Raw genomic sequence first — 121896 nt, 5'->3', positions numbered from 1 at the left:
TATGGAAATGAGTTTTATAAAACATTTAAAGAAATACTGTCCCCTCTTCTATTACAAGCATATGACTGTATGTTAAAAACAAAGGCACTTGCACCATCATGGCGAGATGCTATTATAGTAGTTATACATAAAGAGGGTAAAAACCCCTCTGAATGTGGTGCTTACAGACCCGTTTCCCTCCTTAATGGAGATCTGCATCTGTTTACAACCATTCTGCCATGTAGGTTAAATAAATATATCTCAGAAGTAATACATCCGGACCAAACCGGAATTATTCCCGGGCGCTACTCAGGGAACAATGTGAGTAGATTGTTGAATGTCATGTCCTGTGCAGCCTCTCAGACTTCTGAAGCCATGGTCTTATCTTTGGATGCTGAAAAAGCATTTGACCGAGTGTCATGGAAATACTTGTTTCAAACTTTGCTACGATTTGAATTTGGTAAAGAGTTTATCACATGGATCCGCATCCTCTATTCGGAACCTAGGTCGGCCGTTAGGGTAAATGGACATCTATCAGAGTCTTTCAGTCTTGGAAGAGGTACACACCAAGGCTGCCCTTTGTCGCCAGCGCTTTTTGCCCTTTGTATTGAGTCATTCGCCCAACTGATTAGAGACAATGGAAATATATCAGGAGTAAAGGGAGGAGAGGAAGAGCACAAGATCTCACTGTACACAGATGATGTACTTTTGTACTTGTCAAATTTGTCATGTTCTATACCGGCTTTGATGGATACTGTTAAACTATTCAGATACTGTACTACTCAGGCTATAAGATCAATGTTAACAAAACAGAGAAAATGGATATCAATAGACTTATTCCATATCAATATAAGGACAAAAGCGACTTTCATTGGCCAGCTAAGGGTATTAAATACCTTGGCATTGTGATAACACAGACACAGGAGAAGTTATATAATGCAAATTATGATAAAATAATAAATAAAATCAAACAGGACCTAGCCCGATGGTCATCACTCCCTCTGTCCCTGTTGGGTCGAATAGAATCCATCCGTATGAATGTTCTCACAAGACTGTTGTACCCATTTCAGATGCTACCTATCCTTGTACCAAAGTCAATTTTTTACATGCTCGATCGGTTGATATCCTGATTTAAATGGCAAGGTAGGAGGCCCAGAGTACGACTTAAAACTCTGCAACTTCCTAGATCTGAAGGTGGGCTTGCTCTACCATGCCTAAAATTATATTTTTGGGCTGCACCGCCTTCCCACCCTGAGCCGCCGGATGGTGGACCAGAATCTCCTCGAAGCCGTCCGGAAGTCATTCTCCATGGCCTCGCCAAACTCCTCCCATACCTGAGTTTTTCCCTCAACGACCGTCGAAGCCGTGTTCCGCTTCACCCGCCGGTACCACCAGAGGCCAAAAAGGCCCAATAGGACTCCTTCTTGAGCTTGACAGCATCTCTAGTGTCCAGATTAATGTTAGATTACTGGTAAAGCAATGTAAATAAGGTGATAAGAGGAGCATATATAAAAAGTGAAAGTGGAAGTATTCACAATGATGACCTGTCAAAAACATGTGTTCTCCATCAGCTGACTGGAATGAGGTTCTCAATACAGATCATACCAAATAAAATTAACAGAATGAGTGATGATGAGAACAGGACATTTCAAGAAATGCAATCATTTATTAATTGACATTTTTGCTTGCATAATTGTTGGTAATTGTTTAGTAGGTTATTGTTCTTGTCTAGCTATCAGCAATACCAAAAAAGTCTCTGTCAGTGTGGTGTAATGGTTAACAAGCTGGACATGATTGCTAGTTCTGTCCTGCAATAGGTCTCTGCTATTCAATCCTTCAGTGAGGCTTTTAAGCCCAGTTGGTTCAGTAAATATCCAGCTGTATAAGAAGTTTGTAGAAATGTAAACTGTGCAAGGTGCTCTGGGTAAATGTCTGCTAAATGTCAGATGTCTCATATAATGACAGCTATAATGTCATTAAAATTCATAGCTTTTTTCCAAAAAACTGAAACTCTTCTTATGTCATTACATTTGACATCATTTGTGTCTTTCAGGAAAACAGGTAGCACTTGAAGAAGCACATTAAGCTACTGAGGAATTCATTAAAAATGGGGAACGCGCCATCAGAAAGTAACATGGGCAGGTGCCTGAGATGCTGTAAGTGTAATAAAGTCCTGCCTCCATGCAAATCCTTCTCAGATATGTACCAATGTACTATTCATGGGCGGCATGTATATGTCTTCAATGGAGGAGAATACTACAGACCAGTTGGCCACAATGATGCATATGAGTGTAACCAATGCTTTAATAAGTAAATTCAAGATTAAGAAAAAATGAGAGAAGAGGAGAGAAAGAGAGAGGAGGAGAGGAGAAGAGAAGAGGAAAGAAAGAGAGAGGAGGAGAGGAGAAGAGAAGAGGAACCTTTTTTTTTTTTTTTTTACTTTTCACCCGCCTTTATTAAGCCAGTCGACAACAGAAAGAAACCCTACTGCAAATTCAATCTGCAAGATGGGTCATTATTACAAGACTAGAGAAAAGGAAACAAGCAAACAAGTAACCAGAAAAACAAAAAGAAACAACAAAGAAAAAAAAACCGAACAAAAAAAACATCCAATAAAAAAAAACAAGAAACAAAACAAAAAAGGGAAAAGAAAACAATACAATGGGCACAAGAAACCAAATGGTTAGCCAAGGAAACAATCGGCATCCTCAGGACAACATTAAAACTTCAAGATTAACTGCCCCTCATGGGTCAAGTCACACGGAACCCCACCATAGCCCCATACCTCAGAAAAAGTCACGAGATTGTGAGTCACCTCGAAAAAAGCATGGTCAGTTTTAATGCGGGCTGCCACCAAGCCCTTCATCAGGAGGGTAGGATTCATCGATCCTGCCCCCTTCATTCTGTTTCTCCGGGTCAGCCAGATACTCATCTTTTCCTGACCCAGCACAAAGTATAGCAGACACGCCTTAGCCTTCTGGGTGCTACAGTATTTCGGTCCATAAACAAGAAGCTGATCAGAAAAAACCTCCCCAAAACTGACACACCACTCCTCCAGGACCTCAAACAATTCATGAAGCTGATTGCACAGACATGGAAGCCCTTCAGGAGATCCTGGCAGTCTTTGCTGTACACCTATGCAATGCTGAAGGGGAGTGGTGGCCCAGGGCCACTCAGATGATAAGCTGGTGCCTCTTGGCCTTGTCTGACACTGGAAAGCTCCTGGAGATGGGAACTGGAGAAGGGAAGTCTTGTGTCATAGCAATGTTTGCAGTGCTGCGTGCACTTAGGGGTGAAAAAGTAGATGTGGTGTCCAGCTCTTCTGTGTTACGTCAAAGAGATGCAAAAGAATGGACCAACTTCTACTCCTACTTTGGCATCACAGCTGACACAAACACAAATAAAAGTGAAGATGAAGATAGAAAAGAATGCTACCAGAAGGACGTGGTCTATGGAACAATTGAAACCTTCGCTGCAGATCACCTTCGTCAGATATTTGAGATGAAGGATGTGAGGCCGAATCGCAGCTATCAGTGCATCATAATCGATGAAGTGGACTTACTGCTGCTGGATCAGGGAGTGCAGCTGACCTACCTGTCCAGCCCCATGGTCTCCATGCAGCACCTCAACAGTATTCTGGCCATGATCTGGGGCCATGTCAGCCAGTATGGCTTCCTGTCATCAGGACACCACACTTTCATACAGGGTCCCCCTGCTTCATTCTTCAAAGCCATATTTGACTCAATTAACACAGAAGGCACCGAAATTAACAACCCCATGGATATTCTATATATTGCTGAAGAATCAGAGATTGTGCCAAAGGGATTTACAGAGGATATCCTCAAAAGTGAAAAAGATGAACTTCTCAGCAAACTGAAAACTGTGAATCAGGATGCAGTGGTAACATTTTTCCAAAAACTTGAGCACTATGTCCCCTTTGATTTTACTGTGTACACTTCAGATGACAATGGATTGCTCTGTCTTAGAAAGTCCAGCACATACAACAACCAGGATGTTCCAAACCTAACATTTCTCGTTTTGGAGGATGGCTTGTGTTGTTCACTCTATGATTCTGAAGAAACTATAATCAAACCCATTGCAGAAATGACCTTGGAGAAGATTCAGTACACCCCATGTACAAACAATAAAGACAAAATCAGCATCCCTGGATTCTTGAGAAATATGATAGAGAAGAAAGTATCAGTGTGGGTTCAGAATGCCTTTATAGCAAAGAGACTGAGGCAAGGACGAGAATATGTTGTAGAAAACGACAATGTCTGTCCAGTGGATTTCAGATCCACCGGTATTGTAGAACTGAATAAGAAATGGGGAGATGGTCTACAGCAGTTTGTTGAAATTAAACACCAAATCAAACTCAGCACAATTTCAACAGTGACCAAGTACATTTCTAACATTTCCTTTTTTGAAAAATACGATGGGAAAATATATGGAATGACAGGGACACTCGGGAGTGAAACAGACATGCTGTTTTTACAGGACCTATATCCAAATCTCTCAGCCTGCAAAATGCCGACTTACAACCGGAAGAAATTATTTGAGTGGAAAGGTACTATGAAGACTTCAGCTGAAGAGTGGAAATCTGAAATAAAACATGAGGTCATGGCTCAGATTTCCCCAAATTCATACAGAGGTAGAAGAGAAGCCTTGGTGATCTGTGAAACTATCAACAGAGCCAAAGAGATCTATGAAGAGCTGAAGAGCATCATCCCAGGTGAAATCATTCTCTGACTAAGGTTGTCATCCTAACACCGGACAGCCATGACAAGCTTATCAAGATGCAGGAGCTGAACCCAAGTACTAATCCCGCCAGTCAAACTGTGACACTGATCTATAGACCAAAGAGTGCTCAATTTCCAGATGGTCATTATGATGTGCGCATCAATAACAAGACAGTGAGTGTAACCAGCGAGGGCAAGAGCTGCCTGTTTCACGTTTTAGCGAGAGGCATGAAACCAGAGGCCAGTGATAAAGAGATCGCTTTGGACGCGACCCGCCTCCGATTAACGGAGGCCAACACTCTCCTGAGACACCCGGACCAATGGGAGCCTTTCATCAAGCGCAAAGAGTGGACAGAAGCAATCAGAGGAGGGGATTGGTACATGGCAGAGGGAGCTGCACCAAAAAGAAAACTGAAAGAAGTAATGCTCGAGAATGAGGTTGGAAAAATAGTATTATACAAGGATTGGAAAAAATATGCAATTCAAAATCCAGGTATTGGACAATACATCAATGCAGATCACCAACCACCAGTGAGTAGTATTTTGAAAGCTAGAAACTTGAACCAGAATAGCAAATTAGCTGAAGCCATGCTTGGAGTGGCAACAGCCTCATCTCCGCTAAATACCCATCTGATTCCTGATGTGAAAAAATATCATGGCCTTCAACTTCCGGTTGTTTGTGTGCCACGAGAAATACATCGCGAGTTTCCCAGTACAAAGTCAAAATACTTTAGGACGGAGTTAGCTGCTGCCATAAGCAATGATAATGTTGTGGACACCTTCAAACTGACCATCCTTGGTGGGATGGTCCGATCCGATTTAAATAGTGCTAAGAACTTCAACAACTTCTAAAACTGCCCAGAAATTAAAACCATTTATGAAAACAAGTTTAAGGATCAATCTCAACAGTTGCTGCAGACATGGCACAACCAACTTCAAGGCAGGGGTGTCATGACAAATGCAGATTTCAACACCCTTAGTGCATGGATCAACAACGAGGGCTACAAAAATCAAAACGATCCACACAGGAGCAAAGTCTCCAGTCTCCTATAATGCAAAGGTAACATGGCATTTAATGTAAAACAGCAATGTTTATAATGTTGAAAATAGTTAATAAAGTGGTGAGTGGTAAATGAAGTAAAGCAAGGGCTCCAAACTTTTTCAGCTCAAGAAATTTGAGAGGGAATTGGATGTTGAAAGATGCAATTTGCCTACAAAATGACAACATAGCTTGTGTTCTCTATTCTGAGATCATGCTGAGCCTTTTGGCTGCTTCTGTATATTTTTTTCTGGCACACAAGTCTGTGATGTCAAACTTGAATCAATACATCTACAGCAGGGCTGTTCAAATTACGTTCCTCATGGGCCAAATACTGTTGATTTTCCAGACCTCCTTTACCTGTGAGCCAGGTGTGAAACTTCTGTGGCCAATCAGAATCAGTGATCATTAAATCAATTACCTGAGAGAACTGGAAACAAGGCCTGGGTTTGGAATCAAGGGCCAGTTTTGAAGAGCCCCACTCTATAACTTTCCTTGCCAGGCAGGAGAGCGCCACCTACTGGAGAATACTCAAATCACACATTTTTTTATCTTGAATACCTGCTTCATATATAAAGTGAGCCATATAACTGGCTATATAAACTTGCCTTACTACTGCTACTGCATGGATTGCTGAGTGTGTGCTGCGATATGCGCACTGCCGTGCACGGACAGTGTACACCGTGGACAGACGCTGACCACAAGGGGTCTGCCTCATCTTGTATTTTGTGTGAATTGGGAAACAGAAAATCCATTCTTTTCTTCTTATTATTGTGAAAGGATTTCTGAGGGAAATAGGTGTGGGGTAGCCTGGGTGGGGGATTCACTTGTGTTTTAGGCCTTCGGCAAGAAGATCAGTGTCTGAATATACTGTCCTTGTGCTGTGCTTAAGCTGCGGGTTCAGAGGGAGTTTGCCTGCTACCTTGCCAGGAGAGAGAAGCCTCCTCAGCAGTCTTGCCAGATGAGAAGAAAACATCTGCCCTGGGCAAGCTGAGCTGCAGGAAGAACTAGAGAAAGTGCTTAATAAGCCTATAGGCTGTTTAAATGCATATATATTAGCTGATTGCTTTTCATTTAAGGAAATTATGATTCTGGAATATGATTGTAATGAGTGTGTTTAAGGCTGATTGTATTAATTATGTGTTAATGATTCATGAGTCAGTAATGTTCAGTCTTAGTGTCCTAAGCGACTGAGGAGACTATAGGAGTCCCAAGGATGGCATGCTAAGCAGGTGGGGTGGTGCAGGATCTCAAGGCGTCGAGATGACTGGAGCCGTAAAACGTGGTGTGCAAAGTGAAGGATGCAGGACATGAGCAGATCACCCAAGGTCCTCCCATGAGATGAAGACCTGACCAAACCCACCAACAGAATTGAAGGTGATGTCCCTAGGCATATAGATTTATGGTATATAACCCATCCATTTTCTTTGTTTGGGGGTTCACTTTTTGGAACGGGAATACTCTGATGCTGCGAGCTTTAAGTATATTCTGCAAATAAAAGAAATCTTAACTTCTGAGAGAAATGTCACATGTTTTTTTGTCTTTCAAATTGTGTTCAGAAAGGGAGAACGAAGTGGAGGATTTGTCATTCTTCCACATTATCAATGTAAATGAATCCACAGCCAAATATAGGAGCTTGTTAAAACTCTGATGTGAGAGTTTGCTGGGGCACAGCAGATCAGAATCAGCTTTATAGTCATTCAAATCACTTGACAAGATAAGCATGAAACACAGTTTCTCAGGTCTCGCTGTGCGCAGCGTGGCTTCTAAACAATAAATAGATAAAATAATAATAAAATACTAGAATAAGATATCTATACTAGGTCTAAAGAATAAACTAAGATAAAACCTCCGAAATAAAAACTAATGCACAATATTGCACAATTGTATGGCAGAAGAGCAGCGACTTAAAGTGATCAGTGCAAGTTGCAAAAATAACAGCAGCAAACAAACATCAGCAGCAACATTTCACTGTGACATGTTGCAGCATCAAGGAATGTTATTACAGTGCAAAATGTTCAGTATTTGGGTGGTGGAGCAGTTTAACAGTCTGACTGAGGTTGGATAGAAGCTGTTTTTCAGTCTGGATGTTTTTTGCTCGGATGCAGCGCAGCCTCCTTCCCGGCGGCAGGGGGGTGAACAGGTCATGTGCAGGGTGGGTTCATGGGGTCATGAAGGATGCAGGTGGCTTTTCCCCTGCATCTAGTGGTGTATACATCCCCGATGGGTGGGAAGCTGCACCTGATGGTCCTCTGGGCAGATTTTACCACCCTCTGTAATGCCTCCTTTTCTGCCACAGCTGCCCTACCACACAGTTAGGCAGGAGGTCAGGACACTCTCCAGATTTTGTTTAAATCATATGTTACTCCTGTGCTGAGGCCACCCCAATTCAGTTACGTCTAATGACACCATATTTATTGTCACTTTAGCTAACTGCTTTAACGAAGTAAAGACCTGGATGACACTCAGAAAACTGAGGTTCTGTTGTTTAGAGGCAAGTCCACAGACAGTAATGCTATAATCTCCAATCTCCACTCCTAAGGGCTGAACTTCCTCAGCAGGTCAGCTTGTAACCTAGCTGTCATCTTAGATGAGCCTCTCATTCAAACCGCATGTAGATGCAGTATACAGGGTTCTTGCAGGTTTCAGTAAGTTAAATTTAAGACCTTTTTAAGACATTTTAAGACCATTATGAGTAAAATTTAAGACTAACACGATGCATTACTAGAAACATTCGAATGATACCAGAAATTCTCATATTTTATGTCACTCATATCCTTAGCCCAACATCCACATATCATATGTGTTTACAAAGTGCGTTTTAATAAGTTCACATGTGTTTAAAGCATGTGGGAGTGGTATTTAAAGGCTTAAACTATTAAAAAGTTTATGTATATGGTCTTTCTATATCGCGGATTTTCACCTATGCTGATGGGTCTAGAACATAACTTCCGCGATAGGCAGGGGATCTAGACCAGGGGTTCCCAAACTTTTCAGCTCACGACCCCCAAAATAACCGTGCCAGTGACTCGTGACCCCCACTATCCTCGGAAGTAATATATACAAATGTTGCGCGCAACGGTGCACATGCGCCAATAGGCCTATCCAAACATGAGCATGACAACACAAAAGAACACAATGGTCTAACAACCATATATTTTTTTAATAGTAATTTACTCATTTGTTTAATTTCAACAAAAATAATATCCTAAGCATAAAGCGATGAAAATTACCTATACGTTACGTGCACATGTCGGAATGTTTAACATGGTGCTGTAAATTCTGCTGCAACTAACGCTATTGACGTGTCGTTAATCTGTCGTAATCACCTCAGGGGTCGCGATCAAACGGAAAGAAATTTGAAAGGCTGATAGCTTTTTAATTTCCATGTTTTTTTTTTTTTTAAATGTAACTATTATAGTATTAACTACTAGTTTTTATGTTTTGTTAGTTATGGATAAAATGTTAATATAAAATGTTAAAATGTTGATAAAATATTATTTCTAATAGTTTTAAAAAAATTATTTGATTTCTTGGAAATCATCTCGTGACCCCCTCCCCCCTCCCCCCTCAATGTCTCGCGACCCCTACTTTGGGAACCATTGATCTAGACCAAGCAGCAGATCGGGTGAACGAGGGTTTATTAGAAGGGAGACAAAACAGGAACATTGAAGAAGCGCAAGACGGACGTCAGTGGCCGGACTGGGGAAAACATACCTAACGCAGACCTAGACTAATGAAAACAACTAGAAACAGCTGATAAACACGGCGATTCCACACGGGGTTAACGAGGGGGCGTGACACACGGGAGGAGCGGACGAGCGGGGCAGGACATACTGCACTTTTATTCAAATAAGTTTTTTTTCATCTCTATTTTGCTTTTTTTTGTCTTGGTTTAACTTTTTAAAATCTTGTTTTTATAAAGCACATTATGTATGATAATAAAAACTTGCCTTACCATAAGAAGACCGAGAAATGTTCTCCTCAAGACCACACGAACAACTAAAAACTATATGCTGGAAACTAAGACATTCACGAGGTAACTCCATGAAAAGCTCTGTAAAAGTAGAAATTTGTTTATTTTATGATAAGATAACGTGAGCCAACTGGCTAGTAGTTGCCTTTTAACTGAAAAAAATCACTCCAGTCATCAGAGGAAAAAGTTACTAACGCACTACATCAAAACATTTAAATTGCAATAATGTATGGCATGAAATAAACTTGTAAATATATCATTCAGTAATACAGATAGTAAAACAACATACCGTCCACATTGGCCTCAAGAACTAAGTTAGCGCTTGATTCCCCTGCACTTCCTGTTGTGGCTGAAAGTGCACGTTCTGCAGCCAGACCCTTCTCAAACTGTTGTTTGTTTGCCTAGCTGCTGTGATCACGCAATGGGATTTGTAGTTTTATTACCACGCAGACACCGGTGCAGACCAGAAAACACAACCAACGGATTAGTTTTACAGCGTTTTACTATTTTATTTTCTGCGGACAACGCTTTTTGGGAATGAACTACGGAAGAGGATTAGGGCCATCATGAAAACATTTGAATTCTGACTTTAATGTCAGAATTCTGACTTTAATCTCAGAATTCTGAGTTTAGAAAAAAAGTCAGAATTCTGAGAAAAAAGTCAGAATTCAAATAATATTTTCATGGTGGCCCTAATCCTCTTCCGTAGTGCGATAGATTGGGGACTGCTGTAAATTGGGCTTCCAGTCCAGAATGGCTAGCGACACATGCACGCGCCCATGTTGACTATGCATGAACAGGATCCCGATCGAATGAACGGATCTGGGAAGGGTGTACAGATCAGGCAGTGACAGCGTGGATGAATCTCAATACCAAGAACGCAAAGACCGTAGTTGTGGTCTTGGCAAGACCGGTCGTGCGAACTTGCCTTCCAAGAACGATCTGCAATATCACGAGAACAGAAAAAGCACCAACTGTGGACTGAGACAGATGTGTGCTTGTGTCCTTGCTGTACCACTATGCTGTATGCCCAGCTGATTACCCCAGCCATAATTTTATTGTAATATTTAATAAATGACACATAATCGAAACATCCAGTCTAAATGACTAAATATTCCTAGGTATGATTACTTGTCCTTTTTCCACAAATACAGTTTACACTTAAAATATCCGTATTTTATTTCATCTCCGTACAAACGCTATACGCGAGTGTTAACCATTCCAGTTCAGCAATCTCACGAGCCCAAAAGGTGAGTCAGCAGGAAAATACTCTGACAGAAATGACTGAAACGTATTCCGCTTAAGGTAACTCCGATTAACTTCGCGCCTAATTCCTCCGCCATCGCAAAAGCATGCAATGAATCATGGGATTGTTCTTATTTGGCAAGGATGCACCTGATGAATCTTTGATATTTGGGGCAGAGAAAGACTAACATTCGGGATTTTTACTATCCTCTGGCGATCTTAGTATTGGGGACTGGTCTTCTGTAATGGAAGATGGCGTAATCGGGTACACGAGAACGCAAGTACAGTCAAGTACACATATTGAGATTCAGCCCGGGTCTCAATGCTTCCAAAGTTCTCTGCAGTTATGAGAAAATCCAAAACAAATGCAAAGAGAATCACGACTTGATTCTGACCTCTGCTGGCCTAGAACTGGTATGACAAGTCCATTCTGTAGAGAAAAAAACATTTGAAGTACATACATTTTCTCATGTTCCTTAGGCATATTTTTTCTCCAAATAAAATACATTCCATTGTATTCAAAAGAAAACATAATAATCACAAAACATATGCAATATGTAAAACCACAAATGTGACACTGTTGTGGACATCACACATACATCACTGTACATAAATGGAGACCAGATGGAGTGAGTCCTCGATTTCAAATTCCTGGGAGTGTATATTTCTGATGACCTCACATGGACAACCAACACTACCTCACTGATTAAGAAGGCACAGCAACGGCTGTACATCCTGAGATCACTCAGGAAGGTCAGTGTGAACAGGCAGCTACTGGTGAACTTTTATGGCAGCACCATCAAAAGCATCATCATGCTCCACATCCCTGTGTGGTTTACCAGTTGCTCTGCTGCTGACAAGAAGTCAGTCCCTACCTGGACAGCATCTACCACACCTGTTCCCTTCGCAGAGCAACCAGCATTGTGAGAGACCACACACAGCCCTATAACCATCTCTTCACCCCCTTACCATCAGCCACATGATACAGAACCATCCAGGCCTGTATCTCAAGAATGAGGAACAAACAGTTCCTACCCAAGTGCTGTTGCTCTGCTGAACCAGCAATAATCAATTCTGCTTCCAGTACTGCCCATATAATAATACCATGTCCTTTCATGCCACGGTCTTGATGTCATGTCCTCTTATCTGTTGTTACTGCTAACTTATTGCACTATTACCTCATGGTCATGCCTCTTTGCACTTTATTCCTCATCCAGTGTTTTTATCCTACTAAATTCCTCAGTGCATTTCTTTGTACATACCCATAATTTCATTTATTTCTTTTTTCCCTATCATTCCAGATTTTGTTGTATACCCTATACAGTACAATGACAAAGTTTCCTTATCTTATCTTTTATTATGGCAGTTATGAGGTGGTTTCTAAAGCACACATTAAGACTAGTCTGAGACTAACCACTCTCTTAAAGGGATAGTCTGCTGAAAAATTAGGGTTACCATACGTCCAGGTTTCCCCGGATACGTCCTCTTTTTGGGCCCCTGTTCAGGCATCTGGGTGGATTTTCATAAATCGGTGGTTTGTCCGGATTTAGTGCTGCAATCCATTTGACTCAATGTTGCAATTTACAGTGCAGTACCAAATGAAGAAAAAGGGATCAATTTTCAATATACAGCTGCCACTCATTATCGTCGCACAGTGTTTGCAAGGCTTGTGCACACGTCTACTTTAAAAATTAAATGATATGCACATCTGTACGTGTCATGTTGCTCATGAGTGATGTCAACTTCTGGAAACAATTGGCACTTTGACACTTTATTTTTGTTTTTTTATTAATAGTGAATTGCGTCGTTTGCTTGAAGCTTAACAAACTGTAGCTTAGCATTTTACAACATCTGTTGAAAAAGACTTATATACACGTATATTGTGTCAATTGTGTGTGGATCGTAAAACGAGAGTTAACTGTAAGGTTACCATATGTCCAGGCTTCCCCGGATGCAAATTTTTGTTTTACAGGGTGGTTAGGGAAAGCTCATTAATATTCATGAGAGATGCACTACCTGATTGGTTAGTGATCATGAAAACTCATTACCATTCTGATCACTGTATGCATCCTCTTCATCTTTTTCACCAAATATGGTAACCCTATGAAAAAAGAAATCTGAAATCAGCTTGTACATGGGTTTATGTGATTGTTTCATACTGTGTCATACAAGACCTGGGTCCATGACTAGAATGAACTAAACTCAGTAATCAAATTACCATTGAAATTCTACTTTAATTAACATAATGCAGCATTGCTTAGCAATAACTGAAACTTATACCTTGTTTCCACCAACATTAGTTCCCTGCATTTCCACTGCAAAAACTTGGCCCTGAGTCAGAAAAACGTCTCTAGCATGGCACCACAGAAAAGCTGGTCTCAGAATTTGGAACCATACTGTCAGTGAAAGTGGGGTGAGCTACTGTGTACATAACCCAAAAATTAAATCCATAATCACTATAGTTTGTCTAATATTGCCAGTGTTGGCAGTGAAACATCTTGCCAGTTTATCAAAGGAATAATACTTGCATTGTGTTTTTTATTCTGTGGAAAACAAAAAATCAATTTGCTGGCCAGTTTTAATAATAAATTTTGAACATTTAAAAAAAAAAAAAAAAAAAAACATTGTGGCGCTCAGGTGGCAAAGAGCTGGCAGGTGAGCTACTGTGTACTGTGTACATAACCCAAAAATTAAATCCATAATCACTATAGTTTGTCTAATATTGCCAGTGTTGGCAGTGAAACATCTTGCCAGTTTATCAAAGGAATAATACTTGCATTGTGTTTTTTATTCTGTGGAAAACAAAAAATCAATTTGCTGGCCAGTTTTAATAATAAATTTTGAACATTTAAAAAAAAAAAAAAAAAAAAACATTGTGGCGCTCAGGTGGCAAAGAGCTCATGAGCCAGACAGCAAAGTTAAATTTTTAGCAGACTCTTAATGTGCAATCATTAAAAGGATAGTGATAAAACAGAGAACGAGAATAAACTCACTCACACAGATAGGGGAACCTTTAAGTATACAAAAGCGGATACGGGCAATAGAGACAGAGCGCAATGAGTCAAACTTAAAATACGAAACAGATCAAAATAAATAAAAAAAACAGAAAACATATGAACCTTTAATTTACTCTGACTTCTGCCTAGGTAACGTTTCCATTCTGTTCTTTTATGAAACTGGAAGAAAACGTGGCAGGTTCTCAAAAGGCACCAGAACCGGCTCTGTGTTGGTGGAAACGAGGTATGAAAGTACTTTCCAGCCTAATCCAGGTAGGCACACAACTCATATAGTATGTAGTTGATTCCCTTATAATTTTTTTTTAAGTCCAGAGCTGCTGTTCTCCCTGTTGATTCTATGTCAGGGTTCAATGAAGGACTAATTGAAAACTGCACTCAAAATCCTGTGGGAGATAGACAAGCATATTGTCCCATAGAGCACCCTTATCAGTTTACTGCTAAGGATTTATGTATAGGGTTATGATAACAACCAACGTAGCCCCAGCTAACACAAAAAGAGTCCCCAGGACATCCTCCGAATGTGCGCTTGAATGTCCCCTAGACATTTTTTTGGAGTCCTTCAAAGGTCATTAGGACGTTCTCACTGGATGAAATATTCGGATGCGAGTATGATAGATCAAAAATTTTCACACCGAACAAGATGTGAAATTTTTGCAACTGATTGAGAAAAGTGCCTGTACCAAATGAAATTGTCAAACAAGCTACGAGCACTGTAAGTAGTGATGAGTTTTTCATGTTTATCTTGAGCAAACAAGTGAAAAGAAAAAGGCAAATATATTGGATACATCCAATTCTAAAAACGTTTTTGTTTAATCTGTTTATTATTCTATCATGGGTGGGCATGGTGCAGGTGAAAAGAAGGTGACGATCCATGGTGTAGCTCCAAGACAAGAGGGTTTTATCACACATACTGGGGAAAACCACAAAAATAAAGGGACCATGAGGGATGAAAACAAATGGGAAACAATAAAGACTAAACTTAAGACCAGGAAGTAACCACAGCAAAGGAACTAAGAAAACACTGGCAACAGGCTAGAAAATAAGCAAAGTAACAGCAAGCAGTGACATATGCAGTGACAGACTCAAGAACAGAACAGGGCAGGCACTTAAATACACACAGACAATTGAGCTAATGAGGGGGCATGTGTGGAACATGACCAAAACAACCAATCAACAGAGGCACTGCGACAAGCAATAGGTGGAGAAACTTACAATAAATGCCCACAGAACTAAGGAACTTTAACAAATATCCAAACAAGGAAACATTAACCACACAGCACTAGAAACCAGGGAACATAACTGGGCTGACTACACTATGAAAGACAAAGAAATAACATATACAAGCGAAACCAAAATCAAACAGGACACAGGCAGGGCAAAGCAGAACAGGGAAGCAAAGATAACTGATAACAAACCCTAGGTAACACAGAAAACCAATAAACAAAATAGGTAAGAGTGGCTATGAGTCAGAGGTGGGGGGGAGCAGGATGACCAGAGGTGCCTGCTGGCCAAACGGGGAAGAGACACAAAGGCCAGGGTCAGTCAGCACCGACCGTGACACAATGGAGACCATAACAGCGGGTGAGAGGGATCAATTAATTTGGCCGTTATTAGCATAGCTACGAAAATTAATCTTACTGAATTTAATGATTTATCTTAATTGGAGCATATAAAAGTTGAACAATAAAGGCCCTTAGATCAACCCCAGGGGGACACCACAAGTCAGGAATGTTGCTGTTGAGATACAGTTTCCAATTGCAATAAATTACACTTTTCCACTGCACCAAGTACCATACTATTGGTACAGTACTGTTGGTACTTTTCCTTTTCCATTGACTTCCAGTTGAATACTAGTACCAAAAGTGCCAAACCAGCTGGAGCACTTCTTTGGTATTATTAATTGTGATCTTTTTGGAAGAACAAATACAAAAAAGATCAGAAGAAATATATAAAAAGTATTTTGTTTAATATACAAAGACAGCATGCATATAGCGTATATAACACTGGTATACAGTGATTTTCGTGCCAACGATGTCTGAACGGTTTTATATTAAGTTTATGGTGCTGATTAAGAATATGACTTCGGTTTTGCCAGATTGGCTCTAGTTTCTGAGATATTTAATAGTTTATTAATTGATTAATGCAACACGTTTGAAAAACATTCAGAATTGGAAGAATATTTTTATTTTAGTTACAACAAGTAAATAAACAGTCTAATATCATACAATTTTTTTTTAAATATCTAACAGTGACAGGAAAAAGTTATGTATGATTTGATTAAATAATACAATATTAATTAGTTATTAATTGTTATTAATGTCAATGCTTAAAAAAAAAAAGTACTGTGGCTGGTTGAAAAAGACGACTAATGTCTACGAAGCGACCACTGATGCGACCTTTGTAAAAAAGTCATCAAACTGGCAACAATGGGCTCTAAAGCCATCGACTGACATATCAGGGGAGAGAAGCACAAGTGTTTTGTCGACAGTCAGACAACAACTGTCCCCATTCAGTTGTTTGCCAGTCCTGCAAGTACAACCTCTACAGATTGGCCTACACCTGCTTTGGCAGTGTCTCCGGATCCCACGACAAGCAACGTCATCAGTGCATTCTCCTTAACCGACACACTGAAAACAGAAGTGTTATGGGCTTTGCAAACGGTTAGCCGACATCACTCCTATACGTCCAATGATGACATTCACACTGTGGTGAGCAATTTGCTGGGACACAGTTAGTAATTGTAGGAAGTTGTGGCCTACATACCCTTCACAACTCATTCAAGACTGGTTGTGAAGTGTGGATGGTGGAGAAAGTGCTCAAAGCACTACATTTTCTTTTCCACGCTGCACCAGCCAGAAGAGAGGACTTCACAGCTGCAACATCATCCTCAAGATTCCCTCTACCTTTCTGTGGCCATCGGTGGCTCGAAAATTTGCCAGCTGTCGAACGGACATTGGAAGTCTGGCCTTCTATTGTGAAGTATGTGGACTTGGTGAAGTCAAAATAGGTGAAAAAGCCAGGGGCATCTTATTTTGACTGCATTTGTGAAGCCCGAATGGATCCCCTTCTTCTGGCCAAACTACATTTTTTCATGGCCGTATCACGAGCATTTCAACAATTTCTGGCTAAATACCAGACAGGAAGGACCTTTGGAAGGACTTGGCAGATTTAATCTGATTAAATATTCACCACCACAGTAACAACAGCAATAAATGAACATGCAAACATGCACATTGATTCATTTTATTTTCAGACACTCCTATAATGCTTCATTATTCGTTTCATTACTGTTAAAGAGTCAAAAGACAGTGCAAAAGCTATTGCATTTGTTATCACACACAAGTCGCATTGGGGAATGCATTATTTTCATGGATGTCCATTATCTCAAAAACTAAAACCTATTCAGCAAAAGTAATGTGATTTGTGATTTGAAAATAATTCAAAGTGATACTCTGTAAGGTAAACTTTCTTTAGTAAGCAGAAAAAACAAATAGTGTCCCCGTACCAAAGTGGTGATACATTGAACAAAGGAAAACAGAAGTTTATACACTTTGCTCCAGGTTACCAAAAAGCATACAGATTATTGGTTATTTCTTCAAAAAGCACATCACCTATGAAAACGCACATCAGTTATAACCTCGCCTCACGATTACGTGGCCCCCTTCAATGTACGTTCTTACCACAGTACATTTTGCACTGCCTGACCTTTCATTTCCCTACTCACAGTTAGTCAGGAGACCAGCCCTTTATTCAATTTTAGAAACCCCACAATTTAATATTGCTTCTTCATTGTCATCTCAAGCATATATGTCGCCTTATGCACACAAAATCTTCTGCATTAGCACAGCTTATCATATTGCAACTTAAGTCTGTCTTTGCAGCATTCTCAAACTCAACCTAAACCCATTAGATTATTTATTCAAGGCAAAACTGCAAGTTCCTCCTTCCACCAGACTTTCCCTATTCTTCAGCTTCTTGCTCTCTTCATGACCTTGCTATTTCAGCATGTTTTTTCAATGAGCTCTTTGGAAGCATGTACACAACCCCTAACAACACAAAAACAAACTAAAGCCTAAAACATGACAATAATCCCACTAAGCACCTTTTCTCAGTCCCATAACAATTTTCCTCCCACAATGGGCACATCTTAGGCACCATATGGTCAAGCTAACCCCACAACAGCTCAATAGGGTAATGGTCACTTGATTATAGATGGAGTACCAGCTGACTGTTTCTTCCCTAAACAGTTCTTGTATAGTTTGGAACTGTGCTCTGGCTCATTGTACTGCTGTAGGGGAAACACTTTGTGTTGTTGGTGGTTATTTCAGCTATAAGTCACTGCATTTTATTGACATTCCATGGTGTGAAGGTCTCCTCCAGCACCTTTTCATTTGGTCTATGCCTCAGAAATGTTTCTCTTTATGATGTGAACCTCAAACTTACATTTATCTGTCCATAACGCTTTTCTCCAATCTTTCCCGAGACTCTTCAGATCGGACTTTACCACCACAGCATACACACGCACATAAACGGACAGCACCCACTTTACTTTGGTGGCCTGGATTAATCCAATGTCCTCCTCTGAAAGTACCTGTATGAATTTCGCTGCATGTGCAACTTTCACTTCTGATCTCCGCTGATATCAGATACAGTCAGTCTGTTTCACTTTGCTTGCTCTCCGGTCTAGCAGCAGTGTCTCTCCAGCAAGGCAGGTAGGCTGCTTTTACACTCTTAAATCATCTCTACAAAGCATCTCTTCTTTACAAATATAGCTCTACTTAATGCCAGATCTTTAGCTAACAAATTGATCTTAGTTAATGACATTATAATATCCTATAAAGTAGATTTTTCTTTCTTACTGAGACATGGTGAGTAGATGGCAGTGGTGCTATTGCTTAAGGAATCAGCACAAGTAGACTTCAGTGTTATGGATGCATTCTGACCTGATAAGGAAGGAGGGTGAGAAGCTGCTTTATTTAAAATGCACACCAGTGCGAATAGATCACTCTTGGAGATGGAATTCAAATATTGAAGGGTAACCATTTTCAAACCTCCAAGAGTTTGCTGAACTATTGTTCATTATCATAACCAAGTATTGTTCATCCTTGGTTATCATAACCAAGGATTTTAACATCTACATAGATGACAACATGGACATTAAAGAACTTTTGGCACTACTTGACTCTTTTGGGTTCTCTCAGTACGTGAAGGAGCACACTCAAGGCCATACTTTGTGTCTAATTAGTTCTAAAGCTCGCTCTTGACATTTCCTGTTTTGTGTATTTTTTGACTTCTTAAAAACTCCAGATGCTCAAACAAGTTCTGTTTTTGTTAAGAAAAGGTACATAAATGATGATACTAGTACTCAGCTTAAGGATGCCATAGCTAAGTCACCAACCATGAACGCAGAGACAGTTGCTGTACAATGTAAACCCAAATTAGTTAAGTGTACTAATTTTTTTTAGAACACTGATTACCTCAAGATAATTAAGTCATTGATGCAAACATATTAATTGGTTAACACTGGATGCCTCTGTGTTAAACAACTGCAGACCTGTCTCAAATTGTCTGTTTATGGCTAAGATTGTTGAGAAATTTGTTTTCAATGAACTCAGCAATGAACTCAAGTGGTCATTTTGATTAACTTGATAAATAGACATGTATGCTCCCTTTATGGCGCCATAACATGCATCAGGCATTTTATTACAGCGTGTTGGACAGGTGACTTATTGAGAAAAGCCAGGCAAAGGTTTCTTGAGATTACAATATCTGAAGTCTCTTAATATAATATTTGAGGAAACTCGCTTTGGGAAGTAAAATGACCTTAATGTCAGTGTCAGGAAGGCACAATCTCTCATGCACAGTAACATTACAATGCTATCTGCAGTTAATATACAAACAGACCCCACCTTCCAGTGATTTCTCAATCGCCTCCCTGTCCCGATCCAGCAGGAAAGAAGTCATAAAGCTGCTGATAGCCAAAGTCGACTCCATATCCGGATAAATGAGCCAAGTTTCTGTGAACGCCATAAGATTCCTATTATCATGGGAATAATTGATATTAGCTTGTGACATGTCAGACTTGACTGACATTTCATCCACTCCCTTCGAACTCATTGCCTTAGTTCTTTGGAATCACAGCAGAAAGTCTCATTGATTCGTCAACACCTCTTGCCTGCTTCTTCCACATAAACAACTTCTATGGCTGTCAGTGTTTTGCGGGTGTCCAACCTCACTTAAATTGTAAGATGTAACACCATAACCAAAACTTCTGGCCCAAAGTCTAAATTGGCTTTCGTGCCATGCCACTCAAGAATGAATGCACTACTGTTAAACACATTTATGTTTATGGATGTTTATTGTGCTGACTTATCCAGCACACTGACACAGGACTCACACGTATGTACTGCATTAATGCTTGATGGAGAGCATGTCTGGTGTGATCTTCATGGTGACAACAACCAATCACATTGCTTCTTGCTCAGGACATGATGTGATTGACTAGTGCTTGCACTGGGACATTTGCATAGTCTAATTTTTTTTAGCTAGGACTTGGAAGGTTGAACTTCTCTCAACTTTCTGTCGCAGGCAACACAAGCAAAGCAAAACAACGGGCCTACAATTCAGTTTGGCAAAGCATGACATCACCCCATTCAAAGTGAAAGAAAAGCATCTCCGTTGTCACCTCCAGTGCGTGCATGTGAGTCCTGCCTGATTGTCTCATCTGATGATTGATATTAACCTGAAAATGCACATCCCCTTATCAGCCAACCCCTAACCTTCTTTCGCTAACCCCATCTCCATTTATCCTGACTAGAGAATCTTCTTTCTTCCTAAATTAAATTTCCTACATGGAACCAATATAGTTGTCCTTCTTTTGAACATTTTCAGACAAATTACTCTTAATGTGCTCAAACTATGGTATTATATATCATCTCTTTAACTTTCTTTATTCATGCTCAATATTTTTTGTGTTTTTGTGTTGGTCTTGTTTACTGCAGCAGCAAAATAGCTAGACCCTTAATGTAATGTAAAGCAACATGTTTTGTAAGAAATCTCAACATTCATACCAGTGGCAAAACAAAGCAGTCCTGTTCTCAATTTTGATTTTACAAAGCTGCTTGGACAAAATAAAATAGACCACATGACATAACAAAATGTGCCCATAGCCACACATAGTGATTTAAATGTGGTCTATGGCATGTAGGAATTATTAGCTCAGGTAAATTTTAATATCTCCACCAATATGTTTTGAAATGAATAAAATTTTAATTAATTATTTAATGCTGATTATTAACCAATTGTTATGCAGAATGGTCGGCTCCTCCAAACTCAATTGAGGTATCCCCGTAAGTCTGTTAATGCGAGACTTAAATTGGATTCAGTAATTACCAGTATCGCTTATTAACCCGGGTTAGAAGGCTCGTCCAGCGAGCTGCCTCACCAGGTAATGTACACGATCGGTAGCTAAGCTCCCCTCACGGCCGATGAGAGAGAGTCTCGCGCTATTTCAGGCGAGTTTGAGGTTTCAGCGCGTGTAGCTAGATCGCAGGGACTATTGTGAGTGTAACCGGTCTCGTTTGGGTCTCTGTTTATGGCCTGATCGTGCCAAGCGTGTCCTCTTTAAGATCCTCTTTCTGCGTTGTGTACTTTTTTTCTTGTGGTGTGTGGGTGCGGGAAAGAGTGAGTCGACACCGCGTGGCCTTTGCTGGACTCGGGATCCGACGTCCTTTTATTGTGGTAACGAGCAGGAAGAACCCACACCAATCAGCCCCAACACGCGGCAGCTCGCCCACTGCTCATGTGTGCCGCGACATGAAAAGAAAAATACATCAAAATCAGGGTAATATATATTAAGAATGATATGTATTAATTATTATATAGCAGGTATTTATATAATAATAAAATTATTTTCCTATAAATTGGGTTAATGAGAGCCAAGTTACCTCTTCCCCGAAGAGACAAAGGAAAAAGAGGAAGAGGAAACGCGTCATGCCCCTTTTATACCCGTGAGCAGGGGCGTTGCTAGAGATTTTGGGCCCCATGAAAGCTTATCATATTAGGCCCCCCAGTCCAAACCAATCCAGTTATTTTCCTAATTTTTTAGGGCCCCTGTCACTCAGGGGCCCTTGGAATCGTCCTAGCATTCCTCCCCCTTACGGCGCCCCTGCCCGTGAGAGGCGTCATGAAGCAAGGCCTTCTGGGAATTCGTATTCACTCTCCTACTCATAACTACCAGGATTTTAATAAGTATAAAATTTTTTGAGTAATTATAGATATCAAAACAACTTTGTTACATTAGCACTCAATGAACGGAGGCTGAAGTCATGTAACAAACATGCATTTATTCCTGCATATATAATATTTATGCATATATAACACTACAACTAACATAAGACAGACATTACACTTAACACAAACAAGCACGAAATAACAGAATAGAAACAAACAATGTAATTATGGAAATGCAATGACCGGATTTAAATGAGTAACCTTAAAAAGGGAAATACTGTTCTGCAAAGCAAGCCCAGTTTGTGGAAACAGGACCCTAAAGTCATATAGCAGGTTAACAGAACAGCTTACATTAGATTGTTAGAATGAAAGGAAGTTGGTTTACTTGGTTGCAGAGTGGGGGGGGGGGGTCTTGGCAGTTGGTTGCAGAGGCTGATGAGCTGACGGGATGATGGCACTCAGGAAGGCGCGGTGTTTGGAGCAGTGGAGTGGAGCCCCTTGGATTCTCTCTCCTTGTGAAGCTTTGTCTTGGTTGCAGTTCTCTTTCCAGCTGGGCCTTCACTGGAGGGCTTCTTGTGAGGTTCTCTGCCTCTCTTCGGGCTGATGTTTTTCTGCTGCTCCCCCCTGGCTTTGTTCTGAGGTTCCAGGTTTTATAGTCTAAAGTTCATGAATAGGGATGACCAGGAATTCGACTCCTGGACCTATGGCTGACCATCCATTTGGTGGGTTTTCGGAGGGGGTCTGTGGCAATCCTTTTGGGATTTATGACCAGACTGATTCCCCTTTACTGATGATTTTCATTAAGCTGGTGTAACTTTTGATACATACACTTTTATGGTAACAACTGACCAGATTTGGAATCAGTAGTGATTTTCCATTAGTTTGATACCAAACATGCCATACCAGCCTAGCGGTTCACACCTCATACCATCTGTATTAATTAATTAACAATTGCTTATATTATGTATGTTACTGACACACATCAGTATACAGTAGGGCTGTGCAAAAAAAGATACATCAACATATCCCGATATTTCCTTTCATGATATACTATATCAATCGATATTTCCGGGAGTATCATGCAAAATACAACCAGACATTTTGGGAACACCCTGGAGCCACGCTATATGATCCCAACGCGAAAACATTACAGAGGTAGCTGTGCCCAGGGTGTACGTGTCATGATTGCGGGCGGCTCGGGCACGGGAGCGAGGCATCAGGCACAAAAAGGGGCGGACGACCCACTGGCGGCTCCGAGAATTAAAAAATACGGGGTTTATTAAACAAAACAGAAAACAGTACAAACAAAACAAAACCAAAAAGACAACAAGGGGTCAAAAACTAAAAAGGGATTAAGTAACAAAAACCGGATACACATCTAACATCAACTATGAAACACAATCATCAACAACAACAACAACAACAACAACAACAACAACAACAACAACAACAACAACAACAACAACAACAACAACAACAACACACACACAATGAACCACTGGGGAACTGAACAGAAGTAGGAACTAAAATACTAAAGGGGTAACGAGACTAACACAGGACAGGTGAGGCTAATTAACAAAGACCAGGGAAACAGGGCACAGGTGAAACTAATAACTCAAAAGGAACTAAACAGGGAAACTAAGAACTAACCAAGGAATCAGAAACTAACACTGGGGAATTACAGAAAAGGTAAAGACACAAGCAGGGGCACAAGGAACAAAACCAAATACAACGTCACCAGATACAGGAACTAGAAAAACTCAAATGAAACACTAGGGAGCAAAATACAAAGACAGAGGAGGTGGGACTCGAACACAGGACAGAAGGGTACATACAACTGGATGCTCAACACATTGAGCCATATGACCAAACACATAACAGGGAAGAACAAAGACTAACACAAAGAACGGGATGACCAGCGACACCTGCTGGCCAAACGGGGAAGGGACACAGACGGACCACAACACGGGCTGACCCTGACAGTACGAGGAGGTAACGCAAGTTGTAAAAAAATGTCTTCTTTCTGCAGCACGAGTGGCACTTACGTGCGATTGCTAGACTTCGCGAGCCACTGAATCTTACGTTACGATCACCTCTCACCACATTAATGAGGATTGGCAACTGATTTCCCATGTTTTGTTGAAAGGGGGACCTTTTCACTGCTGCACCGCTAAAAATGTACAGCGAAAGATCAGAAATGCCAGCTATAGCTGACACTGGAATTGTCAAAAAAAAATGATTCTCAGATACTAATCGATATTAAAAATAAGTATCTGATTAGATATTCATTTTCACCATTATCGATACCAACAGTGCAGTTTTCGGCTCATTCACCACACTTCACACAGCACCATACAGGCGCGAGTGCACGCACACACGCACACACTCGCGCAGCCCCTCCCCGCCTCTTAATAGCCACTGAACGCACTCGCGCTGGTTAACATACACATACCGAGTTGGCCGATCATGGCATATTCTGCAGTTTAAGGCACTTTGCAAGCTGCTTTATTTAAAAGAAAAAGTGCGGTTTGGAATTATTTTGCAGAGGAGCATGGAAAGGCTAAGGATGTCAATAAGCCTCTAAGCAAACAGTGCTACAGAGATGTGGCGACGAAGTCAAGTAGCACGTTGAACCTGGCGAAGCATCCTAAAGACCGACATCCAGGTCTTTATAAGAAATTTCGCGAGGTCGTGTTCCAGCAACACTGAACTATTAAACACTTATCAAAAATGTTAACTTGGCCGCCGCACACCTTAACATTAGCCATTTATCTATAAGCAGTTAGCCAACAAACACGTTAGCCGGATGTTATCATTAAGGTAGCGGATAGGCGCAATGGCTAATAAAGTAATATGGTTAATGTGGGAACAATGCAAAAACGTATAACAAAAATGTGTCCTGTAAAATCTTGTAAAATGATGATGATGATGATGATGATGATGATGAAAACCCTTTATTGATGTTGCAATACACTATGTCACTAGTCACAAGTACCAGCGAAAAACTGGCCATCAACTCGACCATACACATACAAACATCACATTATAGGGGGTAGACAGGTCAGGAAGACAGGGGATATACTGTAGGAAGAACAGAGAAAGCAGAATTACATGAGGAGAGAGGAGGAGAATTAAAAAACAGCCCCCAGACTGTACTCCAGTAGGGAGAACAATGTAGGAACAGAAAAAACACCTCAGCAACATAAGCACATAGTCACTACACCTTACAACATAAAAAGTCGTGACTTGCAACAGGGGAGGGGAATGAGGAGGTGGAGGTAGTCCAGCATAGACAAACAGCCATCCGGTCCTGCAGCGAAGTCCAGCGCCGGTCACAGACCCGCCTGTTCACGCTGGGGGTATGAAGCGGCGAAGGCGTGGGATGGGGGGAGGGTGCGGTGAGTGCATATCTGTACGTATGTATATGTGTGTGTGTATCCAGGTGTCCTTGGGATTGGGGGAGAGGAATGCAAGAGAGTCTCACTGCCTTGTTCTTCCGGGGGAGTTGTTAATTCAGCAGCGGCCTTGGCCAAGGCCAGTGCTGATTAGGGGGGAGCCAAAAGCAGACAGAATAGGTTTGTTCGGGTTTTCGGGCAAGAAGCTGTAATTTCGCAGCTCCTCTAATGTCCACGCTGGTCTCCGCCATCCAAAATCCTTTGCAGAGCCGTGAGCTTCTCCGTGATGTTATCAAATCTGCGGTCAATAGTCACAGTGATGTTATCCAATTTGCAATCTATTGTCACAGTCTGAGTGCCAACAGCTCTGCCAATCCCGGACAGCCTAGTGGGGCTTTGAGCGGCTGTCACCGTTTTCTTCAATCTTCGATAAACCAGGGCAATGCCTAATCCAATCAGCATCAGACCTGTAATCATGGTTCCGAATAGGTAGATATCTTCCATGTCCTCCACGGAAAGAGCTGCCAGACACACGACCCTCCACTTCTCCCATCCGTCCATCCTGTAGCCAGCTGCGTACGTTCCTGCAGGACAGTCAGGTTCCCCCGAACCTGGGCTTCTCGTCGAGAAGATGGTGTCAATTGCGTTGAGAGACCAGTTGATCAAATCCATGATTTTTCTTAGTTTCCACTAGTTCAGTGTCATAAAATGCAAAGACAATAAAGTTAAAGTTCAATTGAGTTATGTTGTTTTGGCTGAATTATTTATGTAATGTGATTCATTAAGACCACCCAGATCATACACAGCAACTTGCATTTCAGCTCTATTTTTACATTTTCAGTGAACTGTAGATTATTGCAATATATCGCAATATGTATAGCATCACAATATATCGTGATTTAATCGTATCGTGAGCCATGTATTGTGATATGTATCGTATCGTGAGGTCCTTGCCAATACCCACCCCTAGTATACAGTATAGGTGTTTTGGGTTGCACCTCAACAGATGTTACACTTTGGGTAGATTGTACAGACATTACATGACATATTCACATTCAAACAGCACATCTTATCCTTATATAGGCTTGGTCGTTAGTTTGTGGTAATACCAATTTAAGTTGCACATCTGGGAACAACATATTTTGGTTGGTGTGGCTTATCCCAATTGAACTTCTCCAGAATGGATAATGTACACCTTAATTCAGTTCTTTTAATATAGCATGGTAGAACACAAAGAGCTTGCTAACAGGCCACAAAGATCAGATAAGGGCCACCGAGGAATGTGGAAGAAAAGGGGGAGGGGGGGGGGGTTTGTTAAACAAAGAAAGAAGAATCTCTGAAAGTTAGGGCACACTAAGATACCTGGTTAGACTATTCAATTTTCAAGATTTTTCTGGTATAACCATGAGAACATATATGCAGTGGTAGCTATACCTATTTATTTATTCAAATTTATATAAGTGTTCAAGTGTAAAGGGGTAAAATAGGTGATACTCTGTGAACATGGTTATAAGGGTGGCACACAAAACACTGAGATTGTCTAAGGACACATACAAACATAACCTATCTGTATATTAAGACTAGTAGTCATGAATAAATCAATATACAGGGTATACAAAAGCCAAACTTAAATGAAGCTTTCTTTAGGGTGTTGGTCTGTTGGGTGAATGATATGTAAGGCAGAGTGTATGTGGAGGGGGTTGTGTGCCAAGTCGAGGGACCCCTGTCCTTGAGGTCCACTCTGCTGTCTGTAGGTCCCTAAATCTTTGGGCAATAAAAGTTGGAGTGCTGGCCTCCCTTGTTATCTGTGTGTGTGTGTGTGTGTATGTTTAAGTGTGTTTGTGTGTGTGGGGTCATTAACCCCCCTTTGGTGCCTAGGCCAATGTGTACCTCTCGTACCAGGCTAGGCCTTGTCTCAGGCCACCTGGAATTTAAGCTCTGTGATATGTGCATGTGTGATCCTACAGGCATTCATTTAAGAAGCTGGTCATGATTGCTAGATCAGTCCTGAGATATGTCTCTGCTATTCAATCCTTCAGTGAGTCTTTTAAGCCCAGTTGGTTCAGTAAATATCCAGCTGTATAAATGTGTGAAGGAAGTTTGTAGAAATGTAAACTGTGCAAGGTGCTCTGGGTAAATGTCTGCTAAATGTCAGATGTTTCATATAATGACAGCTATAATGTCATTAAAATTCATAGCTTTTATCCAAAAAACTGAAACTCTTCTTATAAGTCATTACATCATTTGTATCTTTCATCTTTCAGGAAAACAGGCTGCACTTGAAGGAGCACATTAAGCTACTAAGGAATTCATTAAAAATGGGGAACGCGCCATCAGAAAGTAACATGGGCAACCGGCTGAGATGCTGTAAGTGTAATAATGTCCTGCCTCCATGCAAATCCTTCTCAGATTTCTACCAAAGTACTATTCATGGGCGGCATGTACATGTCTTCAATGGAGGAGAATACTACAGACCAGTTGGCTACAATAATTTATATGAGTGTAAACGATGCTTTTATAAGCAAATCGAAGATCAAGAAAAAATGAAAGAGGAGGAGAGGAGGAGAGAAGAGGAGAGAAAGAGAGAGGAGGAGAGGAGAAGAGAAGAGGAAAGAAAGAGAGAGGAGGAGAGGAGAAGAGAGAAGAGGAAAGAAAGAGAGAGGAGGAGAGGAGAAGAGAAGAGGAGCAAAAGATGAAAGAAGAACAGCAAAGGGCAAAAAAGGCTGAAGAGAATAAGAGACGAGAAGAGCTGAATCAAAGGCTTGAAGAATCACACCAGCAAGCTCAAGAACAGTATGAAAAACAAATGAGCAGCAACATTTCAAAAGAACAGAAGTCCAAGCTAGATGTTCTAATAAGCCATCTGGATGAGTTTGAGGCAAATTATGAATCATGCAGGGACAGCAACGACCTTCTAGTAAGCATTTCATCAAAATGCAGCATCCCACTTCCAAACCTCCAGCTCACTAAGCTGACTGCTGATCAGCTGGGGAACATACTGTCAGCCCTGGACAAACTGCTGTTTTATGAATGGATCAATGCTCCTCCATCCCATAGCACTCTGCAGCACGCTCAAGTGCTCCTCACGGAAATGTGTGCCCTGACTCTGGAGATATTTGATGGACTTTCCCTGCAAAACATCTCCAATCAGATGCAGTCCCTGGTGGAGATCATCAGCCAATCAGCATGCAATACTTCTGAGAGTCTCCTGCTGACTCAAGCCCTATACCTGAACCTGATGCACTTCTTCACTGACCATGGCAGCTGTGATACTGATGCAGCTCTCATAGCCAAACGATGGGCTGAGGAGGACCTTTCCACTGAAAATTTCTTTCTTACAGAATTCCTCGGCACCCTCACGTCATCACTACAGAATGTGGTTGGAAGAGCCTCCGTGTTTATTTTAAAGATGGAAATCCAGTGCTTGAAGCTTCTCCTATTCAGACTCACACATCTAAATGGTAAGAAAAGCCACTCAGAATCCACTGAAATGCTCCTCAGACTTGTACAAACGGACCAATGGACCCCAGCAGAGGCTGTGACTCTGCTCAAAGCTCTGTCTCAGAAATATGCAGAGGACACTGCAATAACTGAAGTGCTCATGTTGGTGCAGGTGTATGACATATCATCAGAGTGGAGGGATGACTCTGGATACTCTTTAATCCAGACTCTGAACTTCGTTGGCCCTGAGAGATTCCAACTGTATTTCCAAAAGACTCTCAGAAAGCAAGATGAGAGCAGTCTAGAGTCAGCTTTACCAGAATTAAAAATGTCCAGTAATTTAGATGATTCTGTAATTGATATGATAAAAAACATTATCAGTGGTGTCCTACAATATTCTGAAAATCCCCCAAAAGATGAACCATTTGTGAAAGATTCCTTTAAATGTGCAAACCTGAGTGGCGATAACATCCAGAGCTTTCTGTCTCAGCTCTGCAAAGCAGTTTTTGACACAAAAGGCAGGTGGCCCACAGTGCAGCAGATGCTCAGGTGGTGTGTGTTGGTGCTGACTGAGAAGAGCAGAACACCAGAATGGGTTGGTGTGGAAGAGGACCCCTGCATTACAGCCATGTTTGCAGCCACACAAGTCTGCATGGGAAACAAGCTGGACATTGTGCTAAGCTCTGAAGTTCATGCACAGGAGCAAACCAAGGAGTGGTCTGACTTCTACAAGCACCTTGGAATTTCTCATGACACAAACAAAAAGAAAATGGATGCATCACAGTGGGATGTCTATGAAGCAGACATTGTGTACGGTACCATGGATGACTTTGTCTCTGATTACTTTCAGTATGGTGTAGAGGTGATGGTAACTGGGAAGCCTCATCGTAGCCGAGGATTTATCATTGAAGATAGATGTCTTTCTGCTTCCCATAATATGGAACTTTCAAAGCTCAAGGAAAATGATGCCCTGGTGTTTGCTGTTGAGACCCTGCAAAGCCTCATGGGTCAGTTTCACAGTGAGGATATGGAACTGAGACACAGTTTTATTAAGGCTCTTTTTCAGATGCTTCACAAGAGTTTAAATCACACAGAAGCCGACAATAAAATCATAACCATCTCACAAAAACTTACAGGAAAAGACTTGCCTTCTAACGAGGCCTACGTGCTGACCATTCTTGAGGATCTTCTTAAAGTGTTTACTGGAGAAACAGAAAGTAAGAAAAACACAGCATTGCAGGTAGGCAAATTGTGTTTGGAGAGTTTATTTGCCTGTGCAGAGCAAATCCAAGCCTCAAATGAACAAACCAAAGAACTCTTCCAGATGGTGTCAAATCTTGTAGCACAACAATTTTGGTCACCAGTACAAGCCTTAAGCCTTCTTGAAGCATTAACTGACCACTATCACGATGAAGATTGTAATTCTATCATGAAGATTTTACATCTGATGGAAACATATCAGGTGTCTTCTGAGTGGACAGATATGAAGAACCAGTCTCTCCTTACGCTTTTGAACTCATCTGAAATTGAGAATCTGATCCAGCATTTAGAAAAGAGCTTCAGAGATGAAAAAGAGAAAAGCCTTGACTGTCTTTTTGATGAAGTACGGCAAATAAAAAACATTGATGAACAAACACTGGAGAAATCATACTCTATAGTAAAGACTGTTAAAAACCTGATTGAATCTGGTGAGATTGAAAACCACAAAGATGTGCAGAAAGCCCGGAGTCTGAGTCATAGCACAGACACGGAAGCCCTTCAGGAGATCCTGGCAGTCTTATGCAATGCTGTACACCTATGCAATGCTGAAGGGAAGTGGTGGCCCAGGGCCACTCAAATGATAAGCTGGTGCCTCTTGGCCTTGTCTGACACTGGAAAGCTCCTGGAGATGGGAACTGGAGAAGGGAAGTCTTGTGTCATAGCAATGTTTGCAGTGCTGCGTGCACTTAGGGGTGAAAAAGTAGATGTGGTGTCCAGCTCTTCTGTGTTATGTGAAAGAGATGCAAAAGAATGGACCAACTTCTACTCATACTTTGGCATCACAGCTGACACAAACACAAATAAAACCAAAGATAAAGATAGAAAAATATGCTACCAGAAGGACGTGATCTATGGAACAATTGAAACCTTCGCTGCAGATCACCTTCGTCAGATATTTGAGATGAAGGATGTCAGGCTGGATCGCAGCTATCAGTGCATCATAATCGATGAAGTGGACTCACTGCTCCTGGATCAGGGAGTGCAGCTGACCTACCTGTCCAGCCCCATGGTCTCCATGCAGCACCTCAACAGTATTCTGGCCATGATCTGGGGCCATGTCAGCCAGTATGGTTTCCTGTCAACAGGACACCACACTTTCATACAGGGTCCCCCTGCTTCATTCTTCAAAGCCATATTTGACTCAATTGACACAGAAGGAACTGAAATTAATGACCCCTTGGATATTTTACATATTGCTGAAGAATCAGAGATTGTTCCAAAAGGAGTTGCAGAGGATATCCTCAAAAGTGAAAAAGACGACCTTCTCAGGAAACTGAAAACTCTAAGTCAGGATGCAGTGGTAGAATTTTTCCAAAAACTTGAGCACTATGTCCCCTATGATTTTACTGTGTACACTTTAGATGACAATGGATTGCTCTGTCTTAGAAAGTCCAGCATGTACAACAACCAGGATGTTCCAAACCTAACATTTCTTGTTTTGGAGGATGGCTTGTGTTGTTCACTCTATGATTCTGAAGAAACTGTAATCAAACCCATTGCAGAAATGATCTTGGAGAAGATTCAATACATTCCAGGTACAACTGATAAAGACAAAATCAACATCCCTGGATTCTTGAGAAATCTGATAGAGAAGAAAGTATCAGTGTGGGTTCAGAATGCCTTTATAGCAAAGAGACTGAGGCAAGGACGAGAATATGTTGTAGAAAACGACAGTGTCTGTCCAGTGGATTTCAGATCTACCGGTATTATAGAACTGAATAAGAAATGGGGAGATGGTCTACAGCAGTTTGTTGAAATTAAACACCAAATCAAACTCAGCACGATTTCAACAGTGACAAATTACATTTCTAACATTTCCTTTTTTGAACAATACGATGGGAAAATATATGGAACGACAGGGACACTCGGGAGTGAAACAGACATGCTGTTTTTACAGAACCTCTATCCAAATCTCGCAGCCTGCAAAATGCCGACTTACAACCGGAAGAAACTATTTGAGGTCAAAGGTACTATGAAGACTTCAGCTGAAGAGTGGAAATCTGAAATAAAACATGAGGTCATGGCTCAGATTTCCCCAAATTCATACAGAGGTGGAAGAGCAGCCTTGGTGATCTGTGAAACTATCAACAGAGCCAAAGAGATCTATGAAGAGCTGAAGAGCATCATCCCAGGTGAAATCATTCTCTACTGCCGCAGTGACAAAGACAGCTTGAGCAAAATTGACAAGGAACTGGAACCAGGTGATGTCATTGTTGCCACAAACCTCGCTGGACGTGGCACAGACATAAAAGTCTCCAAACAGGTGAACCATAGTGGTGGATTATTTGTGATCCTCTCCTTCCTTTCTGAGAACACAAGAGTGGAACTCCAGGCATTTGGCCGAACTGCACGCAAAGGTAAACCTGGATCTGCTCAGGTAATCATGACCAGTGATCATCTGCAGGAGTCCTTCAGGAGAGTATCTTCTCTGGAGGAGGCAAAGAAGACAAGGGACAGACTTGCAGCAGAAAAGGTAAAGGTCATGATGAATGATGTCGTGGAGATGAAACTGCGGGAGGACCTGTTTTCAGAATACTGCAAGACCCTTCAGGATATTCACAAGAACACAGATCCAGATGAAAGAAAAGCTATTGTCGCTATCATGAATGAGTTCTGGGGGATTTGGTTACAAACCAAATCAGAAGAAATTGACCAGCTGAAAAGGACTGAATTGGAAAACAGCCTGAAGGATGATTTGTCTGAGGCGAAAAGTCAGTCTCAAAGTCAGACTTCACCGTGTTCTAGCATTTACCACTACATCAAGTTTGGGAATATCGCACTGGATAAAAAACAATGGGATATCAGCACCAAGCTATTTGAAAAAGCTATGGACCAAGATGAATGTTGGGCAGCCATAGCTTTTTACAGTCATGCATATTGCACTATAAATCAGCAGAAGGGAGATTATCTCACTATGGCCAGAGATGATCTCATGAAAGCACAGAAGTCTCTGAAGTACCTTGGTTTGGAATGTATGGTCTGCCTGCAGTTTATAAAAATGTCCTCTGCTGCTGCCTCAGTCAAGAATAACTCATCCAGCCTTGAAAAACAGTTAACAACTAAGTGCAGCATGTTTGGTTCTTTTGACAAAAACATTAGTGAGGCTATCAAAAAGCTGGAGGAGATAAAAGAAAGAGGAAGGGAAGCCAAAGCCAATAAAGCACCCATGTTCTCCCTGGTCCCGAGTGCTGATGAAGATCTCCAAGTGGAGGCCGATAATCTGTACAGTCAAGGTCTGGAATATGTCTTTTCTGTGGAAGAAGAACCTCGTTTTCCATGGGAGGCTTTCCTGGTGTTCTGTCTTGGAGTTCTGCAGATTATTGGAGGGGCACTGCTCACTGCATTTACATTTGGAACATTAGCTCAAGTCGGCATGGGGTTGATCACCGAAGGAATATCAGACTGCATCTATGGCATCGAGTCCATGGTGACAGGAGAATTCAGTTGGAAATCATGGGCTATAGAAAAAGCCATTTCTATTGGTGTATCACTCATTGGGTTTGGAGTTGGAAAGCTGATTGCAAAGGGCTTCAAAGCTTCTAAACTGTTGATTAATAGATTTGGCAAAGAACTGAAGTCGATGCCAAAGTTTCTCTCCAGACAGGCTAAAGATGGCCTTAGTGTTGTTGCAAAGACAAATATGAAGAATGCAATGATGCACACTGCAAAAAGAATGGTGGAAGAAATTGCTACCTATGGACTTGGGCAGGCAGAAGAGGCATTACTTAAAAAAATACTAGATGCCATTAAAAATGAGGTGAAAAAAGGAATTGCTGATAGTGTGAAATCCAACATGGAAAAAGAGCCCTTGTCTGCATTGGTAGACTCTATTATACTCTCACACCTTGACGGTAAAGAACAATTTTCTGATCTTCTGCAAGACAAGAATAGAAAGAGCAAACTTCTGAACATCTTCAGAGAGTTAAGCAAAACTGCATTACAGCCATTCTATGCAGACCTCAGCTGGCAGAATAAGCTAAACTCATCCATCTCCACAGTGATTGGCAGAGCTAAATCAGAGGCCAAAGGCAAAACACGTGGAATTCTGACAGCCATCCAAGCCATCCACATGGGGACACTGGCAGCAGATGCCATCAGTACAGTGGTCAAACTCTCAAAAAAGTTTCTCTCAAACTTTCAGGAAGAGCTGAACAAATTTAAAGACAAAAAAGGTTCCTCAGAGAAAGTGGAGCAAAATGAACTGTCTGCTTCAAAAACTGAAATGCTGAAAGAATTCAAACAGGATTTAGGCGACACCATCAGTGATTTGTTAGCCGATGCTTTGGTAGAAGTTTTCCACCAGAAGTTCTCCAGTCACCTTGTTTCTCTTGTGCAAGGCCAAGCAAATGACATCATTGACCATTATGTAAGAACAGGCTTAAAGAGTGATAGAACAGAGGAAAAACTCAGAGCTGGACAAAACAACAGATACATTGCATATATGCCAGGAGACCCGAATTCGAAACACAAGCTTGCAGGAGAGTCAGGTAAATGCTCACAGTCACATGCTGAAAACATCAGGAACCCCACAACGGCAGGTACGCTTCTCGACATCAGAGTCCTGTCTGAAACCACCGGCACTAAGGTTGTCATCCTAACACCGGACAGCCATGGCAAGCTTACCAAAATGCAGGAGCTGAACCCAAGTACTAAACCTGCCACTCAAACTGTGACACTGATCTATAGACCAAAGAGTGCTCAATTTCCAGATGGTCATTATGATGTGCGCATCAATAACCAGACAGTGAGTGTCACCAGCGAGGGCAAGAGCTGCCTGTTTCACGCATTAGCAAGAGGCATGAAACCAGAGGCCAGTGATAAAGAGATCGCTTTGGACGCGACCCGCCTCCGATTAACGGAGGCCAACACTCTCCTGAGACACCCGGTCCAATGGGAGCCTTTCATCAAGCGCAAAGAGTGGACAGAAGCAATCAGAGGAGGGGATTGGTACATGGCAGAGGGAGCTGCACCAAAAAGAAAACTGAAAGAAGTAATGCTCGAGAATGAGGTTGGAAAAATAGTATTATACAAGGATTGGAAAAAATATGCAATTCAAAATCCAGGTATTGGACAATACATCAATGCAGATCACCAACCACCAGTGAGTAGTATTTTGAAAGCTAGAAACTTGAACCAGAATAGCAAATTAGCTGAAGCCATGCTTGGAGTGGCAACAGCCTCATCTCCGCTAAATACCCGTCTGATTCCTGATGTGAAAAAATATCATGGCCTTCAACTTCCGGTTGTTTGTGTGCCACGAGAAATACATCGTGAGTTTCCCAGTACAAAGTCAAAATACTTTAGGACGGAGTTAGCTGCTGCCATAAGCAATGATAATGTTGTGGACACCTTCAAACTGACCATCCTTGGTGGGATGGTCCGATCCGATTTAAATAGTGCTAAGAACTTCAACAACTTCCAAAACTGCCCAGAAATTAAAACCATTTATGAAAACAAGTTTAAGGATCAATCTCAACAGTTGCTGCAGACATGGCACAACCAACTTCAAGGCAGGGGTGTCATGACAAATGCAGATTTCAACACCCTTAGTGCATGGATCAACAACGAGGGCTACAAAAATCAAAACGATCCACACAGGAGCAAAGTCTCCAGTCTCCTATAATGCAAAGGTAACATGGCATTTAATGTAAAACAGCAGTGTTTATAATTTTGAAAATAGTTAATAAAGTGGTGAGTGGTAAATGAAGTAAAGCAAGGGCTCCAAACTTTTTCAGCTCAAGAAATTTGAGAGGGAATTGGATGTTGAAAGATGCAATTTGCCTACAAAATGACAACATAGCTTGTGTTCTCTATTCTGAGATCATGCTGAGCCTTTTGGCTACTTCAGTATATTTTTTTCTGCCACACAAGTCTGTGATGTCAAACTTGAATCAATACATCTACAGCAGGGCCGTTCAAATCATGTTCCTCATGGGCCAAATACTGCTAATTTTCCAGACCTCCTTTACCTGTGAGCCAGGTGTGAAACCTCTGTGCCCAATCAGAATCAGTGATCATTAAATCAATTACCTGAGAGAACTGGAAACATCTTGTATTTTGTGTGAATTGGGAAACAGAAAATCCATTCTTTTCTTCTTATTATTGTGAAAGGATTTCTGAGGAAAATAGGTGTGGGGTAGCCTGGGTGGGGGATTCACTTGTGTTTTAGGCCTTCGGCAAGAAGATCAATGTCTGAATATACTATCCTTGTGCTATGCTTAAGCTGCGGGTTCAGGGGGAGTTTGCCGGCTACCTTGCCAGGATAGAGAAGCCTCCTCAGCAGTCTTGCCAGATGAGAAGAAAACATCTGCCCTGGGCAAGCTGAGCTGCAGGAAGAACTAGAGAAAGTGCTTAATAAGCCTATAGGCTGTTTAAATGCATATATATTAGCTGATTGCTTTTCATTTAAGGAAATTATGATTCTGGAATATGATTGTAATAAGTGTGTTTAAGGCTGATTGTATTAATTATGTGTTAATGATTCATGAGTCAGTAATGTTCAGTCTTAGTGTCCTAAGCGACTGAGGAGACTATAGGAGTCCCAAGGATGGCATGCTAAGCAGGTGGGGTGGTGCAGGATCTCAAGGCGTCGAGATGACTGGAGCCGTAAAACGTGTTGTGCAAAGTAAAGGATGCAAGACATGAGATCACGAAGGCACCATGAGATGAAGACGTGAACAAACCCACCAATAGAATGGAATGGGATGTCCCTAGACCTATAGATTTAAGGTATATAAGTTCCAATTTCAAGTTCCACTGACTTTGTCCAGGGGTTCACTTTTGGGGTGGGGATTCTCTGCAAATGAAAGAAATCTTATCTTCTGAGAGAAGTGTCAGGAATTTTCTTTGTCTGTCAAATTGTGTTCAGGAAGGGAAAATGAAATGGAGGATTTCTCATTCTTCCACATTATCGATGTAAATGAATCCACAGCCAAATAAAGGAGCTTGTTAAAATTTGAATGTGTGAGTTTGCTGGGGTAGAGCAGATCAATACTGGGGCATGTGTCCCAGTAAAAGGGGTCTAGCGACGCCCAACTAAGGTTATTATAGTTTTGCCTTTTCAAAAAAAAAAAAAAAATCATATTTGTATTCAGTCTGAATTTCTGTTTAGTTTTATTTAGTGTCACCAATGGTTTAATAAGCATTTAATCATTTTCATTTTTATTTAATGGACTAATTTTCATTTTATTTTATTCAGTTTCCATTCCAGTAATTTTATTTTCGGACAAAATTTGTTATGGATAATAGCAGCATGAAAAATATGCTGAAATTGCAGCATGAAAAAGAATCTATCATTGAAAATACAGTGGGGGGATAAATGTAACTGAATGAAGATAAAAGCCATTTAAACTGGGGTACCTTAAATCCAACAAGTTGTCCAGCTAAGCTTTTTGAAACGGCCACAGGACTAATTGAACTGGAATGCGGTTAACTTGGGTGTGACATCATTACCAGCCCCAACTTCCGACCTCTGAGGTAAATGGGGCACATCCAAAACCCTTATTTGCATCATCATCCCTTGTTACCTTTCCTTTGCCCTGGAAGTTTTTTCTACCAGATTATCTGGGGAAGAAAAAAAAAAACTTTCAGTTAACTCCTCATTCAGTTATTCCAGATGCCCAAGGTCTGTCCCAATACCTCAGGGAATGAGTCATTGATGGCAAATTTTCACTCAGATCCCCCCATCACCGGAAACATGTGGAAGTCTAGTCTCTTTGCGGAAGGGAAACTCTCCTTTGGTGACACCCACGCATGATGAATGCATGTGTCAGATGAATTTTGTATTGGTGTTTATGCTCATTAATAGTTTATTTAGATGTTCTATTTACAGCAAGAAAAAGGGAAATGCTGCAAACAACCAGGGAAAGAAAAATGGGAAACTGAACCACATTAAACACTTTTGTTTTGTGGGGACGAGGGTATCAAAGCTTCTGCTTCAGTGATGACTTCATAGATACAGGTGGAGTGTGGTAAGTCAATGAGGATGTACGTGCGTCCCAATTAATACCAAGACCATGACTTTTCTACAAAATATATACTGGGTAGGAATTCATCTTTAACTGGATGTATAAAAAAAAAATTCAAGGGAGGCTGAGACAGAAAATAGGGTGGCTGAACCCCCCTTAAATAGTCTCTAAATAGGCTGCTATAAATTAATCAGTATGGTTTAGACAACATTGGAAATCCAGTGGAAAATGTATCTTACATCTGCAGCAGAAATGGAGTTTGACGTAAACGATACAAACCACTTCTCTTTCCTGTGCACAGGTAGGTCTGCCTTTTACTCACATCAATGTGCTACTGACGAGAGAAGGTGCATGTTATTTTGAGGTTATAAAATAATAACTCATTGCTTTTGACAACAAATTACAGTTAAGTCTTCAATGCAAAAATTACTAGCAAAGTTATATATGCTGTGATAAATAAGCAGGTTTTTTTGCTGGCTGCATGACAGATTGCAATTTTATTATCCACCCATGCATCCATTTTCCATAGCTTGCCTTTCCCAGGAGTTACATGCACAAGGCAGGGAACAACCCAGGACGGGGCACCCACCCACCGCAGGGGGCACACACCCACCGCAGGGGGCACACACCATTCTCACACACAGTCACAGTAACAGATCGTTTGGTATCTCCAATTCACAGCGTTGTTTTTAGATTGTGGGGGGAAAATAGGAGAACCCTGAGGAAACCCCACAACGAAATGAGGAGAACGTGCAAACTGCACGCATAGGCCTAGAGCCGGGTTTTTTTTTAAGGTTATTATTATTATTATTATTATTATTATTATTACTAGTGTTGTTGTTTTTGTTGTTGTTCATAGGACAAGCCTATATGGAAAATAAATGGATGGATGTTTCATTATTCAGTAGAAAAAGGTTGCCATTCAGTCTGACACGTCATTATTATGCCGTACTTCAGCGCCACTATGTGGTAAAATCCAGAAACTACACTGCTAAAGGAGCTGCTAAAAGAGCTCGCATCATGCGGACATGCTGAAGGACCGTACATGTCCACTCCCGCATGTAAACTCACTTTATACAAGCAGGTAATTTCTCATGTGCTTCTGGTAATATATATTTTTAAAATGTCTTTTTGAATATATTGTTCTCATTTTTCCATTGAATAATTAGCCCTTTAAAATGATAGAGTGTAATAAAGCAAAATACAGCATTAACAATAGGTGTTATTTTTATTCGTTCTGAGAATCGCTCTGGTCATCACAGATAAATTATCTATTTCTTGTGACTCACTCACTGAACTACTTCCAAGCAAGTTTCGCTCAACCGCGAATGCACCTTCGAAACGATCAATGTCATATTATACATTTAATCCACAAAAAAACAAACTGCACGCAAAGTATATAAATATACTTAATATTGAATGATAAACTGGTGAAACGTACGGGGCAGCTTATTTCCAGGTAGTGCGCGTCTGTCATGAGGTTTGACAGCGAAATGTCCCAATTGCATTTTTGGATTTAATTTAAGAAACCCAATCGCCACACTGGGAGGGCGCTTTACTGTACCGTGTAGCCATTTGGCTAGTTGTAGTAGTAGGTTGTGGGACCTACAAATGTCATTGTGCATGTATGCATGCATGCATATTTTTCGGCGTATTGCATTGGTGAGGATATTGTTCTTTAATGCAGTCAGCCGCCTCGTTGACGTTCTAATACCGACTACATTGTGCTGAGGTCGGGGAGGCGTTTCAGGTTCGCTAAGTGAACCCTGAGCTCAGTCGCCCGCGATGGAAGGAGGATCGTCCCAGGAAGGCGACCTGCTCACGGTGAAACACGAGGTCACGCACGGTGAGTTTCGCATACTGGGGGCTCCGCCAAGGACGCGGAGCCGGGCTTCTCCGAAACGTGAGCCTCCCGCCTTGAATGCCAGCCGAAGTCCGTGCGCGTCGCCGCTCCAGTTCCGCTCTCCCACTTCACCGCACCCCGCCTCCGGAGAGTTACGAAGCCGATTTGCGGCTGCGGTTCTCGGTTCGCCGATCTATCTGCAGCCGGGCCAGTTTTAAGAGGAATGGCTGCTATATCGGACGGTGCATTACAGCGATGCATCAGATGGTGCATGCACGGCGGCTGCAGGAGCGCAGGGAAGCCGATGGAAAACCGTGAGGCCTAAGCGACAGCCTTTGCCTGCGTGCTGGAGCTGGCTAGCTGCAGTGGGCTAGATCCGAGCAGGCAGATCGGAACCGATGGGCGCGCAGAGCATTATGCGCCCGGCCGCTGGTGCGCGGCTTTCGCGTCCCGGGTTAAAAAGCCCCGGCGGTGACACACGCGGTGTTCAGGGTGACAAACACTGTCCTGGTCACATTAGCTGGAGAACCATCCGTAGCACGATGGACCCGCTCAGATTCTTGTATTGGGTATAAATCGATCACCTTACCACATGTTTATTTGTTTATGCAAACTAATTGATTTTTTTTTATTGACAGTGTTATATGATAATACAGTTTTATATGTCATTTTTGTCAATTAATACTGTTCTGACAGTACCTTTTTCTGGATTTAGGTTTCCCTTTTCATTTTCGTATCAATAACATTTTGGACAAAATTCTCCAAGACAGAGGGTATGAAGAACAAGCCCAGTTAGACAGAGTGGTTGAGTCCCTTAGTGCAACAGATAGACACTTTGTTTTGTCTGTTGTTGGCTGAATCACTGCTTGGTATTTGATTATTAAAGTCAGGTGGTGAGGTTTCTCATCGTTTCATATTGTACTGGAAACCATTTGATAAAGTTGAGTCTGGGTTAAAGATACTGTGTGAGTAAACCCCCAATGGATCCCTTTTACACCAGCTGAAGTCAGGAGACTGTAACACACTGGCGGGGTTTCATGTACACATACAGCAGGGATGTGGTGTAGCTGTGTGTGCTTGGCTCTCCTCTGGATAGCCAGGCTGTAATTGTGGATGGGCTGTGCGGAGTTCAGGAGGCCGGTTATATTTGGTTCAGAGCTGTCTTAGGAGAGACACTTTGGATCTCCAGCTTGTAGCTACTGTAATCTGTCAGCATTTCGGCAAGGAGCAGAGTGAGCTTTTGCCTGTTGCAGTTACACCGTGTGTGTGTGTGTGTGTGTATGTGTGTTTTACAGGACATACCTTTTATATCCACTCACATCCATAACTTTTATATCCGCAATTTCTTGAGCAAAATATTCTTTGTTTTTTTAAATCAGCTTTCATTAATGTATTATCCTATCTAGAATAGTTATCTTTGTCTACCTTGAGATGAACTGTGGAGTGGGAGGTAAGACAAACATTACAGGAATCCTGTTGTGTAACAGGAGCGTGTGGCTCCCATGGGGAGACATCTCCCAAGATAAGATGCCTGCCAGGCCCAGCCAGGCTGTGCGGAGCTCATGTTGTTCTCTGGGAATGTCTGTGGTGCCAAATGGATTCACTCCCCCACGTGTTTTTAAAGAGAAATAATTCCGTATAAATGGAAAACCTGGAATGTGAAAAAATGTGATTGTTTTTTTAATGAGGATCCGTAAATTACTTTGCTTGTTGTTTTGTTCTGCCATGTTTTCTGGCAAACAGGCAGGGATCAAACTCAAGAGTGCCAGTCTGGATATGCCTAAGGTGTAACTGCCCATGCCCAGAGAACTGGGCAAACTGGTTAGGCCGTGACACAACAGTTCACCCGTGGCGACGTAAGACAGCATCTTGGGCACGGATAAGCGAGTCGTGAACTCACGTGCCCGCGGAGAGCCGCTTGCCTCTGGATGTTTTGTTGTCGCCTTATGAGCGAGTTGTTTGAGAAGCCGTGTCATAATTTAATGGCTTCTATTTTCTCTGCTGCATTTGGCTCCTGTAAAGGAAATGGTTTGGTCTGATGCCAGCATCGTGTGGGCTTTGGAGATGGGGGGGGTGGTGGAGCTCTGTGGGGTCATCCAGGGCCCCGTAAGGTACACAGCGGTATCTGCACCTGAGTAGGACAAAGGACAGTAAACTTATTGTACATCAGAGTACACAACACAAGTGAGTCCATGGTGGCCGACTGTGTGCTCAAGACTCAAAGGTGTAATTTAATCAAACAAGTTTATTTTTTTCCTTTTCTTAAACTTTACTGGCCTGTCATGTATCTAGATTCAGGCTATGCTCGATTCTAAACTTTTTAAACTTAGTGTTCATTTTAACATCTTGAGTATAATAGTGATACAGAGGTACCTTGGAACATGAACTTAATTCATTCCAGAAGGCTGGTTGACTTGCAATTTGGTCTAAGGCAAATTTCCGCTAAGAAATAATGTAAATTAATTTAATCCATTCCAGACCCCCAAATGATTGCCTATTTAAACTTATCTATCTACCTGACTAATGATAAAAAGCATTAACAATCAATATAAAACCAATACACACATTAAGAAGCACACATACAAAAGCAGTAAACATGAAATAAGCAACAATTGCATACTCGAGTGAGAGCAGACACACGTGCACCACCTTCAAGTCTCGCTATAATCTCCTTCTTAAATTCTACAGTTACTCTCACCACTTTCCTCTTTGGTTTGCTGTTATTACTGCTCACTTTCTTAAGGGCCATGATTACTGTACTGTACTGTATTGTAGATAAAGCACAAAAAAATTCACACTGAACACAGGAACACTGCTTTCGCATGTCGAACTCAGTTGAGAGGTACCATGAGACTGAGAGTGATAGACATCAGCATCCCAATAGGTTCGTCTGTTTGTTCCACCCAATCAGAGACGCATCTGGATCCGTAAAAGTTTTAGCAGGTCTGTTTTGTTTTGTCGCGTTCTGAGTTTTCGGTCGAGTTGCTGCTAAATTTTTCTCGACCAAACCATTTGAGGTCCGAACTGGTAGAGTTGAACGTACTTCGACCCATACAATTTTTAGCAGGAATGGTTGAGTTCCAGGATTTCAGTCGAGGTACAAGTATTCAACAGACCCGTTCAACGACCAAGTTGGTCAAGTTAAGAGGCATCTTGCTCTTCAGGAGACACATACTCTCCCCTTCATAAGTGTCTAAGCTTGGGGGTCAGAGTGTAGGGTCGGCCGGTATGCAGCGTCCATGGTCCCAGTAACCTTCCCACCATGGGCACAGAGTCCTAACCCACAATGCTTGCACTTACATTAAGACTAGAACCTGATCAGTGATTATCTGAGGAACAGATCCTGATTATTGACTAGAACCTGACCATCGACTCTCTGAGGATTAGAACCTGATCGCGTTGGTTGCCAGTGCCGCAGAAGAGCCACAGAAAAATAGTCTCTCTGTTTCTAATGCACCCTCAATACAGCAAATGAAAAATGTAGTTATTGTACTGAAATAGATGAAGTAGTGAGAATGACATTTCTAAGCATTTCTCCTTTTCCACTACGCTCGCTTGTTTAAATAGCTCCATGCAGAACATAAGGAATGCTGATCTTTTTCTAGCAGGCCGTTCGCATGATTCCTGCAAAGCTGTTACGGCCCACTGTGTGAAGAGCGAGTGTTAATGTCGACGTGTCTGTGTTTATGTTAATGTCGGCATCGCACACTGTCTGTTCCATCTGACAACAGTACCAGTGATCAGTTTGTGCGCTGCTCACTGAACACCGCTGCTCGGTCGCATTGACGTTTCACAGGGTCTGCTCTACCGGGTGATCATCCAGTCTAAAGTGTGCTTGACTCTTAGGTTTGTGGGAACTCTTCACATGGCTTGTACACTTGAAGAAATCATCTGCTGTTCCACTGCAGGTGCATTAATCAGGCATTGAATTCATCTATACACTCTATCGTCGGGCATGTGATGCGGTGAGACACGAACCCAGGTGCTACCGGCGTCACAAATATCACGGTGGCTTCCTTCGCTGGTGTTTGGGGACTCACCTGAATGACAGGTGCATTGTAACAGGCAGGGCAGGAATGCAGTGCTTATCGCCTACGTGTGTCTTCTGTCTGCTACCTGATGGCTGAGCCTATTCTGCGTGAAGCCAGCTGACTTCTGTCTTATTAATCTGCCCTTCAGATCAGGCTAAAACCTCTCGGTATGAAGTCAAGATTGTGTGACTAGTTCAAAACGGGGGAGGGTAACAGATCACCGGCTGAGGGAGCGGTTCTGTCGCTGACGTCTGGTGGAGTACAACTCGAGAGGCGTCACACTCTATTATCACTTTGTGTCTCCCCCCCAGCAAATCTGACGGGCCACGTAGAGAGGGTTGGCATTAAGAACTTCGAGCTGCTAAAGGTGCTTGGAACTGGAGGTCAGTAGGCCATGCTCTGAGACTCATACTCCATGACATTAAAATAATTTTGTTGTCTCGATTCTCACGTTAGTGTTTCGCATTTTCACTGCTGCCCCGCCCCGGACCCCTATCCGCCCTCCGCCAGCCTATGGCAAGGTGTTCCTGGTGCGTAAAGTGAGCGGCCATGACGCAGGGAAGCTGTACGCCATGAAGGTGCTGAAGAAGGCCACCATCGTGCAGAAGGCCAAGACGGCAGAACACACGCGCACCGAGCGCCACGTCCTCGAGCACATCCGCCAGTCGCCCTTCCTCGTCACGCTGCACTACGCCTTCCAGACCGACACGCAGCTGCACCTCATCCTCGGTCTGTCCGCCTTGCACCATCTGTTTTTTTTTTTGTTTTTTTTTAAATAATTTCTGTTTTTTGCCAGACATTTCATCCAAATTTGTGTGACTCACAGTTTGATGTTACTCCATAATAAGTGGATTACTACGCCCCCCCCATAGCCTGTCTGGTTGTTTGACCTCCTCCTCTGGCCCTTACCTTGATGTTTTCACTCCCTCCACCCCTTTATTTGAAAGCGGCCTGTGATTCGATGCCTCAAACCACCGAGCGCTGCCATTGGCTGAAGGGTCCGTTACGTGATGTGTCCCGCCTTCCTGCTGATGCCAGCTTGCCATTGCAGATTACGTCAACGGTGGCGAGCTCTTCACACACCTGGTGCAGAGGGTGCGATTCAAGGAGAAGGAGGTTGTTGTGTATAGCGGGGAGATCGTCCTGGCTCTAGAACACCTGCATAAGGTCAGATTCCCATCCTCAACCAGTTTAGTCCTGAGTGTTAGGTCTGGTTTCTCTAAACCTCTTCTGAAAGAATGGAAGGAAACCAAAAAAGAAATCAATGAGTAATAATAAAAGCCATTCTTTCCTTCAAAAGCCAGTCTTGCAACATAGTACTGCAGTAATCTGCAGTTCAGCGCCACTGAGATGTTACTGATATTTCTGTTGTTGAAGTTCATTGCATTTTTGTTTGACTGATGAGCGATTAAATGCGCGCTGAATGGCGAGAAGTTGCTGAAAGAACAAACGAACAAGCAAACAAGCAAAAATAGGAAATCAAAGCTCTGAAACTTACAGTTGCTCTCTTCTGGTGTAGCTGGGTATCGTTTACCGGGACCTGAAGCTGGAGAACATCCTGATGGACTCCAATGGGCACATTGTTCTCACAGACTTCGGGCTCAGCAAGGAGTTCGATGAGGTACGTCAAGAGGTGAAGGAACATGCAGAACCTCCAGCTCTGTGGAAGCACTCTGCTACCCACCAGTAACGCACACAAAACCAGTGTGGTTTTAGGTGCCTCTGTTGTGCAGATTCCCCAAGGAACTCAACCCAGTCAGTATGGAGATGAATCTTCTGTGTTCTGAATTAGCCATGTGATGGTCTATAGTTAAGTGGCGATTATACCACCACATGAGCACAAATACATTTCTATGGTCATCTGTTATTAAGCTTATGTAAGTGGTCCCCCCACCCTACCCCATTTTGATGGAGCCGGTTTTCCTGTTTACGTTCACAGGGTGAGAGGGCATATTCCGTCTGTGGCACCATCGAGTACATGGCCCCAGAGATTGTGGCGGGGGGGGCCGGCGGCCATGATAAGGTAGGCTCAGAACTGACTCCTCCCTCCCTACACGCCGGCCTAACTCCGCACACGCCCCAGCCGGTGACCTCCCCACCAGCTGCACATGGCATGGTGATGGTGATGGTGCAGGCGGGCACTAAGCCGCAGATGGATAGAGCGGTGGGCGTATGTCGGTGTAAGATTCCTGTGTGGGATGTCCACTGTGGTGCCGGCGCCAGGCGGTGGATTGGTGGAGTCTGGGGGTGCTGATGTACGAGCTGCTGACTGGCGGATCGCCCTTCACGGTGGACGGTGACGCCAACTCCCACGCTGCCATCTCCAAGTAAGTGAGGCCGTGCGAGGGGCCGCCCAGGCCAGAGAGCCTTCTCCCTGGGTAATGTTCGCTCCCCCTCTCCTCCCGCAGGAGGATACTGAAAACTGAGCCTCCTTTCCCCAAGGACATAGGGCCCTTGGCTAGAGACATCATCCAGCGCCTCCTCGCTAAGGACCCAAAGAAGAGGCTGGGCTCTGGGCCCTCGGGGGCTGAGGACGTGAAGAAGCACGGCTTCTATCAGGTCGGCTTGCGAGCGCGAAGCAGCGCCACCTGCTTGCCGGTTTTTAAACGTTTGGATTATGTGAGGTTTTCATTTGTCTCCGTCTTGGTGTGCTCTGCCCCCCTCTCTGCCTTTCCTGCTTCCAGAAGATAAACTGGGAGGACTTGGCAGCCAAGAACGTTCCGGCACCTTTCAAGCCGGTGATCCGGGACGAGCTGGATGTCAGTAACTTTGCGGAGGAGTTCACCGAAATGGACCCCACCTATTCCCCTGCGGCCCCTCCCCAGAACTGCGACCGCATCTTTAAGGCACGTGCTGAGTATACCAGTCAGTTAACCGGGCTGATCTTTACCAGTAACGGTGACCTGAATACCTACATGAATACCTGCATGTTAAAAACAACAACTACAAAACTGTTAATAACATTTATAAATTGATTGTGCTTTTAGAAGGGGGTGGTAGGGCAGCGTACACCCCCCAGGGCTGTAGGTTCGAATCCCCGCCTCCGCTTTCATTCTCTCCATGCCGAATGGTTTTCACTGGATCCTCAGGTTTCTCCCGCAGTCCAAAGTCATGCCGTTTGGCAATCAGCCAGCTCGCCTTGCCGCGTCTGTGCCACATCTCCGCCACATCTCCAACGGTGCACGAGAACATGGGTTCCTATAACAACGGGGATCAAAAACATAACCCTACAGTTGGGTCAGGCCAGTAACTCCAGTACTGGGTCAGGACCTAACAGGCTCAACCCAGTTTTTGGGTGGAGGAAAAATGTTTAAAATTCAGAGAGTGTCTCTGTCCTGTGAGGGAACGGCATCCCATCCAGGGTCTGCCCCTGCCCTGTGCCAGGTACTTCCTAGGATGGGCTCCAAGTGCCCGTATGACCTTCACCTGCATAGATGTTTAGTAGGTGGATGAATGAGCTCACTCTCCATCCTCCAACCGTAAAATTAAATGCTGACATTTTTTCAACACACGTAATGTGAAGAGTGACAAAAAGAAATGAAGGAGAAAAGTACCAATAAGTAATCCTTATTTCTGACACGGCAGCCTTTCCCCGACCCCTGTGCTCTGTTTGGCGGCAGTGGTTATAAATAGCCCCCTGCTCTGCTGGCCGGGGGGGTTCAGATGTGAGGCGCTGATATATTGGGTAAATATATGTAAATAAGCCTTTGAGGGGTCCTGAATAGCGGTGATGTGGGCCACGGCTGTGCCCTGCAGATGCCGCGCTCTCTCGAGTGGCCCTGATTGCCTCATTGATCTCTGCCGCTTGCCAGCATCTGCCAGATCAACAGATCCGTCCCGGAGAGCGGAGTCAGGCGGTGGCGGCATCGCCGCGGCGACGGCCCCGCGTCGCCTTTCACTCCCGCCGCACTCTTTAATTGCGCTCTCTTAGCTTCTCGCCCCCCCCCCCCCCCCACCTTTGGAGGCATGCGAATGTTCCCGCGAGCCTGGCAATTAACCCCCCCTCCCCCCACAATCGCCGCCCCCATCCTGTGACGCCGACTCGTAACCGTGTTTTTCTTCACCCCCCCCCCCAAGTCGGATGGGCCCGGGCAGGATATCAAAGCGGGGCAATTGGGTTTTGAAGACGGGCAATTAAGGGAGCGTCGTCTCAGCCATCGGGCCCCCTGCCCCCCCCGCCCCCCCACCCGCGCAGCTGTTCCTGAAGGAGATAGCTGGCGCTTCCTTGCCATAGTAATGAGGGGTTTCGGTCGGGGTGGGGGGGACGCAGAAGCGCCTCCAGGTTGGATTAATAGCCCCAGATGGACACGGAGAGCTGCTCCTCCAGGGAATAATCACCCGTCTTATAAGGGGGGGCTGGAGGGCAGGAAGGACCCCCGGCTGAAAAGCCTGGACGTGCCGGTGTGCGGAACGCGGCCCTCGAGGTTTGCGTCCAGCGCCGTAGCTGCCCCGCCCCTCGTCCTCTCTGGCCCCCCCTCACGGTCCCCTCTGTGTCCTCTCTGCAGGGATACTCCTTCATGGCCCCCTCCATCCTATTCAAGCCCAATGCCGTGGTGGGCGATCTCTCGGAGCTGTGCAAGGGCTTGGAGCGGCCCGGCTCTGCTGCCGTGGCCAGAAGCGCCATGGTGAAGGTAATGCCACGGGGCTACGGGCCGGGCTTTGGACTTTCCCATACGGACCAGGGCGCGACGCATGAATAGCTGATGCAAGCGCGCATTAGTGGTGCTTTGGGTCCGGCAGAGATTAATAAACCCAGTGAAACGGTGAAAGAGCACCAATCGCAGTAATTTAAATTTAAACTATAAGTGGGATTTTAAAGTCTGTTATTACAGAAATAATGTATGTTAGTGACCTAAATCATGTCTCGGTTGTGGTGGAAATCCTTTGGGCCCATTATAAGGAAATTGGCTTAAATCTCGTCTGATTGAACCAGATGCCCACGAGTGGGGAGCCAGACCCCGGCTGGCTGGCGTGTGTCAGACATGACCCCTGTCCCCCCCCCAGGACTCACCATTTTACATGAACTACGAGCTGAGCCTGAAGGACAGCCCCCTGGGGGAGGGCAGTTTCTCCATATGCAGGAAGTGCACCCACAAGCGGACGGGCCTCACCTACGCCGTCAAGATCGTCAGCAAGAGGTACTGACAAAGACCCCCAGCTGGTCACTATACTCACTCACGTCATGTGACCATTACGTTGCGTGTCGCCCACACCGGTTAACATACTGACACATGTCATGTGACCATCGTGTTGCGTGTTGCCCACACCCAGGATGGAAGCTCAGACCCAGAATGAGATCGCCGCTCTGAAGCTCTGTGACGGCCACCCCAACATCGTAAAGTGCCACGAGGTCCATCACGACCAGGTTGGTTCCACCCACATCCTGACATTGAGACCATGCATTGTTTCCCACTCAACTCTGCCCGGTTCCTGTGAATGGAAGCTTCTCCTGACAGCCGCACCTGATAATCTGAAAATGCCGATACTCGTGTGTAAGCAGCAGCACGTCCAGAAAAGTGTTTCAGTTGGTTCACTTCTCATGATCAGTCTCTCAGTCGGTTGTGCATCTGTCATGAAACACACGACGGCGATGCATGTATGAGTGCATTTGCGCATTTGTGTATGTGTGTGATAGTGCTAGCTGGTTTGGCTGGGGCCTGGCGGCATCGTCTGCATGCCCTGAGTTGGGGGGGGGGGGGGGTCGCTATGTTATTACTGCCTCTGCATGCAGCTCAAGGCTCCTGCTCCCAGTGGCCCCCAGTGGCCCCAGTGCTCAGATCAAAGCTAATTAGTGATATTACCCTTCTGCTAAAGCACTCAGGGCTCCCCAGGCTTACTGAGCACAGAGGCTGATTGTTCCCTACCCAGGTATTAATGCAGCTGAATAATAATTGTATTAATGTGTCCTGCGGCATAAGCGTCCTCGCTGTTTCTCTACATTTAAATGTATAGTTAGTGAAAATGGAGCATCGATGGATATTTGTGGACGATTCCTTTCTGAATCTGATTCTATTTCATCTCCTTTATTTGCTGAATCTACTCCAGTCCTCACAGATGGACACTGGAAGGGGGCTGAGGGGCTGGAGGGAAGAGTAGAGCCCAAAGGTGCCTGTATGTCAGTTTTGATGCTCAATCAGTTTTAACAGGCAGACAATAGTGTGGAAATAATAGGAGTTAAAAAGGATCATTACCTTTACTGATTTAGCAGATGCTTTTGTCTATAGTAACATACAGTTTGGGATCAGAGAGTCACCCTGTGTACCAGGTGGTTAAGGGTCTAATGGCTGACTGAGCGTTACCACCACAGGATTCGAACCAGCAACCTTCTGAGTCCTAACCTGCAGAGCCACACACCACCCCTACAAAACTCTACGATGCTTTTCAGTAATGGGCTACTGATCCCCGGCCCCAAGTTCCCCAGTAAGAGTTTCTCTGATCATTCTCAAAAGGCTTCGGTCAGGGGAGTTTAACCCTCACCTGAGATTGATAACTCGACATAGGGTCAGAGGTGAGAGGTGAGATTGCTACGGAAATATCTTTGTGGAGGGGGAGGTGGGGGGTGTGTGTTGACATGAAGGTGCCGCTGACTGACCGCTGCCCCCTGCTGGCCTCTCACCACACAGCTGCACACCTATCTGGTGCTGGAGCTGCTCCAGGGGGGGGAGCTGCTGGATCGCATCCGGCGCAAGCGGCTTTTCAGCGAGACCGAGGCCAGCCGCATCATGCGCAAGCTGGTGTCTGCCGTCAGCCACATGCACGACGTGGGCGTGGTGCACCGCGACCTTAAGCCTGAGGTACGGGTCCTAGCCCTCCGCCGGGCGTGCGCCTGACGGGATCTGGGGGTCCCGCGCTACAAGCGTCTGAGCTCAGCTGAATGACTGTGTGAATAATGTTTCCATGAGATGCAAGTGGTCTCATCCGTTTGTGTAGCCTGCTGTAGTGTGCAGAGAAAAAGTCCTTTGTGATGTCATTTTCCCTTAAAAGCAAGGCCTGGCTTTGCCATGGTAACGCTGTTCCTCCCCCCCCCCCCAGAACCTGCTATTCATGGACGAGAGCGAGGCCTCGGAAATAAAGATCATCGACTTTGGCTTCGCCAGACTCAAGCCGCCAGATAACCAGCTCCTGAAGACGCCGTGCTTCACCTTGCAGTACGCCGCGCCGGAGATCCTCAAATACGACGGCTACGACGAGTCATGTGACCTGTGGAGCCTGGGCGTCATCCTGGTGGGTTGAGCTCATGTTGAGCGCAGATCTGTGCAGTTTAACACCAGCCTGGATTACCGGCCCTGAAGTCGTGCTTTAGGACGGAGTTCCACATTAATACAGTTCAATGTAGGCAGGTGGTCATGTGACATATATGACTGGTTACAGTCTGACAATGATAAAACTGTACGAGTAACATTATCAGTGAAATATGCATTTATTCAACTCCATTCAATACAGAGATTCGGATATTAATTTGGCTTCCAAACCTCATTGATGATACACTATTCATATTTGTGTTTGTTTTTTTCATCAATTAGCCTGGTCTAACTTTTTGTCCCCGGGGAAAGGGATATTAATGAGCTTGCATGTAGGCTAAATGTGACTTTATGCATAAACACGAAAAACATAATAACCACTAAATTGCATCAGTATCCTATCATGCACAGCTGACCATCTTCAAACTCCTTATATAAATCAGGGTCATCGAGAGACGTGCTGCCCCCATATAGCAGCGTTTGCATACCGGGGCAGGTAGGTTTGCACGATCACCCTTTTCGTTCTGTTTAAAACCAAAATAGCACCATATCTCACTTCTGCTGCTCTATGGATCAGCTAGAGGCCGGCAGTGAGCAGCAGCAATTTCTCTCTTCCATCTGCGTGAAACTTCTCCACACAAGAGACGTGAAATGAGTGCGACTGTGTGTTTTTTTTTTTTTATTCAGTTTGTACAACTATTCACTTCCAAGAATAGAACAAATACTCAAAACCTTTTACACAGTGTTTTGTAGAATATAACTTTGATACATTGACAAAGTAGTGTCAATGTATTATGGCCACATTGAGGAAAAAACTTGAGATTTTGAGAATAGTTGTCAAATTCCGAGAATAAAGTAGTAGCCTAATATTATGAAAATAGCTGCAATTTTATGAGAAAAGTTGTTATATTACGAGAATAAAGTTGTAGCTTAATATTATGAGAATAAAGTTATAATATTGGAAGAATCTTGTCATAATTTTACAAGGAAAAGTTGTTATATTAAGAGAATAAAGTAATAATTTTATGACAAAAAAGGCAGAATAGTACGAGAATTAAGTATTCATTTTAGCCTATGCGTTATTTTAGAGGGTGATATCAGAAGTCTACAGATAATTTCTCCTGCTCAGCAAGTTGGGGTCACGAGATGATTTGCAGAATATATCTATAAACATATCAGAAAAAAGTATCCCATTTTAACCGTCACAGCTATCCCCCTTCGGCCGGCAAAATGTAACATCGGGACTCGATAGCTAGCACTGTGATAAAAATTGGAGACCACTAATGGAAACCTAGTGGTGGTCATGCGTCTCTGTCACTGTTGTTTTGGGGTTGTGGGCTGTCAAGCTGGGGAACCCATGTCCCAGCAAATGTGAGCCTTCATTTAGTGTGGAAAGAACCCAGAAAGCAGCTGAATGTGAGGTGTCTGTATGGTGTCGTCATGTTACCGAAATCTCACAGCTCACTCACAGCTTCCTACCATTTAACTTTTTTTTTATTTTGACTTTTTTTAAATACAAAAATTTTGTGATTTTTCTTTTTTGGCCCTAATACTCTTCCAATGTAGCTTAAGAGGGAAGTCAATACAGGAGACAAAAACAAATAAATAAAATTTAGTTTTCTGGCAATTTAAACTTATTCCAAAGAGATGTAGTTTTTTTGGGTTTTAGGGTTTGTCTATCCTCAAAGCTCAGATTCAGTACATCCACTATGTGTTATAATTCTTACGGCTGATTTATATTTCTGCGTGGAATCTACATCATAGTCTGACGCGCACATCCCAAGAAATGTAACCACACATCGCAGTGATGCAGACCACAACAACTGTGATTGGTCCGCTTGGTGGCATCACACTTCCTTCTCCGCAGGTGTTTTGTCGTTTGTTTTCAGCTGGGAGGGTGTTACTGTGGGACAGGTTGTATTTAGCTCATTGCTAGCCTGCTGTTCTTGCCATGGTTGCAGACATTCACATTGTTAAAAAAAAAAAAAAAAAAACGTGATCACAGCCATTCGTGCATTCCGTGTAGGCTATGGCGTCAGTTCTGTGTAGGCTATGGTGTAAGCTCTGTGTAGGATATGGAGTAATCTCTGTGTAGGCTATGGAGTAACCTCTGTGTAGGCTATGGTGTCAGCTCTGTGTAGACTATGGCGTCAGCTCTGTGTAGGCTATGGAGTAACCTCTGTGTAGGCTATGGTGTCAGCTCTGTGTTGACCATGGCATCAGCTCTGTGTTGGCTCAACAGAGAAGTATAAATCAGCCTTAAAATATAGTTTTGGTATTCTGATGTGATACTGATATTGGCATATTGACCAGCGTTATTTGGATGTCGTCATATATGCCTCATATAGAATTACAAATGCCTCTGTGGGGTTAGGGCAGCCTTTCCAGTGACCCCCTGACGGTTCACGTTTTTGCTCCCTCCCAGTTCCTTGCCTGACAGTCCACATTTTTGCTCCCTTGGGACCTGGGAAGGAGCAGAGACATGGCCTGCAGGTCCGCGAAGACCGGTTTGAGAAACACTGGGTTAGAGTAACTTACGACCCTGACTGGTACATTTCTGCTGTTCTCATCACCGCAGTACACCATGCTGTCAGGGCAAGTGCCCTTTCAAAGCAGAGAGAAGAGCCTCACTCACACCAGTGCTGAGGAGATCATGAAGAAGATCAAGCAGGGCGACTTCTCCTTTGACGGGGAGGCCTGGAGAAATGTGTCCCAGCAGGCCAAGGACTTAATACAAGGTACGGCCCAAGGTAGAGTCCCATGCAAGAACAAGGTTCACATCTGGAGGGTCCAGGCTGGTTATGTCCTTTGAGACGGATGCTAACAGATCGGGCACTTGAAGGAATACCTGCAATCTGCATTCCTACGTAAATATAATAACAAAAATAGGCTTTTAAAAAACAAAGATATTCCTACCAACTGCTCGCTGTTTCTATGCATGTACAGTGGTGAGGAAAAGTTTGTGAACTTTATAGAATTATCCGGATTTCTGTATGAATAGTTCTTAAATCTTATCTTCATATATCAGTCATAATAATAAAGGCATGGATCTTTAGCAAGCATACACACACACACACACACACACACGCACACACACGTTTCACATTGCCCTATCTTTATTGAACAAGTTAGTTTGTAAAAGTATGTGAACCTTTATTTCCAGTAAAGGAGGCTAAAAATAATCTCGACCAGCTGCTGATCAGACCTGTTCCAAATTTAGGAGAGATGTCGGCCTGTTCTGTTTCACTTCCTTTTATATTTTTGAGGATGTTTCGTTTGAATGGTCTGTTTCTGAATATGCTGCATGATTTCTATGGGCTTAAGATCTGGAATCTAAAATACAGCATTTACTCTGTTTCCACTCCGTTCTTGGCTTACTGCTGTGTTTTGGATCATTGTCACGTTCAGTGGCCCAACACAAACAGTCGTTGTGACATTGTGCTCTTGAATTTCTTGATGCTATCTGGAATTCTTTGGTCTGTCGTTGGTTCACAAACCATCCAGGCCCTGAAACAGCAAAGCAGCCCAATATCATTATACTTCTCCACGAGCTTCACCATTGGGGTGAGATTCTAATGTTGGTATGCAAGGTTCCTTGATTTACCTATGAGTTCAACTGTGGTCTCATCTGTCCTCACAGCATTATTCCAGTAGTGCTGTGGGACATCCAGGTGGTCTTTAGTGAACTTGAGATGGGCAGATGTGTGTTTTTGTTCATGGAGAACAGTTTTATCCTCCGTGGTAAACGTCCTTGAATACCACTCTGTTATTTTTCCTACACCATATTCATCAATATATAAATGTTCTCAGATACCTGCAGGTCCCTAACTGTCCACTTCAGGTTCCTTGTCACATGTTGGAGGATTCCTCAGCCTGTCCCAACACTGATCTTCATCAGACACCCACTCCTTGTCAGCGTAGCAATCGCTCTGAATATCGTCTGTTTGAAAACTGAAGGTCTGATGGTGGGTCCCAGAAAACCATGTAACCTTTTCCATTCTTAAGAGCCTCTTCTTCTGAGGTCCTCTGAAATATCCCCTTCTGATCATGCCATATTGGGGTTGAACACAATTCTATTGTGAAGAACAAGTAATTAAACATGTGTATATGTTGTTTTAAATGCTCCCCACCAAAATAGAATTGAGAATTTGACTGGAGAAACATTCCTCCTATCAAGACTTCATTATCCAGAAGGTTCACATAATCCTTCCATCACTGACATTGATTTTTCAAACCATTTATTCAACAAAGATATTATGACTATTATTATGAGTCTGGAGACTTTTTAGAAGCTATTCCTGCAGAAACTCCGACAAAGGGCTTGACAGCTGTACATCGTGGTTTGATGTCGATCTCACCAGAAGACCTTCAGAGGAACGGGCTTGACTGTAGCCGAGGGCTCGTTCATGTGTACGGCGCCCCCCTGTGGTGAGCTGTGATGTGTCTGGCCCCACAGAGTTGTTGACGGTGGACCCCAGCAAGCGCATCAAGATGTGCGACCTGCGCTACAACGCCTGGCTGCAGGCAGACAGCCAGCTGTCCTCGAACCCGCTGATGACCCCCGACATCCTGGGCTCCACGGCCGCATCTGTGCACACCTGCATCAAGGCCACCTTCCATGTGAGGCCTGCGGGGGGGGGGGGGCATCCAAACAATGATGTGCAATTAATTCAACAGAATCCAAGGCTTTTCATCATGTCTGACCTTATTTTCTTTATAAACCATAAACACAAAAAAATATATATATATAATTTGTTGAGGAATACCATGCCTGTATTTTAAATGTCGTAATCTTTTTTGCCTTTTTTTACATTTTATACTGGCTGGCATTATTTAAAATTTGAATGTGTATGTACAGTACTGTGCAAAAGTCATTGGCACTCAAAAGAAATGTTTTTAATGCTATTTATCTGGGTAGTAAGTGCACTTTTGCTCAGAGAAAAAACACATTAGAACATATACAAATTAAGAATAACACAATAAAAACTAGTCATAATATCTTACAAGCTCCAAAAAGTTACTGATATCTTGTTGGCCGGCTAGATGGACACCAGTTCAGCTCCCAATCTTCTCCCCAGGGGCACCTCAGCCCTTCCCTGTATTTGTTAAATTTCACCACCAGCTCACTTAATTCATTAATGAAACTGGTTTTAAAAAGTCATTAAGACATCGATTAGCCATATGAGGTGTGCTGGTGGTCAAGTCAAAAATGTATTGAATGGTTGCTGCCGACACTGGGGTGATTTTCGCTTGTTTTGAAATGGCTGACACACTTTGACAGGCGTACACATGAAGATCATTTAAACATCATTTTATTTGTACATCTGTACAATACTTTATGTTTTTATCTAAAAAGTGGCACATATCCCTTTATGGGGTGTATGTAGGTAATCAGTGTGTCCCCCCCCCCCCCCCCCCGCCCGAATCTCCAGGCTTTCGGTAAGTGTAAGAGGGAGGGTTTCCGGCTGCAGACGGTCGACAAGGCCCCGCTGGCCAAGAGGAGGAAGATGAAGAAGACGAGCACTGGCACCGAGACCCGCAGCAGTTCCAGCTCCTCTTCCTCATCCTGCTCGCAGTCGCTAGACAAGACGCCCCCACCCGGTGAGGTCCGCGTAAAGCCCATGGGCACACCACCCCCTCCCGACACGGACAGCGGGAAGGCCGCCATGTGTCCTACCTCACAGCCCATATGCCCCCTGTCAGAATGACCCTGTTAGGGCGGGAGTGGGGGGAGGCATAAGCTGAGCTGGAGTATTGCACACGCATGGGCGCCCCCCACTGGCATAGTTACTGAGACCTGCTCTGAATGAATCCAGTGACGTGGGAGTGGTCTGAGTTTGTCCTGATGCATGCTGGGCCTGCTGCCCTTTATAAACAGCAATAAATGAGCTCACCCGGGATTGGTGGACGCCCGGAGTAAGGCCGCCCCCTGCTGGCCGCCCATGAACAGTATGGCTGGAGGTGGCTCCTGAACCGCTGTTTTGAGCTTTGAGGGAAGGACGGCGTGTCAGCAAGTGAAGTTTCGCTCCTGTTCCTTTGCGGCCATGTTTGACTCTTCACTTTCCAAGTCAGCACCGGTCTGATTTGTAATAAGATGTATAAGCATAGTATTTTGTAAATGTAGGTTGAATTAATATATTTATACATAGAATTATAAGACCAATCAGTTTAACTCATCAATGCAACAACTCAACAACTGGAGCAACTTTCCTGTGGCTAAATGATAGCAGTGTGGCAGATTGGGGCCCAGTCTACAACTATTTTATTCTTGAGATTTGGCTATTAATCTGTTCATCTTTACAGATTCCATCTGACGACGTGCTTTAGGGCATCACATCTGGTTCCTGCTTTTCCCTCTGAGCTGCATGAAAACGCTGTTTCTGTGTCGGTGCAGCTTTGTAGTGGAGGACCTGATGATTTATTGGTTTCGGCATAGTTGACCGTTTCTCCTTGCAGCGAAAGGCTCCGCCTTTACAGTCAAATTCTGGCTTCCTACACTCTGCATGTGAGCAGATTCATGGAAGCGTCCTTTGAAAATGACCCTGGAGGTGGAAACGGCTCCTAGGGCCACAGTGACCTGGAGTTGGGTGCCACCTGAAAGGCACCGTCCGTAGCCATGAGGGAAATCAGCTTGTTGATCAAAGACAGCGTATGTGTAATTATCATTATTCTGTTGGTGGGGATGGACTTGGGAACCAGAGAAGTTGAAATGGGAGAGCAAAAACAAGGTAAAAATGTGATTACAACTGTGTGTAACACTATTATGAATGGGATGAAGCTTTTAATGGGAGGTCTGGCAGATTTTATACACTGTTATTGTCCACACATGGATCATATCGCTGATAAACTGTTTACACCCACAGTTTCCACTGTCCATTTTGGCTATTTGGGTCAGTGGGACTTAACCCACTTGTTGTGGGTTAAGTCCCAGTAGGTTGCGGTTGGCATCATTTGGGGGCACTGGAATGTGATTGTGATTTTAGGGGCGTGGGATAGGCTGACCAGCCTGTGCTTGTAGCATCACTTAGAGCTAAGAGAGACCAGAGCAACACTTCTCTTTGATACCTCATACGAAGCCTGGGCTCTATCCTGAATTCACGAGTCTGTGGTCTTCAGCTTCGTTTTCGATCTCTTCGTGTGATGCTGAGGGTGAGCGTGTTGGCATCTCGACATCGCGGCCTGAACGCCGGCATTTGCCTTACTTTTGCCATGCATTTTTAATTTTTAATCTGTAGGAAATGTTAAAGCCCACTCAGGGTGATTGGACACTCCTGTGATAATTATGATGTGATAATTATTGCTGGGGTAAGATGGAAAAGAAATTTTGTTCCTTTTTTTAAATTGTTAGAAGTGTAAGTGGAAGAACTTTAGGATTATAATTGGCGTAATTTTCATTTAATTACCATCTTAACAGTCTACACTGTACCCTTCTTCACAGGGTAATGGTGGAATTGAGCTGTAATCTAATCAAAGGTACCACTCCAGAAATAATGGTGGATAGCTTATCGCTCAAGCAATAATGTACATTATAGCATTGCCGCAATGGTGTGAACTCTTTGTGTTATTCCTGCATTCTCGTAGTAGCTGCAGAAATATACCAGATGTTGAAGGGTTTGGATTTCTGGCCAAGGTATGGTCTGCTTCACCTCATCTTAAACCTTTAACAGTGAAGTTTGCAAAAAAAAAAGTGAAACTAATTGACAGTTTGAGGCAGCTTACTTGCATGTCCATCCTATGCACTCCTGTGACATCGCTGTTCAGTCAGATAGTTACAATAAGCAGGAAGGACTTTTATTTTTAAAAAGCAGCGTTTGTGGCCGCTATTCTCAGCGGTGCGGCAGTCATCCTAAAGCATTCGTCTTTGTGTGTGTGTGTGTGTGTGTGTGTTCGTTATGTTCAGCAATTGAAGCTCTTTTGTGTGACAGGAACGAACGTTAACAAGCCTAGGACTCTGACTGAGAGAGACGTGTTTGGAGGGTTAGGGGTATTTAAGAAACTACTTTTTTGACGTTGCACTTTGTTGAGGAATACCATGACTGTATTTTAAGATAGGAGCAAGGGTTCATATTTAGTCTCTTTTGGCAGAGAACAAAAGATTTTTGAAAGAATTTTAGCCATGCATTTATTTAATGTTTTTATATAGCTATTTATCTGTGAAGTTGTCTGTAGTGTTTTAAAATTTTCATTCTCAGATCAATATTTTTCCCCATTGTGATATCAGTGGGTTTTATTAACATTTGGAGAAACTTGGTCAGACTGTGTGAAATTCCCCCGTTATCTACTCCTCTGTCCCTTGTGTTTGGTCCTCGTACCCGTGCCAGCAGTGAGTGTTTTGCACATGCTGCCTGAGAGGACCCTCAGTAGTTACCTTGACAGTCTGCAGAGTTCCTATGCAGGCCTGGACTGGGATTAAAAACGCCCAGTACGCCAGATGGCCAGTCCCGTTTCACTGCGGTCTGTCTGCGGTGTTTTAGGCCATCTTAAATTCCCAGTTGTGCTCCTAGGTGGTATCCCCCATTATTCTGTAACAAGAGTAACGGAAAGCCTAGTAATATTACTAACTGCATTTCTGTTGGAAATACTTCAGTTAAGTGCTACTACAGTATTTTTTTTGCCTCTGAGAAAATCCTTATTCGCGAGAGTTGTGCTTTTATTGGGCAGCATGTGTTGGTATTTTGTTTTGTATTTTAAAAAGATACAGGGTTTCCTAAGTTTGATGGTCTCTACTAAAACAAAAAAGTAGTAAATGAGATTACAGACACCTTCCTTTTTGGGGTATTTTCCACAGATGATTGCTTGTCAAGAACATGTTTCCCTCGTTCTGTGGTTAAAAACAGATGGTGTGTCCGTCTGGTGCAACACTTTAGCACGGTGTTTTTCTGTCACGGCACACTTTCCCGGCACGCCGGTTGAAAAGCGCTGCTTTCGGAGACACATTGATTAATGCAATAATATCTAATGAAACCCCGCTGGCTGACTGCCAGTTTTTCTTTTTATGTTAAAACTCAATGGATATCAATTCCTATATGGGAAGTCATTATAAATTAAATAATTATTGTCCCATTCGCTGCGTGGTGAAATAACTGATAGTCAGTACTGTTCTTGCCACAGTTTGATATCCAGAAAACATCACTTCAGATCGGGCCATAGTTGGCAGGTATTATATTATATTTAGCATACTATTTTGGTTTCATTTGGTTTTTTCGAATACCTGTCTAAGACTACATACAATATCGGTTGTTTTTGCAAGAACAAGAAATTTCTGGGTGTATCGTTCGGCAGCCGGAAGCGAAGGAGCTCAGCAGGCCAAACGGTCGCACTTTGGCTTTTTACAGCATCCATCCTTTCGGCTATTAGTGTGCTCCCTGTCGGGCGTTTCCTGCGGTGATTACACAGAGGAAATTTTAGGTAAAAGAGCTTTAAATAATGGATTTCCAAATTATACCAATTTAACTTTTGATATTCTAGCTGGACTAGGAATATTCTTGTATTGACTTATTCATATAAAATTGTGCATGTAGCGTACGGCTACTGTAGTACCAAACTAAAACATGGTGTCTGTCCTTTGAGTGTCTTGATGTTGTTCATATGGTCCGTAAAGCGTAATTTTTGAACAAAATTCAGCATCCTCAGTATTCTAATTGTAATGAGTGGTTTTGAAAAATGTGGGTTTATATGGCTTTATTTAAATATTTAAAGGGACAGTGAGTATTTTTTTTTTTTGAGACATTGACAAAAAGGGATGGAAGTTTTTTGATGGTTTACGGCAATGTTTCCTAATCCGGTCCTTGGGGACCCATAAACAGTCCACGTTTTTGCTCCCATCCAGCTCCCAGGTAGGGCAGCAAAAATGTGGACTGTCTAGCAGTGAGCTTGGCGAGAGCAAAATCGTGGACCGACTGTGGATCCCGGAGGACAGGACTTTGAAACACTGGTTTAGGGAGCTAAATCAGCTCCTGCTCTTGATGTGTTGTACATTAGGTGTGTTTAATATCCCCAACGTGTCTTTGGAGATTAACGATATTTCTTGCTTTTGTCGTTCATTCAGTGTTTAAAATGTTTATGGGTGAGATACTAATGTGATCATGTTAAGGGCTGAAATATTTTGAAACCTTGAAAAGAATAACAACCGGTACTGTATCTTAATGTTAAATAAAACGTATCATATTTATGGCAATAACCTTGTCTGTTGTTCTTGCTATTTGCTGATTTCATTTTTATATTAAGGATTTGTGTTTTATTTATATTAAAGGTTGACCAGTGTATGGCATTAATCTACTGTTTTTGTTTGAGATGAAGCGTGATGAGTTGGTTATGTTTAGTGTATTTCCAGAAATGTCCAGAAGAGGGCGTCATAGTTCAGTGCCAAGGTTCTTCCTTTAAGGGATTTAAGTGTTTACATTTTCTCATGTTTTACTTTAACATTTTTAAGGTTACAATAAGACCATTCTACACATTTTCATCTAGGCAGCATTTGAATCTCCAACTCCTGTCCAAAAGGGTTAAATTGTCAACTCCAGTTTCTTCCCGATGTTGAAAGACATGCAGTTAGGGCATCTCAAAATAGCTTATAATGTGTCATGTGTGTAGTGAGTTAGTGTGTGTGCACGCCCTGCACAGGACAGCATCCTGTCCAGGGTGTACCCTTACCTTGAATTAATGGATGGATGTTGCATTTATTCAGCGCCTCTCAAGACACCCAAAGCGCTTTACAGAACCAATGGGGAGCCACTTCAACCACCACCACTGTGTAGCCCCCACCTGGATGATGCAACAGCAGCCATTCTGCACCAGTACGCTCACCACACAGTGGCTAAGGTGGTGAAGGGGCAGGAGAGAATTCACCGGTTAGATATAGGGGATGATTAGGAGGCCAGTCTTGAAAGAGCCACAGTGGGCAATTTAGCCAGAGCATCAGGGTCCCACTCCTCTTCTTTCGAACGTTGCCCTGGGATCTTTTATGTTTTTTCCCCCCCTGAACCCTGTTCATTTACCGACTCAGAAACAGACTGGTTAAAGATTCTGTAGTGTTCTAAACAGGACATGGAGGTGACTATAGCATTGGACCTGAGTGAGCCGTGCGTGGCTGGAACACAGTGTCCCACGTCGGGGGTGAAAATTAGATGCCTATTACGTTACATTTACTTTTATTTAGCAGATGCTTTCGTCCAAAGCAATGTACAAGTGAGGCAAATGGCACATTACAAAGATTCATGCTGTAAAAGAGTCCACTTACAAGTGCAGCTAGGCTGAGCTTCCAGTGAATCACTGGTGGGCTGCAGTGTCAGTGGGCAGCTCATTCAATCTATTTATTTATTTTCGTTCTATAGTGTAGACCTAATATATACTTTGTAAAGTTTTGTGTTTTCTTCTGTTTTGTGTGACTATCACTATAGTTCTGTTTTTCTTCTTTGTATTTATATGTATCTATTTTAATATGTATTTTTTGTATTTAATAATTTAAGTTTAATTTTTAATATTTTACCTGTTACAGTGTAATTTATTATGTTTCCTTATTTTTCTTATTTATAACACTGATGATGAAAATATATTTCTTCAGTTTGCACTTCCAATTATTTGTGCGTGTTTGTATATTAAATATTGCTTTATGGGCACCGAAATAGCCAGCAATGGCTCTGGCAGATTGGTTCCCCGATGGTGTCATTCTCACATGAGAAATATCCGGCGTGATACTTCTTACGTGGTAGAGGGCGCTCCAAGCAGTGTTGGTTTGCTGACCGAAGAGGGCAAGATGGGGCGCAGGACTTTAGGAGCCGCTGGATGGAGATGGGTGCCTGTCCATTAGTGGATCTGAAGGCCAACTCCAAGGACTTTAGACTCGATGTGCGCGCCTGTTGCGAGTCAGTGAGGGGAGACCAGGAGGGGTTTAACGTGAGAAGGTTTAGGCTGATTGAATATCAGACGTGCTGTCATTACATCTTCCTGGCAGACCTTCATGAAGACAGCGTCGATGATGCAGGTCAAACAGTAATATCATGATGGATTCCAGGGCTGTCTGGGAAGTCGAGAAGCTCAGTCTCATCCAGATTTAGCAGGAGGGCGTCGCAGATGACGCATCTTCTCGCTGTGCTCACTCTGATGCTCCTGTAGGCTCTGAAGTCTTCTGTAGTGGACAAGGACCAAAGCACTTGGAACAGGAAGCATGGAAAGAAAATCATACAGAGAAGAAGAGAGGAGAGGCTGGCTGTGTCCCTTTCAGTCTCCCCACTGCTTTTGACTGACTGGTCTGCCTGTTTTAGTTCTACTTATCCTTCTCACCCCCCACCCCCAAACACTTCCAACTGGCTCATTTAGGGCAGCTTGTGTTCAGAGTCACTCCTAAGATGCAGGGGGTGCTTCTGGGATCTACCTGACATCTTATAAGTGCACTGGAAGGGTTTCGGCAGCCAGACAAAAACGTTTTTGCCTTTGTGGCCCTTTCCAGTTCAGTGGAAAAGAACGTCTGGTAGAATTTTATCATTTGTTCATTTTAATTGGTTTCCTTACGCAGACCACCACGTCCTTGGGGGGCACTAAGTGTAACCCTCCTCCAACCCATTGACTAATGTCTTTTAAATAATAAATGTGATATGTGTTTAATATCTAATATATTTAATATGATTGTATGTTGTTCTTTTAAAATGGCACTCAGTGAAAATCCAGTGTAACATTTTCCCTATGTCAGTGTTTCTCAAACCTGTCCTCGGAGACCCCCAGACTGTCTGCTTTTTTGCTCCCTCCCAACTCCCAGGAAACTAGGAGAAGCAAAAACATGCATCATCTGGGGGTCCCTGACGATTGTTTTGAATAACATTGGCCTAAATTGCATTTCTGAATTGTGTGGGCCACTAATCAGCTCCATCCAGAGGTATTTGCTACTCTTTATCCGGCTTTGGTTAAGGATGGCACAGTGTCCAGCTTTGGCTACAGGTGGCACAGTGTCTAGCTTCGGCTAAGGATGGCACAGTGGCAGAACTGGAAAATTTTCAGTGTGGTGCCCAGAGTGGGAGCAGAGGTCATTTTGGGGTGACACACAAATCTAAATATGAATATAATGCATCTAGAACAAAAGGGAATATTTAAGGTACCTAAACGCTATAACTCTGCATTGTTTATTATTCAGGCAGTGGTGGAATTATCAAATACACGTAATAGATCAATTTCTAGCAGCAACGGTAGTAAGCTTACACTGAGTACAAGGTTACTCCTGCATTACTCCTGTTCTGAGAGCACATGTTTAGCTCAGCAGTACTATGAGTTCATTCTTTATTGGTATGTGATCAGGGACACAGAGAAACAGATACGTAATAAAAGGAGTTTTTTAAACCAAGTCTGATTTAACCAAAATGCAAAGATGACAGGGGTGGCCAATGGGGTGAACAGATTTCAGTCTAGGGGGCCGTGGCCACCCCCGAGATCCACATATGGGATGGCATCATCTTAGCATGCGGTCCAAGTCCCCAAGTCAGGTGACACTCTATGTATTCACTGCTGAAAAGCCAGTATACAGTCACCAAACTGAGTGCTCACTGTCAAATATCCATAACAAAGGTTTAGCATGGTTTTTACCCATTCAGTCTGGCCTAATAAAGTTCCTTCATTATATACTTTTTGCAAAATGACATAAGTGACTTATTTCCTCACCTTATCTGCTGGTGTAGGGGCATGCCGGGCCGTCGCGGGGGACGGGGCTGGGGTACGCCCCGGACGGCGTGCCGGGCCGTCGCGGGGTACGGGGCTGGGGTACGCCCCGGACGGCGTGCCGGGCCGTCGCGGGGGACGGGGCTGGGGTACGCCCCGGACGGCTTGCCGGGCCGTCGCGGGGGACGGGGCTGGGGTACGCCCCGGACGGCGTGCCGGGCCGTCGCGGGGGACGGGGCTGGGGTACGCCCCGGACGGCTTGCCGGGCCGTCGCGGGGGACGGGGCTGGGGTACGCCCCGGACGGCGTGCCGGGCCGTCGCGGGGGACGGGGCTGGGGTACGCCCCGGACGGCGTGCCGGGCCGTCGCGGGGGACGGGGCTGGGGTACGCCCCGGACGGCGTGCCGGGCCGTCGCGGGGGACGGGGCAGGGGTACGGGGCAGGGGTACGCCCCGGACGGCGTGCCGGGCCATCACGGGGGACGGGGCAGGGGGACGGGGCTGGGGTACGGGGCTGGGGTACGGCCCGGACGGCGTGCCGGCCCATCGCGGGGTACACACTCACATCACAGCACTAATGGATTTGCGAAATCTTTGTACACAACTTTCAAATCAGTAATGGAAATGGGGAAAATAATTATGAGATTTAACCACTGTAGCAGAAATTCAGTATTTTTAGCTTATTTGTGCAGTTATTTGTGCCTGAGTGACGAATCCTTCTCTCGCCACTGAAAATGCATGCAGATGTCTGCCTTTGTTTTTCCTTTGAGATCTGATGGAAATAAAGTTAGAAACTCCACTCGCTTAAGTATATGGTTACCATGACAATGTAGCATTGCAAGGGAATCAAGAACAATTTTCTTTAGTATTTTTATCTTGCATCCCACCATTATTGATGAAGTGAGATTACCTGAAAAGGAGAATGGATTCGTAGAAAAATTATATGGTACTATTTTCTAAGAATTTGATAAGACTGAAAAATGCCAAAATTGTAGGTGTCTTGGACAAAAAAAAAATAAAAAAATTATTTAACATATAAAAGGAACAGTTTCAGATATTACAACAGCCGGTCAAACACAGACAAATGCAATTTGAAGGGTTAGACAAAATACTTGGCCAGATAGACATGTACAAACCTCACAAAGGTACAGCCTCAAAAATGGCCGCCAAACTGAGGCAGCACCTCAGTGACCTACAGTACGCGCATCAGCGACTGCACATCTGGAGCTTCACAGAGCTGGAATTTACGGTAGTCATACTGTTCATAGATGCATGACCTGGTGAAAGTAGCACAAACCCTGGACCCCTGAGCAATAGTAATACAATAATGGCCAGATGAGTCATCCTTCACCCTTTTTCCTACAGCCGTATGGGTTTCCGTTTGACGAAATTCAAAGTGGTGTTGGTCTGTTGGTATGGGCAGCCATCTCATGGGAGCCATTATGTCCAGCGATTACCCCACATGGTCGAATAAGGAACAGCCAAGGAGAATGAGGCCATTTTACCAGACCAGGTGCAGTTTATGGTCAAACGCCGTTCCCACATGATGTTACCATATTCCAGAACAATTGAAACGCCATCCACAGCCTCCTCAGTGACGAAATATCAACATTGTGAAACTTTATGTGAAGTTAATATCTGGCTACACACAATGTAGGGTATGTGAGGCAGCATTTCGAGGAGGACTGGAGCTGCTCTGATGGCAAAGGGTGACTGTACTCAGTAATAGGTCCTAGATATTAAAATATTGGTATTTTTCCACTATTTTGTTCACCCCTTACGTAAACAGGTTCTGTAATGAATTGTAAGGAAAGTCAGACTTACTGCAACCCTGTCAATGATGAGATTGTTTGGAACGGAAAATTTGAGGAGGATACAAACTAGGGATGGTAAGATCCACTGATTCGCATCGTTGCACCGACATGAAACTTTGGTGCGACTACCCCCCTTAAAAAAGTGTGAATCTGATACAATATAGGATTGACTAGCAATGTGTTGTTTATAACATCTTTGTATAAGTTAACTGATTTATTTATGTATATGGATAGTGGAGTTAAATTATTTAACTTTAATACTTTCATATTATTTATGCAAGTAGCAACTGGTGTTAATATTCTTAGGTCATTATGCTTGCAGAGCACAGGAGGGCATGTCTTTTATCGCATATTTGCTTACGTCTGCAAGCCCTTGCGTGTAAAAGCAAGCGTTTTTTTGTGCCTTTTTGGGAAGGCGATCTAGTCGCAAACTCATTCTTATGTTTACTGTTAAAATGAGGAAGAATTTGTAATACATTGTGATTTTTTTTTTTTTTTGCTATTTTCTCTAAATAAAAACATATTTTTGAGATACAAGCAAATCTTTCATTTTATTTTGTTGTTTAAGTCAGCTGAAGCCAGACCATAATCGGTCGCTGCTGCTATGCACCTCCCTCACCACGCCATGTCACACCACTAACATAGCAAAACACAAGGCAGAGTGCCGCAGCGGGAGGGTGCTGGGCCAGGCCTGCCCTGCCCATTGGGGTTAGCGTGCCCAGGGTAACATCAATATATAGTTATTACTAGCGGTCCGGTGCCTTTATTATTTAGAAATGTCATTTCTCATCAATTTTATATTTAGATCGATTACCCCTCTCTTAACTTTCTCAAGCACACTCTTCAATATCCAGTCCATTACTGCCGTCAGTCTTGCCAAATACAGCTGATAATTTCCAGCCCAAGCTGCCAAAACACACAGGAAACCACCCAACATATTTGATCAATAGTGCAGTATTTTAACTGCCACGGTTATGTAATGTACCATATTAAAAAGCAGGGATAGGTAGCCCCGTACCTAACCCTGTTCCAAAGCCTCACCTGAAACCATGATGTCACGTGATCTTTGGAATGAGCACATAGGCACCGTGCTAACTGCAATGTGGTACAGTTAGCACTGTTCGAATGACGATATATAGGTAGCTCTATACTTTAAATGACGTTAAAACAAGATCGAGCACATGGGCAAGAACATAACATACTCTTTCATATAGAGTAATCCAGCGAAGAAGAAGAGGACGCCATTACTGCATTGGCACCTCCCCAAAAATATGCATGCATGCGAATGGAAGCTGTTCTCAGAGGGTAATATTTTCTGCTTGTATATGTATTGTATATGTAACATTACTTTGACAAACATCTCCAGAAAATCAGAAAGAACACTGGCTGCTCAAACAGTAGTGGAAAACTCAAAACTTGGAGAAAAAGTGAGTACAAAACACACAAGGCCTTACCACACAGAGATTGATTTTTCCATTTCCTAATAGGGCTGGGTGGTATATCGAATTTCTATGGTATACTGATGTATTTTCAAAACAAGATATGGCATGACAGAATACTCTTTATATAGATATACATTTATCGTGCGTTAAAATTAAGACTCTACTAAAGATTTTTTAATAGAACCCAATAGTACTCCTTCCTGTGGTGCGTTTCCCTAAACTATAGCTGCAACTTGTATAGTTGAAACCATGCAACTGAAAGGGTCCAACCATATAAGTTGCTATAGGAAGCTTTTGTGAAACACACCCCAGATTGTAACAAACCCGAGAGCTTCTGTCGTGATGTTTCACCGAATCCCAGAATTCACAGCTACTTCAACATTATGATGGTTGTTAATGAACTCTGAGTATCGGACAGGTCCTTTTAGAAAGTGTTCATCATCTGGCAGTGTCCAATATTTGGCATAATGCTCTTAATTGCAGTTAAATTTTGACATGATATAACACTCCTCAAATTCAAAACCACCCAACTGGGCAGGAACCCACCCAATCAGGCAACACTGCCAGTGGTTCATTCTCATCAAGTCTCTCGGCCAAGTCTCGTGTGAGTTGGAGGCGTTTCCAACAATGCATAGGATTGCATCGCACTGAATCATTTTGGGTTGAATCAAATCGTGTTGAATCACACTAGTGTGCATCGACATGTATAACGCATGTCCCTAATACAAACAGATCACACTTTGTCTTGCTATATTTCCACCCAACAGCTCTAGTGCTTGGTGGAACAGGAATAAAGATCACATCATGCAGTTCACAGTCTTAGTCTGAACTGGAAGTCTTGGTGACGCCATTAGAGACTGGGGCGAGATTTTCAATTCAAATCAGTCTGAAGGAACGAAATTACTATGGCAGCTCTAAAATGAGAATAAAAAGCAGAGAATAAATACATGTATTTACATCCAATATATTCTCCTATTATCTTTTGGCCTTGCATGAACTCCTGTCCTTAAGCACATGAATGGCTGAACTCGCTGGCGAAGAAGTAGAAGGTAAAGGAAACATCCTCAAAGAAAAAGCAGTCAGGGTCTAATGGGATGAAGCATCAACACTCCCTGGAAAAAAAAAGTATATCAACAATTCTTTTACAAGCATGTGTTTAGATGACAACCTTTCTATGCTCACTGAAAGGCTTTCACTCAAATCCTCGCTATGTCTGTGTTTGTATACACTCACCTAAAGGATTATTAGGAACACCATACTAATACGGTGTTTGACCCCCTTTCGCCTTCAGAACTGCCTTAATTCTACGTGGCATTGATTCAACAAGGTGCTGAAAGCATTCTTTAGAAATGTTGGCCCATATTGATAGGATAGCATCTTGCAGTTGATGGAGATTTGTGGGATGCACATCCAAGGCACGAAGCTCCCGTTCCACCATATCCCAAAGATGCTCTATTGGGTTGAGATCTGGTGACTGTGGGGGCCATTTTAGTACAGTGAACTCATTGTCATGTTCAAGAAACCAATTTGAAATGATTCGAGCTTTGTGACATGTTGCATTATCCTGCTGGAAGTAGCCATCAGAGGATGGGTACATGGTGGTCATAAAGGGATGGACATGTTCAGAAACAATGCTCAGGTAGGCCATGGCATTTAAACGATGCCCAATTGGCACTAAGGGGCCTAAAGTGTGCCAAGAAAACATCCCCCACACCATTACACCACCATCACCAGCCTGCACAGTGGTAACAAGGCATGATGGATCCATATTCTCATTCTGTTTACGCCAAATTCTGACTCTACCATTTGAATGTCTCAACAGAAATCGAGACTCATCAGACCAGGCAACATTTTTCCAGTCTTCAACTGTCCAATTTTGGTGAGCTCGTGTAAATTGTAGCCTCTTTTTCCTATTTGTAGTGGAGATGAGTGGTACCCGGTGGGGTCTTCTGTTGTTGTAGCCCATCCGCCTCAAGGTTGTGCGTGTTGTGGCTTCACAAATGCTTTGCTGCATACCTCGGTTGTAACGAGTGGTTATTTCAGTCAAAGTTGCTCTTCTATCAGCTTGAATCAGTCGGCCCATTCTCCTCTGACCTCTAGCATCAACAAGGCATTTTCGCCCACAGGACTGCCGCATACTGGATGTTTTTCCCTTTGCACACCATTCTTTGAAAACCCTAGAAATGGTTGTGTGTGAAAATCCCAGTAACTGAGCAGATTGTGAAATACTCAGACCGGCCCGTCTGGCACCAACAACCATGCCACGCTCAAAACTGCTTAAATCACCTTTCTTTCCCATTCTGACATTCGGTTTGGAGTTCAGGAGATTGTCTTGACCAGGACCACACCCCTAAATGCACTGAAGCAACTGCCATGTGATTGGTTGATTAGATAATTGCATTAATGAGAAATTGAACAGGTGTTCCTAATAATCCTTTAGGTGCGTGTATATGTATATTTTAATGCTTCGCAAAACCACAACCCAACACACCAGCCTTATTTTCAGTGCTCATCCGTCTTCTAACTACTTGTTTCGGTCACAACAGGGTCTAGAAGCCACATTGGTGTCCATCACAGCACACATATACACAAACACAGTTATATATTAAGAGCCATTCCGTCTTGTATAACTGAATGTCTTAGAAACTGGAGTACAACAGTGTGAGATGAGGGAGAACATGCAAACTCATACTCCTGGAGCTGTGAGGCCACAGCACTAACCACAGAGCCACCCCTTCATTATCGCTCGCATCCCTTACAGAAAAGCACAACTTATTTATAAAGAAACAATATCTCCTGTTATGTGAAAATTTACCTGTATTAAAGAGCATCACAGACAGCAACTTTTTGTCAAGAGCTTTATCATCCAGAAAAAAATCCCACTGTGGGCCAAACGTTGATATGCTTAACCCATTTTCTTTATCTAATTCTGCAACATGTTGGATTACAGAACAAAACAGGTGTGATCTAGATTTTATTCTGTTTTTTTTCATAGAATAATTCCTATGATGAAGGTCGAGTGCCTGCTCAGAAAGTGCATCAATGGGAAAGAGATACCTGTATCAAGTACCCATGGTGTGTCTTAAGCTAGTTTAATATAATAACAGTGTTTCTATAATTACATCATTTAGCAATTTAACTACAGGATAGTGTATTAATACGCAGCTAAAATATGGCTACCTCTTCACAGTGCTGTTATGCTGGTGGAAGTCATTCTTCTGAATGTGGTTTTGTGCCATTATATGGTTTCAGGAATTGAAAGTGTCCCAGCTATTTGTGCACTAACAAAGAAAAAGAATGTGAAATATTCTTCATTATAAACTCATGTCTGCAGGTCCCATTGAAAAGGTGTCGGTTGGCACAGAGAATGACTGAACTTGTGTACTTGAACCTTTATAATTTTCACTGATCATGACTTTTCTCAGTTAGAAAACTTTGTAAGTAGTGCTAAAACCTTGCAAACTCTGCTCAATTGCATAAGGACACAAAGTCGTTATAAGGTCCTTGCTGAAGGGAGTCACAGGCAGTGAAAATGAGTTTAAAGGCGCAGAACTGGACTGAAAATTTCACAGTTTGTTCTGGTTCGGCATGCACATGATGGGACTGGAGAAACTCCAAGAACTTTTCACTTTTTGTTCTGCCTTTGGTGTACTGGTTGGGAAGAACATCTCTGGTGCTGGAAAGACTAAACACAGAAAAAAATGGAAATGTCTACAACATACCTCATTCATCCAAGCTTGTGTATTAAAGACTTTCAGTTATATAGCTGAAATTACACCAAATGCGGGAAGCAAGAATGTAAAGATACTCATAAAAGTGATAAAAAATTCAGGGTTAGGTAGAGTACTACTAATAATACTACTAATAAAGATACTCATAAAAGTGATAAAAAATTCAGGGTTAGGTAGAGTACTACTAATAATAGTTGTAATTATATCAAACTCTCCACATCTATGGTCAAAAGAGCAAAATTGAAGATTAAAGATTTAGAATTCTTATGTACTAAGTTAGAAAACATGTCTCAGTGTTAAACTTTAAATTTAGAAAGCAAGTGGTTTGTTTTCTAGATGTCATTCTAGACAGTAGTTTAGGTTTTTCTGAATCATCAGCAAGGTATAATTATTTAATGTGTAATATCTATCTATCTGTCTGTCTGTCTAATGTCATTTATTTATTAAATGGCACTAAGGCAAACATGGCTGTTCCTTTCTATGAGTCTGTATTTAATCTGCTTTTTCTCATGACTTCTTGTCTAGCATGTATTTCTGTGCCCCACCTTCAAAGAACTTGGAGTCCCTCCTTCAAACCAAGCCTATGATCTTATTGCCATAGTTCTTGCTGTTAGTCATTTAATTGCCGTTAATCATCAGTTAATCAATTTGCTCTCTTCCCTCCTTGGGATTTATGGCCATTCTAGCCTCATTTCAGTGTTTTTAAAGCTGCTCTTTTTGTTATAATTGTTCTATTATACCACTTCTATTACGCAAAACAATCTTAAACACCACCGTCTCTGTGCTAGTGGCATGTTGTTTAAATTTGTCATTGTGACAATTAAATCTCCATATCAAAGAGTGTGATATTTAGAAATGGAAAACAAAACGATGGTTTCACATGCCTAATAATTAGCTGAATATGGTATAGTCAACTGTTGTGCTTGAGGCATTTTTTGAATAAATTCTGATCACTACAGGGACACGTCGGGGACATTTTCTGCACAGCAACTAAAATTTAGCTTGACAGTTTTAATGGTCTCATGGTTAAAGACCAAAACCCAGGCTGGGTTTATTACTGTACATATTTGTCATTATTAAATATGCCCCTATTACATATGATTGGGAGCGATCTGCCTCTGCAAGAGAGAAGAACCTTAACACTGCGTTCTGGGGAAGGTGGAAATGGTGGAACCAGGGCTGCAAGCCCCCAGGTCACTTAAGGACCCCCATTCTTTCCCCCGGTTTTTATCTTCTGCTCTGTGCAACAATGTGGGCCCCATGAATAAAGGGCTGCTGGTGTGGGGGCCCTTGAGGGTCTGGCAGAAAGCGGCCCCCCTCATTATCCTCACCTCATTAGGGCCCCGGGATCCGTCCCCTTTCTCAGAACAGGCCTGCACAGACACACGGGTCACAGCCACATAAAGGATCATGGTAATTAGCTTTAACTGACTAAATGTTCCTCTCAATATTGGAATAGAGTAAAAAACCTTTTATTTTCTTTTAGGAATCATTTTAAAGTCCCTTGTCAGTAGGCATGACCTGTTAGGGACTGGCTGTTCATTTTTATACTCTAAAATTCATAATTTATATATTTACATATAGGATCAGATATGTTGCACAGTGCGCAGTGATTAGTACTCTCACCTTACAGCACTGAGACCAGGGTTGAGACACTACGTGTATGGAGGTTGCACGTTTACAGGTTTTCTGGGACTTCCCCCCCAGTTCAAATGACATGCTAAGGTGAGTTGCCAAATTGTCCCTGCAATGCATCCTTGGTGATTCCCTGCTTACACCTGTAGCTTAAAGGTAGAGGCTTGAGGCCCCTGTGGCGCTGCATAGCATATTGAAGATGGATGGATATTTTGCATAACACCCCAAAATAAATTCCATAAATGAAAAAGTACATGCCAAAAAAATAAACAATTCCGATTCTGATGTTGTAGTCTTCGGCAGGCCTAAGTTACCTATATATTTTTATGATTTTTCCCTTGGTTTATTAAATGATACCTGTCTTGCCATATTGCATGCTTATAAATTCCCCATTATTTGTTGATATTCAACTTTTTTGACAGGACAGTCAATGGGACAAGATGAATTATTTCTCTTGTAGATATGACTATGACTTTGCTTTTACTAGGTTAGGAAAGAGATCTGTTCCCTAAGTCTGTCTTTAAGTAGAATTTGTAGATAAGTCAGAACAATAATAACACATTACATATTTGAATTATTATTAATAATAATAATAAAAATAATGATAATGATAAATAACAATACAGTAACAATAAAAGTAATTACATACAGAACCGACGAAACGCTGAAGCTGCGCAATGTTTTCACGAGCGTCACAAAGTAGTATATCGATTGTATTTAACCCGAATTTTTAACATAATAGGCTTTATGGCAGTCCGTTCGTTGGTATAAATTGTCCGTAAGTCGGATATTCTACCCGCGCACTGCCTGTATTTCAAAAGAAATAAAACAGTATGCTTACAGTTAATGTATATTTTCTGTAAAGAAACGAATTAGTAAGCGGTTACCCACAAGAAAACCGGAAAAAAGAAAAACCACGTAAAAACACCACATGTGTACAATCACTAATATTGAGGGCATTTTCATTACAGTTGTAATTTTTCGTGGTTCTAAAATACTGGAATAAAAGCAACTGTCGCTTTGTTAAGAAAGATCATATACGGCTCTCTGATATATGACTTTAAAAACATTGCAGCATATTGAATGTCCATGATCTCCATTTTCGACCTACCGACATCCCAAATCAGCTCCAAATTAATTTAGTATTTTATCTGTGCGGCTTTTCACCGCGTCCCGTGCTCACGGACCCCTCGGACCCCGGGGGGCCCTACTGATGTCCACGCCGAAAGCGCCCGCTCCTATTTGCGCTGGCCGCGCTCCCGCTCATGCGTCCTATTAGCGCTTCCGCAGCTGTGCACCGGTCAGGATCAGAGACTCACTCTATTAGCCAAATCCATTTGGGGGCAGATTGAATTACTCCCGACGCATGGCCCGCTCCCCTCTGCCTGCACTTGCTTCGTTTTTTCACTCCCCGAAGTCATTCTCTGCTTATAACAAACGTACACTTCAGAGCGATGTGTGCATGTCTGCTGCGGGATTAAGTGGCTCCCTCTTTAGCTTGCCCTTTTGTTTATCTTGCTTTCATGTCGAAGGCACTTTCAATTTCCTTTCAAAAGATTCACTGAATTATGAAATAAATAATGAGCTCTCAGAACTGATGCTGATTTCTCTCCAATTTCCAGTGCTCTCCCGGGTGTAGCTTGTGCATATTTCTAGGCCTTGGCCGCTTAGCCTGTCTACTGCATCAATACGCCAGGCTTCTGACAGCCCACATCCGTCTGTCGCGGCGGTCAGACTGACCGCTGCACAGGGCCACCTCATTTAACCGTAAGGAGCAGCAAAGTGAGGCGATGTGATTTAACTTCTAAAAGGGTCAGTAAGGTGTTTACGTTCTACGAACTTCTGCCACGCACCAGTAGGTGGCACAATTCTACAGCATTCAGCAAGAAGTCTGACACGGTCCATGTTATTTGTACAGTCCCTGTTCATTGGCAAGGAAAGGAGACTAAAATGGATAAGAATGCCCCCCCCCGCCTTCGTCGTAGCTTCAACACAAAAATCCCAAAGCTAAATAAGCTAAAGGACCATATTTTTCAAATGTTACCCAGGCATTTGTTTGGGGACAGGACAGTATTTCCATAGCAGAGGGTCTCTCAAACAAAAAATACTTTTTCATTCCATTAGCAAGGTATTTTCTGTGTATTTGCTAAATATATACAGTTTTACTGATATTAACATATCATATGATATATAATTTTACAAATCGTCTATAACTGATTGTCCAGTATAGTGTCACGGCCTCAGCTGGGAGCCTAGCAGGAAAATACAGAGGTGTCACCGGCCCGGTGCAGGGAATACATTCACACACGCAATGACACACCAATTCACCTCAATATAATGAACATACAATGTTTTCAAAGCATAAATAGACCCACAGAATGCGGAAGAGTGGGAGGAGCAGAAATCAAAGGTTAGCTCTGCGATGGTGTTCAGTTTGTTACATTAAATACTAACACAATTGCGCATTTATAAATGTGTAACTCTCTTGAAAGCAAGGACAGTTGCAAAGTGAGAGTGAGAGAGAATTTACTGCATTTTGATACAGTCACAACTGCGCTTCCAGAGCAGTGCAGCTGTCACACGGTAAAAGAGCAAACGTGCAACGTGTGAGCTGCAGCGGCCTGCGGAGCGGCTCTAGGTCATTTTGGTAGTACTACACCCATTGGTGATTGATATCATTTTAAATGAGATTCATATTAATAACTCATCCGATGAAAGTATCATTAGAATGCTCTCAACCTGCCAGTCACTTGAAATGGCTATGAAGTCTGTTGTTTGGACTCATAAAAATATACGTTGCTGTAAAACTTTGACTTCAGAGTGAACACCTTTGCTACTTATATACAGAGTTATGGGAGCTAGCTAGGGAATGCTAGGAGACATATTTAGAGACAGGAAGCTCAGGTAAGTATCGCCCGCATCATTAAATTTCCACTGCAAGAACTCAACAGGACATCCCCCCCCCACCCACCCCCAACACATAATAACCGTGCAAACAGTTTAAACAGAAATCCTGCCACCTACAAAACTATTGACATTTTCTATTATACAACAGCTTAGTACTTCTAATCCCAATAACAGCAGTTTTAAATTAGCGAACGCTTGCCAATATGCATAATTGAATTACTAAAGCAAATATTTGCTCAATTTTACAATAGGTACCCTGTGAGCTCCATACTTCCTAAGAAAGTTGTTCTTCACTGTTAATTGGTCCATGTCGGTAAATTTGGCACAGGCGCACTGTTGGTAAGAGAGGAGAAGACTCTGACTGACCAGTTAGGCTGCTTTGGCTAGTCATTACCATTGGGGGTCACTGATTACCACTGGTGAGACTTAATAGGGATTATCTGCTTCCAGGAGAGTAGAGAGTTGAACCAGACACACAACACTAGAGAGAAACATCCATCCATCCATCTCATTCCACCTATTCCTGTTCTGGGTCATGGTGAACCTGGTGGGACAAAGCAGACAAGGCAGGGTAACACAATGATGGGATGCCAATCCATTGCAGGTCACACACACATACACATTTACACATTAGGGACAATTTAGAGATGCCAGCTGACCTAACCATCGGCTTGTGAACAGTTGGGGGAATGTAGAGTACCTACAGAAATCCCAGGCAGCAAGGGAAGAACAAGCAAACTACAGACAGTGCATCAAACCAGTAACTTTAAAGAGTAGGAGATGCAAAGCATGTATAACTCTCACTTAATGAAGTATCATAACCTTCTATGAGGCAAAGAGTAATGTAATGTAATGAGTATAATAACAGTAATCTCTGGTTGTAAAGTGTTGCCAATGCTCAAATAAATGACTTTGTAACATAGACTGATGTTTAAAACAAACAAACACATTTAATGATATAAAACACCATACAAAGTTTAAATGGCACCCTATTATGACTTTAATCTTCACATAAACAATAGATATCAGCATGTCAATTTAGAACAAAGGAATGTATTTGCAGCATTTGTAATAATTATTAATTTGAAGATAAGGGTGTGATCCTTTGGAAAGTCCGTACGACTATTTAAAGTGCTTTATTAGCTCAAAGTAGGAGTTCATTTGTTCGTTCTTCTGTGTACTTTGTTTCTGCACAAACAGATATACAGTACATTGAAGGGAGAATATGAAATTACTGCGAATCAATTGAAGAACAGAACATTCTAGAGTGCATGGAAAAGGGGGCTCCATGAACAGCTCAATTTGATTATATGTAAGAGGACTTTCATTTTTACAGACACAATCATCCTGTGTCTGAGGTGCACTGCTCAGGGAAGAAATAGTCTTTGGATTTGAGATGCAGTCAGGTCTGGGCAATATATATGTATATGATGACAAAGGAGCAGTGAATTCCACCCCACCCTCTTCACTGAGAGCTGGTGGTGACCAGGACAGTCCAGGAGAACAATGCAGATTTTACATATGAGTGCTGGCTCACCACCTTCCAATTTAAATCATTATGTGAATTAATATGTCATTGTCACAGAAGAAGGCTGATAATACTGGTGTCATCTTTTGAAGCAATTTTCATAATTCCAATAATTAAAATTACAGCATATTCATTCGCTTATTTGGCAAGAAGGGTTACACACGTCCCACTAATGAAATGCAATCATTATCACCTAAGCAAAGTAATTGGAAAGTCCTTTATCTCCAGGGATAGGTGATAAGGCATCGTCACTCCCTTCTGTCAAAATGCAAAAACAAGCAATTAAACCATAGACAAAGATGAGCCCCATGTGTGGATCGAGCATCAGCCATGTTTCAAAACAGGGCTGATTGCCGTGATTATAGACCTTACCACATACACTGATTTGTTTATGCAACAGTTCAGGGGACTCATCGTCTGCAAGGAACACTGCGATTAGGCTATATCCAAATCAACAGGACTTTGTAGTTCGAAGACAATTAGGAAGAGCAAGAGGGAGAATGCCGGACGCTTTAATTGAATATCTCTAATTTCTTTGTAGGAAATCAGAGCTCTTTGCGCTAATTTTTAAAGTTAATTATTTTATTATTCCTTTTAATTACTGAAGTGATTTGTATGAATATATATATATATGTGTAATCTTTGTAGCTCCATTCCTCCTGATGTACCAGTAACTTCAGTTCATTCTTTAATTACCAATTGCGATGTTAATGACACTTGAGTGACACAATAATTATGTAGAGGCTGAATTGGAAAACGCTGATTGAGTGTAATGTCCAATAAAAGGGGACATGGGTCAATCAACAGGGTCAAGATCAACGTATGTAAAGCCTTCGCAGAGGTCTGTTCTGAAGTGGCTGTGTGGGTAATGTAGTTCCAGCATGGTCACATGGTCAACTATCAGTCTAGCATGAGTCGTATGAGAACAGAATAAATAATTGTACTTCCCTTGACTTTCACCACTTTCCCCCCCTGTATATAGAGGGGGATTATAGCAATGGCTGCACACATGCCCTACACAAGTATGCTTGTCCTAAAAGCTGTATACTTCAGCTAGAAATTTGATACTTTTTCCTAGGAAGATACTTAGTCAAGTATCCTAAACCATAAGCATCATATGAAGAGAGCTTCAGGATTGATCCTTGGAGGTAAAGTGTGGAATCTTCCTAGTGTTGTTCCTTACGGGTATCAGTGTTGTGGCTATAAGGAGTGACAAGGAGGTCTGGTTAGGCCACATTGGGGAGCATGCACTGGTACAGTGCCTTGCCACGCCCATGACATGACAAAACACCTCAGGATCCTGTTTGGCGACCCCCCCAACCCCCAGGCGACACACAGTTCAGTCTCACCCTCCTCTATCTGCCGCAGCCAGGTGTTACGTGGGCGTCCCCTTGGGTCTTCAGCATTGAGGATCCTGCGAGCCGGATCACCCTCAGGGAAATGTGCCACATGGCCGTAGTGCCGTAACTGACGCTCCCTCACAATGCAGGTAATGTGCCTCCTTCGGGACTCTTCTAGCAACTGGAGCGCCACAAACCCCTTTCCAGGGACCTCATGACCCCCTGTGCTCTCCCAGTTTGTCTACTGACTTCATAGGAAGACTCATCAGAGACAGGAATGTCGCTGCCAAGGTAAGTGAACCTCTTAACGTGGTCAACATTCTTTCTGCAGACAGACACACTGCTGATGGCTGTGCCCAAGAGGTCATTAAAGGCCTGGATCTTGGTTTTGATCCAGGATGCTCACAAACCCAGACACTCAGACTCCTCATTCAGTCTCTCTAAATCCCCAGTCAGAGCCTTCACTGACTCCATGAAGATTATATCATCGTCTGGAAATTCAACATTGGTAAATCCTTCTTCATCAATAGATGCCCCACAGTCGCTGGACCCCACGACCCTGCCCAATACCCAGTCCATGCAAGCATTGAACAGAGTAGAAGCAACTTCTTAAGGAGACTTCTTAAACGTAAAAGCAAAAAATCAGACTGCCCCAGTCGCTGGTAGGTGAGAAAGTGATCACGGATCCTCTTAAGAGTGACTCTAGCAAGGTCCAGTCCAGGCGATAACCCTTCCCATGGTCAGAATTCACAAACTGGGTGGTTCTATAGACTCTGCAGTTCTGTTTGAGCTTCCAGCATCTACTCACAAGGATGTGATCAATCTCATTTGCTGCACTACTAGTATTAGAGTACCAAGTCCAACAATATGGCTCAGGGAACTCGAACCAGGATCCAGTGACCCACAGGCCCTGACCTTTTGCAAAGTCAAGGAACATGGAGCCACTTTCCCTATGGTGACAAGATCTGTGGAAACCAACACAGTCCTCATTGCCAGCCCTGTCAGTGCCAGTGGTCGCACTGAAGTCACTCATGACCAGAGAAGTGCCACCTCATGGGCAACCAACAACCACCGAGCGAAGATGCAAATAAAACATATTCCGCACCAAGACATCACTCACCTTGTTGGAGACAAGACACCCAGAGAGTGCCTTAATCTCATAATATGCTTGGTGAAAGGACTGACATCAGACACCATCTGGAGGAGCCTCAGCACCTACTCCCTGAATATAGCAGCTGTCAGAGTGACCTGACCAATAATAGGTGTACCCACCTACAGAGATCTGGCCACTCCATGGTCTGCGTACCTCCGAGAGTGCCCCCACTGAAATGCAGAGTTTAATAAGCTCCCCCGACAGCAGGGGAAGATGTTCGTCATCCTGAAGAGACAAGACGTTCCAGGTATCTACCCAGATGGGCTGGTTCAGATTAGGACCCAAGTGCTGCCATTCAGCAGGCCACGCCTCAACACCACACCAGTTCTGATCCCCAACAGGCCTGACCCTATTGGCTCTCCGACAGTGTTCACTCTTCTGGAGATGGGGTTCCTGAGGGCTTTCCCCTATCCCCTCTAATAATGCGTGCAGCCTTCCTGTGGGTGGCTGCAACAGAGATACTCCCACGGAGAGCAGAAAAGAGTCTATTCTGCCAGAGCTGTGTGAAGTTTTTACAGTGGCTGGAGTGCCAACCGGAACTGGATAAGGAAGATACTATTTCCCAATACACCCAATTACCTAGTGGAACCCCTATGGAACAGCATAGTGGTAATGTACAGTATTGTGCAAAAGTCATATGCACTCAAAGGAAATGTTTAAAGCCATTTATCTGAGTAGCAATGGTACATGTACAATTCAACATTAGAAGATATGAAAATTAAGTGTAACACAACATAAACTAACAGGTATTTCTTCCATTCTCCAAAAAATTACTGATAATCTAGTTGGATGGCTAGATGAACACCACTTAATTTCCCAAACTTCTCCTCAGGGACACTTCAACCATCACATGTATTCATTCAATTTCACCATCAGCTCAATCAATTCTTCATTTAATTAGCTTAAAAAGTCGATGGTATATTGATTAGCCACATGAGGCGGGGTAGTGATCGAGGATGGTCACTGGAAATACTGGGGTGACTTTAGGAGAGGTCTGGAAATGCCTAAGCCAGCACACTTTGACGGACATAATATCATAGTTTTGCGCCAGCATGAAGGTCATTTGAACATCATTTCCTTTGACTGCCTAAGACTTTTGCACAGTACTGTAAATATTACCAAATCCTCCCACAAAACACAGCCACATTGTTACTCATCACACAAAATGAGAAGGTAATTGATTGCCTACAAGAACATTTCTATGATACCCTTAATGGAAATGGTTAAAAATGAGAATTAGGCAATTCACCTTCTTCAACATTCAAGAACTTGGTCCAGACCTGCTTAGCAACCTCTAAGATAACGTCAGGCCATACAGCCCTTCCCGGGAGAATCAGCAGGGGTTAGACATTTAATATCTCCTGCCTTCTAAAGCTACCTAGCTTACTACTGCCCCCCCTGTGATATGGGACACTTTCACTATAGTTCCCACCACCTGTAATCACCCCTTCAAAACTTTTTATTACAGCTACTCATAAACACATTTCATAAACTCCTCCAGCGGTCTTCTCCACACCCATTGCAATGCCCTAATAACCCATTCTAAGTCACTGAAAGCATTGTTTTCACCTCTACTGTAACATTTCATTCATTACTCAAGACATCCATCCATCCATTTTCTGTGTCCACTTGTCCTATTCAGGGTCATGGGGTCAGGAGCCTATGGGCACAAGGCAGGGAATATCCCAGGACTGGACATCAACCCATGGCAGGGATACACACCATTCACAATTTGGTAACTCCAGTTTACTTCAGCATGTTTTTGAACCATGGGGAAACCCCATGATAACATGCAGACTCCACACACATAGAGCCAGGGTAGAGACTCTGGTCCCAGTGATGTGAGGCAATAGTGCCAACCACTGCACCATCACACTCAACAGACACACTCGTGCAAAGTGAGTTGAACATTTCTACCACGATCAGAATCAAGTTCTTAGCATTGATGCTGGTTTGCGTCTCACGGGTCCTCGACACGATGCTCACACATCCAAATTTCTCTCTCGCCTTCTGTGAGCTGAATGAATAGCTTTTTGCACTCTCAGCGTACTCACAGGTGTGTGTGTTTTTGGAGGTTTGTATTAATTAAACAATAAAGAGTAACATCAGTCGCCTTGTTCCATAAAAAGCATTACGCGAGGCTCTTCTACCTGGGGCTTTACGGGACCCCTATGTACATGTGTTTGTCTCCAGCTGTTGATTAATTAGCTTGTATTTAGCTGTTTATTGAAGCGTTGAATTAATCTGCATTATGCTGAATGCTTTTGAGATCTGGCTATAATTTTCAGCTCGTTTAATTAAAGCCAAACTTCACTTAGTAGAGTAAAGCCAGCAATGATCAGCAGAATAAGGTAAAGTGTAAAATGATTCCCCTCATTATGCATAATAGCATATATAATTTCAATTAATCAATGATGATAGCATTTACATACTTGGTAGTTTTTTAGCATTTGAACAGCCAAATCATAACATCAATCAGAAGATGAAAAAATTAATCCTGCTGAAAAATCTATTCAATGAATGCAAATTCAGTAATAAATAAATAAATAAAAGCAGTGAATTCTCAGCTGTGTTCGGTGTTATGTGGCTTGAATTTTGCCGTTTATTCAATCAGCACTGAAATCACTGCTAATTAATTAAATGCTTAGCTGAAATAAAAGTCAGGAAAGTATCCCACAAGCAGTATAACAAAGGTAGTCCTCAACCTTCAGTACAGGACAATTAAAATGAAACTCCTAACTTGACTAGTTTCTCTAGTCGGCATTCGTAACTCACTGTCTTAATAAGCTCAAAGTTGAGTAAGTTCCCAGAGAGTAGACTAGCAAGTTTCTTGCACAAGACTTGGATAGCACACGTGAAAAGGGAAATATAGGTGTTATGCGCTAAGTCATGATGCCCCAGATAAGGGGACTGATGAAGTGTCTGAGCAGAAGTGAGGAGAGGCAACCCAGTATGCACTAATGACCATCGGAGGGTGATGAAGAAGCCAAGAAGGTAAGTAAGTGGACCAGGGGATGAAGGAAGGGAACTAGAGCAGAACATGGAGCTTTCAGAGAAGGAGCCACCTCTTCTCCGGCTCTCATTTTGTTGACTTACTAACAACCCCCGAGACCCCCATCCCTAGGTGACGCCACAAGTTTCACAGTCCAGTAATTTATCACCAACATGGCTCTCCTTCATGTCATCCCAGTCTGAGTCTGAAGAGGAACTGCATCCACCTGTTATCACAAAACCCTCCCCCCACCCTCTATGGGGGATCAGAAACATAATGCCAGGATCACACAAGGGCAAAAAAATGTCCCCTCTGCCTTCATTAATGCATCCAAAAGATGCCTTCCAGGGTCTCCTTCAATTATTTTCAGGTTCTCTTCCTGCCCTCATCCTCCCTCTTCACTGAGGACTTTATTTTTCCCTCTGGTCAGAAGAAAAGCCTTTTCACTGCTAGGAAATGACACCCAGCCAAGCTGCCTGCTGTCTATGTAGAAATGGCTGATGGAGGCTGAGGGTGACAAAAGACCAAGGTGAGCCACCTCTGCGGTCTCCCTGAAACGGAATAAAGTCCCTTCCTTGGCAGCTGGGACCCCCAAGCTACCCTCCCACTTTACATCTTGCATATAAATCATTTACTTAGGGGGTCAGTGTTTTTTTTGCCATGTTATTTTACTGTTGTTCTGTCAGTGCCATCATCATGCATCTCTCTCCCTATACACATATATTTCTATTTTACCTTCTTTGCAAAGGGAAATGTTGGCCTTGTCTCTTCAACAATGACAATTTTCATTCACATGCCCTTCACTGCATGCACTGCGCCAGACGACATGCTTATATCAGGGCTCTCAAGTCTCATTTACAGGTCTCAGGACACACGCATTTCAACCAGTTCACACGCTCACACGCCACACGCTAAGATGTAAGGGATAACGGCCACCAAGGTGTCCCCTTATATAGAATTACTGGACGATGCGCAGGCATGCGGAGTGGAGTTTCCCGCAGAGTTCATAGCTGTCCCAAGTTACACAGAGTTAATGGCCACCTATCAGCCAATCAGAAAACAGCATCCAAAATATGTTACATGTGATCCTGCTGCAAGAACGTTATTACATGGATGCGCACGAAGATGGAGTGCAGACAAGGTGGAAGTGTAAGAGCGAGATCTGATGAATGCGGTCGGCAGGGCTCTCAAGTCTCATGGGCATTGACTGTAAGACATACATTTCGCCCATAATAAAGTCTCACTCCAAAGTTTTGTTGAAAATTGAGAGCCTTGCTTATAGCGTATGTGTGAGATGTGTCTGTTTACTGTCCAACGCTGCCTGTACCATGGGTGTAAATTACGCACCCCCCCCCCCCCCCCCCCAAATAAATCAAAAGCACTTAATACAACCCCCCCAATAATCATTTTTCTCCCGAATGGGTGGTGATCTCAACCCCCCCCCCCAAAATGTTCCAGCCAAAGTTACACCCTTGGTCTGCACCCCATGATAGAGAGCTCTTGGCTGGCTATGAAACTGTCATGTCAAGAAAAAAAATAGTCAGAGCACACACATTATATAAATGGATATATCATCTTTATCATGCCTGTCAATAACTGGGGTTTAGAGCTGAGGATCAACAAGCTGTATGTTCTTTTCCATGAAATGCTGCAGGAGAGGGAAGCTTGTGTCCTGTGTTATTACCTTGGGACAAAAAGATTTCTCTTGATTTGGTGCCATGTTCCCAGGTTTGTACATCAGAGAAAGGTGTTCCATGCTGCTCCCCAGCCTATTCTGTCTCCCATCTCCTAGAAAACAAGCATGCTGTTACTTTCATTAGGTGGAAAGTGATTTTTGCAAGTGAAGCCTATACTCCAACAGTGCTTTGGAGGACATAAGCACAATGTGAATGTTTTTTTTTTAAGTAATTCACGAAGAGCGTTCCTTAATTAGCTTATGAAAGGTGTTATTTTTATACAGCTGAGCAAATGCAGTTATATAAACAATCTCATTTTATAATGCTTTGTAGCATCGGCTTATCGGTTTATCAGTGCTTAAATTTGGTGCGCTCATCACACAGACAACATCCGAGGGAATTAAAGGAATCATGGTGACGTCCCAACATCCTTTCTTTTATTCGAAATCGTATTCCCGGATTTATCCTTGATACATGGCGCGCATAGTAAGCCATGCACAGAAGTCCCAGCTAACAGCGGTCCCCCAGACGCGCTTCAGTTAGTACAAAAGCCTCGGTTTACTGAACTTGGAAAGCGCCGAGCTGACGCGAAGCGCCGCTCTCCGTCTGCGCACTTTCGCTTTCATTCTTATTCCGCTGCGGCTGATGAGCTTCGCGGGACCGCGGAAGGACGAGGCAGAAGAATGCGTTTGATTAGCGTGGGTTTCTAGGATGAAGGCTCCCTCAACGTATGGCCACAAAGAACAGGAAAAAAAAGAAAAATATATGTCGATGCCATAATCATATGCAGCAATCAAGAGACAGCCAAACAACATTACAGCCATATACTACTGCTTTTAATTTATAATCAAAAATAGAGAGGAGAAAGCCGAGGTCCTTACGTCTCCCTTTAGTGCCCTGATGAGTGCAGTGGAGAATTAATCAGGGGCCATTAGGCAGTATTTACTCACTGAGTCCGAGCCGACTGGGGGCTTTCTCTGTTATTGCCCAGCGTGGGGTGCAATGGAGACGGGAGGGCTCAGTCTCATACAGCCATTTCTCATTAGCTAGAATGAAATAGAAGGCATTTATTTTTGGGGGGTGCGGGAGGGGGGGGATTTGCCACAAGGCCAGCTTTGGACATTTGGAGTGTCCTGTACTTACGATCAAGAAACAAAAAGCAAACAGCAAGAATTTATTAACATCATCGTCATCACCATCATGACGTCATGACTCCTGGACATGTAAGTGTGTGTGTGTGTGTGCATGTGTGGATTATGTTTATATTACATTGTGGGGCCCAAATTTTCCCCACAAAGTAACAAAAACCTATTATTTTGATGCTGTGGGGACCATTTTTCAGGTGCCCACAAAGACCTGTGAATGCAATCAAAAAACTAAAAATCAAAAGTCTCGTATTTTGTTTGGTCACTTGTGGTTAAGGTAAGAGCTGGGTGGGGGTTAAGGGCGTCATGTTGGGATTAGAGTTTTCCCCATAGAAATGAATGGTGAGCCCCCACAAAGATATCATTACAAACCTGTGTGTGTGAGTATGTGTGTGTGTGTGTGTGTGTGGGGGGGGGGGGGGTCATGTATATAGTACATCATGGGGACCAAATGTCCCTACAATCTGACAAAGACCTGTTATTTTGACCACCTTTTCATTCCCCATCACAGGAAACTTGTACGTCCTGCCTGTCATGTCCGCCGGACCCCCCTGTCTCCTCCCTAACGTTACCCTGATAAGCCACACTTGTTGCTTGTTGCCCCTCGTAAGTCTTTGTATTTAAGTTCCTGTTTGTCTCGTCAGCCTCAGTCTGGTCATTTATATCGGCCCTTGTCCTTCCCCATACTAGCCCCCTTGTATTGATCCCTCATGGTTTTGTTTGTTTCCTTGCTCCCGTTCAGTTAATAAAACCCCCTTTTTGCCAAACACCCACTTTCGATATCCTTCATCTCATATGCTGTGACAGAATGACCAGACCCCCCAGCAGCCTGCACCTCCACTCCAGATTCCACACCTCCCTGCATTCAGCAGACTGGATACCCCAAGTGCCTCGGGTCCGAGAATCAAATGGGTTACCAGTACTGTAGGAGCCACCTGCCTTCAAGCGGTGGACTTCTTCTTCCTCCTGGATGTCCATTTGGAGTGGAGGAGTAATCCCATGGTCTGGAGGATACCCGAGGCCGAGGCTGTGTTCTGGGATGTGGGGAAGGTACCTGCGATACCCAGGCGCAGAGAAGGTTTGGGGCCACTGGGCCATTTATGGAAGCTGGCCAATGTATGGAAGCTGCTCAGCCTGCCAGCTTCCTGCAGCTTGCTGCAGCTCTTCCAACCATTTTGAGTCACAGAAGGAAGAAGTGGAGGAAACTAGCTATGTCCGTAGCAGCGTGACCTTGCCTGACCCGGTGCCTCCCGATCCTCCAGAGTCCAGCCTACAGGGATCTGCTCAACCTGTCTTCACCCCTGCTGGGCCTCCAGAGCTCATCCTCACTCTACTGCGCTTACAGAGCCTGTCCCTGCCTCTGCTCCCAGGATCCCAGTCCAGAGTGGGCCACTCCACCTGCGCTCCAGGCTCCTGGCCCAGAGAAGACTGCTCTGCCTGAGTCCCTGGCTCCTGGCACAAGAAGGGATCCCCTGCGCCCACTCACACAACCATGCCATCCCGTAGGGAACCACAGTGATTGCACCAGGTGTCCCAGCTGCGCCCTGCTCACCTCCAGGTGTCCCGTTGACTACTGCCTCATATCCTGCCATTCTATTGGCTTCTGCCTTGCCTTCTGCCATCCCATTGGCTCCTGCCTCATCTTCTGCTGTCCTGTTGGTACCACCTCATCTCCTATCATTGTCTTGATGATCTCCTTGTTTACTGCAGATCACTGCCAGGCCAAAACCTAATTCCCCAGTCCCCACCAGGCCGATATCTGACTCCCCAATTGCTGCCAAGTCAGGTTCGGTCAACCCAGAAGAGGCCCCACATGGGCCTTAACCTAAGTACTCCTCCATTGGCCCAAGTGCCAGCGACAAGGGGGGTCATTCGAAGGCATTGCCCCCCCTAGCGAGTCGCCACACCCCCCCTACACATGCTCCAGCACCCACTACCACAGGCTCCAAAATATTCATTTTTATATCTAATTATTTTTCAGATATTAAACGTATAAACATTCACGAAATTAATAAAGAGCGGTTTCAAATATTTTTTGTCATATTATAAATTCACTTGAAAGAATGTAGGCTAGTTGGTGCTGATTGGTTGTTGCTTTGGTGCAGCATTTGACTTTTGTCCGGAAAATATGATAAAATAGAATTTTCACCTGCCAGTGGTCACATTAGGGTGGCGATTCATTCAACTGAGCAGCCTCTTTTCATAAGGGTGTGTAATTCAAGAGAACGATTCGTTGAAAATATATTATTACATTATAAATTTGTAAATGCATTATGCACGTCATTTTCAGTTTCACCAGAAAGCGTGGCGGCGCTACCGTCCTAAACCAAACTCCACTCTTCGTTTACAAATTTTACTCGGATCAGAAGAAATTGAGAATAGGCCTATGTCTCCCAGTCTGACAGCATGTGGTGAAATCCTCAGCAATTGATATATAGTCTTATAAAGTCTAATACAGAGGGGAAATTGGTGAATAAGTTGCAGTCTTGGGAATTACAAAAAATATATATATATATATATCGAAGTTGAGAACCTGATGGAGTTTGAGCTGTGTCACTCAGCCTAATCAACGGTAAGCTGTTCCTGCGTTCAATTTCACCGGGGATGCATATGAAAGGTGCTTGTTTACTTTGCATTAGTCCTGCGATCTTTGGGTCTGCATGACAGTGTAGGGGGCTGTCATGATGACTGACCGCTTGTCTGGGTCTTTTTTTGTCGTTGATGGCAGCTAACGTTAACATCGCTGGGAATGCCGTGACCCACCGGAGTCACGAAAAATTGTCAACCTCTAGTGTCGCTCATATGAATATAGTTCACGATCGATAGTGCCTCCCTATAGTCAGTTAGATGCCAGCCCGGTAGATCCGCTCTGACTCTGGCCCTGATTGGCCCCCAAATTCAGGATGAAGTCTTTCCCAACCTGATGCAGGATGAAGACCTGGCATGGTCACGGGTGCTGACTGGGGCCCTGAAGAGGGTTTGGTCAAGTCTCCATCTTGCCGAGGGAGAAACAGGGGCACACTATTCATGCTAGCCACCCAGACTCCTGTTTAGCCAAAATTGTCCACCTGGGCAACTCTCCTGCTGAAGCAATGAATAGACTTGGTGCCTTCCTGCTCCTGACCTGCAGTTCCCTCAGCGCCCTCCTGTTCCTGACCTGCAGTTCCCTCAGCACCCTCCTTTTCCTGCTCTGCAGTTCCCTCAGCACCCTCCTGCTACTGACCTGCAGTTCCCTCAGCACCATCCTTTTCCTGCTCTGCAGTTCCCTCAGCGCCCTCCTGTTCCTGACCTGCAGTTCCCTCAGCGCCCTCCTGTTCCTGACCTGCAGTTCCCTCAGCACCCTCCTGCTACTGACCTGCAGTTCCCTCAGCACCATCCTTTTCCTGCTCTGCAGTTCCCTCAGCTCCCTCCTGTTCCTGACCTGCAGTTCCCTCAGCGCCCTCCTGTTCCTGACCTGCAGTTCCCTCAGCGCCCTCCTGTTCCTGACCTGCAGTTCCCTCAGCGCCCTCCTGTTCCTGACCTGCAGTTCCCTCAGCAGCCTCCTGCTCCTGACCTGCAGTTCCCTCAGCGCCCTCCTTTTCCTGCTCTGCAGTTCCCTCAGCGCCCTCCTTTTCCTGCTCTGCATTTCCCTCAGCGCCCTCCTTTTCCTGCTCTGCAGTTCCCTCAGTGCCCTCCTGTTCCTGACCTGCAGTTCCCTCAGCACCCTCCTGTTCCTGACCTGCAGTTCCCTCAGCACCCTCCTGTTCCTGACCTGCAGTTCCCTCAGCGCCCTCCTGTTCCTGCCCTTTAGTTCCTTTGGCGCCCTCTTGCTCCTGCTCTGCAGTGTCTGCGTCCCAAGGTTGTTGCCCAGTTCCTCAGGGTCTAGGAGACTTCCCAGATATTCCCCGTTCCCTCTGGTTATGCCTTGGACCCTGTTCTGGTTCCCTGTCCTGCCTTGGTTTTGTCCTGGCCTGTATCCCCTGAGACCCTCTCCTGTGTTTCCATACCTGTCACCATGGTTCCTCTACCTGTCCACCCTGTCCTGCTGTGTGTTTTGTTGGGTGCCCTCTCCGCTGTCCCTGGTTTTGCCTTGGCATATTTTGTGCCCCTAGTCATGTCACGAGCCTTGTTCTGGGTTTTTCCGTCTGGTGTTCCCAGGTGTGGTGTGTTCAGTTTATGTTTGTCTCTGTCTCTCCTGCTCCCTGATCCCCACTGATGTCTGGCATTTGTCCCTCTGGTCCCTGCTGCTTGGTTCCATCCCGTATTTGGTCTGTTTCATCTGTATGGCCCTGTCCTGTCTGTTGTGTCCACCTGACCCTCCTGTCTCCTCCCTAAGGTGGCCCTGATGAGTCACCAAATGCTTGTTACCCCTTGTTAGCATTTCTCTGCTCCAATTCAGTTAATAATTTTTGCCTAATGCTCACTTTTGTCTTGTATGCCGTGTCAGAAACTCTTATTTTATAAAAAATCTGTTACTGCAATCAAAAACAAAAATTGTGTGTGTGTGTGTGTGGATTAGGTTTTTATTACATTATGGGGGACCAATTGTTCCCCACAATGTAATAGAAACCTTTTTTTTCAGGTCTCCACAAAGACCTGTGAATGCCATCAAAAAGAAAAAATGCCAAAAGTATTTTGTTTGATTACCTATGGTTAAGGTTAGGGATGGGTAATAGTTAAGGTCATCATGTTGTAATTCCGCATAGAAATGAATGGAGAGTCCCCACAAAGATATAATTATAAACGTGTGTGTGTGTGTGTTTGTGTGTGTGTGCACATGCACCATATGTTTTTACGCATGCCTTTGCAATGTCATCTGGTTGTGCTGGAGATGGGGTGATGCTGTCTTAAATCAGCCTCTAATCCCCAGCCAGGGACTGCTCCCAATAATGTTTGTTGACTCTGGTTCGTGCAAGACATACTCTATCCCTGCTAATGCACCTCTGCCCATAATTCACCAGCTGCCATGAGAGGAACCTGCGGGGAAAGAGGGGGCAGGGCTGACATAGACTGGGTTGGGGCGGGGCTGATGACGTGCAGAAACAGTCTATGAACCATGAATGAAGTTTAGCAGGTATATTTATGCAAAATGGACTTCTATTCTTCATATGGGTCTGTCGATGCATGCACCCATTTGCTCATTGGGCAGTTAGCTGTCAGTCACATTTCAGATGGCAGGTGGAATTTACTCCCCGTTCTGGCCAGGTGAGGTCCCCTGGGGGGGGGGGGGCGGCGGGTGTGGGGGGGCAGAGGGAGGTCAGCCTGGTGACACGGCACTTCAGAGAGCTGGCTTCAGCTCATTCACAATCATCACACAAACAGCCCCTTTAAAGGCTGATACGGGAATAAAGGATGTCTTGACACACTTTCTGTGGGCGATGTGAACAAACAGCAAATGATGTTTGCTCAAGATTAGCGGGCCCTTTAGCTTCAGAGGGGGGTTTTGGCAACAGGGCAAGAAGAGAAAATGGGAACAATCGGAGTTAGCTTTAGATATGCGCCGGGCAGGGCGTGCTAGTGGTTTACTTTATACTTTCATAATTTGACCCAAAAAAAAACCAATCTGTGAAATTAGCAACTTTAAAATAACTTAAAAGATCATTTAAAATCTCTTCACGATTCTGCTCATTGGTCGACTTGGGAGGTGGAGGGGCTGTGGCCTTCTGGTGGCGATGTGCTCCTCAGCTAATAACACTGGCTACCAGTATTCATACGGCATTAAGAAAGGGAGGATGGGGAACCAGGCGTCCTAGACCTTCTCCTCACTGTGTGCAGCAGGTTGACCCACGTCCACCTGCCCGTCTGAGCTTAATGTGTCACCTGTTCAGGAGTCAGTTGGGCACAGGCTGGGGGAGGATCTCCAAGAGGCTTGCGAGTACATGACGTAGGTGATGGTGTACCCTTGGGTGAAGCCTCAAGGTGTACCAGCAAGGGTGGATGTGAGCAAACAAAACAGTTCCTAGGTTGTCTGGGGATGGAAGCTGAAGGGACCAGACTTAGGAGCATGACTGGGGAGGGGCCACAGAGCAGTGCTTTGGGTGGGGCCATAGGTGGGCCATTGAGGAGGGAGCTGGGACTGTCACACTGTTTCCCAGGAGGGAGAAAACAACATGCATGAAGAGTGTGAAAAATACTAAGGACCATTTAATAGAATGGATGCAGCATAATTGTGATCTTATTTTTTACTATACGGTAAACTAATATCAGTTTTATGCAATAATTTAAAAGCTATAAATGTGTATATCCTTACATATTAAATGCAAAAAGAAATCATTGAGGATAATAAAGTGCATAACCCTAAATAACATGAGGCATAAACTCATAACCTCTCATATGGTCCTGTACTGATCACATGATTAAATCCATTAAAATTCCTGCCTATGGAAATATTTCTGGACTTTCTGGTTTCCTTTTCCTCACCAGATTGGTACATGATGTCTTTTCTGGCTGTATTTCTGGAATGTAATGTGTGTATTTGAGTGTGAGCTCCTGCAGGCTCCATGCTGACCGCTTGGGTGAATGAGTACAGGCACCACAGAGCTGAAATGACTGGAGACTGTTCCAAACTGGGAGGCCACTCGGGAGAATATGCACCTGACTTCCAAATATCAAGCAAATTATTAACTTCAAAGTCACACATCGATCATTCTCTGTCCCTTATGAAAACTATAATAGGAGCCCGATTCTTGGCAGGCTGTACAATCGTATTTTCGTGCACAATCACACACAGCACAGCCCACGGGTGTGGGCAGCTTTCCAAACACACTTTAAAGACTGTATATTAACACAATGCAGACTCAGTGTTTTCTGAACAATTACTTTCATTGTTATAGTTACAAATTACAAAATTATAGCTCATACTTTACTGAATGGACGTGTAAAATTGCTATATAGTGACCATTGCTCATCTATTTCAGAAAATCGCTAACCTCATGTGATAATAATGGACTAAGCGTCATGGTGAAATAATTAAAGGCTACAGGAACCCAATCTATTTCAGTGGTGCAGCAGTCTGACCTGTGTAAACTAAGTAGTTCTGCAAGAAAAACAAGTTGTCTTTTTTATAATCAAAAATCTTGCTATATGAATTATTAAACTATTTCATGACGACAGTGAGTTCTTAAAATCTATATATTCATCTTTGATTAAAGTTTCAAAATACTGGAACCAAAAGAGTAACAATAAATATAATATGTAATATTAATCAAAGCATTATAATGATAATAGAAATATTATATGAGCAATGTACTCATATCACGATTTGTTGAATAAGTAGGTCATGAGTGTCATACATAGCAACATGACCATTATTTGAAGCTGATGATGAATCAACAATAGTAATGGGTGCCATTGTTTACATGCCGGACTTCCACATTGGTGCTTCCTGTTAACCGCTTTTATGTGTCTCATGATCATGGAGCTAATGTAACTAGATTTCACTCTGGTGCTCTTACATCCCTCCCATTTCAATCACTTGGGAAGACTGTAGAACATGCAGTCATCGGGGGAGGGGGGTATTATGCAAATACACAGCCTGAGAGGGGAGCCAGAGAGGCAGATTGGGGCAGCAAAGCAGAGAGCTTAGCCCCTGGGCCCAGCCCTTAATGAAGGAACATTTAATGCTTTTACGCACCCACACAGCAGAGTATCTGGACTGGTTGTACCCAGACGAGGATCTTGCATGCGTGTGTGCTGTGTGTGTGATGCTTGACAAGCAAAGGAGACTGACCCTCTGAACCCTGTCAAAGAAACCTGCACTGATATTGTTTGGTCTTCAGTCAGGAAATGATCTGATATTTCATGGACCCGAGAAATGTATTGCTGGCTAATTCCAGGGCTGCATAGTAGTGATTCCGGCATTTACCTGTGCCAGTCTGGCTCCGACCTGAAACTGCACTACCAGAGTAAACAGGCTCAGAGGTTTGCCTATGACTAATTGAACTGTGTATATTCGTTGTAAATTCAGTTTTAAAAAGGATGTGCTGGTGCTGATTTATGAAGAGCGCTTTACCAGAAGGGAGCTCACACAGCCCAGAGCAAACACACGGTGCTGAGTTCATTGCGGCCTGTGGGAGCCCAGATTACAGCTTCCGCTGTCACTAAATCCTGCCCAAAAGCAAACAGGCCATTTGTCCATCCCGTTTGGTTATTTAGCTGCCAGGTAAGTGGGCTAATTGTCAAGAGTGCTACTGCAGGGACCGGAACCTACATACTGCTGGTCTCAAGGCCAGTGCCTTAACCATTACCTGCTGCACTTTCCCCATATATAATATTCCTATAAGCTTCCTCAGAGCTGAAAAGCAAAGTCTACAGGCTATTTGAAAAAGAAAATCAGACAAACACTGGCTGGTGATTAATTCAGTGTTGGATCTTACGCTTATCATTTTTAATAAAATCATCAGCATATAGCTCTTGCAATTTGTAATCAGTGCATATATCCATATCTTAATAACACATACTTCAGCTGATTAAATATTGCTTATTTCACTAAATTCACAAGGTAAGCATGTTATCCATTATGTGGAAGATGAGTCTCTCAACTGCCTGAGTAAGATTACGTTATTTTTTATCATAATCATTTGGTTTAATCCTTCGATAGCTAAGATTTTAATCTTGCACTGAGGCCTGTGCTTAAAATTTAATTGTAACAGATTATAGCGGGCTATAATTTAATTATAACAGATTATAGTGGGCTATAATTTAAATGTAACAGATTATAGTGGGTTATGATTTCATTGTAACAGATTATAGTGGTATCCACAGTTTCAGTAACTGTGGTTTCAGTTATCTGCAGTCTGAAAAAAGGGAAAATTCCAGAAGTAAATGGTTCATAAGTTTCAAGCTGTGTGCCAAGCAAGTACAGTCAGTATCATGGTGAAATCCAGCAGCCCAGTCGCACCCAGTACACGACTCATCTTCCCTCCAGAATTCTCATCCAGTCTGCCTCTAAAATTCTCATTCATCTCATTTGTTGCCACGTTATCGCAGTATCCATGTTATAAAAATGCATAAAAAGCATGATTTTCATTGCCCCATCATCCCTTAATACATGATATTTTTTCATTAGTTGATCATCTCTTGAGAATAAGGCTGAAATGTCCCTTTAATTCAAGAGAGAAAGGGAGTGCAGTACTGCACAGTATTGTAAAATAATATACAATGTTGGTCATATCTTACTGTGCATAATGTATCAATTAAACCATATGTACATAGATGAAAATCACGCTACATATGGGGTCTGTGGATGGTTGGCTTTTTGGGCATCTGCGGTAAGTCTTGGAATGTATCACCCGCTCATATGGGGAGACTACTGTATACATTTTTTATTGTTTCTTCTAGATTTTGTGCATTTGATACTGAGAGTTACTAGCACACTACCAGGAAGAAGAAGAAGAAGAAGAAGAAGAAGAAGAATGAGAAGCCTGGGCGCTGTGCTGCCACGGGCAGCCCTGCCATTGCTAAGAAACCAGGCTTCTCCCCTCAGTAATCAGAGCTCTGCCTCCAGGAACAGAGCCAAACCACTCATCCTGGGCCACTCAAGAGCTGCTTTAATTAACTATCATACTGCAGATGGGATCAATTTTTCCCTCCATCTCTCCCTCCCTCTCTCTCCCAGTACCTTTTCTTTCTCTGGCTCTCCTCCACCACCACCACCACAACCCCCCTCCCCACATGAGCCCCTCACCCCTTTGCCCCCCATCCCCCCCCCCCCCCCTTTCAGCTGCTTCTTCCCTGCGCTCCGCTGCCACACACCGCAAGCCGTGTCATTTTGCTGGAGTGCCACCGACCCCCCCGAGCTGCAGGTGTTCCTTTCCCACCCCCTGCGCGCCTTCCCCCCCCTCCCCGCCATGGATTCACCTGTCTCTGGCTGAATGCCTTATTAGTGTCGGGGTTCTGTGGAGTGCCGTCCCGGATTAACTCAGGAAACACGAGCTTGATTTCTGCCCCGCTGATGAGTTTGAGAGGCTTGAGCGCATGTGCATATGTTACTGCATGCCTGTGCGTGTCAGGTGGGGACGAGGTTAATTAGCTGCACTTATAATTAAGCCTCCGTATCTGAGTTAGTCGCCCTTCATGTCGTGTTTCTTTTTTTTCCAGCAGAACAAATTTGCTTTCGATCCCTTGGAAACGTTCGGCTGTAAGATAGGCTTCTTCCTCTTCATGCCGGCCTGCAGAAAAGCATTCCCTCCACATTCTGATCTCACAAAGGCAATTGCCTGAAATTACCCCTCCACACTGCGCGCACGCTGCCATTACGCATAACACCGCTGCATTGATTATTCATGGACTGTCCGCTTTATTGTAACACCAGGCATCAACTTCATAAATGTGCTGTAGACCCACTCTGCTGACAGATTAACATAAATGTCAGGGAGGTGCTGTTTTGGGGAAAAGTGCAAGAGCGACATTTGATGGGGTTTTCCGCCTGCTCGTGTCGTATGGGTGGCAGTTCCTGTTGCACAGTGTTTTTGTTTGTTCATTTATTTGAAAATCCTCTGGGTGAACAGCCATGTTTGACCCACATGTATCTTTTAAAGAATCTGGAAATTTCACACGGGGAATTTCAGTTTATCCCACATACCATGGTGAGTAGCAACACCTGTTTGTGCGGTTCGATGTCTTAAAGGCCCTGAGTGGCCGACCAAACAGTATCTGCTGGAGGACTCAAATTTCATCGTAATGGATGATATTTAAACAAAGCTTTCTGTCCCATGAGTGGCAGCTGTGGACTCCAAAGCCCATGGTCATTATAACCATTATACAGGTAGCACGCTATTCATTTTGACATCTCTGTAATCGTCACTGCTTGAAAGAATCAATAGTCAATAGCTAAAATAGGTAATGTAATAATAATGATAATAATAATAATAATAATAATAATAATAATAATAATAATAATGCTAACACATCAGCAACAAAGTGTAACTTGGAAGCAGAAAGTGTGTAAAATGATATATACACCAAAAAAAAATATATACACAAAAAAAAAAATCCTGAAAAAGTCCATTTGAAAGCTGCTGTTACGGCTGTGGATCTCTCCCCCCCCCCCCCCCCATCATGAATACCTCACACAGAAGAGATGATGCTTTACTTACTTGCACGGTACTCTACACTTTTGTGTAACTTATTTGCTCATTTTCTTTTTTTTGGGGGGGGGGGGTGGAGGAGGGGCGTGGCTATTGTGCTGGTTTATTTTTGTATTTCTGCTAAACCCCCACATGAAACACATATTTTGTGTGTATGACTGAGCAGCCAACGACGGCGCCCTAGTCATGTGACCTGCTGCTATCTGCAGGCTGGAGTGTGTGTGCGTGTGTGTGTGTTTTTACTGGAGTGTGGCTGCTGTGATTGCCTCTTCAGCGCCAGAGTCAGGTAGGGATAATACCGCCGCTGCCCTCTCTGAAATGAAATAGGCTCAACACAATCCTGTTTCTTTTCACAACAAAATTGGAATCATTTCGCAGAGAAGGGCATTACAGCACCTGCTGTTTGATTCCTGCCAAAGATAAACAGCAAGTCAGCCATTATGGTGTCATTCCGACTGGAGGTGTGACCCCCCCCCCCCCCACCATACGCCCACCCCATTGCCCCTCCATGCAGTCTTCTTGTAGGGATTATGCCTGAGATGAGCTCTGGGAGTCATACCTGCAACACTAACCCTTCTCCACCTTTTGAAGACCCAAAGAAAAACAAGCTTAGTGCAGCACAATGCAGTGATCACGCATGGCTAAATTTAGTTGCCCGCTGTCAGGCTTTGGGCAGCAACTAACTTTTCTGACCGAATGCACAGGCATTGAAATCAAAACTGCAACAAGAAGATGGGAGTAATAATCAAAGATAGTGGAAGGAGGGAGCACCGTGAGATTAGGACAGCCCCTCCGTGACAATCAGACTCTCCATGGCCTCTTCGCACGTAGCAGAGGATTTCTGTGGCAGTGGGAGTGCGGGTAAGTGTTTACTGCAGATGGCATCATCGGGGAATCAGACGAAGACCGCAGTGGTCCTGCAGAACTCTGCAGAGGAATCACTTGGAAGAGTTACAGCACAACATGGGTACCAGCCCCCACCCCCCCCACCCTGCCTCCCGCCCAGTCAAGCAGGCGGAACGGAAGTGCACCTGCTCCCATTTTCATTAGGACATTCTGCAATCAGTCAGAGCCTAGCATGCTCTTAGGGTGGAACAGCGTGGAAATTTTTACCCCAACAGGATGTCTGGGCACTTCAGACATGACGCCTAATACCTGCCGGGAAGACAGAACCTGCACATAATGAGGGATTTGGATGGGGGGGGGGGGGGGTAGAGAGAAGGGTGTGTTATCTGTAGACAGCAAAAATGCTTCCCTTTGTGTCCCTGTGTGCTATCAGAGCCGTGTCGTTAAACAGCCCGGCCATCTGAACAAAGGGGGCGCCTTAACTTTGGGCTGCGTCTACATTACATTACACTGTATATATCCTCTCTCCAATCTTTGAAAATACCATCACCTCTATGCTATATATACTGATATCAAATATCGTATAATTCATGAATAGTTAATCACATTTCTGCCAGTATAAAATTAGCTAAGGTAGAAATGTTTATAGGTGTCCAACTGAAAATAAAATATTAACATAAATACGTAGCACATGAAAATGGAGGCTGCTGAGTAGGACATTCATCATTATTGGGGGAGGTGCGACTGGTGGTCACAGGTAGGTGATCTCCAGCCCAGTCTCATTCACACACATTTGGGTCCAAGCACATGAACAGGAAGTGGCCATACAGAAGCCTGTCCTGAGTAAATGTTCGCTTGACATTATTGAGCCTTGGGACCACAGGCAATGTATTTAGGACCCTGAAGGTTTAGGATATTAAGGCACTTTTATAGTCCCAGACAGGCTGTTACAGTTTGTGTTTTTGGAAGGCTGTGCATATGGGTACTCGATTTGTTCGTCCATCGTCATGGTCTGGGTCCAGAAGCTTCTACCGTGCCAGGGTCTCGAGGCAGCTGGACTCTGCATATCCAGGGTGCGCCTGACAGTTCATTTTGCCGCTGAAGGGCATCTGCTGCTGTGTTAAGCGCTGCTCTACACCAAGAGTTGAGTTGGGGTGACAGAGGTGGTGGTAGAACAAAGCCATAGGTGTGTCTGCGGCATAAGCAGCGACATTGTGAGGCGAGGACCTCATTAGTGTCCTGCTCAAACAGCACAGCTCTGGGCTGATTAGCGCCCCTGAGTCCTGCCCCCTGCTGATCCTCCATGGTGACAGAGCCACTGGTCTGGGGGACGTCACTCGCCATTTACGGGGGCCTAATGTCACTGACGGGGCCGTTTAACTTTCTGCTATTTGCCATTAAAAGCTTCACTTTCACTTAATCTGACAGGAGATCTGTGCATTTCCAGGCAGTCTAAAGGAATATTTATGTGCAGAAAAGTTTACAAGTTATGCATAATTAAATTGCAATATGCAATATAAATGAAACAAGGACAAAATGATCTCATTTTTTTAATATGAAATATATGACAGTTACAAATTTAATGAAAATTTGTTGCTAGAATAGAATCCTGGTGTAAAAAGTCCTAAATCAGGCATAACAAAATTCCTATTTGAACCAGGAACTTGTTACTAAATGAAATCATGGACATTCACAACCCTCATAACTGCAGATTTATCATTGTAGATAATGAAAAGAGTTCATTGATCATCATAATTTTAATTTGGTGTCCAAACCAAAATAAATGCAGAGACAAACACAAAATAAGATTTAATATCTTTGTTACATAACTCAGGCAGAGCAGAATAGAAAAACAAACTGTTTTCCAGGTATACCATTAGTCTGTAGGTATACCATTACTCTGTATGTATACCATTAGTCTGTATGTATACCATTAGTCTGCAGTAGCCAGAGCTACCTGTAATTAGTTAGCAGGTGTTTTTAAAGACTTCGGAGCTGCGGCACTTATGACTGAACAGCTTCAGAAAATGTCTCAGAATCTAATGATCTCCAAAATCAAAAGCCTGTCTTCTCTCCTTTCTTCCCCTGGGAGACTGAGCCCAGCTCCCCATTGTTGGGGTATAAAAGAGTGACACGTTTTTCTGACATGGTGCCTTCAATGAGTGAGGCGATGTCTGCCTAGTCAGGAGAAGCCTTTTCTGGGTGCACTGCAGTACTTATGTGAGTTATGAATGGATGTGGGGAGCAGCACTTTTTTTGGAAAATACAAAAGGTCAGGACGCAAAAAATTAAGCTGCCTCGTCAGATTTCTCAAGGTGCAGTAACAGATCACCCTATTCTCTGGATTTTCCCACAATGCACTTTTACTAAGAACTAAAAACACTTCGTACACAACATTTAAGTCTGGGTCCAAAACAAATCTATGGTATTACAAGCACACTGAATGGGCTTGTATACTTTAAAAGTTTTTTAAAAGGGTTAAATATTGAAAATGATCCCTAAAAAGATTCTGGTGAGCTGTCTGGTCTGCGGGGGACAGTGCAGGTCTAGGAGACGACTGGAGTACTTCTGAGTGTTCTCAGTGCATGTCCTCCTCTTGTCCCCAAGTGGAGACATTTGGAGATGAAGAAACATTGTCAGGGACCCCCCCCCCCTATGACTGCATTGTCAGCCCAGACAGGCTGTGATCATTCAGTTAGGTAACACTTGAGGGCACAAATGATGTAGTAGTACACTCTTACTTAATGTATTCATTAACCACAAACTAAGTGTTAGTTACGTACTGATCCCATGTTCGTTCATCATTAATAAATCATGACGATTTATATATTTCATACAGGAACTATATTAGTTCATGCTTAGTTCTTGAGTAGCAACTGAGGGGCACATAAGGTGCACATCCCCAATACATTTTCATTAATTACATGCCATACAGAATAACAATCAACTTTTGCAAACTTAATAGTCCTTTACGTAATACAGCGAAATTACCATATCTAAATAATCATCAGAGTCTCCAGTTTCAAGGGACCTCATTCTATGTTATTCATTGTTACATTAAAATTTTGAAAAACGTTACCGGTACCTTTAAATGAGCATGGGTGCGGAAATTACACTGTTTTGTGCCTGCTTCCGTTATTCATCTGGAATGTCTGCATGGTAAAAAAAATGTAGGATTAGACTTTGGTAAACAGTACTTAAGAACTCCATTAGTCTGAGGCTAAGCTCAATAGCTACACTGTGCGTGGATCAGCCAGGGGGGGGTGGGGTCTTTGGCACATTAACAAACCATTTATCGATGCAGAGCAAGTTGTTCTCATTAACCCACATATCACGGACATGGCCCAAACAAAAGCCCTGGGAACTGTGACCCATGATCCTCTGCTGCTCCAATATTACTCATGAGACTGGCTTGTGTCCACAAGGTAAAGAAAAGTATGAAAGAACATTGGGCCTCATTCACCAATATTTTCTTAAGAATTCTCTTAAATTTGTTCCTATGGAATTTGTTAAGAACAACCTACGTTGGATTCATGACATGTTCTTAAGTAGCAGAATTGTTCACACCTTTGTTCTTAAGAGTGGTGAATCCCACATCTTCGTAACTGAAAGCGTGTCAGTTTGTCCTAATTATTATAGGGAAACACCCTGCAATTTCCCATAAAAGAGCATAAGACTGTAGGGCCGTGTGCAAGGAATGGCGAAGAGGTGCTTAGGCTGTGAGCCGCTTGGCACTAAGAGGAAAAAAAACCAGTAATGCTGAAGTAGAAGTATTAATACAGTAAAATCCCATTATAGTGGACTCGATTATAACAGAATATCGTCTATAACGGACAAGGTATGCCTTTACGAACAAGCAGAAAAAGCACTGGATATAGCAGACTCTCATATAATGGAATTTCGCTTATAACGGACAAACAATTTGGTCCCCAGGGCCACTTTCAGCTGTAGTTTTGTTCGGCTATAACGGACATGCAGGCTCCGCATCCAGCGCAGATACATAGTCGGGATTATTAATAGTTACGCATCTGCTGAGGTAAAGTTGGATTACTACATGTACAATATAATAATCTATACCACAAGTGTGTCTACTGGGGTGTGGCATGAGTAAATGGTGTTCTGTAGTTGTGTCCTGGGCATACAGCAACTCTGGATATAACGGATTGTTTTGCCAGGTCCCTTGAAGTCCGTTATAACTGGATTTTACTGTACAGAAGGTAAATGCAAATAGACAGATGTTATTTAGTAGGGTAACCAGTGGATATAAAGCCCTCAAGAAAGCTGATACATGGAGAGATATCACCTTCTCTGTGAACGCTGTGTGCCAAATAAATCTAAATGATCTTCAAACATGCGTTCCCTTCTCAGAGCACGATTGGCAAGCTCTTCAATAAGTAACAGAAATGCCATTTTGATAGCAAGCCCAATGCGCAGAAACAGACCTATTTATAATCCGCATGATAAGAAATCATTGGTGAATGTCAGAATCTTCGTAAAAAAAGTGCATACGTGGGGTTTAAGAACAAATTTGTTCATACGAACAGTTGGTGAATGAGGCCCATTATTCTCATCTGGGCTGGAATTGCTTGGCTGCTCACTGCCAGACGCCATATCATGGCACAGGGATCAGAAATTTAAATCTATTGCACCCGCATGCATCCATCTAAACACTGAAATTCGGAACCTGATCCTATCCTGGCTTATTTTAAGTTAACAAACATTAGCGTGGTCTATCCCAAGATGTACGGGTACCCAGAGGAGATCCTTACAGAACAAGCAGAGCCGGCAAACTGCATGCAGAGGTGGGACGCAAGCCGGCAGCCCTGGAGGTACAAGTCACCTATTAGACCATCCACTGAGTTGCCTAAATCCTTAACTCAGGCTGAAAAAAAAACTCCTAAATTTCCCTCGGGATCATCCATCCATCCATCCATAATACAGCCTCTCTCCGGCTTACGATGGGGTCACGTTCCGAAAATATCATAAGGCGAAAAGGCATTTTAATACAGTACATTACACTTAAAACACAGGAAAAAATATGCACTCTAACACCGATACAGCTTAATTCCATGAATCGTGGGCGAGAGTGAGGCATCGCACAAGGCGGGGGATGTGTTCATCTCGGCAGCGTCCCAACGTAATGTACGTCATAAGCTACTACACTTGCCTGCCAGCCATGCCTCCCCGCGAATCTTAAAATATTTCACATTTTTTTGCAAAACTGTTAATCAGGTTTATCAGAGCTAAATCTTGGGGTACCATCATTCTGTTTTGGGGAAACTGTTCGTATTTCTACCATTGACATTTCACAGCACTGCTTTACAGTTCATTAACATGCACATTGTTTTCTGGGTAGTACTAGTTGGCATCACTAAACAATTTTCTACTTGTAACTGTAGTACTTTTCCTACTGGTCCAAATTTTACAGCATTCCCTTCAAAATGACAGCCTTGCTCTGAATTTCACCACATCAGACAAGGAGCAATTTCCTTAAAAGGCAGGTGTGCAAGCAACCTGGGCGTGACGTTAGCCTCGTGTATTCAGGTTATCTTCTGCAGTGACAGGCACCATGGCAATCATCGCCATGCAACCGGCTCAGCTGCGTCTGTGCCCCCTGGACGAGCGGAAGTCTCGCACGGTGACTCGCGAAATGTTCAACTGTGGACAGCCATGAGGGGGGAGGTAGACAAAGCCTGTCCACAGGATGATTCAGGGACTCACATCATCAGCACATTACAGTAATACAATACAGTCAGTAAATCTGAGGAAATAAGGCAGACATCTAGAACAAATACAATATATAATAAAATTAGTGCACACAATTACACATACTGCACAGACCCAAAATACACATACATACATACACACATACATACAGATTGCACCGAGTGATGTAAGTATAGTTGTATGCATATGCAGCAGATATTGCACAATAAAGTCTGATAAAAAAAGTGGAATGAAGGACCTGTGGAATCGTTCCTTCTTGCATGTTGGATGCAGCAGTCTGTTGCTAAAGGAGCTTTGTAATGTCCTCACTGTGTCATGTAGGGGGTGAGAGGGACTGACCATAATGGATGTAAATCTGGCCAGCATCCACCTCTCAGCCAGCTCCTCAGTGGAGTCCAAAGAGCAGCCCAGCACAGAGCCAACGCTCCTGACCAGTTTGTTCAGTCTCTTCCTGTCCCTTCCTGAGCTCCCGCACCCCTAGCAGACCACCGCGAAGAATATAGAAGATGCTACTATAGTGTGGTAAAAGGTCCCAAGTAGTGTCCTGCCCACACCAAAGGACCTCAGCCTCCTCAGCAGGTGGAGATGGCTTTGCCCCTTCTTGTACAGTTTGTTGACAATTTGTTTATGATCATCTGCATATAGACCTAAAGTTCCCTTTTAAAAATGTCAGGTTATTAGGTTACATTCCTATACCCACACAAACTACTGATGTCCAGCAGAGAACAGTCATGCAGCTTGTCCCTACATCCATAAAGATGTCCCTATGAAATCTCGTAGCTCCTGTACCCAATAAAGGATATCCACATGACCCTAATGCATGGGTGGCCAATCTTATCCGCATAGGGCCGGTGTGTATGCGGGTTCTCGCTGCAACTCCCTAATTAGATTACTAATTAGAGGACTGATTGGCTGAAGAGTCCTCACACCTGGGTTTGAACAGCTGACCTACAGGTTATCCCAAAAACCTGCATACACACCGGCCCTTTGTGGATAAGATTGGCCACCCCTGCACTAATGCATGGGTGTAAATTATGGGGGGTGTGGCCAATCAGAACTGACCAATATAGCCCACCCCCAAATAATAATATTGTCATGATGAATGGGTGGGGACCTCAACCCCCTCCCCCCCGGCAATTTTCATGAAGGTGTTCATAGAAGGTATTCATAGGGTCCACTCACACCTGGACAAGTTGGCCATCATGTGGATCCTGTTTTTTGGCTTCTCCAGTGCCTTTAAGATCATTCAGCCTCAAGGTGATGCAGGGTTAGGATGTCATGGTTGCCTGGATTACAGATTACCTACCCAACCAGCTACATCTAGTCTGCATCATTAACTGCATAGCTAATGTGGTGCTTGGGGACACTGGGGAGGGGGTGGGGGGACAATCAACATTCCTGTTTACTCTCTTCACCTGTGCTTCCCAATCCAGTCCTCAGGGACCCTGAGACAGTCCATGTTTTTGAGCTGGGAGGGAGCAAAACCGTGGGCTGTTTGGCTGGGAGCTCAGATGGAGGAATGACGGAGGATCCGGCTGTGGATACCCATGGACCGGATTGGGAAACACTCTCTACTCTACACCACAAACTCCAGGTATTATTCTAGCTCATTCCATCTTCAGAAGGTTCAGGAATGTAACAGTGGAGGTCTTCTTGAGTGATGCATAAAGAACCACCTGCAGCTGAATGTTGGAAAGTAAAGGAGCCGTGGGCCACTGACCAGTGTCATCACCCAAGAAGCGAGTGTAGGTCTGCTTCAGTGCTACAGGGACCTTGGTGTCCACATCAGTGATGTGCTGGACAGGCATCACAACACAGAGGAAGTCTACAAGAAAGTGCAGAGCAAATTCTTTTCATTGAGGAGAAGAAAACACAGAGGAGGCAATGGCAGAAGGAAGAATTGTATCCATTATGAACAATGAGGCCCATCCTCTCAACAGAGACCTGATACAATTGAGGCACACTTTCATACTGAAGTTCGTCTTGCAGCAATTAGCACTTTTCAAGATAAGATAAGATGGGAAATTTCAGTGTTAGAGCAGCAGTCATAGACAGGATCAGACAATACATACGACAAAAGAGCACAGTATGAAAGGGCATAAATATCTAAATATTAACAATGTACTGCATACAAACAAGCAAACGGCAGCCAAAGTCTAAGTCCTTTGACTGTATTATATAATGTGACAAATGCCAGAATGTGTAAACATAAGCCATGGAGTTAGGTGGTTCAGTGAGGAGACAGGACACATGGCAGTAAAAGTAATGACACAATAACAAAAAGTAGTATTAACAGTGCAATGATGCAGGGAGGCTGATGCTGTGTTTTTGGCCTTTACGTCTACTGCCATTTGGTTGAGTAGGCGCTCCAAGTCTCCATGTCCCTCACCCTACCCAACTTCAAGGACAATGCATCTCCCTATGATTACCTTCCATCACACATTCCATTTTCAGAAGGCTTGTTATTTACTTTAATGTGGACTTTTGTGATGCTATTTATTTATGCAATGCTGTTGGAGAACAAATTTTTTTTCTAAATAAAGTTCCATCTTGTCTGTTTCTCCTGAACTCTATAAAAAGTACATGTGGAAGCAGGGTTCAAATGAGCAGAATAATTTCAGGAAGGAAATTAACCAGAAGAGTGGATATCAAGCTGGCAAAGCTGAGACAGTGATCAGCTTGTGACTAGCTTGTCTGTCACCTCTTGTCCTCTTGAACACATTTACCCTCGTCTGGTTTTGAGACTTCTTATCTCTGGTCTAAAGGAAGGTACACAGCTGGTCGCTCAGCGCAGTCAGAGGCATCATAGCAAACAAGAACCCAGACATCACCAATAACTTGCTTATCTCAAAAATCTCACGTTCCATTTTGGAAAGTCACTCAGCATCTGCCGCTGTCAAAATTCAAAATGTACAAATTTGACTCCTGCCTGGGAAACTACAAATTGGCATGGCAAAAGAATTTAAAACCACTTGTGTTTTTACCCCACGGAAAAAGAGAGATTTTATTTGTCTAGAGATTACGGTGATTGAAGATGTCAGGAAAATAAATGGCCAGTCACTTTTTGTAATGCCGAAGAAATTCTCCAGAGAAATAGCAAAGCAAACGCAATGGATGCCAGGGAAGGACCCGGGGGATTCGTGCGCTAAAACAATTGCATATTTTTTCTTTCGGTTTAAGTCAAAAGTCTATTTACCTGACAGGCAGCTGCTTTGTAGCCTGGCCTGAAAGACCTTCCAGAAGGGTACTGATGTCCCGGCTGGTTCTGTGCTCGCAGAAAGCCCCCCCCCCCCCCCCCCCACCAGCACCGCCACCTCCACCCACCACACTCTCCAGCCCAAAATGGCCCTCTGTCAGAAGCCTGTTTTTGTTCACTGCTCTCCAGAGTCACCCAGAAAGTAGGCCTGCGCTCCAGTCACAGGGAGCTGTGATTGCCGTCAACAGTGTTTAAAGGTTGAATTAATTCAGTGGGCACCAGAAAAAAAAATGCTCAATTTATTTAAAGATGCTCTTAACTCTCTCTTGTTCCGAATGCATGAACAGGCAAAATAACAGAACATGAGAGACCTCTTGGTGGCTGGTGAGGAGAGCTCATTCCTGCTGGGGTGGAGGCAAGAAAAAGGGAACTTATCAGGACCACAGATGGCTTTGGACACCGGCTAACAGATTTTGGTGCTGTTCATTTTTTACATGTGACATATATGGTAAGCAGCCTTTCTGTTTCTCTCACCACTCCAGCCTCATTTAGAAATGACAAAGCAATTCATGTACAGTACTTTGTACTGAATTGCAGCTTTTGACGGGAACTCTCATTTGAACTCCTTTGTGTCGTTTTTACTTTTTAATAGCACAGGCATGGATGTTAACTGTGAGATACAGCTCTGTTATTAACCAATTTTTTTGCTGAACATTCCTTTAGGTTTGACCAGGTAATGCTTCTGGAAAGTACAGTGGACATTAGATTGTCAAAGAACAAATTTTATTTTCTTTTGCATAATGCATATCCTCATTTGTAGGAGTTACTTCCTGCCGGTGAAAATCTCACTATTGATAATCTATGCCTAAGGTCCTCTTGTCCTGCCACAAATACACCCTAGGTCTTGAGGCATGCACACACACACACACACACACACACACACACCCTTGACCTCCCTCTGATTGCAGTCGATTACACTGCAAAATTCCTCCACATTGTTTCCCCTGATCCCCAGCTGTTCATGCTTAATCTATGCAGATCTCCTCCTCTCCATCTATGAGTGGCAGAGAGAGAAAAAAAAAAGTGAAATCATTACAATTATGGTGAAATTTATGAGCCTCGAACGAAATCAATCCACTGTCCCGTTTTCACTTTTAGTGAAAATGATGAGGGATACCAAGGCTGGCAAGATATTCACTGAACAGCACAAGCAATTATTCATGAAATTACAAATTCCCATCTCTGGTCAATCTCGTTCCCAAAAAAGGAGCGCGCCAATATTCTGTTTATTGTACGACAACAAATGCAGGCCTGGGTTTTCGTCATGCAGATATAATTTCTGTAGTGTATATAGAGTGGATGATAAACATCCACTCTATATTTTGTTAAAGTTTATGACCATTTCAGAATAGCCTGGCACGGTAGTTAGACATGCCAACACAGGAGAGGGGTAATAGTATTTTCAAACACTTCTTAATTTTGGTAAATGACTGTAACAAGTGTGTCACTGCTTACTGCTTACTGACTGTCATTTATCATTATTTATCTGCTGACGAAACCTCTCCTTTCATGATAATCTGTGCCATCTCTGCTGCCCGGCAGCATCAGATCAAACGGTGAGCTAAGACTGCAAATGTTTCCGGGGAAAGTGGCGTCATACTCGGGATACAGCCAGGCGCTCGCATAATTCCTTCTTAGATCTCGAGGTCCCCAGCGTGCATTCTGGGCCCCATTGAGCCGTAACTAACTGTATTGTTATTATGAAAAGTGCCCAGCGGACTGCTGGTGGAGTAGTGTGCTTGGCCGAAAGGTATGTCCCAGCTATCTTTTGTCATACAGACAGAGTAATAGGAGAAATGAGCACAAAACCCCATGGTGGGGGGGGACTGCTCAGCACGGTCAGTTGCTGCCTGGGGTGACCCCTAGGACTGACCAGCGATTGACATCACACAATGACACCAGCCTCTGTGGGTTTTGAGACCTAAATTTTCCCGTCACCATGTCTTAGTATTGCGTGATCATCAATATAAATGCCAGAGTGTTGCTCTTTCCATGACTCCTGAGACACAGCCTCCCCATGTCTGGCGAAATATCACCTCCGTAAAGGTCTGGCTACGCCCCTGTTGTGGGGCCTTCGGAGACACCAAACTTCAGGGCAGAAGTTTAATCCCAGTTTCACCCTACTATGAGTCAATGGGAGATGATGGTCACACTGGACGACATGAAACACAAGTTAGGTCATCGGCACACACAGCTTGTTGTATCATAACATTACATTACTGTACTTAGCTTTTATCAAAAGTCACTTACATGTGTGATTGCTTGGAGTATCTTACAGTAGCAATTCAGGTTAAGTACACTGCTCAAGGATACGACAAAGAAAAATTAAACCAAAAACCTACTTATAATGAGTCCTTAACTGCTATGCCACCTGTTGCCTCGCAGTTTTCATCCAAGGCATCGCATTGAACCTCACATTAGCTGGTACACCTTCCATTTACATCACTGAGTGCTGAGTGCTACTAGGCTTAGCATAGCAGTGCTGCTCTCCCAGTCAGGAAATAGAGAAGAGACAAAAAAAATATCAAAGCACGCTTTTCACATATGCTAAAAGAAGGAATTTGACAATGGAGCTGATTTGTTTGCTCATTAAGGTCATTAAGTTTTAAATAAATAACTTGCCTTAATAGAAAGCATTTATACTAACAGGACAAAGCTCTTTTCACCAAGGCTCTTATGTTGTCAGTAATCATTACTAACTCTTATTAAAAAAAATACTTATGACCGTCTCTTTAAGGAAACTGGCAGTTGAATGAAATAAGGCAAATGGGAAGAGTGGGCACCCTAAGACTAACCCTTTTCTCAGCGTGAGACCCTTAGCTTTATGTTAACCTTTCTATAACACCTCGGGTTAATAATGATCTGCATAAACTTCTAGCAGCATTCAGAAATACAATATTATATCCATCCATCTTCCAGCTGCTTATCATGATATCATTGAATCATGATATTCTTTCTCAGTGCTCTTATTATAAAACAGTGTGACTTTCCCAAGGTCTGCAGAAATAAACACAGCTGGTGAAAAGATCACAAAATGCCACTATACCTCCAGTGGTTGATTTTTATCCCTGTCCTGCCCTTCCATGTGACACTCCTAATAGATGTCATACAATCTAACCTGCGGCTCCAGTGCAGGAAAGTATCTGGGGTCTTTATTTAAAGTGGGTGGTCTTGGTCAATTTTACCAACACTCTTAATTGAGGGCAACTAGCTCAGGCTGGCAGGGTCAGTTTTGACCTGGACTGATAACAGTCCTTTCTCTTATTTTACAAAACATATTTAATCAATATTGTGAACTTTCCATATACTTATGACTGAAAACTTTGGAGTATATTTTCAGATGTCAAGATACGCTTTATATGTGACATACATGTGATTGACGGCATATTTTAAAGGGAGGTTTTAAGGCTGCTAATTTATTTGATTTTGCATCAATTTGAAACTGATGAAGTGCATTGTATTGCGATTTCCCAGAGCACATTCCAAGCATAAAAAGCTTGGAGAATAAAATACTTACCAGTGCTATTTAACCTCTCAGGCGAAAAGAACACTTCAGCAGTGGTTGTCCTATTCTCTGTATATATGAACACACATTGTAAGACTGAATATACTGTTAAAGGGTCTGGTCCTTTATGTATATTTTATTCATTTCCATACGACCTCTGTCTTGGCAGCTTTTGTGTATAGCACATGTTTGAAATTGGCTTTCCATTCTGCTGTGGCCAAACACCTTGAAGCCAAGCGTAGGGAAAATGGCACATTCTTAGTTTTCTTTTCATTGCAAATGGCAATGAAAGGAGTAATTTCCTGTCGCCACAAAATCGGCTGGGGGGGGGGGGGGGAGAATCATCCTGTAGCAGAAAAGGGTCAGTCCTAAGTAATAATTTAGAAGAGGAGGCAGCTGGCAATGCCGCAGCCTTTGGGGATTCTTAGCGCCCCAATCTGTGCCTCGTAAGACGCTGGGCAGAGAGCTAGCTAGCCAGCGAGCGCCAACGGTCGCCAGTCGAGCAGAGGGCCGCAGTGGCGGAGGCCTCTAATGCCCCTTACTCCACCTCCCACACGCAGTGCCACTGTGGGAAAATCCCCCATCTCCATTCATGCCTCTTCCGTCCTTTTTTATGGGATGTGGAAAGATGGAGAAAAAAATGGAGGGGGGGGACAGAATAGAAGAATTAAGGAGACAAAAAGCAGGCCCTCAGTGGTGAACTCCGTGGAGGGGTTAATCATTTTAGGAAGACCTTTTCAGGGGGAATGTTCCCCTTTCATTATTTCCAAGTTGTTTATCTCGGGGGGGGGGGGGGGGGGGGTTTAGGCATCGAAACACTGCCAGGCCACCGGGAGCCTGGTGAAGCGGTTCTATTTTTTGTCAGCAGGTCAGAACCACCTTAAGAGTTTAAAACAAATTATGTATGTTATTGGTATTATGCTAAAGATGTACCATCTTGTCCTCCATTAAAATGGTGACTGTTCACAACTTTAATATCTCCTTTTCGAACGAAAAGTAGTGCTAACATTTTCTATGAATGCGATGTCTGTAAGAATCTATGAACAGATTCATAACACATTATAATGCAATCATACAGCATTATAAACATATCTACAAGTATTTATAAAACGGCATACCACATTATATTCCAGTTTATTATGCATTATGACTGCTTTATGAAGCTCTGATCTATAACACACTATAGATATCTTCATAATGCAGTACAAAGCATCCATAATTCTTATATGGACCATTATAATGCATTATGAATGTGTCTATAGTGCATTATAGATGAGAGCTTTAATTGGAGCTTCTGAAGTATTACAATCAACACTATAATGCCTTATGACTGTCAATAGAAGATGCTGTAATGCTTTATTAATATTTATACCAACCATTTTTGCACTTATGCTGTCTTCATTCGTATTTAGGTTTCCTTGTTGTTATGATATAAAAACTTTATACGTACAGCATAAATTTCAACCGGATTAAATTTCACCTAATCACATTTGCACATTATTTTCAAAAATGGAATTGAATTTTAATTTACTAATATCAAATGCACATTTTAAAAATTTGAATTGACAATTTTATATTAGAGTTGAGGTCGAGTTTTTGCACTTTATATTTTTAAAACTCAGTTGCCAGAAATAAAATTGGTTGTTCATATATGAAACTGAAGAGAAATAAAATAAAAGATTTTTTGCAGTGCAAACTAACCATTTATAATATTGAATTCAGTTAATCTAGCACTAGTCCGAGGGGTGACATGGTGGTGCAGTGGTTTGCACTGTTGCCTCACACCTCTGGGACTTGGGTTCTATGTGTGTGGAGTTTGCATGTTCTCCCCATGTCATCATGGGGTTTCCTCTGAGTACTCTGGTCCACCCCCCACCCCCCCACCCCCCACTCCAAAAACAGGTTGAAGTTAATTGGAGATGCCAAATCGCCCATAGGTGTGAATGGTGTGTGAGTGTGAGTGTGTGAGTGTGCCCTGCAGTGAGTTGGTGCCCCATCCTGGATTGTTCTCTGCCTTCTGCCCACAGTCTCTAGGATTCTAGGATAGGCTCCAGACCCCCTGCAACCCTGCAGTTGTGGGAAATGGATGGACAGCACTATTCCCAGTCCATAATCTCATCTACTGGTTTGTTTATAACATGTGCCAATATTATATATTACATTTCAGAGTGTTTTTTTTAGGTTTAGGGTTATAATATATTATTGTAATATTATTATATTAGGTAAGTTTTTACGCATTATAAATCATGTAGTCCCTTCATCTAGTACTTATAGCTCTTTCCCATTTGTTCAGCTCCTAATTTCCTCCTTTTACTTATCATCAGGACATTTACAGGACACATGACCCACCATTTCCGCTCTCACAGCTCTACCTAGGGACATAGTAAAATTGTGGATTAGACCAGTGTTTCCCAATCTGGTCCTTGGGGACCCACAGGCAGTGCATGTTTTTGCTCCCCCCCAGGTCCCAGTAGGATCCATCGCATGGTGCCACATCAGCGTGTTCCTGCAGCTGTGTAAATGACCCCCATACAGTCATTTAAGTGGTTAAAAGTAATGCTTCAATTATTTCAACATAAATGTGTTGGAGATATTAATGTGTGCGGCCCTCACCTAATCATGCTGGATGTTTTCATGACATTCGTGTCGCTCCCTGTTCTGTATATGTGTGATTACACTGTAACAAAGGCTCTCAGCCTTGGAGGCCCTGGGAAAGACAAGAAGTGGTGACATGGGGGCTTGGGGGGGGGGGGCTTGGGGGCACCCTGGAACACCTTCATTAGATAATACAGCCCAAAGGTGGGAAGCTAGCAGCCTACCAAATTAATAAATTAAGAGAAAATTAAGTACAAATATTAAGTACAAGGAGGTAGAAAGATCTTGCAGGGTGTGAATCCAGGTTTCATTGTGAACAGTTGGAAGTGATCAGCGAGTGTACCCCCCCCCCCCGCCCCCCAGGGTGGGGGGTTCGACAGCATTCAGTTGGGCATTGTGTCCCATAGAAGAGGCAAAAAAAGGGGCTGAGCGTCTACGTCTTTGCTCAGTTTTAATGGATGTGATTGGCCACTCATGGCATGACAGACTCGCTGAATGGATTTAAAGGGCCACCGTCCTTTTTTTTTTTTTTTTTTGTCCTTCCAGGAGTCCTGACAAAGGCTCACGTAAACTCTCAAGGAGGAACAGGCTTGGGGGGGGGGGCTTGGGGGGGATTGCGTGGGGGCCACTCCTATCAGCCACCTGCGGGAAATCAAAAGCCGTCTCATTCGCCCCTTCTGTTTCGGGGCAGGGTGGCTCCAGAAGTGACAGTGGGATAGAGGGGGTGCCGGGGGTCCCCTTTCTGCACAGGGTCCTTCTGTCTCTCCCCCCTCTGAGCTGCTCTGTGTGACACACGTACGCTTTCTCACGAGGGTCCGCCGAAGCTGCGATGCTCTGCAGGCTCCTCCACAGACGCGGAACTGAAAACCAGCTTTCAGCCATTTTATCCCTCTGTCAAAGCCTTTAATATCCAGGTGAGATGCCTCATCACGGTTTTGACTGGTTCACAGGTTTACATCCAGATGTAAGGGTCAGTCCTGTCATGAAGCTGGCCTTTGCTCTTGCTCCTATTAAATTCCTCCACTGATGAGGCCCCATGTATCCAGAGCTCAGAACTTCATCCAGTATATCAACAGGTGGATTTGCACCTACCTGCTTTGTGTAACATCAAGCTGGTGCCAGCATGCTTATGGAAGTCATAAAACTAAGCAAATCCCACCTGCCATGGATTTCCTGTTCTCACGATATCAGTAAGGCTTTCTGTCTGCCATTTCAAGTGCTGATTTAATAGATGTAATACAGCTTTAAAAAGCTTAAACTTAAGTGTGTTACATAATACAGTTAAGAGGGGGAGAGGAGAAGTTCTCAACGCCACTGAAATTTTAATAAGAAAATATGACTTACACAGCTGCAATAACAATAAATGAATTTCAGCAGGTCCTTGGTCTTAGGAGCTGTTGAGGTAATGCAGATATAGCACAGAATTTCCAACTTGCAGACTAATCTAAGTCACTTTTGAAGAGGACAAACATGACTGGGACTTACAAGAAGTTGGTTTAACAAAAAGTTCAGTGGTTAGCAGCCCTAGTCTTCAAGAACCATAGGGAATGTTGGTTTTTGATTTAGTCAGGCACTTAATTAATTAGTCTTGATTGAGATGTTGATTGAATGCGACATGCAATTCAAATCACGTAAATCTGAATATGTTTGATGAGGCCTCACCATAATTTAGAAATTGTGTCAAAGCAAAATGAAAGGACTATTACAAGTGTTTTGTGCAAATAAAAAATGTCCCCCATATCTGATAATTTGTGAAAATAACTGAACAAAATAAATTAGTAATGAACCTAATTTAGATTACCCATTTATCTAGTTAATTAATTGTTTCCAAGCCAGGGCAATTAAGTAATCATTAATTGATACAATGAACCCTGATCACAACAAAACAAAAACACTCGAAAAATCTATTTCTGAAAAAAACAAAATCTATTTCCTAACCCTAATCACGGCAAAGCAAAAACACTCGGAAAATCTATTTCGATTTTCTTCATTACAGTTGTCATACTACAAATTTAACAAAGTATGACTGAAACCACCAATACTGAAATCGACTGGGCATTTAATCACCATGTCAGTTATGGCTACATAATTAGTTCAGTTAAAGCTTGAATGAGAATAGCCCCTGACCACTAATCTCTGACCTTTGACTCTGTTCCAGCCAATGGAGATTGCTGGTGATGTCACAATCAGCTGAAGCCAGCTAAGCAGCTCGTGGCTCTCAGCTGCTTTGGCACGATCAACATTTCATCCTTGGCTGCTCTTCGCTTGATGCTGGCAGCTGGCAGCATGAATATTTATATTTATTTTAAGTATTTATTTCTATTCTGTCACTACAGCCAAAGAAGCTGGCTTAGAGTGAAAGTTTCTGCAGTAATACCTGTAGAGCAAGATATTTATTTCATTCAGGTTGCTTTATAAAGTATAATTACTCTGCTAGGACTTGAATAAGCAAAATTTTAGTCCAGTTCCTTAATCATTAGAATTCTTTTCACTGTAAATGACCAAATCTTTACAGAACTCACCAGTAGTAATATATTTTAATTGTCCCTTTTCACTCCTGAATTTCCTGAATGGCCATTGTCACACCTTTTCTTATTCCGGTTGTTAAATTTTTCAGATCTCTCTATTGAAATGGCATTTTTTTCTTCTGCGTGCCCAGAAAAGACTTTAATTAAGCTGTAATTTCTTTTCAGCTGCCCATAGCTTCCTTCCTGCTCTCCACAGCCACTTGACAATGTCCAACGTGTGCAACGTCCAAGACAGCAGAATGAAGACGGCTTCATCCTCGCTGGTGGAGGAGCTCAGCGGCCCAGGTGCCAGACTGCCTCTGGAGTCACTAACATGGAGCCACCTCCGTCGCTGTGGATGGATACACCTGTCACCTGGGGGTTCTGGCCCATGTTAAGGTCAATTTACATAACCTCATTTGGCAGTTCACAAATTAGAGTCATTATAAGCCGCACAGGAAGCAAAGGTACTAATTTAGCTCGCAATTTAGAGGAGAAAATTGGGAGGCTGCAGCTATGAAGTAAATGCCCAGGTCTTAGTTTTGATTGTTTATTGTGATGGTAAACGCACATATGAATGGAGCAGATTATCCTTTATTGATTCCCTGCCAAATTAGAGCATGTCACACTACAGAGGTATATGGGGGGGTTGGGGGGTGGCAGTGCAAAGCAGGAAGCAAAAAGAAGAGGAGTTAGGGAGAGGGGGGAGAATTGTACAACATGGACCAGGTCTGAACCAACAGGTTTCTCAGGGAGACCTATTTAGTGGTGAATACCTGAAGGATCATGATGTCTGTTTGAGCACTTTTGGGATTTCAATAGAGTCAGGCAGCATATGAGCAATTACCACAAATTATTTGCAAATAAATTCAATCCCAGAGAGAACTGGACTAAAAAATGCTTCTGTACTGTAACATGAATATGTCATATAGCATGAGAGATATATTTCTTTTAAATTGGAATTTTGTGAAATATTTTGCCTCCTTTCCATTTTGAAATTCAATGTTACAGCACTATACTGTACCTTCCAGAGCAATCTATACGTCAGGGAGAAGTGGCTTTTCAACAGGTGCTTTAAGGATGAACACACAGAGCACAGTGACGAAGCATCTCCATTTTTAACAGTTGTAGTAATGACCTGACCTAAGCCCTGTGGAGCACATCTGGGGCCGTTAAGAGAGGGGTGTTCGCCTTCAAGAAATCTGAGAAAACTGCAGGAACTGCACATGGACAATGGCTCCAGATTCCGCGAAAGATTCATCAAACTGCCGTTGATGCACTGTCATCCAGAGTGGCAAGCTGAATGCAGTGCTTTGCTCACGGTCTGTACATACAGTGTGCTGTTTATTGTTGGCCCTGCCATTGGGAATGCAGTGAAGCTGTTCTGTGTTGATATCCATTGCTTAGAATATGCTTCCACATGTCACAGGCTGAAGTATAATAATTAGTTGTAAATGAGTTTTGGCAAGGGTGGCGATAATAAAAGGAGACAAATTCACATCTGAATTCATTTGGCACTAGAACAGTACTAGAGGTCTGACAGGGCTGCTATGTTCGGCGTTTAATTTATCAGCAGATTAACCCTGTTCTCCATCACTTGTCTCAATCCCTACATTGACCCTTCGCAGCCCGGTAGAGGGCTGGTGAGAACATAGCTTAACAAATTCCTGCCTCAAAGCGCTGTTGGAATGTCCGCATTGTTCCATCACAAAAACCACGTCTCATGCAGCGCATGGAGAGAAAACAAAGATGATCGTGCCCCTTCAACGGATGCGTGCGATTTGGTGCCAATGTGGGAGGAGGTATGGCACATGTTGCCAGAGCAGTATATAGAAAAGACAAGTGGCCTCTCCTGTAGACTGCCTTGGAAATGCATGATTTGATCCAGTTGCTTCAGATACCCTGTTTGAGCTGTTTCTCTCAAGGATAATTTATGATAAGAGTTTGGGGGGGGTTGGGGGGTGCTTGAAAATGCTATAGCAACTGGAAGGGGGTAGCAGGACCTCACCAATAACCTCAAGCGGAGTGGGGGGAGGAGTGAGTCAGGGGCTGAATGGAAATAACTAATCTGGGGAAAAAAAATAAACAATCCCACGGCAGAGTATCTGACCGTTCAGTTTGGTGCCGCTCAAAAACATCGGGGTAAATTCTGCAGAAGGCCGCACACATCCCGGTGACCGCTGCTAACAAAACGATACATGTACTTACACACATAGGGAAGCGTAATTGCTGGGGAAATACAATGTCAATTCAACAAAAAAAAACTGCTGCGTGGCAAAGGAAGAATAGCATGTAAGCTCATTTGTTCATTTGGGCCGCTTGTGGCAGCTAATTACAGGGGATCCAGCATTATTTATGCACCGGACCAGCCCCATCTGCCTCGGTGCGAGCGAGCTGAAGGGCAGCCTTTCCCTTTGTGCCACATGAATACTCAGTAATGACATTTTATTTGGGGGCAAGAAGCCTCCTTTCCTTCCCTAATGGAGCCATTTTTGGGGATGGGTCAGGCTTTTCAATGAGCTCCCTCAATAAGCTGTATTTACAAGTTTGCTGTGGTTTTCTCCATTTGGGTTAGCGGAAAACAGGCATCCCTGTGCCTAAACTGAACCTGTGCATCTCTATTAATTCCTCCGACCAGTCTCTGGATAGGTGTAAACAGGCTCATTGGTTTGTCTGTTTCTTGCATTTACTTTTTCTGTACTTTAAAATATTCACTGCTGATCTCCTGTTTTCAGGACTTGCCAGCTTTTCAAAATGACTAATACAATTATTGAAACCTAGGTCAATGTTTTAATAATATCAAATGCATATCTATTACATATATCAACTCATATTTCAACAACTTGTTAATATTCATTTGCCATTTGAGTATTGTTCCACTGTTATTCCTTAGTATAACCTAACCTGTAGTCCATAAAGTAATAAGTAGACATGATACCCCAAAAGGCTCCCATAAATAGATGGGGCACAGTCATTGCAGTTATTTCAGCTGGCCTGTCAGCCATTCAGGACTACATTACAATTTCAGCAGACCTGAATGATAATCAAGACAGGAACACTCACCATATAAAGGAAAATGTCTGCATGCTACATATATCATACAACTGGCCCACTGCAATTCAAACGCAGTCTTTTACTTGAATTCTCCATCCCAAAGGCAGTGACGGCATCCTTCCCCCTGGTCTCACTGGCCTATTGAATTCGCATTAGGGCATAATTTTTGGTTGTGCATTGACCAGCCGCAGCCAAAGGAGGGGGAGGGTATCATGGCAGCCGGGCTAAATAATGTTATCCAGTTGAGTAAACCTATTCTTACACCATACTGAAGCCCAGTGGGTGGCTTTAAAGTCCTGTAATTAAGTTCCATTACACAAAACCATTACATAAAGCGCAAAATGTTCCGAAGCTGTCCCAGACAATGCAAGGCGCACGCCAGCAAACAACACTTGTTTGAAAGTAAGGAAAGTGTATTATGTGAGTGGGGGGGAGGGCGATTAAGAGAGCCCTGGTGTTAACGTGGTTAGTGATGGCTGCTTGAGTGCTAAAGGCTTCCCACAGGTACAGTACACACTGTCAGTTAGCCTAAAGCACCGGGTGTGGCCCCCCCAGGGCTGTGGGTCACGGGGAGCACATCTGTCATATTCAAGCAACAATTAGCTTATATCTGAATGTATATGAGGGCCAAAGCAGAAGAGCAATGACCCTGAAAAAAAAAACTCCAGCATGATTATGTACACAAACACGTAGTGAAACCAAGAGGAAAAAAAGTCATAAGCGGGTCATTCCTTCAACAAAACATTATGACCAAATCACTATAATTACCCATGATTAACCCTATGCAATTATCTTATTGTCTTCGCTTTTCTGACACTAATTATACATAATAATTGCCATTATTAGGAATACACTGAAAGACAAGGGGATGCAAGTTTCCCATTTTTAGATTCTATTTAGATATTTGCACTATTTGCCCAGTTATTAGTTTATATCTAATGCTTTAAGACATATTTGTTTATATGCTCTTCCTGAGTCTATTACAGTAAACATTTATTAGGATTTTCCCCTAAAAATCAACATTGCATGAATTTTGTCTACATCCTGTAACACCTTGTATCAATGCCGTAACACTGTCAAATTACAATAATTATATAAATGATACATTAGCAGAATAATGGGGGTAGGTTGCTGATTGGATCATATGTAGAGTGTAAGGCATATTCCAGCACATTTATGCGAATAAAAGTGGAAGTAACACCTTAATATAATCCCTATACTCTAATAATGGTAATAAAGTATCTGTGTATTATTCAAGAAATATTGAAGAAATATTCATCTTTGATATATCCAACATCACATTTTAGTTCTACTTTTTTATTTTACAAGTTCATCTGACATAAAATGCATATTGTTTTAAAACAAGTTTAAAGATTCCATTTATTTTCCTGCCTCTGACAACTTTCTGGAAGCTTGTAAACGTGGAAAACACCTCATAGCAGTCTATTATCCAGGGAGTACATTTTCATCTGTTTAAAGTGTAGAGATGACCCTCATCATTTACTTATAGTACAGGACATTCAATATGGACTGAGGGCCTTTTGATGGCACTAGTAGGGAAGGCAGAAACTTCATTAATCCAATCATTTCATTTCATCAAGCCACATACCTGGAATATGTTGAAGCCCCATTTTCCTGTAATATTCGCTAAGGACGGGGCTCGGGGGGAGGGTGAAGCTCCGGCTGCCATTCCTTTTGTAATATGAAGAGGCTGGAAGCCGACATACATTTACTTACAAATCACGCAGAATGAGATAACAGTCTGATGAAGCTTTCATAGCTGGACAAAATGTCATTCTTTCGTTTCCAAGTTATTCGCCAGTAACAATCTAAAAACTGCGTAAAAAGCGCAAATCGATCTACGCGGAATTGCGACTGGCAGAGCTAATAAAGACATCTCGCAAAATCCACAGTAGCGTGATGAAAATAGGTGCGTTCTTTCTCAACCATGCACATTAAGGCGATCCAGGCAGTCAGACTGGCTGCTAGTCTGTGATAAACAGATGCAGAAATGTGTTTGCATTTGGTTAAGGCACGCAAAGCTTAAAGTTGCAGGACAAAAACACAGGTGGAATGTGAAAAGCAACATTAAGAATACAGCCATGCGTCACACCTTGAAAATAATCTAATGCTTATCCTTAAAACCATAAACAAATCTACACATATGCGCGTTATTCATTATTTCATTAGACAAAACCAAAAGTGCAATTTTTAAAATTTTATTAAACATGCTTGTACACCCGAAGTGTTGACCCCCAACCGCAGGTACAGAACAATAATGGGTAATAAATAAGCACGTCATATATATATAGTGACACATTACTAAATTACGTTAAAACCTTATTAACCTTGACATAGATTTATTGACTTGACATCGTTTCAAATATGAACTGACATTATAAACAGGTTAGAATAAACCGAAATAAAATGTAATGTTTAGGACGAGAAGGCGAAAAACAAACAATCCCATAATTTTACTAGAATTCATATATATATACAGCATGAAATATTTTAACCTTTAGAACATCTAAATATTGAAATACCAAAAACTTTAACCAATCTTGGCTTGCATCTAAATGTCATGCGTAGGCCTACTGATTATGCCTATTTAGTGCTTGATTTTAAATGTTTGGTGGCGTAGTAGCCCAAAGGTAAATTAAGCGCACATATTTCCTTTTTTCGACGTAGTTATCTTCCTCCAGTCTCGCCGTTATTCAGCTCCGGTTTTCTTTTCAAATTGTTTCAACTTCCTCCTAAATGTTCGTCCGCGATTCACACGAACCTGTGGGGAAAGCAGGTGCCTGTAGCTGCTCTCCGTGCCCACTGGAGAGGAGAGGGAATCTAAATGGTAATTTCTCCTTTCGCCACGCTAAGACGACAGATTAAACTGCTGACACTGCGGTTACTTATAAATGACCTTCCTCGTCTAGCGT

General features: G+C 43.2%; 1 protein-coding gene and 2 long non-coding RNA genes across 4 annotated transcripts; 2 read left to right on the top strand and 1 right to left on the bottom strand.

The window, feature by feature from the left end:
* Positions 1 to 7386: 7386 nt before the first annotated feature.
* On the bottom strand, positions 7387 to 10079 carry LOC140581156 (uncharacterized). The gene is made up of 3 exons (XR_011984213.1): positions 10023 to 10079; positions 9716 to 9814; positions 7387 to 8056 (listed from the first exon to the last, which is right to left on the bottom strand). It is a non-coding gene; the product is annotated as an uncharacterized lncRNA (long non-coding RNA).
* Positions 10080 to 18625: 8546 nt separating this feature from the next.
* LOC140581137 (uncharacterized) lies at positions 18626 to 37248 on the top strand. The gene is made up of 3 exons (XR_011984178.1): positions 18626 to 18707; positions 20584 to 20695; positions 27887 to 37248. It is a non-coding gene; the product is annotated as an uncharacterized lncRNA (long non-coding RNA).
* Positions 37249 to 39831: 2583 nt separating this feature from the next.
* LOC111858989 (ribosomal protein S6 kinase alpha-5-like) lies at positions 39832 to 65119 on the top strand. Of its 2 annotated transcripts, XM_072702535.1 has the most exons (18): positions 39832 to 40136; positions 44476 to 44547; positions 44675 to 44893; positions 45216 to 45331; positions 45684 to 45785; positions 46104 to 46187; positions 46388 to 46491; positions 46573 to 46723; positions 46849 to 47010; positions 48670 to 48795; positions 49169 to 49302; positions 49436 to 49529; positions 50788 to 50958; positions 51197 to 51388; positions 53984 to 54143; positions 55862 to 56025; positions 56838 to 57006; positions 62090 to 65119. In XM_072702535.1, exons 1-18 carry the CDS (start codon positions 40076 to 40078, stop codon positions 62272 to 62274), a joined length of 2466 nt encoding a protein of 821 aa, XP_072558636.1. In that variant the 5' UTR covers positions 39832 to 40075; the 3' UTR covers positions 62275 to 65119. The 2 variants fall into 2 exon arrangements, with proteins under 2 accessions (XP_072558636.1, XP_023697024.2); XM_023841256.2 differs by lacking the exon at positions 62090 to 65119 and having other exon boundaries at positions 39833 to 40136; positions 56838 to 61585.
* The last annotated feature ends 56777 nt before the right edge of the window (positions 65120 to 121896 follow it).

Source organism: Paramormyrops kingsleyae, chromosome 19, assembly GCF_048594095.1.
Source record: "Paramormyrops kingsleyae isolate MSU_618 chromosome 19, PKINGS_0.4, whole genome shotgun sequence".
Lineage (NCBI taxonomy): Eukaryota > Metazoa > Chordata > Actinopteri > Osteoglossiformes > Mormyridae > Paramormyrops > Paramormyrops kingsleyae.
The sequence above is the reverse complement of the archived record's forward strand: the minus strand, read 5'-3'. Positions and strand labels throughout refer to the sequence as shown.

Coding starts and splice junctions, on each gene's coding strand:
- LOC111858989 (XM_072702535.1), top strand. CDS start 40,076: ATGGAAGGAGGATCGTCCCAGGAAGGCGACCTGCTCACGGTGAAACAC. Junction 45,786..46,103: donor TCAGCAAGGAGTTCGATGAG/GTACGTCAAGAG, acceptor TTACGTTCACAG/GGTGAGAGGGCATATTCCGT. Junction 54,144..55,861: donor GGCCAAGGACTTAATACAAG/GTACGGCCCAAG, acceptor CTGGCCCCACAG/AGTTGTTGACGGTGGACCCC.